The 127126-nt window shown below is 40.1% G+C and overlaps 4 protein-coding genes and 1 long non-coding RNA gene across 6 annotated transcripts; 4 read left to right on the top strand and 1 right to left on the bottom strand.

The window, feature by feature from the left end:
* The first annotated feature begins 16355 nt into the window (after positions 1 to 16355).
* Positions 16356 to 35634, top strand: LOC133616563 (uncharacterized). The gene is made up of 5 exons (XM_061975982.2): positions 16356 to 16488; positions 17778 to 18101; positions 30212 to 30370; positions 34944 to 35011; positions 35080 to 35634. The coding sequence occupies exons 1-5, from the start codon at positions 16419 to 16421 to the stop codon at positions 35236 to 35238; spliced, it is 780 nt and encodes a 259-aa protein (XP_061831966.2). The 5' UTR covers positions 16356 to 16418; the 3' UTR covers positions 35239 to 35634.
* Positions 35635 to 53457: 17823 nt separating this feature from the next.
* On the top strand, positions 53458 to 58530 carry LOC140679402 (uncharacterized). The gene is made up of 2 exons (XR_012050825.1): positions 53458 to 53549; positions 58407 to 58530. It is a non-coding gene; the product is annotated as an uncharacterized lncRNA (long non-coding RNA).
* Positions 58531 to 58562: 32 nt separating this feature from the next.
* On the top strand, positions 58563 to 80951 carry il12rb1 (interleukin 12 receptor subunit beta 1). Its single transcript, XM_061976394.2, has 13 exons — positions 58563 to 58767; positions 61140 to 61276; positions 61353 to 61416; positions 63739 to 63861; positions 64010 to 64086; positions 67187 to 67415; positions 69443 to 69580; positions 71208 to 71306; positions 71580 to 71735; positions 74365 to 74520; positions 74636 to 74711; positions 78344 to 78419; positions 79814 to 80951. The coding sequence occupies exons 1-13, from the start codon at positions 58563 to 58565 to the stop codon at positions 80093 to 80095; spliced, it is 1818 nt and encodes a 605-aa protein (XP_061832378.2). The 3' UTR covers positions 80096 to 80951.
* Positions 80952 to 82124: 1173 nt separating this feature from the next.
* On the top strand, positions 82125 to 93184 carry ddx49 (DEAD (Asp-Glu-Ala-Asp) box polypeptide 49). The gene is made up of 13 exons (XM_061975955.2): positions 82125 to 82377; positions 82681 to 82804; positions 84807 to 84892; positions 84960 to 85081; positions 86524 to 86711; positions 86774 to 86914; positions 89619 to 89694; positions 89805 to 89881; positions 89952 to 90049; positions 91607 to 91681; positions 91801 to 91889; positions 92000 to 92071; positions 93023 to 93184. Exons 1-13 carry the CDS (start codon positions 82263 to 82265, stop codon positions 93182 to 93184), a joined length of 1425 nt encoding a protein of 474 aa, XP_061831939.1. The 5' UTR covers positions 82125 to 82262.
* On the bottom strand, positions 93182 to 118975 carry LOC133616547 (regulator of nonsense transcripts 1-like). Of its 2 annotated transcripts, none has more exons than XM_061975954.2 (24): positions 118563 to 118975; positions 118088 to 118230; positions 115053 to 115142; positions 111465 to 111632; positions 111039 to 111219; positions 110742 to 110903; positions 110443 to 110530; positions 110183 to 110281; positions 107885 to 107993; positions 104316 to 104475; positions 104084 to 104202; positions 103813 to 103977; positions 103478 to 103592; positions 103227 to 103370; positions 102014 to 102227; positions 101779 to 101896; positions 101527 to 101683; positions 99060 to 99202; positions 98765 to 98939; positions 98576 to 98657; positions 98332 to 98496; positions 97308 to 97522; positions 95473 to 95595; positions 93182 to 95386 (listed from the first exon to the last, which is right to left on the bottom strand). In XM_061975954.2, exons 1-23 carry the CDS (start codon positions 118731 to 118733, stop codon positions 95476 to 95478), a joined length of 3303 nt encoding a protein of 1100 aa, XP_061831938.1. In that variant the 5' UTR covers positions 118734 to 118975; the 3' UTR covers positions 93182 to 95386; positions 95473 to 95475. The 2 variants fall into 2 exon arrangements, with proteins under 2 accessions (XP_061831938.1, XP_061831937.1); XM_061975953.2 differs by having other exon boundaries at positions 107885 to 108002.
* Positions 118976 to 127126: the final 8151 nt, after the last annotated feature.

The raw sequence follows: 127126 nt of genomic DNA on the forward strand, positions 1-127126 counted from the left end.
CTTTTATTGCGTGCTCCCTCTTAGATGATACGGTAATGAGCAGTTGTTGATATTGCCTGAGCACGCAGCACAGCACAACGTGAGGAAAACTATATTATAGAGCAAGATGTCAGTGTGATGGAAGGCTCTCAAACCACAGAAGAGGCTTTACAATTTTAGAGCCCCAAACAGCAATGTGGCTCGGCGAGTGGTCGTGAAGGGTTTCCCGTCCCCGCGAGGTGATTGTTTTGCTTCGGCAGGGCTTTTAATAAGAGAATCCGTTTCAGGGTTGCCATGGCAACAGGGGCTTTCCTGCTCCTCTCATCAGCCTGCACACTTCGCCCGTATCGACTGTGTGACACGACGCTCGACATTTTCACTGGTTCAGCACTTGTTCTTCAAAGTCCCTGGCTTTCAATCAGTCAGCAGAGAACTACACTTTATTCAATGCCAGGCTTTCTTTGAAATGCACTTTAAAATAATGTTCATACATCTGATTTGAGAAAAAAATAGCTAATGAGCCGTTTACATAATATCCATCCATATTATATGCTGCTTCTCGACATAAGGTGGGGTGCACCCAGGACTTGTCACCAGTCAACAACCTTTCACATTCTCACTTACAACCGAGAGCAGACATCAATCAATCAAAGTTTACTTATATAGCCCTAAATCACGAGTCTCAAAGGGCTGTACAAGCCACAACGACATCCTCGGCTCAGATCCCACATCAGGGCAAGGAAAAACTCAACCCAGTGGGATGACAATGAGAAACCTTGGAGGGGACCGCAGATGTGGGGATCCCCCCATGGGCGACCGGTGCAATGGACGTCGAGTGGATCTAGCATAATATTGTGAGAGTCCAGTCCATAGTGGATCTAACATGATAGTGTGAGAGTCCAGTCCATAGTGGATCTAACATAATAGTGAGAGTCCAGTCCATAGTGGATCTAACATAATAGTGTGAGAGTCCAGTCCATAGTGGATCTAACATAATAGAGTGAGAGTCCAGTCCATAGTGGATCTAACATAATATTGTGACCAGTCCATAGTGGATCTAACATAATAGTGTGAGAGTCCAGTCCATAGTGGATCTAATATAATAGAGTGAGAGTCCAGTCCATGGTGGATCTAACATAATAGAGTGAGAGTCCAGTCCATAGTGGATCTAACATAATAGTGAGAGTCCAGTCCATAGTGGATCTAACATAATAGTGAGAGTCCAGTCAATAGTGGATCCAACATAATAGTGAGAGTCCAATCCATAGTGGATCTAACATAATAGTGAGAGTCCAGTCCATAGTGGATCTAACATAATAGTGTGAGAGTCCAGTCCATAGTGGATTTAACATAATAGTGTGAGAGTCCAGTCCATAGTGGATCTAATATAATAGTGTGAGAGTCTAGTCCATAGTGGATCTAACATAATAGTGAGAGAGTCTAGTCCATAGTGGATCTAACATAATAGTGAGAGTCCAGTCCATAGTGGATCTAACATAATAGTGAGAGTCCAGTCCATAGTGGATCTAACATAATAGTGAGAGTCCAGTCCATAGTGGATCTAACATAATAGTGTGAGAGTCTAGTCCATAGTGGATCTAACATAATAGTGTGAGAGTCCAGTCCATAGTGGGGCCAGCAGGAGATCATCTTGAGCGGAGACAGGTCAGCAGCGCAGAGACATCCCCAACTGATGCACAGATGAGTGGTCCACCCTGGGTCCCGACTTTGGACAGCTAGCGCCTCATCTGTGGTCACCGAATCTGCCCCTCTCCACGAAGGAGAGGGGGCAGAGCAGAAAAGAAACGTCAGATCAACTGGTCTGAAAGGGGGGTCTATTTAAAGGCTAGAGTATACAAATGAGTTTTAAGATGGCATGCCATTCCATACCATCGATAGATGGTATGGAATGGCCGTTAACGTGAGCCGTAGTCCATAATCTTCTTTTTTTTCTCTATCTTCTTGTTATGTGACATTCATCCTCCGCTGTTGCCATTTCTAATTAAAAGTAGTGAAAAAGTTCTTACTTATATCTGTCAGTAAACTCGCCATGAAAACGCTAAAACATACCGGTGTAGTGAGTTTACATTATTCACCCAAGGAACTTTAGTTATTAGAGTACCAGTCGGACGGTTTTTCACGGGACACATTTCCGGTGTTGTTTCCGGATGAGGAGATGCTGCTCCGTTATTGATTTAAGTAAAGTCTGAATGTCATTAGAACAGTTAGCTCCATCTTTTGACACTTCTTCAACTCCCGTCCTTGCATGCTACAACGCTACAACAAAGATGACCGCCCACAAAAGGGCGCATCCGGAAGCGACTGTCAGAAAGCGGCTTGAAGATGATCTGTAAAACATGATCTATGCAACTTTTTGACCAAAGAACCACCATTACATGTTATGTAGAAAAAAATAATAATAATATGACTCCTTTAATGTGTCCTATAATCCGGTGCGCCTAATATATGAAAAAAGATCAAAAATAGACCATTCATCGGCAGTGCGCCTTATAATCCGGTGCGCCCTAAGGTCCGGAATATACGGTAGTAACCAAGAAAACAAGGGTGAGGAAGCAAGAAGCCAGGAGCAGAAAACAACTGAAAATACTTGCAAACACCGGGTGTCAGAATAATTGTATCTAAGTTATCACAAAACTTTTTGTTGCCATGAGTTCCCGGCGAGAAGACAAAAGCTGTCTTTGATCCTACCAAGAAGTAGGCTTATAAAACTCCACTGCGTAGGATGGGAAGCAACATGAAGGTGTTCTGTTTCTTTGATGTATTGTAATCAACAGACCGATATTGTCTTGACCCGAGATCTACAAAGCGAAGAGGAAGCAGGACCTGACTCCCCTCCAGGGACCGCTTCTTTAAACTGTTTTACGACCTTTTCTTTGAACTGTTTTCACCAAAGGCGATGGCTGTTTACGACCCCCGTCCCTTAGAAACAGCTGTTGCCATGTAATCAGTGAAAGTCCAAATAAAAGAGGAGGCGTACAATCTTTCGTCAGAGCGTGGTGAGACTGTACAAAGAGTACAGTCCAGACGTCTCTCCTCAATTGAGCCAAATTTAATTCTGTCTCTGTTTAATTCCTTGCTTCTTGTCTTGTTTTGTTTTGTAATCAGTGTTTGAACCTGACACCGGGCTCCCGGGGACACGACGACAGAACATCAACGTAACAAACCACGACAAACTATTGCAGTCCCCCTGCTTAAGAAGGCCTAATGGCCTAATCAGTCTCAGGTGTGACTCCTGGCTCCGCCCCCTCATCAGGCCCAGCAATGTCTACAAACAGAAACAAAGGTGAAAAACAGATCAACGACCAAGAAGGCATCAACAAACACAAAAACTACAAAACCCAAAAGTCATAAACATAAGAGTATATCTGAATTAATTCCGGAATATCCGGGAATGAATTCCAATTGAAAACAATCCAGTTAGTTGAGTTGAACGACTTGCTGATTACTCAAGGCTGTTTCAAGGAATTCACGCACTTCCATCAGTCCACTTCCTGAGAGTGCGAATTTTGACAATGCAGTGACGTCCCAAAACGTATTTCTGCGCTCATATTTTCTTCTTTTGTCAAATTGTGATTTGCAACCACTCGAATTAGTCTCGCCCGTTCCGTCAAGATGGCGATGAATAGGGGTAATTAGGCTCCATTGCTGCACACTCGCCATCATTTGGTGCGTGTTGACGACCACATCCACAAATGTTAATGCACTTAAGCGTGGGAGTGTGCAGATCAAAACAGCCTGTGTCTTCAAGCAATTGAGGAGCAAAAATTGAGTGTACTGCTTGTCTGCAACCAGTAGAGGCGCTGTTGAGTCAATATTAGGTAGCTTCCAATCTAATGATGGCCGCAAAATTAGGCTAATTTGGGCTGTCTCATTTTTGAATCATGGCCAATTTCAGAGATTCATAATGCAAGAAGATAGCAGCTGACTTAGATCAGTGTTTTTCAACCACTGCGCCGCGGCACACTAGTGTACCGTGAGATACAGTCTGGTGTGCCGTGGGAGATTATCTAATTTCACCTATTTGGGTTAAAAATATTTTTGGCAAACCAGTAATTATAGTCTGCCAATTATGTGTTATATATATATATATACATACATACATATACACACATACACATATATATATATATATATATATGTAAATATATAAAATACTCTTCCATATCAGTAGGTGGCAGCCGGTAGCTAATTGCTTTGTAGATGTCGGAAACAGCGGGAGGCAGTGTGCAGGTAAAAAGGTGTCTAATGCTTAACCAAAAATAAACAAAAGGTGAGTGCCCCTAAGAAAAGGCATTGAAGCTTAGGGAAGGCTATGCAGAACGAGACTAAAACTGAACTGGCTACAAAGTAAACAAAAACAGAATGCTGGAGGACAGCAAAGACTTACTGTGGAGCAAAGACGGCGTCCACAATGTACATCCGAACAAGACATGACAATCAACAATGTGCCCACAAAGAAGGATAAAAACAACTGAAATATTCTTGATGGCTAAAACAAAGTAGATGCGGGAAATATCGCTCAAAGGAAGACATGAAACTGCGACAGGAAAATACCAAAAAAAGAGAAAAAAAACACCAAAATAGGAGCGCAAGACAAGAACTAAAACACTACACACAGAAAAACAGCAAAAAAGTCAGGGCGTGATGTGACAGGTGGTGACAGTACACCTACTTTGAGACAAGAGCTAAATTGATGCATGCTTCGTTATGGTTTAAAGTCATATCCAACAATTGTGACAATGACTTTTTACTGTCACCTGGGTTTCGTTTTTTCAATGATTGGTGGTGTGCCTCCGCATTTTTTCAACGGAAAAAATGTGCATTGGCTCAGAAAAGGTTGAAAAACACTGCACTACTGTGCCGTGAGATACAGTCTGGTGTGCCGTGGGAGATTATCTAATTTCACCTATTTGGGTTAAAAATAATTTTTTGCAAACCAATAATTACAGTCTGCCAATTATGTGTTACCGATATATATATATATATATATATATATATATATATATATATATATATATATATATATATATATATATATAAAATACTCTTCCATATCAGTAGGTGGCAGCCGGTAGCTAATTGCTTTGTAAATGTCGGAAACAGCGGGAGGCAGTGTGCAGGTAAAAAGGTGTCTAATGCTTAAACCAAAAATAAACAAAAGGTGAGTGTCCCTAAGAAAAGGCATTGAAGCTTAGGGAAGACTATGCAGAACAAGACTAAAACTGAACTGGCTACAAAGTAAACAAAAACAGAATGCTGGAGGACAGCAAAGACTTACTGTGGAGCAAAGACACCGTCCACAATGTACATCCGAACAAGACATGACAATCAACAATGTCCCCACAAAGAAGGATAAAAACAACTGAAATATTCTTGATAGCTAAAACAAAGTAGATGCGGGAAATATCGCTCAAAGGAAGACATGAAACTGCTGCAGGAAAATACCAAAAAAAGAGAAAAAAACACCAAAATAGGAGCGCAAGACAAGAACTAAAACACTACACACAGGAAAACAGCAAAAAACTAAAAATAAGTCACGGCGTGATGTGACAGGTGGTGACAGTACACCTACTTTGAGACAAGAGCTATAGTGATGCATGCTTGGTAATGCTTTAAAGTCATATCCGACAATTGCGACTTTTTACTGTCAACTGAGTTTCGTTTTTTTAATGTTTTCTGCTGGTGGTGTGCCTCCGCATTTTTTCAATGCCAAAAATGTGCCTTGGCTCAAAAAAGGTTGAAAAACACTGACTTAGACAATGTTTTGAGTTTTTTGGGGGCATAAATCAAGTAATATTATCATCAGAGACCAAAGAATGCAAATATATGTTCTTCTTATTCATATGCAAGAACCAGTTTAAAACACGTGGTTCGGCTTTTTAGCTCACGTGTATTGTTGCAAGGAGATACAGCAGCAGGGCTTTAAACCGCCGCTCGCCGCTGATGCATGATTCACCGTGCACCAAAAAAAACACAACAAGAGCCATTGTAGCAGTGGAGAGAAGAGGAGGCTTTGGATAGATACGACAAAAAGACGTGAAAAAACAGCAGAAAGAAGGTCAGTGTTGAGCCACACATTTTATCCTGCCCTCAGAGTGACCACTACATTAGGTACACCTGTACAATGGCAACAATTCACAACATTTTGCTTTTACAAAGATAATTTGTATAATAATAAAGAACAATTTCCCTTGTGGATCATTAAAGTTTGTCTAAGTCTAAGTCTAATAATGCTCAGTTTTGATTAACACTAACGGAGGTTTATCAGGAGGGTGGCTACACGGGCTCAAGGCTTAAGGTTTCTAAAACGCCCCAATTCTCAATTTTACTTTTGGTGAGGGGGGAAAAAAACAAACTCTCGGAAGTAACATGCAGTCCAACATGAGGCAACAGCTGCATTAAGTAGCCTGCGTGCAACCTGCCTGCAGCTCCCCAGTAATAGATGCGTTACATGACCCGTACCCGGAAAGTGGTGATGATTCCAGTTTGTGAGTCTTATTGGAATTTACTAAGTGTTCGACGTTACTTTGCTAAATGTTAGCTTTGTAGCAGTAAAGTTACGGCACAGAAAATGATAACTGTAGCTAGATAATGTTACGTACCTGGTTACATGGGAAGAATCCAAACATTATAACCATTTTGCTTCATTAAAGTCTGTGGAAGTCGCTTCCTAGCAGCTCCACTGTAGACATGGCACAAGAGCCAAGCGTGCAGGTTTGACAAAGTTTTTCAACAAGGTTTTTCAAAATGTTTGTCGGCATGTCGTGATGTTGCCGTCGCTCCCAATCCTTTCTCTCGCTCTGCTCCCGGCTGCTTACTGTTAAAGACAACAGATGATTAGATTAACACGTACCACCTGTGAAATCTAATCACCTGCCAGCTGTGTCTCGCCGTCAGCACATGCCCCGCCCCTGCCCGCTGGCGCTTGTCTTCAGTACCATGGACAGCGGCGGTGACTTTTCCTCCTACAAGCAGCGCTGACTACACTTTCCCTCCACAAAGTCTAATAACTTATACAAACCCTGTTTCCATATGAGTTGGGAAATTGTGTTACATGTAAATATAAACGGAATACAATGATTTGCAAATCCTTTTCAACCCATATTCAATTGAATGCACTACAAAGACAACATATTTGATGTTCAGACTCATAAACTTTTTTTTTTTTTTTTTTGCAAATAATAATTAACTTAGAATTTCATGGCTGCAACACGTGCCAAAGTAGTTGGGAAAGGGCATGTTCACCACTGTGTTACATAGCCTTTCCTTTTAACAACACTCAGTAAACGTTTGGGAACTGAGGAGACACATTTTTTAAGCTTCTCAGGTGGAATTCTTTCCCATTCCTGCTTGATGTACAGCTTAAGTTGTTCAACAGTCCGGGGGTCTCCGTTGTGGTATTTTAGGCTTCATAATGCGCCACATATTTTCAATGGGAGACAGGTCTGGATTACAGGCAGGCCAGTCTAGTACCCGCACTCTTTTACTATGAAGCCACGTTGATGTAACACATGGCTTGGCATTGTCTTGCTGAAATAAGCAGGGGCGTCCATGGTAACGTTGCTTGGATGGCAACATATGTTGCTCCAAAACCTGTATGTACCTTTCAGCATTAATGGCACCTTCACAGATGTGTAAGTTACCCATGTCTTGGGCACTAATACACCCCCATACCATCACAGATGCTGGCTTTTACACTTTGCGTCTATAACAATCCGGATGGTTCTTTTCCTCTTTGGTCCGGAGGACACAACGTCCACAGTTTCCGTGGTCTTTGTAGCATATTCAACTGAATATGGGTTGAAAATGATTTGCAAATCATTGTATTCCGTTTATATTTACATCTAACACAATTTCCCAACTCAAATGGAAACGGGGTTTGTAAATGTAATACTTTAAGGTGGTCAGAATGCTGTATCTTTACGCGTTGCACTTCAGCTGTTGGCGCGATCCCAGCGTCCAGAGAAGGAAGGCGACGCTACCAAAGTTTTAGGTACCAAAAATTGAGGAGGCACAAGTGTGGCTACAGCAGTAGATCACGGGTTAGCAAAAAACAAGGTAAAGCAAGGGTAGGCGAGATAAAATAAGATAAGTTAGGCAGGGTAAACAATACACAATCATTGGACCAATAATATGTTGAAATTAGAGATGTCCGATAATGGCTTTTTTGCCGATATCCGATATTCCGATATTGTCCAACTTTTAATTACCGATTCTGATATCAACCAATACCGATATATACAGTCGTGGAATTAACATATTTTTATGCCTAATTTTGTTGTGATGCCCCGCTGGATGCATTAAACAATGTAACAAGGTTTTTCAAAATAAATCAACTTAAGTTATGGAAAAAAATGCCAACATGGCACTGCCATATTTATTATTGAAGTCACAAAGTGCTTTTTTTTTTAACATGCCTCAAAACAGCAGCTTGAAATTTGGGACATGCTCTCCCTGAGAGAGCATGAGGAGGTTGAGGTGGGCGGGGGGTGTATATTGTAGCGTCCCGGAAGAGTTAGTGCTGCAAGGGGTTCTGGGTATTTGTTCTGTTGTGTTTATGTTGTGTTACGTTGCGGATGTTCTCCCGAAATGTGTTTGTCATTCTTGTTTGGTGTGGGTTCACAGTGTGGCGCATATTTGTAACAGTGTTAAAGTTGTTTATACGGCCACCCTCAGTGTGACCTATATGGCTGTTGACCAAGTATGCTTGCATTCACTTGTGTGTGTGAAAAGCCGTAGATATTATGTGACTGGGCCGGCATGCAAAGGCAGTGCCTTTAAGGTTTATTGGCGCTCTGTACTTCTCCCTACGTCCGTGGACACAGCGGGGTTTAAAAAGTCATGAATTTTACTTTTTGAAACCGATACCGATAATTTTGAAACCGATACCGATAATTTCCGATATTACATTTTAAAGCATTTATCGGCCGATAATATCGGCAGTCCGATATTATCGGACATCCCTAGTTGAAATGAATTGACGCATGCAGATAAACTCTCCTGATTGGCAATCGGGGATAGGGGAGCCTTTTAATGTTGACCAGGAAAAGGTGAGGTAAACAGGCTTCAGAAGCAGTAGTGAAGTCACCAAAAACAGGAAGAGAAACCAAATTAAGAGCACTGGACAGGAAGAAACACCAAACCAGGGGTGTCAAACAAACGAATCAGTCCCGCAAACAGACTTTACCCGGCCCGCGAGATGAGTTTGCTAAGTATACAAATGAGATCAAAGTGTTGAAAGAAAGAAACTGCTGTTCTAAATGTGTCCACCGGATGTCGCTATAGCAATTCTTTGTATCCTCTGACTTCAGAGGGGGCGGAGCTATGTGCCGCGTTAAGATAGGAGAATAGAGGCAACACTTCCGTGTTACGTACTTACGCTGCTTATTAGTGATTGTACACAAAATGTGGATTGTTACCTTGTCAAACATGTTGTTGGTAAAGGGGACACATTTTCTGGGCGCACATGAATATGCTGAAATAATATGCATCCCCTTCTAACTTCATGTGGGATTAATGAAATGAGTCCAAATTCTCAGGTTTTGTTGTAGATGACGCTACATATAAACCATGTGATGTTAGTACATCTGTTAAGGCAAAATGAGTCAATTACATTGATAACATCCTGTATTTCATTTTGATATTATTATTATTCATTTCATTGGGGGCATTTTAAAACTCTGCCAGACTCAATTCCACCTAATTAGCTGATGAACATTATCACATCATTTATTCAGAAAGTATAAATAACGACAAATGAAGATGAATGCTGTTAACCGCAACATGTAAGTGTAAAAAACAACAACATTGTGATTTGTACATTTTCAGAGTGTGCTTGCTCTATTTTTAAACAAAAAAAAACATTCTGAAGTTGTCTTTATTCTTAAGTTATCATGCCATGATTTTACCAGTCTGGCGCATTTGGGAGTAGATTTTCCTTCTTGTGGCCCCTGATCTAAAATGAGTTTGACACCCCTGCACTAAACACAGGAAAATATAACAGAATAGTTATTATCCACCATGGCTATCATTTTTTGGGCCTGCGATGAGGTGGCGACTTGTCCAGGGTGTACCCCGCCTTCCGCCCGATTGTAGCTGAGATAGGCTCCAGCGCCCCCCGCGACCCCAAAAGGGAATAAGCGGTAGAAAATGGATGGATGGATGGATGGATGAAGATAAAAAAAAAAATCCACCACTCAACTGTGCTAAACTCCTGATCTTCTTCTTTCCTAAATCCGGCCTTGGTCTGACCCTGAGACAAGAACTGGTAGTGGTCTACAGCGCTCACATCAACTTTAGCATTCCTGGAACTTTTCTGACACACCTTAAGTTGTTTACAAACTCGGGAAATACATATTTTGTTCTATAGTTATTTTCATTTACACTATAGTGGTGGGAAAGTACTGAGAACTATTTCTAATATTTGAGTTACTTTAAAGAATGGCACCAGAAGGCCATTGATAAGAAACACCTACCTGTACTTGCATTACTCAAGTCACTCCACAAGGAGGCACCCTAACACACTTTTCATGCATAATGTTTTTAAGCTTTTTCCTCTTTGTATCATTCACCATATAACATACAAAATGAGTAGAGCTGGTGAAAATATTCAAATGTATGTTTTTGTAATTATATTCCAAATAGCTTTATATGAGGATTGGATTGCAGTTCTATGAACTGATCTAGTTAAAGCACATTTTAATACAAATGGGTATTTTGAAAACTCAGTACTGTATGTTATATTTTGCTCTTTTTGTTATTGCCAGATCAGGAGTGTCCAAACTTTTTCCACACAGCATTGCATAGTGAAAAAGTAAAGGATCACATAAAAAAAGACTAAATAAAATAAATGACTAAATGCATAACTTATATAAATAAAATAACTTAATAGTTATCAGTGTCAACATTTAAGCTTTGGTCAATCTTGCTGTTTTTTGATTATATTTCTGCATTGTGTTGGAGGCTAATAAAAATGCTTCTTATCGCTGCACAAAAACACACATTTGTTATAATATCTGAAAAAAACAATCCACATCTATGATCAACAAATTAGGGATTAAATTATTCAGTGATCTTGAAATCATATGGACAATACATCCTGTATTTACAGTACTTGCGGGCGATACTACAAACTTAAGAGAAGTTTTCAAATGTTTCTTAAAAGTGTCAACACAGTCAAGATCACGGTGCAAATTGTTCCAGAGTCTGGGAGCTATAGCCTGGAATACCAGGTCTCCACGGGTTTTAAAACGAGTTTTTGGGAACTTTAGAAGACCCTGGCCTAATGCGCCCTGAAGAGTAGGGGCATAGCAAGTCAGTGATGTACTGAGGGGCCCCACCATGCAATGCATGGAATGTCAGGACTAACATTTTAAACTCAATGCGGAATTTAACTTGAAGCCAAAGAAGACTGGATAAAACGGGGGTAATGTGGGCTGTTTTGGGTGCACCGGTTAAAAGTCTGCCAGCTGCATTTTGTACAGTCTGAAGCCTCTTTAGATCAGGCCTGGGCAATTATTTTGACTCGGGGGCCAAATTTAGAGAAAAAAATGTGTCTGGGGGCCGGTATATCTATTTTTAGGAAAAATAATACAAAACCTCACAATAAAGTCTGATTGAATGCTAAAAATGTTGTGACAGACCGCCTTAAAAACGGAATGGAATTTAAAAATGATGTATAAACGATAAAACCCTGAATATTGAGAGCATATGAACGTCACACCCACTCTCAATCGACATATTTTACAATCAAGCCAAATGTAACAAAAATGCAACAAACACAGCTAAATATGAACGCGAAGGGTAAAAAAACAAAACCCACCTACAATCTGATATATGTGATATATCACTAAGCTTTAGAACTTTGTTATAAAAATCTCCTTCCGCGTCTGTCCTTGACACCCGCATTTCAGGCTGGCCGCTCTGGAAACACTCTGTGGAAACGCTCCCCACCCACACTGCTTGGTGCCTCGTCTGACCTGCTGTGACGTAGGTTACCATAGTAACTAGTATGGTTGTACGGTATACGGGTATTAGTATAGTACCGCGATACTAATGAATCATATTCAGTACCATACCGCCTCTGAAAAGTACCGGTCCGCCACACCCTAAGATTTTTTGTTAAAATAAAGCCAATAATGCAATTTTTTCTGGTCCCCTTTATTTAGAAAAGTATCGAAATAATATTGGTATCAGGACAACACTAGTCACTAAAATATCATGCAAAAGTGCAGATTCCAACCATTGAAATACTTTGTATAGTTTACTTACGGTCATTAGAAAACATCACTGCACATCATAATGGCAGCTACACTTTCCATCTTAAAGATCTAAAAGAATTATTTGGGGAATGTCCGGCGGGCCAGATTGAAAAGCTTAACGGGCCGCATGTGGCCCCTGGGCCTTAATTTGCCCAGGTCTGCTTTAGATAGATAGATAGATAGATAGATAGATAGATAGATAGATAGTGTCGGAGGCAGGTTTCCGTATTTTGTGATTTATTTTCAAAGCTTTGAAAATAAACGTGAGACCAATCCAGTACAGAAGCGTTCACTAGCGCAGCTAAAATGGTCTAATCTAAAATACGGAAACCTTCTCATCTATAAAGTGTCTCTCGCTCCCACCCTCCTTGTCTCTTCCTCCAACCCGAACACATACCCATTCCTCCTCAGCTGGGCACAGGAACAGATAAGAGAAAGGAGTTATGTCTACTCCCTGCATACCACAAAATCAAGGTTGACACATACAGTACTTGCAGACAACCAAAAAAGAACAACAGGAAGAACACTAGGTGACTTGTAATATGACTATGAAAGTAAAGAAGTAACACTTAAATATGGATATATGTAAATATCTGCCTCCGACAATAGATAGATAGATAGATATGTCCTGGGCATAATGTCAAAGTGCATCCGGCAGTGGAGGCTCCTCTATGGGGTCTTGGGGCACTAGGAGGTTAACCCCTTTACTACTGTTACCCCAGGTGGCCCTTGGCAAAGGCCTAGTACCTGACTGCCCCCTAGCCAGGGATACGGTGAAGACCTCAACGGCGGGGCAGGCAGAAGACGGTAGATTTTAAGAACTACCACAACGGCTGCGATGGCCCCCTGAGAGGAGTTGTACAGTCTGATGGCGTGTGGGACAAAGGAGTTTTTGAGTCTATTAGTTCTGCACTTGGGATGAAGCAGTCTAGCACTGAACAGGCTCCTCTGCACTGCAAAAACTGAAATCTAAGTAAGATTAAACATCTCAAGTAAGGGTGATATTTGCTTATTTTCTGTCTGATAAGATAATTCTTCTCACTAAGCAGATTTTATGTTAGAGTGTTTTACTTGTTTTAAGTGTTTTGGTCCTAAGATATTAAGACATAGTAAGATATTACAGCTTGTTGCTGAGATTTGATGACCTATATTGAGTAAAACATGCTTGAAACTAGAATATCAACTGTTGCAAAGCTGTGTCATCAACACTCACAGGTATAAAACTACTTTAAAAAAATAATAATTTCTTATTTCAAGCATGAAAAAAAAAATCATGACTTTGACACTATTGTGTCTCATAATTAAAACAGATGACGGCCAAATGGACTTTGCTGTTTTATTTTCAATGAAACAATAGAAAACACGTACTCATATAGCAGTACAGTTGTTATTAGTGAGAATATACTTATTTTAAGGTATTTTTGGGTTCATAAAGGTTAGCTAATTTTACTTGTTTTGGAAAGTCTTGACAAGCCAAATTTTCTTGTTCTATTGGCAGATAATTTTGCTTAGTTCAAATAAAATACCCCTAATTTTTTTTTTTCTTCTTGTTTTTGAACACTGACTTTTTGCAGTGTGGCTACTGATAACGCTATGCAGAGGGTGACTGGCATCATCCATGATGCTCACTAGTTTTTCCACAGTCCTCTTCTCTGCCACCGTCACCAGTGAGTCCAGTTTTATTCCGATCGTAGAGCCGGCCCGCCTAATCAGTTTTCTCCAGTCTGGAGCTGTCTTTCTTAGATGTACTGACCCCCCCCCCCCCCCCCCCCAGCACACTACCATGTAGTACAGAACACTGGCAACCACAGACTGGTAGTTTACTTTACTGGTAGTTGGTACGTTAGTGTTGACTTGTTAAAAAAAAGTGAAGAGAGAATTGCAATAGTCAATACGAGACCATCTCCAGGTTGGGGAGGAGATCTTGCCCCAAGTGGAGGAGTTCAAGTACCTCGGAGTCTTGTTCACGAGTGAGGGAAGAGTGGATCGTGAGGTCGACAGGCGGATCGGTGCGGCGTCTTCAGTAATGCGGACGCTGTATCGATCCGTTGTGGTGAAGAAGGAGCTGAGCCGGAAGGCAAAGCTCTCAATCATACTTGCCAACCTTGAAACCTCCAAATTCGGGAGATTGGGGGTGTGGGGGGTGGGGTTAAGGGGGAGGAGTATATTTATAGCTAGAATTCACTGAAATTAAAGTTTTTCTTATATATACTGTATATATATATATATATATATATATATATATATATATATATATATATATATATATATAGTACAGTAAACAGTAATGAAAACACAGTTGTTCTACTAACTGTACTGTACTTGCTGCTCACTTTAAAAAACAATAACACTTACCTTTCACTATTTGAGTAGCTTTTGTTCTGCCATTTGAGTACTGGCGAGCGATCTCTGAATCTGGGAACATATCCTTCACAGATTTGTTGAAAACATCCGCAAATGAGAACGGAATGTTGCTTGCAAGGTGGCCCATAATACTGGGCTGTGACCAGCCTTGTGCTTCTCTGACCGTTCATGAGTGACTATATCCATTCGGCCACCGTGTTATGGGTTATAGATAAACCTATGGATAACGGAGACATATATAATAGTCTCCTTTTCAGGTGAGAGAGGACGCTAAAGGCAGTGCCTTTAAGGCACGCCCCCAATATTGTTTGTCCGGCTGGAAATTTTGAATAGTACAACTTGCCGTAGTTTTGAAGCAATGCATAATGGGAATCCGGAAGTTGTGTGTCAGAGTATGAACGTGCCGGCTGGAATAAACACACGCTGAGAAATAGTTCCGTGCCTGCCTATTTTATGGGTTATAGATAAACCTATGGATAACGGAGACATGCATAATAGTCTCCTTTTCAGGTGAGAGACGACGTTAAAGGCAGTGCCTTTAAGGCACGCCCCCAATATAGTTGTCCGGCTGGAAATCGGGAGATTTTCGGGAGAATGGTTGTCCCGGTAGATTTTCGGGAGAGGCACTGAAATTCGGGAGTCTCCCGGAAAATTCGCGAGGGTTGGCAAGTATGCTCTCAATTTACCGGTCCATGTACGTTCCCATCCTCACCTATGGTCATGAGCTTTGGGTTATGACCGAAAGGACAAGATCACGGGTACAAACAGCCCAAATGAGTTTCCTCCGTCGGGTGGCTGGGCTCTCCCTTAGAGATAGGGTGAGAAGCTCTGCCATCCGGGAGGAACTCAGAGTAAAGCCGCTGCTCATCCATTTTGAGAGGAGCCAGATGAGGTGGTTCGGGCATCTGCTCAGGATGCCACCCGAACGCCTCCCTAAGGAGGTGTTTAGGGCACGTCCGACCAGCAGGAGGCCACGGGGAAGACCCAGGACACGTTGGGAAGACTATGTCTCCCGGCTGGCATGGGAACGTCTCGGGATCCCCCGGGAGGAGCTGGACGAAGTGGCTGGGGAGAGGGAAGTCTGGGCTTCTCTGCTTAGGCTGCTGCCCCCGCGACCGGACCTCGGATAAGCGGAAGAAAATGGATGGATGGAATACGAGACGAAATGAACGCGCGAATGATCATTTCAAGATCCATTTTTGACCAAAAAGTTCTCATTTTAGAAATATTTCTGAGATGATTTTTGGTCAGTTGACGGCAGTGACCCTCCAAAGGCATTGACTGATCAAACACAAGCCCAAGGTTTCTGAGGCTGCTTTTAACAGATGCACCCAGAGCACCAAGTTAGTGTTAGTGTTCCTAAAAATCAGATATACCGGCCCCCAGACACATTTTTTTCTCTAAATTTGGCCCCTCGAGTCAAAATAATTGCCCAGGTCTGACCTAACATCTAATGAATATTGCATAACTACAAGTTACCTTTAGGACCAGTTTGATATAAAAGACCATTTTTTTGGGGGGGGTCCTTGGCCTGGAAAACGTTAAATACCCCCGCTTTACTGCATAAAGTGTGTAACTGTAACCTTTCAGCACAGGATGCTTCAACATCTAAACAATGAGCACTTCCTGGACGAACTCTTACTTACCTACTTTTTTCTGTCTGCTCGAGTGACGGGGACGGACTTGCACAAGTTGCTCTGCGCAAGGTATGCACACCAGCTGAGGTGGGAAACACACGGCCAGAAGTTCCTGTTGAAACTGTCTTCTATTGGGCACACAAACATAACATCAGTCATGGTGAGGGAGATTGTCACCAAGCCTCTTGAGTTTGTTTTGATGATAACGATGCACATGGTCGTCACTGGTAAGTCTCTTTTGCATATAATCTCTTATTTTGGTATCAACCCATAATTGTATCATACTAAAAAAAAAATCTGTAGAATTGGGATTGTACGGTTGGTTAGTTAAATGCAAGTCCTTTATTATTGTCGATTCTTCTTATGTCTCTAAATGTGCAAGCAACGGCTAGTTTTGGTTATGTTGACGTCCAGGAGCGTAGCACGGCATTCTGGGGCCCCACACACAAATCTATTAAAAAGGCCCCTCCATGCCACCCTTAACCCAAACGTCGCCGCCTCATACACACAAACTTGGCATATGCACTAAAAAAAAAGATTTATTGCATTTTAAAAATGGTCCTGAGTTCAATACCGGGATCTTTCTGTGTGGATTTTGCATGTTCTCCCCGTGACTGCGTGGGTTCCCTTCGGGTACTCCGGCTTCCTCCCACCTCCAAAAACATGCACCTGGGGATAGGTTGATTGGCAACACTAAATTGTCCCTAGTGTGTAAATGTGTGTTGGCCCTGCGATGGGGTGGCGACTTGTCCAGGGTGTACCCCGCCTTCCACCCGAATGCAGCTCAGATAGGCTCCAGCAACCCCCGCGACCCCAAAAGGGACAAGCGGTAGAAAATGGATGAATGGAAAAATGGGATTACCATGTCTAGAACATGGAGAGGTAAACCCCCCAAAATGATTGGGTTTTGTTTTAAAATTCAATATATAGTAGCCAGATTATGAATATAGATAATCACATAACCTGTCAAGTTTTCCTTTACTTAAAAATGAGATTATCTGATACACATAGGCTTATCATTAGTAGATAATACGTCATTATATTATAATTGGTGCATCTACTGGGGGTTAACTTTATTCGAGGGTCCTTGAACGCATCACAATTATGGGAAATGGGATGCAAAAGTGAAACTTACTTATACATACTGTAACTTTCCCCTATGCTGCCGCATATAGATTTTTATATTTCAACCTTTCTTCTATCACCTCATCCTTGTTCCTAAAGCCTGGTGCAGGCTTTGAATGCTTAAAGGTGAATTTTTGATGACGTTATGACGTCTGTGTGGAGTGAAGTGTTCGAAATTAGGTTTGCTAACATTATTAATTTGAGCCAAGCAACCTTATTATTAAACTTTCACAGCTAAATTATTTTTCTTATTACCATTTATGACGTCTTTTGTCATTATTATTATTTGAAATTACATTTTACAAAAGCCCCTACAACATCCTTAATTAGACGCCATTGTCAACGTCAGTCAGCCAGTCTTTTATTGTACATTGTTTTTGTCCATGCACAGGCCCCGGCCAAGCAGAGGTCACAGGGATCCTTGGCCAAAACGTCACGCTCCAGTTCAGGTTTAATCAAACCATCATCACCAAGAGGAGCCATTTTGCAGTTTACACGACAGGCCCCAAGAAGATGGCTGAGTGGTTTCCCCAGAAAGGTTGCTCGACATGTTTTGGTCTTTACTTGGACAATTCTTCTGCACTTTACCAAATTACAAACCTCACACACGGTCACACCGGGACCTACTGGGCCACCCTGTTCACGAAAAGCGGACTGGCCAGACCGAGTTCTTCAGTACACCTGCTTGTTTTGGAGGAAGACAGCCATGACACCAGTAAGATACAACTTTTAATATGTTTTGTTCAGTAACGTGCAGTTTCATGGCTGCTGAGGCACTTTAACTCTCGGGGTTGTATATATTTTTTTACTTTCAATGCTTAAAGGGGAACATTATCACAATTTCAGAAGGGTTAAAACCATTAAAGATCAGTTCCCAGTGGCTTATTTTATTTTTCGAAGTTTTTTTCAAAATTTTACCCATCACGCAATATCCCTAAAAAAAGCTTCAAAGTGCCTGATTTTAACCATCGTTATAAACACCCGTCCATTTTCCTGTGACGTCACATAGTGAAGCCAACACAAACAAACATGGCGGAAAGAACAGCAAGCTATAGCGACATTAGCTCGGATTCAGACTCGGATTTCAGCAGTTTAAGCGATTCAACAGATTACGCATGTATTGAAACGGATGGTTGTAGTGTGGAGGCAGGTAGCGAAAACAAAATTGAAGAAGAAACTGAAGCTATTGAGCCATATCGGTTTGAACCGTATGCAAGCGAAACCGACGAAAACGACACGACAGCCAGCGACACGAGAGAAAGCGAGGACGAATTCGGCGATCGCCTTCTAACCAACGATTGGTATGTGTTTGTTTGGCATTAAAGGAAACTAACAACTATGAACTAGGTTTACAGCATATCAAATACATTTGGCAACAACATGCACTTTGAGAGTGCAGACAGCCCAATTTTTATCAATTAATATATTCTGTAGACATACCCTCATTTGCTCTCTTTTCCTGAAAGCTGATCTGTCCAGTTTTGGAGTTGATGTCAGCAGGCCAGGGAAGCTAGGGTCGATATTCTTCTCTTGATCATCTTTGGTGGCATAAGGGACGGTGTGAGCCAAGACATCCAGGGGGTTTAGCTCGCTCGTCTGCGGGAACAAACTGACGCCATTGCTTGCCGTGCTACCGAGGTCCTTTGTCCCTGAATTGCTCACACACTCCGGCAGATTCAATGGGGGTCTGGCGGCAGATTTCTTTGACTTTATCGTTGGAAATGCATCTGCTTTGAGTGTCGCAGGATATCCACACATTCTTGCCATCTCTGTCGTAGCATAGCTTTCGTCGGTAAAGTGTGCGGAACAAACGTTCAATTTCTTGCCACTTTCGCATCTTTGGGCCACTGGTGCAACTTGAATCCGTCCCTGTTCGTGTTGTTACACCCTCCGACAACACACCGACGAGGCATGATGTCTCCAAGGTACGGAAAACAGTCGAAAAAACTGAAAATACCAGAGCTGATTTGACTCAGTGTTTGTAATGTGTTTGAGAAAATGGCGGATTGCTTCCCGATGTGACGTCACGTTGTGACGTCATCGCTCCGAGAGCGAATAATAGAAAGGCGTTTAATTCGCCAAAATTCACCCATTTAGAGTTCGGAAATCAGTTAAAAAAATATATGGTCTTTTTTCTGCAACACCAAGGTATATATTGACGCTTACATAGGTCTGGTGATAATGTTCCCCTTTAAATCTCTAGATCAACTTCAGATCTATTCGTTGATATAAAGTTTTCTATGTTGTTTCATGTTTTATGGCCTTTTTGTCAAAGAAAACAACACACACTATGCAATTCCACTCCCTCCTCCCCCAAAACCCTCAAAAGTCCAATATTCAGTGTGAAATAATTGAAGCCTTAAATAAGTCGTTAATTCACAACAAAATAGATTTTTAGTCATAATAATGGTTTGAGCATTGACCGTTTTAAATAAAAAAAAAAAAAACGACATTAGAAGACCCATCGACCCTTGAGGGTACCACTCATAAAAGGGTTAAAAGTATGTCATACATTAATATATATATTTTTTTACTTTTGATGCTTAAATCTTTAAATCAACTTTAGATCTATCCATTGATAATGCGTTTTTGTATGTTTTTTTACACTTTTTGTCAAAGAAAACCCTTTTTTTGTATGGCATAAACAAAAACTATGCAACATTTTCCCTCAGAAGTCAAATATTTGATGTGAAGTAAGTAAGTTGAAATGTTTGTGGTCTCTTTAACTCACCAAATGGTCAAATAATTTTTGCTTAAACTTTCAGAATTTGTGTAACTGTTCGATTCCGACATTATTCCTCTATTTAATGACAAATTACCAAAAATAGCACAATGACAACGACTGCATTGTTTGAATGGCAATCTGCTTAAAATTCCAATGTGGTCTGCCACTTCATTCTATGTGGCCCCCAACTTCATTTTATGTGGCCAGCCACATCATTCAATGTGGTCTGCCACATCATTTTATAGACTTAGACTTCCTTTTTTTGTCATTCAAATTTGAACTTTGCAGTACAGATAAGAACAACATTTCGTTGCATTAGATTTAGATTTTAGATTTTAGATTTAGATTTATTGGTCCCCTTGGGGAAATTCATTGTCACTGCTGTACATTTAAACACTAGACATTACACATCACACACAAAAAAAAAACAAAAAAACAAAAAGACATCATACATGACTAACACACATTTACAGGCTTGTCAGACAGGTCGGCCGGGCCTGCTGTTAAGGGCGGCTATAGCTGCAGGGATAAGGCTTTTCCTGAGGCGGGCCCTCCGGAATTTGATAGTTCTGTACCTGCGCCCTGATAGTAGTGGGATGATGTATTGGTGTAGTGGGTGAGTGATATCCTGGACTATTGTTTTTGCCAGTCGGGTGATGGACCTGTGGTTTAAGTCTGAAATGTTGGGTGTGGGTAGGCCGATGATTTTAGCTGCTATGTTTGTAATGCTTGTGAGTTTGATCCGGTTGGTTACAGAAAGCATGGTGAAAAAACATGTGGAACAGTACAGAAGGATGGGTTGAACAATGCTTTGGTAAAGTAATAACAGGAGATGAGGTGCAACGTATAGTCCTTTAAGTTTTCGGATGGCTGACAGTCTTTGTTGACTTCTTTTTTGAATGTCCGTGGTGTGCTGATCAAAGGTGAGTTTATTGTCCAAGGTTACGCCCAGGTATTTAAAAGTGTCAACTGTTTTAACTGTTTGTGTGTTTATGATGATGGGGTTCTGAGGTGAGGGGGGGTTGAACCATATTTCTTTTGTTTTATTGACATTGATTTCCAGATAACTGGCTGTACATGACACTGTGAAATGTTTGACTGTGTTATGATAGTCCAGGATGGATTGACTGTTGGAGAGGAGTGCGAGAATGGCTGTGTCATCTGAGTATTTTAAGTATGTTGTGGTGGGTGAGATGCTACGGCAGTCATTGGTGTAAAGTGTGTACAGGAAAGGGCTAAACACACATCCCTGTGGGACCCCGGTGTTGATGGTAAGCATCGGGGATGTGTTTGAGCCCACCCATACTGCTTGCAATCGGTCGGTGAGGAAGTTGTGGGTGAGGTGGATCAGCTGAGGGGGGATGTTGAGCTGGTGTAGTTTCCGGATCAGTAGATGCTTCTGTAGGGAGTTGAAGGCGGAGCTGAAGTCCACGAAGAGGATCCTGGCAAAGTTGCCTGGGGAGTCCAGATGCTGGAGGAGGAGATGCAGCAGGCAGGCCACAGCATCCTCTGTGCCCCTCCTGGCCCTGTAGGCAAATTGGAGGGGGTCCAGGTGTGGGGTGACAACTGGAAGGATGATGTGAAGCAGCAGTTTCTCCAGGCACTTCATAATTATGGATGTGAGGGCTATGGGGCGGTAATGGTTGAGTTCTGTGGGTCTGGATTTTTTCGGTACTGGGATGATGGTTGCAGTTTTCCACAATGCAGGTATTGTTGCAGTCCAGTAGCTTTCACAGAAGAGTGAGTGTAGGATAGGGGAGAGCTCTATGGCACAGTCCCTGATCACCCTGGCTGGAATGCCATCAGGCCCTGGTGCCTTGCCTGGCTTGCAGCGGCTCAGCTGGCGCCGTACTTCCTCCTCTGTGAAGGGGGCCGGTTCCTCGGGGTCTGGTGGTGGGAGGGCTCTCAGCAGGTCCTGACACTCTGGTGAGAAGTCCAATTTATCAAAGCGGGTAAAAAATATGTTCAGATCTTTAGAGAGGGTTTCTGAGTCACTGACAGTGCATGATGTTTTTGTTTGGCATCCTGTCAGGGTTTTTCCCTTCTGAAATGCCTGCTTGGTGTTCATGTTGCTGAATTCAGTTTCCAGTTTGTTTTTGTACTTCAGTTTTGCTTTAAATACCTCATTTTTTAAATTCCTATTTTTTGTCTTGAGGCTGGCCCAGTCCTGTTGCTTGAAGGATTCATGTTTATTAGCTCATGGTATTGCAGGATAAAAGAGCAATAAGGTGCAGATATAAATAAATAGATTACTGTACAGATAAATATATTTCACTTTTGCATATGCATCCACGTTTATGGATGTATGTTATATTGTCTTTATATTCCAGCAAGTTAATCCATTTTGGGGGGGAATTGAGGGGATTATTTTAATGCGTTCAAGAGTCTTACGGCCTGAGGGAAGAAAGCTGTTAAAGAACCTGGAGGTTCTGCTACGGAGGCTGCGGAACCTCTTTCTAGAGTCCAGTAGTGAAAACAGTCCTTGGTGGGGGGTTGGAGGAGTCTGCAGATTTTCTGAGCCCTGGTCAGGCAGCGGCTTTTTGCGATCTCCTGGATAGGAGGAAGAGGAGTCCTGATGATCTTTTCCGCCGTCCTCACCACTCTCTGGAGAGACTTCCAGTCTGAGGCACTGCAAGCTCCAGTCCAGACAGAGATGCAGTTGGTCAACAGGCTCTCTATAGTGCCTCTGTAGAATGTGGTGAGAATGGGGGGAGGGAGCTGCGCTCTTTTCATCCGACGCAAAAAGTGCATGCGCTGCTGAGCTCTTTTTACAAGAGCGCCGGTGTGTAGGGACCAGGTCATATTGTCAGTTATCTGCACCCCCAGGAACTTGGTGCTGCTTACGATCTCCACTGCTGTGCCGTTGATGAAGAGTGGAACATGGCTGGACTGGTGCTTCCTGAAGTCGACGATGATCTCCTTGGTCTTGTCGACGTTCAGGACCAGGTTGTTGGTTCTGCACCAGTCAACCAGATGTTTCACCTCCTCCCTGTAGTCCATGTCAGTGTTGTCACGGATGAGGCCCACTACTGTTGTGTAGTCCGCGTACTTCACAATGTGGTTAGTAGTGGACCTGGCACAGCAGTCATGGGTCATCAACGTGAACAGCAGCGGACTCAGGACGCACCCCTGGGGGGAGCCGGTGCTCAGGGAGATGGCACTGGAGCCTGTGGTCTGTCTGTGAGGAAGTCAAGCAGCCAGTTGCAGATCAGTAGGTTGTGAGTTAAAACCCCGGCCGAGTCATACCAAAGACTATAAAAAATGGGACCCATTACCTCCCTGCTTGGCACTCAGCATCAAGGGTTGGAATTGGGGGTTAAATCACACAAAATGATTCCCGGGCGGGGCCACCGCTGCTGCTCACTGCTCCCCTCACCTCCCAGGAGGTGATCAAGGGTGATGGGTCAGATGCAGAGAATAATTTCGCCACACCTAGTGTGTGTGTGTGACAATCATTGGTACTTTAACTTTTAACTTTATTGGCCACTTGTCATGTCTGTGTAATCATGTTTTGTTTTAGTCATGTTTTGTTTTGTTTAGTTATTGGACTCTTTAGTTTCTGGCTTTTCACTCCCTTGTCTTGTTTCCATGGTTACCCATTAGTTTCACCTGTTCCACGTTTGGACTCATTGTGCACTCTTGTTTGTCACCATAGCAACCCATTAGTTTTCACCTGCCCTCACGACTCACGCACCTGTCTTTAATCATGTCACTATTATTTAAGCTTCCAGTTGCCAGGCTGTCTGTCTGGCGACATCATACCCCTGACACACACCTGACACTCTGCTTCATGCTCAGTTCACGCTGCTTTCTTCACAGTCCATGCCAAGTAAGTTTTTGTTTATTAATGCCACGGTTAGTGTTTTTGTTTCATTGTTCATAGTTTCTGCCTTTGTGCAAGTTTTGTATTTATAACCAAGTTTTGTACCTCCACTGTGAGCGCCTTTTGTTTGTTTCTTTTTTTGAGTGTTAAAAATAAATCATGTACTCCCCTTCACGCCACGTATGGTCCAAATCATTTACACCATGGGAGAACAAATCATGCCCTAGTTCTAGTCATGACACCACTAGAGAAAACTAAACCATTCAGAGCGCGCTGTTCAGTATCCTAGCCACTGATTGGCTCAGCATCAGGCAGCATATTGGATTAAAAGAGTGTAAAGGTGACTAAAGGGTATTGTTTTATGGTTAGAGGGCTCTTGTAATGTTGAAAAACATATTTGGAAGGTTGTAAACAAGTGTTTATGCTCTAGCTATGAAAATATTTGATTTCTACTTCGCGGAAATTAATTTATCGCGGTCATGTCCGGAACCAATTACCAGCAACACACAAGGGACGACTGTAGTCACCTTAATGGCTAAACTACAGCCCCTGAATAGCTTTATAATCCCATTCGCTGACCATTAGTTAAGGTCAAAATAGTCGTTAGTTGCAGCCCCAATTAGCAACAAGAATAATGATATCACATTGACATGAAATACATTGCACAGGCTGTAGAAAATGTTTCTGCAAACACCATATTGGCGACAGGCTGATCAGCAGAATGAGTAAAGGATTGCTCAATCAGAGGGGAGCCTCAGCTCACGAAGCCTCATCTCAAGCTTCTAAGCCCTGTGTTTGATCGGGGAATGTGCCGATTCAGCAAATTTGGAATGACACAGACAATATATTTATAACACAGTTCAATAGACAAAGATATTTCATGAAGAAAGGTGGGGCCTGACTTGCTTCACTGATCATATGATCCCTAAAAGGTACTTAGTGTCAACTACAATGCATTTTGTTATCATTGCCGTTTAACCCTGAGACGCGGACAATTTTTTTTACGGCAAAATATATATATATTTTTTTAAATTAAATACCAAAATGAAAGCAAACAATATATTGTAAGTAGTAATGGTGAAAGAGTATGATTGAATAAGATCTGCTGTTTTTAAAGTATCTTCTGCAAAAAAGATTATTTCCATGACAGCACTCTAGAGTTTTAAGAATCTTCTGCAGCTGAACTCACGGGCCACCCGTCGAATAGCCCGAATGATGAAAAAGAGAGGACCTAAAATGGAACCTTGAGGAACGCCACTAGTATAACTAAATGACTACTGACTGCATCTGAAGTAAACAAGCTACACTTTAGCTACATAAATCACATTACGAAAATAAATTACAACTGCTAAAAAAGAGAGGACTTAAAAAAGGTGCCTTGAGGAACGCCTCAGTCATATAAATCACAAGTTTGGACCTCAGGGTCCCATGTTTGCTAGAAAGGTTAAAATGCAGTGGCGGGCCGTGCGTTTCCCACCTAGGCCCATCAGTGATGTCCCACTTCAATAAATAGCTCTCAAAATACCATAATTCATGTCACCACATGACCACGGCTGGAGAAATATTACACAGAAACACATTAGCTCACAACTGAGCATTGAATTACCTCAACGGTGTACAAAAACGGGCTATTTTCCGGCGCATTTAAAAATTAATCAACCCGCATCAGCAAATTAAAACATATCTTACGTGGTAGTGTCGAAATTAGAATAATTGTAAAAAACATATTAAACATGAAAAAATAAAGATGTAAAATATTTGAACTCACAATTTGTAGCACCCATCCGATGTCGCCCGGGACAGCTTAGCTACCTTCCGGGTCGGCCAACCTCGTCTCACAAGATCTATCCATCCATCTATTTTCTACCGCTTATCCCTTTCGGGGTAGCGGGGGCTGTTGGAACCTATCTCAGCTGCAATCGGCTGAAGGCGGTGTACACCCTGGACAAGTCGCCACCTCATCACAGGGCCAACACAGATAGACAGACAACATTCACACTCACATTCACACACTAGGGCCGATTTGGTGTTGCCAATCAACCTATCCTTCTTGAAAATGGCCTTGCAAATATATATCTGCCACCTACTCAACGCTTTCCTCTCCTTCTTACTGGGTTTAAAAAGCGAGTACCGCTGATTTCTCCGCTGGCCGGGTATGGCTCTGGCGCCGCTTCCTGCTTTCGTAAATCACATCTTGTGATTGCATACTCACTTGGGAGTGACAAGTGAGTATCCAATCACAGTCACGTTTAACGTAAGGCCACCTAGATGGGCTACAGTCAACAACTCGTGATCTGGCTATCGCAAATGTCTATAAACTGTACACGGCACAGTGGCAGAATTCATACAGCCCTGGCAACAAGCAAGTTCAATTCTTATTGGATAAAAGCTGTAATGTAAAAACAAGGAACACTGGGGCCTAAATGACAAGAAGAGAATATGATTAATACTTGTATATATTTATGTAAAGTAACTTAAAAATGTACTTTTATTAATTTATGATCATGATTAATGTTAGGCCAACAGAGAAGGCATTACTGACCCTGACGGCCCACCACTGTTAAAATGTCGATGCAAGGATCTGTTTACAGTGGTCCGAGTTCCTCTATAAAACAGGAGCACTCTCGTGTTTTGGGAATTTGCCGAAAAAATATTTGTCTCCCAAACTTTGAACTGAACTCGGATTTGGCCCCCTGGCCGCAAGTTAAATAGTGATGTGTCAAGGGGTGTGAGAGGCAGGTGGACGCTCAGTATGGACTTAATTTGTCACGACGGGGGGGTCGCAGCTTGCTGTGAGGTTTGTTTCCCCGGGATGCAAACAGATCACTCCGGACAGGACTTGCAGGTAGGAACATATTTTAATCTTCCCAAGAAATCTTGGCAGGGCATGAGGTAAACAAACAGCATAAACTATGGCGTGGAACAAACACGAAACTGTGACATGAAACCAATAGCATTAATCTAGGCATAGAACAAACACAAAACTGTGGCATGAAACCAATAGCATTAAAGGCCTACAGAAATGCGATTTTCTTATTTAAACGGGGATAGCAGGTCCATTCTATGTGTCATACTTGATCATTTCACGATATTGCCATATTTTTGCTGAAAGGATTTAGTAGAGAACATTGACGATAAAGTTCGCAACTTTTGGTCGCTGATAAAAAAGCCTTGCCTGTACCAGAAGTAGCAAACGATATGCGCGTGATGTCACAGGTTGTGGAGCTCCTCACATCCGCACATTGTTTACAATCATGGCCACCAGCAGCGAGAGCGATTCGGACAGAGAAAGCGACGATTTCCCCATTAATTTGAGCGAGGATGAAAGATTCGTGGATGAGGAAAGTGAGAGTGAAGGACTAGAGGGCAGTGGGAGCGATTCAGATAGGGAAGATGCTGTGAGAGCCGGGTTGGACCTGATATTCAGCTGGGAATGACTAAAACAGTAAATAAACACAAGACATATATATACACTCTATTAGCCACAACACAACCAGGCTTATATTTAATATGCCACAAATTAATCCCGCATAACAAACATCTCCCCCCTCCCGTCCATATAACCCGCCAATACAACTCAAACACCTGCACAACACACTCAATCCCACAGCCCAAAGTACCGTTCACCTCCCCAAAGTTCATACAGCACATATATTTCCCCAAAGTCCCCAAAGTTACGTACGTGACATGCACATAGCGGCACGCACGTACGGGCAAGTGATCAAATGTTTGGAAGCCGCAGCTAACTCTCACGGTACCGCGTCTGCTTATCCAACTCAAAGTCCTCCTGGTAAGAGTCTGTGTTGTCCCAGTTCTCCACAGGCCAATGGTAAAGCTTGACTGTCATCTTTCGGGAATGTAAACAATGAAACACCGGCTGTGTTATCCGGCACACCAGTCAAGGGGTGTGCATTCTACGGCAGGGGTGCGTTATCCGGCACAACACCTGCTGCAATACACCGCTTCCCACCTACAGCTTTCTTCTTTGCTGTCTCCATTGTTCATTGAACAAATTGCAAAAGATTCACCAACATAGATGTCCAGAATACTGTGGAATTTTGCGACGAAAACAGACGACTTAATAGCTGGCCACCATGCTGTCCCAAAATGTCCTCTACAATCCGCGACGTCACGCGCTGACGTCATCATACCGAGACGTTTTCAGCAGGATATTTCACGCGAAATTTAAAATTGCACTTTAGTAAACTAACCCGGCCATATTGGCATGTGTTGCAATGTTAAGATTTCATCATTGATATATAAACTATCAGACTGCGTGGTCGGTAGTAGTGGGTTTCAGTAGGCCTTTAACTAAGGCATAGAACAAACACGAAACTGTGGCATGAAACCAATAATGACGCCAGGCCGACTGACTGGCAAAGGCAGGCTTAAATAGTCCTCTGATTAGAAGCAGGTGCGCGTCCCGAACACCAGAGGCAGGTGAAAATCATAAGTAGCAATGGTAACTAAAACAAACTCAGGTGTCAAACAGGAACTAAAAGAGTCCAAAACTAACAGAACATAACAAAAACATGATCCGGTCCACGGATCATGACATAATTCAAGCTTGAATGATACATCAGTCTTCAGCTCGGTGGCAGCAACTTACACAGTGGTTCAAACAGATAACTAAATAGCAGTGACGTGCGGTGAGGTTCATGGCTGGTGAGGCACTGACTTCATCACAGTCAGATTTACAAAAATATGAACCCTAAAGAGTATCTTATTCACCATTTGATTGGCAGCAGTTAACGGGTTATGTTTAAAAGCTCATACCAGCATTCTTCCCTGCTTGGCACTCAGCATCAAGGGTTGGAATTGGGTAATAAATCACCAAAAATTATTCCCGGGCGCGGCGCCGCTGCTGCCCACTGCTCCCCTCACCTCCCAGGGGGTGATCAAGGGGATGGGTCAAATGCAGAAGACACATTTCATTACACCTAGTGTGTGTGTGACAATCATTGGTACTTTAACTTAACTTTAACTTTACACATACAAACTGTAGCACACAAAAAAGCACATTTAGTAAAAAAAACTTTATTATGGTCTTACCTTTACTTATAAATGAAGTCCATGCGCCGCTGTTGTGCTGGATTAATGCACCCCCTGACGGGAGTGTTATATCAACTAAAGCCCTCACTTAAACTTTTCACGTGCAAGATTGAATCTATTTAAAAAAGTGTAACCGAGGGTTTATAAATGTCGCCTATACTGTATGAAACTACAAAATAACAAACACGGAGGCTCCAGTTTACACGAGGACCACTTTATTTACCTTCTTTCAAAAACCTCCGCTCCCCTCCAATGTGTCATCACTTCCGCTCTTAGCGCTTTCAAAATAAGAGCTCAAGGCATATACTGTATAACAGCGCATAACAGGAACTTAACATCACAAAGAGGAAAGCCCATAAAAATAGGTTACAAAAGTTATTTAATAAGAAGCCAAAAAGTGCAAAAACAATAATGTTCGTGTTGGAGGAGTTGTGAATTAGGTACACCTGCAGTCTGCAGGTGTACCTAATGTTGTGGCCCTGTCATTCACAACTCCTCCAACACAAACATTATTGTTTTTGCACTTTTTGGCTTCTTATGAAATAACTTTTTTAAATAGATTCAATCTTGCACGTGGAAAGTTTAAGTGTGGGCTTTAGTTGATATAACACTCCCGTCAGGGGGTGCATTCTACGGCTGGGGTGCAGGAGGCGGGATTACTGTGAGCCTCAGCCAGTGCGTCTTTTGCAGCCGTTTTATGATCGCTCAGCACAACAAATATGTTACACACATACAGTTGTTGACAAAATACACTGTACATTATATACCTCAGCTAACTAAACTATGGAAATGTATAATATAATTCATATAGCAATACGGTCTCACTGCACAGAAGGCCAGCAGTTAGCCGAGTCCGCAATCCATGTTGAGGCACAACTGAGTGACGTGCCTCAACTGGCTGCTGTTCACCGCACCGTCTCTTCTCAGTATTTGAATGGCAAATGTGAAAATTCAGCGATTTTAAATAAAAATAATCTAAAACTGGTGAAGTTAAATGGAAAATAACTTTATAGTATAATCACTGGATACATATAACAATTTAATAAAATGTTTTCTTTTTACATTTTTTTTCTTTCCATGATGGCAGGTGAGGCGGGGCCTCACCTGCCATCATGTCCTCACCTGCCTCTAGTGACTGCACGTCACTGCTAAATAGTGTTAGGTTTGCAATAGTATCTACTTTGGCGTTCATCCTAAATCCACATTTCCTTTTCCTCTCCCACAGTTTCTCACGTAGAAGAAAACAGAGGAACAACCAAACACACGCCTAGAACAAGTCATCTTCCCTTTTCTGATCCAGTCATTGCCATCCCTGTGGTTTCACTTGTCGTCTTGTTGGCAGCGGTGCTCCCCTGTTTATTCTGGTGTTGTGTCCGAACCCGAGGTACAGTATGGACTTTATTTCTCACATTTTCTTGTTGTCCGTAAAATAATCGCCAAGTATTCAAGCAATCACGTTAACACAGGAAAGCGCTGGTCAACAACTATCTTGACACATACAGTACAAAGATAATTAAATACGTACGATCAGGTGACCAATACGATTTCAATTTAGGGAGCCAAAAAGTCTACTATATAATACTTGCTTTAACCCAATATCTTTATAGACACTTCTGACATTTCTAAGGATGGGTACCAAATTTGGTACTTTTTTTGTAGGTACCGATCGAATCCCGTCAGTACAGCTTTGTATCGATTCACATGAAATCAAACAGTGCCACATTTTAATACTTTTGTTGCCCGTGACGTCGCGTTCGGTTGCAGACTATGGACCGGCTCAAACACTTGGCGGGGAAAATATACACTCAAGCAGCAGCCGGAACGGAATCAGCCACAGTGCATCTAGGTCAGTGGTTCTTAACCTTGTTGGAGGTACCGAATCCCACCAGTTTCATATGCGCATTCACTGAACCCTTCGTTTTTTTTCAAATTCAAGACAAAGTTATATGTTTTTGGTAACACTTTAGTATGGGGAACATATTCTAAGTAACAAATACTTAATTTAGAGTTTTTTGGACACATGGGGAACATATTCTAAGTAACAAAGACTTAATTTAGAGTTATTTGGTTAGGGTTAGGGTAAGAGTGTTAGAGCCAGGGTTAGAGGGTTAGGGTTATAATAAGGCCATGCCAAATAAGGCATTAATAAGTACTTAATAATGACCAGTTGAGAGCCAATATGTTACTAATTTGTATGTTAATAAGCAACTAATTAATGGTGAATATGTTCCCCATACTACAGTGTTACCATGTTTTTTTTACTGGTGCACAAAATGAACCGTGCATGAACATCACCTTGTTTAAAGAACAAAACCAACACAGTGCATTAACTCACAACAAATTACACACCTGCAAATCAGTGTGACTTCTGCTGTTGCCGTATCCGTAATACGCCGATAGGGAAAAGTTTTTATTTACACGATGAGTCGGGTGTGTTTTGACTTCCGCCAAACCCCTGAGCTCGACTCACCGAACCCCTAGGGTTCGATCGAACCCAGGTTAAGAACCACTGACCTAGGTAATGTTACAATTTTTCAGGGCAACAAAGAAAGTATGCCTGATAGAAAACTCTCGAACGTAAAGTAAGGCTCCATTTTTCCAAATTGTTGTAGCTCGATTTTACATTGAATATGCCACATTGGTTATTTTAACCTCTTAAGGCCCACACTGTTTATTTACATGCTTTTTTTTTTATTTCTCTTTGCTATTTGGGCTTATTGGACCTTAATTAGAATAAAAACTAAGAACCATCTTTTTATATGATGTACTTAGTCCATAAGTAACAAACGTATACGGGGCGGCATAGCTCGGTTGGTAGAGTGGCCGTGCCAGCAACTTGAGGGTTCCAGGTTCGATTCCCGCTTCCGCCATCCTAGTCACTGCCGTTGTGTCCTTGGGCAAGACACTTTACCCACCTGCTCCCAGTGCCACCCACAGTGGTTTAAATGTAACATAGATATTGGGTTCCACTATGTAAAGCGCTTTGAGTCACTAGAGAAAAGCGCTATATAAATACAATACACTTCACTTCATGTTTAGTGACATGCTTAGTCTTATTTTTACACTTTTTTTTTCCAAATTCCATTGTATGTTATGCTCTTCTGACACCACCAGACAGCAGTATAAGCGTCCACATAAGGGCCATAAGACCCCAATTCAGTAGTGTACACAATTTTGGAAATAAGAGCTAAAAAGTGCTGTCCACGCATGTGGCCAACTAAGCCTTTAGAGGTTAAGTGGCAATTTTAACACTTCCAAACATGGTAATTAAAACTACAACTGAGATGCCTGTTACAATCAAACGGCTGGTCTGCAATAAGTACAATACTTACAGTGTAAACAATTTGTAGGGCCAACAAAAGACAAGACTGGCACATTCCGTTTCATGGCAAAGACTACTTCCTGGCTAGGCAACACACCGTAGTCTATACACTACTGCCAACTAATGTCTTGGAATTGCAACTGCATGCAGAGTCCACGATGTAATACCTGCAAATGAGACTCAGATGTATAAGAAAACAAGATATAATGATGTCATCACTGTTAAATATGAAATTGGATTTTAATAAAGGAGTCATATGATTTGTTTTATTATATTTACCTTAAAACACTTCCTTGTGGTCTACATGACATGCAATGGTGGTTCTTTGGTCAAAATGTTGCATAGAGTATGTTTTACAGACCATCTTCAAGCCGCTTTCAGACCGTCTCTTCAGGATGCGCCATTGTGTGGGCGGTCTTATTTACTTGCCTACACTTCAACAGCGTCTTCGTCCCTCCATCTTAGTTTGTTGTAGTTTTTTGTAGTGAGTCTACTGACGGATTAAGTTCGAAATGTACGCTACTTTATTAGAAATGGCAGCACGTGCATGTACGAGCCAGTCTGCCCCACAACAAGAGAATAGAGAAAAAGAAGGAGCTTATTGACAACAGTGTCGGACTAAAAAGGCACTTTGGGTAAATTTATACCTTATACGGATATTGGAGCGAAAAACGTCCCAGGTTTTGCAAATTTGGCCCGTTTGTCAGAAGTATGAAAGAAGGCAAGATTATTTTATGAATACAACTATATTGCCAAAAGTATTTGGCCACCCATCCAAATGATCAGAATCAGGTGTCCTAATCACTTGGCTCGGCCACAGGTGTATAAAATCAAGCACTTAGGCATGGAGACTGTTTCTACAAACATTTGTGAAAGAATGGGCCGCTCTCAGGATCTCAGTGATTTCCTGTCATAGGATGCCACCTGTGCAACAAATCGTGAAATTTCCTCGCTCCTAAATATTCCAAAGTCAACTGTCGGCTTTATTATAAGAAAATGGAAGCGCTTGGGAACAACAGCAACTCAGCCACCAAGTGGTAGGCCATGTAAATTGACAGAGAGGGGTCAGAGGATGGTGAAGCGCATAGTGCAAAGACTTTCTGCACAGTCAGTTGCTACAGAGCTCCAAACTTCATGTGACCTTCCAATTAGCCCACGTACAGTACGCAGAGAGCTTCATGGAATGGGTTTCCATGGCCGAGCAGCTGCATCTAAGCCATACATCACCAAGTCCAATGCAAAGCGTGGGATGCAGTGGTGTAAAGCACGTGGCCACTGGACTCTAGAGCAGTGGGGACGCCTTCTCTGGACTGATGAATCACGCTTTTCCATCTGGCAATCTGATGGACGAGTCTGGGTTTGGAGGTTGCCAGGAGAACGCTACATTTTGGACTGTATTGTGCCGAGTGTGAAATTTGGTGGAGGAGGAATTATGGTGTGGGGTTGTTTTTCAGGAGTTGGGCTTGGCCCCCTTAGTTCCAGTGAAAGGAACTTTGAATGCTCCAGGATAACAAAACATTTTGGACAATTCCATGTTCCCAACCTTGTGGAAACTGTTTGGAGTGGGCCCCTTCCTCTTCCAAGCAAGGTCCATAAAGACATGGATGACAAAGTCTGGTATGGATGAACTTGACTGGCCTGCACAGAGTCCTGACCTGAACCCGATAAGACATCTTTGGGATGCATTAGAACGGAGACTGAGAGCCAGGCATTCTCGACCAACATCAGTGTGGTGGAAAATTCCTATAAACACACTCAGCAACCTTGTGGACAGCCTTCCCAGAAGAGTTGAAGGTGTAATAGCTGCAAAAGGTGGACCCACATCATATTGAACCCTATGGGTTAGGAATGGGATGGCACTTCAAGTTCATATGTGAGTCAAGGCAGGTGGCCAAATACTTTTGGCAATATAGTGTATCTCCACAATGCCTCCATGGTTTGATTTCGATGCAGATCCCAAATACACAACAGCAGGTGCCGACAGGTAAGAAAAGTTGGTTTTGTACAATAGGTCACACGTAGATGCACTGAAAATTGGTACCGTTTAGTACCAGTATCGATTCCCAGCAACTGGGAATCGGTACTGTATCGTTTGTGAAAGGTAGCCATCCGTAATCCAAGTCACAGCACAAACTTCAAACTTACTAGTACCTTAATTATTCTAATAATGTAATTTCCCCGCACATCTGCACATGGAATTAGGACAACACCTCCTGATATCAAGTGGTAACTCATGTACACAGCCTCACAAATCTTTGACGGTTGGTTTATTGTAAGAGAATTAAAACAAAATCCTATCTGTTTATCAGTTGGAGATAAAATGATTACACTACTCACAAAAAGTGAGGGATATTGGGCTGTGAACTTTGAGGATTCCGCACTGTATATTTTACTGTGGGCTTCAAAGATGCTCTGTGACCTGACAAAACAGACACATTGTAATGCTACTCGCTAAATGCCAACAGGAAACCCACATGTCCTTGGTTGGCCTGTAAAAGGTTAGGTCTACTGTACCGGCTTCTGTTTTGTACGCTTGTGTGACACAAATCAATCATTTCGATGGTCAATAGAAAACCAGGACTAAAATCAAACAATGAGAAGGACATCAAACTGATATTGTCATGTGTTACTGTAGGGACCAAAGTTGGAGCATTCTTTCGCGCAGACGTCAACGCGGACGGAAACTCACAACCCTCAACACAGGTGAGACACACCAGTCAAAGTAAACATCGGAAACAAACGCCACATTTTCACTCTCGATTTCTTGCCAGGCGCCGCCCGCCGCGCCGGAACCCACGTTTGTGTACAGTGTCCTGGACTTTCCAAAAAGACTGCCGACACCATTGAAGGACAAGCCCACAGAATATTGTAGTGTTGTCGTGTATCCCCCCTCCCTTCCAACTAAAAAGGAATTGTGTAATTACAATTAAATGTAAAAGCACAATGTTGGTGAAGTAAAGCTTCAAGTTTTTGGGAATTTCTTGCAAATAAGTTAGAGGTGCTCACAGTAAGATTTTACAAAGCAAAACATTTAACAATAATCTTATGTTACTATTAGTGGTTTACCAGAACACGTTTGTTTGACAATTGTCTAAATACTTTTCAGAATGACTAAGTTTATGTAATAACTTTTTTTATCGGCCCGAATAAAATTAAGTTGTATAATCGCTCGCCGTACAGCAATAGATGATATCTGTCTATTACCTGACCACTTCTATGTTAGCTCCCTCTCTTTGTTTATAATGTATATTTTCTGTTGGATCTACTCTCTATTTTATGCTGCCGTTTTTGTTTTTTTTGCTGCAGCTGTTACATATACTGTAATATTGTACATGGTGATTGGAATTTGTTATGTATTGTATATATTATATAAAAATATAATACAATATATTAGTATATATTATATACTGTATATATAATATATAAATATTACATCATACTTGCCAACCTTGAGACCTCCGATTTCGGGAAGGTGGGGGCGTGGTCAGGGGGCGTGGTTGGGGGCGTGGTTAAGAGGGGAGGAGTATTTTTACAGCTAGATTTTGGGGTGCCATGTCATCTGCTGGTGTCGGTCCACTCTGTTTCCTGAGATCCAGGGTCAACGCAGCCGTCTACCAGCAAGTTTTAGAGCACTTCATGCTTCCTGCTGCTGACCTGCTCTATGGAGATGGAGATTTCAAGTTCCAACAGGACTTGGCGCCTGCACACAGCGCAAAATCTACCCGTGCCTGGTTTACGGACCATGGTATTTCTGTTCTAAATTGGCCCGCCAACTCCCCTGACCTTAGCCCCATAGAAAATCTGTGGGGTATTGTGAAAAGGAAGATGCAGAATGCCAGACCCAAAAACGCAGAAGAGTTGAAGGCCACTATCAGAGCAACCTGGGCTCTCATAACACCTGAGCAGTGCCAGAAACTCATCGACTCCATGCCACGCCGCATTAACGCAGTAATTGAGGCAAAAGGAGCTCCAACCAAGTATTGAGTATTGTACATGCTCATATTTTTCATTTTCATACTTTTCAGTTGGCCAACATTTCTAAAAATCCCTTTTTTGTATTAGCCTTAAGTAATATTCTAATTTTGTGACACACGGAATTTTGGATTTTCATTTGTTGCCACTTCAAATCATCAAAATTAAATGAAATAAACATTTGAATGCATCAGTCTGTGTGCAATGAATAAATATAATGTACAAGTTACACCTTTTGAATGCAATTACTGAAATAAATCAAGTTTTTCAAAATATTCTAATTTACTGGCTTTTACCTGTATATATATATATATATATATATATATATATATATATATATATATATATATATATATATATATAAAGAGAAATACTTGAATTTCAGTGTTCATTTATTTACACATATACACACACATAACACTCATCTACTCATTGTTGAGTTAAGGGTTGAATTGTCCATCCTTGTTCTATTCTCTGTCACTATTTTTCTAACCATGCTGAACACCCTCTATGATGATGCATTCTGCTTCGTCTCCTTGTTGTGTGCGCAGTTGTGCACTGCACTCTCTAAAAGCTGTAGATGTTATTGTCATGTACAGTAGATGGCAGTATTGTCCTGTTTAAGAGTGTCACAACATTGCTGTTTACGGCAGACGAACTGCTTCACGGTAGACGAAAACGTGACTGCTGTTGTTGTTGTGTGTTGTTACCGCGCTGGGAGGACGTTAATGAAACTGCCTAACAATAAACTCACATAAGAAACCAAGAACTCACCCTCGATCATTCTACAGTTATAACGTGGGCAGGCACGCTGTTATATTGTGGGAAAGCGGACGTGAAAACAGGCTGTCGACACGTCACTCAGGTACGCTTAAATTTCGGGAGAAAATTTGTCCCGGGAGGTTTTCGGGAGAGGCGCTGAATTTCGGGAGTCTCCCGGAAAATCCGGGAGAGTTGGCAAGTATGTACTACATATACATTATATTTTATATTGCTACTATGGTACATTTTTGGTCTACTTAAGACCTGCATTATCCTTTCCATCCTTACCCTTTCCATCCTTTGAAATTGAGCTACTGTGTGGAACAATGTCCCTTGTGGATCAATAACGTTTGTCTAAGTCTAAGTTTAATTTGCGATGTGGTGAAGCAGTAATATTTGAAGCGCGATGTTGCAAGAGACTGCATAATCAACTTAATTTAACACATGTTTGTCATTAACGAACCTGATTTGTTTAACTTTTTTACTATAATAAAAGTGAATACGATGACATAATTGCTTATTTGCATATTTTTTATGGACTCCGGGAGAGAGCAAAAGTGGGCAAAAAACATGAACAGAAAAACAAATATTTTAAAATATAAATTAACTCGCATTCTGCTGATTATTTTCACGTCTTTTTAGGGCCCGTCAAAGATGCTGTCTTAAGTTGTGTATAAACCTAAAAAAAGAATTCAGCAGTAATCATGTAAATATGCTGAATAATCACACAATTGATTTTGACTGTACATACTCCTTTATCTTAACCGCGAATGGTTACCTGAAAGTTGGTAGGGGGTGTTTTTGTTGTTTTGGTCAGTGATCAGGTCAATGCATACGTCAGAGACTCCAACTGGTAAAAATGGCATCAAAATACCCCCTGACTGGACTTAAGATAAAACTGTTCTCAAGTTTTTGAGGAAAAAAATGACGTTCATTCAAGTAACACATTTTTTAAAATGTTCCTGAATGTTTCTGATAATAATAATGTGTTTGTGTTAAAATATCGGGCTCTTTTTTCAGTTATTTTTCACGAGGCAAGCAAGTAATAAGCGCCAAATGTACTTGTTAAAATGTGTTTGCGGCCACAAAAGGACGCTGCAATCAGCGCACCTGCCAGTGATGAACGAGCTGCCTTCATAAGACTGCTCAACCTGCCATCCCGCGCCGGAATATAACCTGCTGTTCGCGTACAGTAAGCCCCGTCCTGCTTGATGCAATCCTGCACTCTCTGTGTTTTGCCCCTCCGTGTTTTCAGTGTGTGTTTTCTTGTGTCGTCCCCGCAGTACTCTCTGTCGCCTTGAAAGTGAGCTGTGCGTCTCACTTTTCCCTGGATCTCCCTCTGGACTTTGACTGCCTCCCTCGATCCTTGACTTCCCCCGCATTGGACTCGGACCTGTAGACTTCTCTCTCCCCTGGACTTCCTCGTCTCTCGACAACATTTGGTAACACACACCTCAGCTAAATACTTCACATAGTCTGTCACCCATTCCCTTTTGGATCTAGTTCACACTCCATTTCCTTAGTTTAGTTTGTATTGTTTTGTATTATTATTATTATTATACATATAATAAATAATCTTAGAGCTGTACAGCCCCCTGGTGTCGGTGTCGTCATCTCCCTCTGTCCTAACCATAACAGAAACCCATTTTAAGAAATTCAATATTCAACTGCCGTCTGGCAGCTAAAAAGGATACTGTCCCCCCTTCCCCCGCCCCCAATTCGTCACGTTTCATGTGTCAGGTAAACAGCGACTAATGGGGCCATATGAATTCCTTTCTTACTGGACTTGTTTTGCCTATTTTGAAAGAAAAACATGTATGTACTGCATGAAATTGCAAACCTTTTAAACATTGATATTATCCAATATTGCAATAGATATTTTCCAAACAATTTTTTGCTGTTAAGACGAAAAATAAATAATCAAATAATGATATACATAAATACTTGACCATCAAAGTGAAGACTGTAAAAATAATAATATATTTGACTGTAAAATATACAGTGTAAATTAATATAAATTATACCACTTAATGGGTAATTCTGGCGACTGAGCTGCCAGATTCTTTACCGTAAAATCTATTGCTGTTGTTTTTACGGTGTATTACTGTAAATGGAAAAACAGTACCAACCGTTTTTTGGGTAAAAAACTGGCAGCTTAGTTGCCAAAGTTTAAAAAAACAATGGTACTGTTTTCCATATACAGTAATATGTTGCTAAAAAAAACGCTGTATATTTTACAGTAAAAGTCTGGTAACTGAGTTGAAAGTTTTTTTCCTGTAAATACAGATGTGGAGGGGTGTGCGAGGACCGGCCTCGAAGACAGCGACAGGTGAGGAGATGGCCCAGGTGAGCCTTTTTATCTAATCACCTGTCGCCTTTATTAGCAGCAGCCGGACCGAGACACAAGGTTGGAGTTGGAGTGGGAGCCAGAGAGAGAGAGACACGGACTCAGAAAAAGACATTTTGCTGGAAAGCAAAAGCCTTGCACTATTTATGAAAAGTGTTGTACCCTGAAATCCGGGCTCTCGTGGCAGTGTGTGGTGGTCCGAGGAACCCACTAGAGGGCAACCTTTACAAAAGATTTTATAAAAAAAATTAACATTGTACGTACAAATATATTTATTAATCAAATGCAGAGGGAAATTCATACTATTCTGTGTTTCTGAGGGCAGCCATAACTACAATGTGGCCCTCAAAGAAAACCAGTTTGACAGCCCTGTTATGGAACATCTTCACAAGCGCATATAGGACTTGGATATGCTTTAGAGTAGTCCGTGTACAGCTTGTACAGCAGTACACACTCACTGGCTACTGAAAAGTTCTCTACACAAGTGACCACCAAGATAAGATAAGATAAATGTGCCTTGACAGCATTTAGTGCTAATAATGATGATGCTAATAGCATCATCACAAGGCTGCATAAGCGCTGCCAGCACTGGGGAGCTGTGGTTCATAGAGAGGGGAAATTATTTCTGACATGTTCTGTGGCATTTTCAGAGGATAGGAAATCAATGCAGTTGTCCCTCGCCACATCGCTTATCAAATATTGAGGTTTCACCACATTGCAGATATGTTTACCGTATTTTTCGGAGTATAAGTCGCACTGGAGTATAAGTCGCATTTTTTGAGGAAATTTATTTGATAAAACCCAACACCAAGAATAGACATTTGAAAGGCAATTTAAAATAAATAAAGAATAGTGAACAACAGGCTGAATAAGTGTACGTTATATGAGGCATAAATAACCAACTGAGAACGTGCCTGGTATGTTAACGTAACATATTATGGTAAGAGTCATTCAAATAACTATAACTTATAGAACATGCTATACGTTTACCAAACAATCTGTCACTCCTAATCGCTAAATCCCATTAAATCTTATACGTCTAGTCTTGTCATGACTTGGTCCTGGGTGTTAGCTTTTCCGGGATGCAACGGAAAGTTGGCTCGGGCGAGACGGGAATTAAGGTACATGATTTATTTAATATATCAAAAAAAGTACAAACGAAAAGCGCGCACAGTGGCGGAGAATAAACTATGAAACCAAAAGACTATAGCAAAAAAAGTACAAATGAAAAGCACGCACAGTGGCGGAAACTATGAACAATTAAACAAAACATTAACTGTGGCTTGATAAACAAAAACTTACTTGGCATGGAACCGGCATGAAAAAAGAGCAGCAAGGATCATAAGGGTGTGGAGAGTGTGCAGAAGCATATATGGGGAGGTCGTCAGAACGACAAACTGAAAAGAATGAACTTAAATACTATGGACATGATTAGTGAAAGCAGGTGCGTGACTCAAAACGTGAAACAGGTGCGTGACGTGACAGGTGAAAACTAATGGTTGCTGTGGTGACAAAACAAAAGTGCACAAAAAGTCCAAAACCCAAAACGAACATGACCAAAACAAAAACATGATCACACAGATATGACAGAGCCCCTCCCTTAAGGACAGAAACCAGATGTCCAAACAGAAAAAAAAATTAACAAGAGTCATGGGAGGGCGGGAGGGGGACATGGCGGTGGGTCGCCAACACAAGTGGCCCCGAATCCGCCGAGGCAAAGTCAAGTGGCGGTGGCGAGTGGAACGCCGCTGCAGCAGGCGAGGTGGGTGACCCGGGACGGGCCACATCCGTGGCCGACTGGGAGGTGGGCACACTTGGCGTGGCGGGCGACCAGGTAGCGGCCATATCCGTGGCCGACGAGGAGACAGGCGCGTCGTCAACTTGGCAGGCGTGGCAGCTCGGCGTGGCAAGTCAGGCGGCAAAGCTCGGCGAAGCTCGGCGTGGCGCGTCCGGCGGCGAAGCTCGGCGTGGGTCTTGGTCTTGGTCTAGGCGTGGGTCTTGGCATGGCGGGTCTTGGTCTTGGCATGACGGGTCTTGGTCTTGGGATGACGGGTCTTGGTCTTGGCATGGCGGGTCTTGGTCTTGGCATGGCGGGTCTTGGTTTTGGTCTTGGCATGGCGGCACTTGGGGTCGTTGAGCTGCGACTGGCGGCACTTGGCGTGGTTGAGCTGTGACTGGCGGCACTTGGCGTCGTTGAGCTGCGACTGGCGGAACTTGGCGTCGTGGAGCTGCGACTGGCGGCACTTGGCGTCGTGGAGCTGCGACTGGCGGCACTTGGCGTCGTGGAGCTGCGACTGGCGGCACTTGGCGTCGTGGAGCTGCGACTGGCGGCACTTGGCGTCGTGGGTCTTGGTCTTGGACTTGGCGTGGAGGGTCTTGGTCTTGGTCTTGGCGTGGAGGGTCTTGGTCTTGGTCTTGGCGTGGAGGGTCTTGGTCTTGGTCTTGGCGTGGAGGGTCTTGGTCTTGGACTTGGCGTGGAGGGTCTTGGTCTTGGACTTGGCGTGGAGGGTCTTGGTCTTGGACTTGGCGTGGAGGGTCTTGGTCTTGGCGTGGAGGGTCTTGGCGTGGAGGGTCTGGTGCTGCGACAGGTACTAGCCGTGGTGCAGCAACAGGTGCTAGCCGTGGAGCTAGCCTTGGAGCAGCTAGCCGTGGTTCTAGCCGTGGTGCTGCTAGTGGTGCAAGTGGAGGTGGCCTAGCTGGGGGTTGCGGCTTGGCAGGCCAAAAGACCGGTGAGGGAGGTCGTGCTGGAGGCTGTGGCTTGACGGGTCGGAAGGCTGGTGAGGGCGGTCGTGCTGGAGGCTGTGGCTTGACGGGTCGGAAGACTGGTGAGGGCGGTCGTGCTGGAGGCTGTAGCTTGACAGGTCGGAAGACTGGTGGTGGCGGCCGTGCTGGAGGCTGTGGCTTGACATGGTGATGCAGAGCCACCCCACCTACACAGCTCCCGACCCCAGCCCCCCCCTCAAGGGGCGGATACCAGACGCACTCCCTGCGGTCTGGAACTCTCTCTAGGGGTGGGCGGAGGGAGGTCTGGAGGGGGGCTGAAACTTCCCCTTTAAGTTGTCCACAATGTTTTTCTTTATCCCCCACCTGGGGTTGTGTGGGCGGAAAAAAGGAAAAAAATTGTGACGGGGGTGGGACTTGAGTCTTGGGGGGCGGGGCATGAGTCTTGGGGGCGGGGCATGAATCTTGGGGGGCGGGGCATGACATTTGGGACGTGGCTTGGACTGATTAGACCTAATTTCTAAAAACATGTTTTGATAATGTTTTATCAAAGACATGGCATTAGATTTTTTAGCTGGAGGCGGGTGATCTAATGAAAAAGTATTGGAAAAAAAAATCCTGGGCTGTGATGTCATCCTGGGGAAGCCGGGCAGACTGCTGCTTGCTTCCGCCCGGAGGGGGCGGGGCTTGTGGGAGCGGCGTGTCCTGCTGGCTCGCGGAAGTCTTTCCTGGCGTCCCTCGCCTTTGGCGGCGCTTCCGTGGCTGAGGGGACGCACCGATCGGCACCAACTTGCCTCCATTCCCCCACATCATCCCCCTGCGCTCCCTGGGGGAAAAGCGCAGCGTCTCTGCCTCCATGGCGCGCAGCACCTCCCAAGAAGCCTCATCCAAATTGTCCAACTCGGCCAACTTACGTGCGGAAAAGCGGGTCTGCTGACGACCTACTGTCATGACTTGGTCCTGGGTGTTAGCTTTTCCGGGATGCAACGGAAAGTTGGCTCGGGCGAGACAGGAATTAAGGTACATGATTTATTTAATATATCAAAAAAAGTACAAACGAAAACCGCGCACAGTGGCGGAGAATAAACTATGAAACCAAAAGACTATAGCAAAAAAAGTACAAATGAAAAGCACGCACAGTGGCGGAAACTATGAACAATTAAACAAAACATTAACTGTGGCTTGATAAACAAAAACTTACTTGGCATGGAACTGGCATGAAAAAAGAGCAGCAAGGATCATAAGGGTGTGGAGAGTGTGCAGAAGCATATATGGGGAGGTCGTCAGAACGACAAACTGAAAAGAATGAACTTAAATACTATGGACATGATTAGTGAAAGCAGGTGCGTGACTCAAAACGTGAAACAGGTGCGTGACGTGACAGGTGAAAACTAATGGTTGCTATGGTGACAAAACAAAAGTGCACAAAAAGTCCAAAACCCAAAACGAACATGACCAAAACAAAAACATGATCACACAGACATGACAAGTCTCTTACGTGAATGAGCTAAATAATATTATTTGATATTTTACGGTAATATGAAAAAAACTGCGACTTATAGTCCAAAAAATACGGTACTTTTAGCAATTATACAAAATATTTGCCCTAAATTAGGAATTTTCAAGCATAAAAATGCCTAAATTAACTAAAAATATCTAAACTACAGTAGTAACGGCCACTAGATAAGACTAAACCAATCAAAGCTCGCTGCTCAGTATCGTGGCCACTGATTGGCTCGACCTCAGGCAGCATTACTACGAGTGTAAAAGGTGACTGAGGAGTGATTTCATGTCTAGAGGGCTCTCATAATGTTGAAAAATGTATGTAAAAGGTAGTTTTTTTATGCTGTAATTATGAAAATGTTTGATTTGTAATTGACATTAACACTGAGTGATAGCCATCCTGCAATGGCGCCCCATAATACACATGCTGAGAACCTGTTTTTATGTTTTTATTTATTCTATTTTATTTATTTATTTTTTATCGTGTTCTGTTTGTGTTGTGTTGTGTTTGCTCGGTACTCGTATTATCTTTTAACCTGCCCATTGTACAGCACTTTGGCTACCCCTGTGGTAAATTTTAAATGTGCTTTATAAATAAAGTTGATTGATTGATTGATTGATGATTCTTATACTTCGCCACCAATTAATGTGTGGCGGTCATGTCCTGAACCAACTAACAGCCATAAAAGAGGGATTACTATACAATTTTTAGCAAATTGAGAAAGCGTGCCTCGCACAACAAGAACCTTTCCTTGCTCTTCAAAGTGCGTGTACACCACTCATGTGTACTTAGAACCTTACTATGCGCAGCTGAGTCATGGGCAACATACCGCAGGAACGAATGTCGCCTCAATGCATTTCACTTCCGCTGCCATCGTTCCATACTGGGGGTTTGTTGGAAGGACCAGGTAATCAATTCACTCGTACTACAGAAAACAGGCTCCAGTGACCTGTGCACAACTCTTCGCCAACGCCATCTCAGATGGGCCGGGCACATTCATCGTATGGATGACGCTCGCCTCCCCAAACTCTTATTGTTTGGCGAACTAGCCAATGCTCCGCGCAAACAAGGACATTACCGCCTACCTTTTAAAGACATAATCAAGAGAGAAATATTTCTCCATCAACATTGACCATGGGAGGCTCATGCAAATGAAAGATCCAAATTGTGTGCAGCAATTAACAATGTCTGCAGACTTTCTCAAGAGGCCTACAGGACATTCTTGGATGAGAGACGCTTAAAACGGGAAGCAGTTTGTTGCATGCGACAGGAACGGCTATAGTCAAAGTATTGTAATGTTAGTCTATATGATGGTACTTGAGCCAAGTGTTTTCTGAGGTGGTACTTGGTGAAAAAAGTTTGAGAACCACTCGTCTATAGGGAAGACGTTCATAACGCCCGTATGCACCCCCAGACACCCAAACAGGCATTATATGTGTTCCTTATGCAATATGATTGTTCAGTTTAAAGGTTAGTTTCACCAAGTTTTCTTTTTTTTTTTTTTCGGACTGTCTGATTGTGGCGGTCCGCTCCCTGTACGATCTGTGTCAGAGCTTGGTCCGCATTTCCGGCAGTAAGTCGTACCTGTTTCCAGTGAGGGTTGAACTCTCTCGTTTGAATCACACATTAAGAGTGTTACTAAAACGGCCTTCTTTCATCTCCGTAATATCGCTAAAATTCGTTCTATTTTATCCACTAGCGACGTTGAGATCATTATTCATGCGTTCGTTACGTCTCGTCTCGACTACTGTAACGTATTATTTTCGGGTCTCCCTATGTCTAGCATTAAAAGATTACAATTGGTACAAAATGCGGCTGCTAGACTTTTGACAAGAACAAGAAAGTTTGATCATATTACGCCTATACTGGCTCACCTGCACTGGCTTCCTGTGCACTTAAGATGTGACTTTAAGGTTTTACTACTTACGTATAAAATACTACACGGTCTAGTTCCGTCCTATCTTGTCGATTGTATTGTACCATATGTCCCGGCAAGAAATCTGCGTTCAAAGAACTCCGGCTTATTAGTGATTCCCACAGCCCAAAAAAAGTCTGCGGGCTATAGAGCGTTTTCTATTCGGGCTCCAGTACTATGGAATGCCCTCCCGGTAACAATTAGAGATGCTATCTCAGTAGAAGCATTTAAGTCCCATCTTAAAACTCATTTGTATACTATAGCCTTTAAATAGACCCCCCTTTAGACCAGTTGATCTGCCGTTTCTTTTCTTTTCTCCTCTGCTCCCCTCTTCCTTGTGGAGGGCGGGGGGCACAGGTCCGGTGGCCATGGATGAAGTGCTGGCTGTCCAGAGTCGGGACCCGGGGTGGACCGCTCGCCTGTGCATCGGCTGGGAACATCTCTGCGCTGCTGACCCGTCTCCGCTCGGGATGGTGTCCTGCTGGCCCCACTATGGACTGGACTCTTACTATTATGTTGGATCCACTATGGACTAGACTCTCAAAATATTATGTCAGACCCACTCGACATTCATTGCATTCGGTCTCCCCTAGAGGGGGGGGTTACCCACATATGCGGTCCTCTCCAAGGTTTCTCATAGTCATTCACATCGACGTCCCACTGGGGTGAGTTTTTCCTTGCCCTTATGTGGGCTTTGTACCGAGGATGTCGTTGTGGCTTGTGCAGCCCTTTGAGACACTTGTGATTTAGGGCTATATAAATAAACATTGATTGATTGATATATAAATAAACATTGAACTCCGCCAAGGCTGCCCTTTGTCACCGATTCTGAGACTGCTGCTGAAGGTTGCACTGGCTAAAGAGACAGAGTGCAGTTTAGTCAAACTGCCAGAAAGGCATTATTACTGTACTGACCCGGAAATAAGACGGTTTTATATTCAGGGTGGACTGGCAATCGAGAGTAACATTTTTTTAATTATATATTGAGTTGGCAAAGCATCTGTACAAGGATTGTAGTGGGCCAGTCCGAATCAGGGCTAATTGTTTGTCCCAGTCCACCCCTAGGGTTTGTTTCATAGCCTCCTGAGCACTTTTGTTTTCAGTCAAATTGATCTCACATGACAGTTTGGATTACGTTTGTTATTTTTTTGTGTTTAGAATCACTTCCTGTCCTGCTGCTCGTGTTTTGACAGAATTTCCTCTTTGGTCTCTACGTTTCAAAGCACCTTTACTTTCTGTTCCTTGTCCTGCCTTGTCATTGTTTATTAGTTCTATTTAGTTCCACCTGGTTCCGTCCTTCAGGACTGGATCATTGTACTTTGTAGTCTGCTTAGTGTGCTTGTGTCCTGTGGAACTTGGTTCCTGCACAGCTTTCCCTTAGCTTGCGGTGCACTTCCCAGCTGCACTATAACTTTAGTTTTGTCATTAAATATGCTTTTAAAATACGTTGTACGTCTTGGGGTAACGTCGCAAGCAACGCTCACCTGAGCCTGACAGTTACACATTTTAGGGGTAAAAATAGCCCTCATCTATTTGTACACTGTACCATAGGTCTTCAACAAACAAGAGGTCTGTAACCACTAAAGGGTCCACAGAGGTACTGCAGGGGGTCTTAAAACTTTTGGTTGATTTGGACTTTTTTTTTCTCATGCATTGTTTTTTTTATTCGGTCCGTAATTTTTCTACACATTTAAATGTCTTAAAATTTTGACCCAACACACTGTAGTGTGTTGGGTCAAAATTTCTTCTATTTCTGGGGCTGAGGTTGCTGAGGTAGTTAAAAAGCTCCTCGGTGGCAAGGCACCGGGGGTAGATGAGATCCGCCCGGAGTTCCTTAAGGCTTTGGATGCTGTGGGGCTGTCTTGGTTGACAAGACTCTGCAACATCGCGTGGACATCGGGGGCGGTACCTCTGGATTGGCAGACCGGGGTGGTGGTTCCTCTCTTTAAAAAGGGGAACCGGAGGGTGTGTTCTAACTATCGTGGGATCACACTCCTCAGCCTTCCCAGTAAGGTCTATTCAGGTGTACTGGAGAGGAGGCTACGCCGGATAGTCTAACCTTGGATTCAGGAGGAACAGTGTGGTTTTCGTCCTGGTCGTGGAACTGTGGACCAGCTCTATACTCTCGGCAGGGTCCTTGAGGGTGCATGGGAGTTTGCCCAACCAGTCTACATGTGCTTTGTGGACTTGGAGAAGGCATTCAACCGTGTCCCTTGGGAAGTCCTGTGGGGAATGCTCAGAGAGTATGGAGTATTGGACTGTCTGATTGTGGCGGTCTGCTCCCTGTACGATCAGTGTCAGAGCTTGCCGGCAGTAAGTCGGACACGTTTCCAGTGAGGGTTGGCTCCGCCAAGCCTGCCCTTTGTCACCGATTCTGTTCATAACTTTTATGGACATAATTTCTAGGCGCAGTCAGGGCGTTGAGGGGATCCGGTTTGGTGGCTGCAGGATTAGGTCTCTGCTTTTTGCAGATGATGTGGTCCTGCCGGCTTCATCTGGCCAGGATCTTCAGCTCTCACTGGATCGGTTCGCAGCTGAGTGTGAAGCGACTGGGATGAGAATCAGCACCTCCAAGTCCGAGTCCATGGTTCTCGCCCGGAAAAGGGTGGAGTGCAATCTCCGGGTTGGGGAGGAGATCTTGCCCCATGTGGAGGAGTTCAAGTACCTCGGAGTATTGTTCACGAGTGAGGGAAGAGTGGATCGTGAAATCGACAGGCGGATCGGTGCAGCGCCTTCAGTAATGCGGACACTGTATCGATTCGTTGTGATGAAGAAGGAGCTGAGCTGGAATGCAAAGCTCTCAATTTACCGGTCGATCTACGTTCCCATCCTCACCTATGGTCATGAGCTTTGGTTTATGACCAAAAGGACAAGATCACGGGTACAAGCGGCCGAAATAAGTTTCCTCCTTAGGGTGGCGGAGCTCTCCCTTAGAGATAGGGTGGGAAGCACATTAATCCGGGAGGAGCTCAAAGTAAAGCCGCTGCTCCTCCACATCGAGAGGAGCCAGATGAGGTGGTTCGGGCCTCTGGTCAGGATGCCACCCGAACGCCTCCCTGGGGAGGTGTTTAGGGCACAGTCGACCGGTAGGAGTCCACGGGGAAGAGCCAGGACACGTTGGGAGGACTATGTCTCCCGGCTGGCCTGGGAACGCCTCGGGATCCCCGGGGAGGAGCTGGACGAAGTACCTGTAGCTGGGGAGAGGGAAGTCTGGGCTTCCCTGTTTAGGCTGCTGCTCCTGCGACCCGACCTCGGATAAGCAGAAGAAGATGGATGGATGGATGGAAAATTGATTTGTGGTTTTGAGTGCAACATTGTGAGAATAGGATATCAACACTTCCTCTTAATATCTTTTTTGGCCACAAAGACTTCCGTTACAACTGCTATTTTTAGCAGACTGTAATACCGGTATATATGTTTCATTAAAACCAAATGAATCTCATTCTTGCCGACTGTAAAACAAGAACATATTGTTTTGGTGTAATTGCGCCTTGTAACCACCAGATAGCAGCAGAACACCTTTTATTCTCAGAGCTTTGATGAGCGTAGATGAGTTAACTGCCATTACACTGCTGAAATGCAATGAAAATAATATTGGGCAGATATAACATGGCAGATATTAATAAAATACTTGCGTGAACTCAATAAACTCAACCGAGTCTTGCCTGCTTTCTCTCTCATTCTAGCTCAGTAGGCACTGTAAAAATAATCGGTTTTGTCTATTATTGACCTATTCAAGGCTGTAATTACCGAATCTCAAATATTCCACTCTGTAATTTATTTGTTCAAATACTGCACATTTTGCCTTTTCCCATCATTACAAAAATGTTTTTTTGACCAAAAAAAGCCTATAAAACACACAAAAAAACACAAATTTAAATCAGTTAATAGGTCTGAAGTTGTCAAAAAGCTTTGAGCATTGAAAAAAAAAAATTGTATTGCTGACTAATGACACTTTTATGAGCGTGTCCCTTTTATATCCTAAGAGTAAGTGTGTATAGTCAATATTAAGGTTGCACAAGGGTTAAAATAACCCAAATACTGTAAATAGTACATGTTATCATTATGGGTGTAAAAAAAAATCTATATTCTCTTTTTTATGCTGCCCTTTTTTTGCCGCAGCTGTTACATATACTGTAATATTGTACATGGTCATTGGGATTTGTTATATATTGTATATATTATATAGAAATATAATATGATAATATAATATATCAATATATATTGTATACTGTATATATCGGTAAATATTACGTATATGTTATATTTTATATTGCTACTATGGTACATTTTTAGTCTATTTAATACTTGCATTACCCTTTCCATCTTTTGAAACTGAGCTACTGTGTGGAACAATTTCCCTTGTTGATCAATAAAGTTTGTCTAAGTCAAAGTCTAATATTCTAATAAATTGCGGTTCTAATTTGTAACGATTCGTAATCGATTAAAAAAAATGAAAAATCGATTTAAAAAAAGTATTTATTATTATTCTATTATATATCTTATTATTATTATTATTATATATGTCCTGTCCATCCACTGAGGCTAAACATAATGTCGACGGAGATGCCCATATCTGCTGTACAGATTAGAAAAAGGAAGTGTGAATTACTTCTCTTTTTGCCTTATTGGTATTTGACTTTATTAAATGCTTGCATAGAACTTTATTAAACAAAACTAGTTGTTTTTAAGAAATATCTAAATGTATCAGAGCTGTGTATATATTTTATGGAGGAATGTATTTCATCATAGAACTGGGACACAATGTTAATCAAAAAGTATTGATTTTTAATCGAGAATTTATTTTTAATCGAATTGTTACCCCCAAGTATCGAATCGAATCGTGTGGTACCCAAAGATTTACAGCCCTAGATATAATAAATGTGTGTGTTACCATTGCATACATATGTACAGCAAGTATATAAAACTGTGTTGGAGGGTTTTTGGATGGTTTTTAGAGTGCTTTATGGGAGAAAAAGAACATATCTTTGTTACCGACAGTGTTTGCCACCTCTTACTAGCAGTTTTTTTCTATTTAGATTGCACAAAAGAGGGGAAAAATGTGTTCTTGTCTCACAAAGATTGTCAATGATGGACAGAACGTTAGGCAGCAACTTTGAAGATTGAATAGGACGTGTTTATTGTTTTAGTTTTACGGGAGTATGAGTACAATTCTGCCATTTAAAATCGTAATATTGCAAGAAGGAAAACGGACTTGTTGTAAACGATCAAACGCTATACAATCCTGCCCTCTACTGGTTCTGAGGTGCAGCACTGCTGTCAAGTTCACCTTCAATTAAATCCTCCAGTCGTAGCTCATTTTTTTATTAGCTTTTTCCTGAACGCTTGCAAGAATAATGGTTGATAAGTTGCAACTCCATCTTTTCGAACGACAACTTAACCAGTTGCATTTCTTCAAAGTAGTGTTGTCCCGATACCAATATTTTGGTACCGGTACCAAAATTATTTTGATACTTTTCCAAATAGAGGGGACCACAAAAAATTGCATTATTGGGTTTATTTTAACAAAAAAATCTTAGGGTACATTAAACATATGTTTCTTATTGCAAGTTTGTCCTTAAATAAAATAGTGAACATAAAAGACAATTTGTCTTTTATTAGTAAGTGAACAAACAAAGGCTCCTAATTTATCTGCTGACATATAAAGTAACATATTGTGTAATTTATCATTCTATTATTTTCTCAAAATTATTAAGGACAAGTGGTAGAAAATGAATTATTAATCTACAAACCCTGTTTCCATATGAGTTGGTAAATTGTGTTAGATGTAAATATAAACGGAATACAATGATTTGCAAATCCTTTTCAACCCATATTCAATTGAATGCACTACAAAGACAAGATATTTGATGTTCAAACTCATAAACTTTTTTTTTTTTTTTTTGCAAATAATAATTAAATTAGAATTTCATGGCTGCAACACGTGCCAAAGTAGTTGGGAAAGGGCATGTTCACCACTGTGTTACATCACCTTTTCTTTTAACAACACTCAATAAACGATTGGGAACTGAGGAAACTAATTGTTGAAGCTTTGAAAGTGGAATTCTTTCCCATTCTTGTTTTATGTAGAGCTTCAGTCGTTCAACAGTCCGGGGTCTCCGCTGTCGTATTTTACGCTTCATAATGCGCCACACATTTTCGATGGGAGACATGTCTGATCTGCAGCTGGACCAGGAAAGTACCCGCACTCTTTTTTTTACAAAGCCACGCTGTTGTAACACGTGCTGAATGTGGCTTGGCATTGTCTTGCTGAAATAAGCAGGGGCGTCCATGAAAAAGACGGCGCTTAGATGGCAGCATATGTTGTTCCAAAACCTGTATGTACCTTTCAGCATTAATGGTGCCTTCACAGATGTGTAAGTTACCCATGCCTTGGGCAGTAATGCACCCCCATACCATCACACATGCTGGCTTTTCAACTTTGCGTCGATAACAGTCTGGATGGTTCGCTTTCCCTTTGGTCCGGATGACACGATGTCGAATATTTCCAAAAACAATTTGAAATGTGGACTCGTCAGACCACAGAACACTTTTCCACTTTGCATCAGATGATCTCGGGCCAAGAGAAGCCGGCGGCGTTTCTGGATGTTGTTGATAAATGGCTTTTGCTTTGCATAGTAGAGCTTTAACTTGCACTTACAGATGTAGCAACCAACTGTATTTAGTGACAGTGGTTTTCTGAAGTGTTCCTGAGCCCATGTGGTGATATCCTTTAGAGATTGATGTCGGTTTTTGATACAGTGCTGTCTGACGGATCGAAGGTCACGGTCATTCAATGTTGGTTTCCGGTCATGCCGCTTACGTGGAGTGATTTCTCCAGATTCTCTGAACCTTTTGATGATATTATGGACCGCAGATGTTGAAATCCCTAAATTTCTTGCAATTGCACTTTGAGAAACGTTGTTCTTAAACTGTTTGACTATTTGCTCACGCAGTTGTGGACAAAAGGGTTTACCTCGCCCCATCCTTTCTTGTGAAAGACTGAGCATTTTTTGGGAAGCTGTTTTTATACCCAATCATGGCACCCACCTGTTCCCAATTACCCTGCACACCTGTGGGATGTTCCAAATAAGGGTTTGATGAGCATTCCTCAACTTTATCAGTATTTATTGCCACTTTCCCCAACTTCTTTGTCACGTGTTGCTGGCATCAAATTCTAAAGTTAATGATTAATTGCAAAAAAAAAATGTTTATCAGTTTGAACATCAAATATGTTGTCTTTGTAGCATATTCAACTGATTATGGGTTGAAAATGATTTGCAAATCATTGTATTCTGTTTATATTTACATCTAACACAATTTCCCAACTCATATGGAAACAGGGTTTGTACTTGTTCATTTCCTGTTAATATCTGCTTACTTTCTCTTTTAACATGTTCTATCTACACTTCTGTTAAAATGTAATAATCATTTATTCTTCTGTTGTTTGGATGCTTTACATTAGTTTTGGATGATACCACATATTTGGGTATCAATTTGGGGGATGGACCGGTACTTTTCATGAGGCAGTATAGTACCGAATATGACTGATTAGTATCGCGGTACTATACTAATACCGGTATACCGTACAACCCTAGTTCAAAGTCAACTTGACCCCTGACACGATTATGGATTCGTTGACACTTAATTTCTTTGACACAGAGTGGATGCAACTCATCGTGACAATTCAACATTTACTTTGCAGTCATACCCGTACGCGTCGTCAAGGGAACTGCTTTGAGGATGTGTTGGTCTTCCAGAGTCTACGTTTCCCCTTCACCACTGACACATCATGTGGTTTTTTCTGCCGCACGTACAATGTGATTTACCTGAAACCTGTGACATTTCTGAGAAGTACATCTGGGTTAAGGCAGGTTGACTGCAACACCTCTCTCTCTCTCTCACACACACTTACTCACCGGAGAAGTGTTATCTTTTAGATCTTTGGACTTCATGGGGTGGATTTCAGCACTTGGATGTATTGCCATGTTGCTTATGTTCTCTGTAACTTTGAACAAAGGTAAATTCACTTTAATGTTAATATTGTTGATACGTTTCATATTCTTAGCTGTAATTTCACTGCTTCCTGCGTTGGAGCTGAGGTGGTCAAGTGCCACTGAAACAGCACGTGTATTTTTGTGTACTGTAATGTCATCGTGTTGGTATTTGCATTAGAACGTTACTAATTCTAAAGCAAAACCACATAACAATTCAGCTATTTTGGAAGTTAAAAAATAATACAACTTTTACAGAGAGTGGCGGTTGTAGCTATAGGCCATGTGGGCAATTATCCATGGCAGTATTCTTTACCAGGGCGCCGCAACGATGAGGGGGAAAAAATATTTATATGTGCAGAGCGATGATTTTTACGCATCAGGTCAACATGGTGCCGGGGGGAGAGAGACACGCAGATGCCACTTTCATACTTTGCTAGGAGTTCTTGTATTCAATAGTGTTCCTCAACTTTTCAATCAACGTGCTGGCACTCGTGACTTTCGTGGCTTATTTCTCAGTCGTGCTCAATTTGATGAAAGAAGAGACTGAGTCAGGTTGGTTAGGCACAAATGACGTGCATTCAAATCAAACATTTTAAAAATGTTCCTGGATGACATTCCGACAATAGTGAGTCCAAATATTGGGGTCTTTTATATATATATGTGTGTGTGTGTGTGTGTGTGTATATGTATGTATGTATGTACCGTATTTTTCGGAGTATAAGTCGCTCCGGAGTATAAGTCGCACCGACCGAAAATGCACAATAAAGAAGGAAAAAAACATATATAAGTCGCACTGGAGTATAAGTCGCATTTTTGGGGGGAATGTATTTGATAAAAGTCAAAACCAAGAATAGACATTTGAAAGGCAATTTAAAATAAATAAAGAATAGTGAACAACAGGCTGAATAAGTGTACGTTATATGAGGCATAAAAAATAAATGATAAATGATAAATGGGTTATACTTGTATAGCGCTTTTCTACCTTCAAGGTACTCAAAGCGCTTTGACAGTATCACCACATTCACCCATTCACACACACATTCACACACTGATGGCGGGAACTGCCATGCAAGGCGCTAACCAGCAGCCATCAGGAGCAAGGGGTGAAGTGTCTTGCCCAAGGACACAACGGACGTGACTAGGATGGTAGAAGGTGGGGATTGAACCACAGTAACCAGCAACACTCCGATTGCTGGCACGGCCACTCTACCAACTTCGCCACGCCACTGAGAACGTACCTGGTATGTTAACGTAACATATTATGGTAAGAGTCATTCAAATAACTATAACATATAGAACATGCTATATACGTTTACCAAACAATCTGTCACTCCTAATCGCTAAATCCCATGAAATATTATACGTCTAGTCTCTTATGTGAATGAGCTAAATAATATTATTTGATATTTTACGGTAACGTGTTAATTTCACACATAAGTCGCTCCTGAGTATAAGTCGCACCCCCGGCCAAACTATGAAAAAAACTGCGACTTATAGTCCGAAAAATACGGTATGTATGTATGTATATATGTGTGTATATATATATATATGTATGTGTGGGAAAAAATCACAAGACTATTTCATCTCTACAGGCCTGTTTCATGAGGGGGGGTACCCTCAATCATCAGGAGATTTTAATGGGAGCATTCGCATACCATGGTTTATATAGGGCACAGAGTGGGTGGGTACAGGCTGGCCTAGGGGCGTGGTGATTGGCTCATGTGTTACCTAGGAGGTGTTTCCGTCTATGGCGGCATGTTGTTACAATTTCGCTGCGCTTGTTGAGGGATGACAGGTCTGGACGGTAAATAATAAACAGTTTCTCTTTCAAGCATAGGTTGCATCTTTTATTACCACTATTGTAAGGTGTGCTGGATGCAAGAATTTGCCATGTTATTGAATATTCAACATTATTGTCTTTGAGGTCCCAAATGTGTTTGCTGAGTTCTGTGGTATTTCGCAGGTTTTTGTTCCTGAAAGAAGCCTTGTGATTGTTCCATCTGGTTTTGAATTCACCCTCGGTTAATCCTACATATGTGTCGGATGTGTTAATGTCCTTGCGTATTACCTTAGATTGGTAGACAACTGATGTTTGTAAGCACCCCCCGTTGAGGGGGAAATCAGGTTTCTTTCGACAGTTACATGCTTTGTTGGTTTTGGAGTCGCTCTGTCTGGGGGTCGACGGCTCATTTGCAATTGTTTTGTTGTGGTTTGAGATGATTTGTCGTATATTGTTCATGCAGCTGTAGCTCAATTTAATGTTGTTCTTGTTGAATACTTTTCTTAGGGTGTTGTCTTTGGGAAAGTGTTTGTCAATCAGATTGAGGAATTTGTGTCCAATGTTCGTTGAGACGTTTTTGCTGTATGGGGGGTTGTACCAGATGATGTCGTTTCGTTTTCTGTTCTTTATTGGCTGGTTGGCAATTGTTTTGTTGTGGTTTGAGATGATTTGTCGTATATTGTTCATGCAGCTGTAGCTCAATTTAATGTTGTTCTTGTTGAATACTTTTCTTAGGGTGTTGTCTTTGGGAAAGTGTTTGTCAATCAGATTGAGGAATTTGTGTCCAATGTTCGTTGAGACGTTTTTGCTGTATGGGGGGTTGTACCAGATGATGTCGTTTCGTTTTCTGTTCTTTTTTGGCTGGTTTCCTGGCGTGGGTTCATAGGTGAGGGTGAAATTGTATCCGCTTTCATCAAGGGCTTTTTGGTACGGGGGGGTTGCTTGGTCAAATTCAGCTTTGCTAGATGACAGCATCGATAGCCTTTTATTGATTCCGGTAGGTATTCTTTTCGTGGTGGTGGGTGGGTGGTTGCTGTCATGGTGCACGTATTGGAGTGTTGTGTTGGGTTTCGTGAATGGTTGGTAGCTGTTATTTCTCAGGTTGAAAGTGACGTCAAGGAAGTTGACGGTTTGCTTGTTGGCTTCAATCGTGATCCGTAGGCCGTTCTCTTTTGAAAATTTTCAAAGAGAACGGCCTACGGATTGGTAGCTGTTATTTCTCAGGTTGAAAGTGACGTCAAGGAAGTTGACGGTTTGCTTGTTGGCTTCAATCGTGATCCAGACAGAGCGACTCCAAAACCAACAAAGCATGTAACTGTCGAAAGAAACCTGATTGCCCCCTCAACGGGGGGTGCTTACAAACATCAGTTGTCTACCAATCTAAGGTAATACGCAAGGACATTAACACATCCGACACATATGTAGGATTAACCGAGGGTGAATTCAAAACCAGATGGAACAATCACAAGGCTTCTTTCAGGAACAAAAACCTGCGAAATACCACAGAACTCAGCAAACACATTTGGGACCTCAAAGACAATAATGTTGAATATTCAATAACATGGCAAATTCTTGCATCCAGCACACCTTACAATAGTGGTAATAAAAGATGCAACCTATGCTTGAAAGAGAAACTGTTTATTATTTACCGTCCAGACCTGTCATCCCTCAACAAGCGCAGCGAAATTGTAACAACATGCCGCCATAGACGGAAACACCTCCTAGGTAACACATGAGCCAATCACCACGCCCCTAGGCCAGCCTGTACCCACCCACTCTGTGCCCTATATAAACCATGGTATGCGAATGCTCCCATTAAAATCTCCTGATGATTGAGGGTACCCCCCCTCATGAAACAGGCCTGTAGAGATGAAATAGTCTTGTGATTTTTTTCCCACACATACATATATTGCGCTCTACTACGGTATCGAGCACTATTTTTTGGATAACCTTATTAAGACATATATATATATATATATATATATATATATATATATATATAAAACTTGAATACACCTCACGGTGATGCTTGGACACGTCATCAGTGATAAACCCGGGGTCATAGGGTGTTTCGGGTCTTTAATCATCGGACACCCTCGCCCGGGTGATCAGACCCCGGCCTGTGTCCAAGTAACGCACCACGGACCCCCCCTACGGATCCACAGCCACCGGGAGGCCTTTTCTGCGGCCTCTAGGATGTTCTTGGTGGCTTTTCTCGACTGCAGTCCTCTAATGCCAAGGATTCTGAACACACGCTGTAGTGAGTGACCAGCAAAACCTCTGCACCCAATTTCGACTGGTTCACAGCGGGCTCTCCAGCCGTTACTCCGACACTCGACAGTGAGCTCAGCGTATTTGGCCCTCTTTCGCTCATTTGCTTCGTCAATTCGCTCCTCCCAGGGGACAGTCAGCTCCAGTAGCACCACTTGCTTGGTTGACTCCGATGTCAACACCATGTCTGGGCGGAGTGACGTGGTAGCGATATTGGCCGGGAACTTGAGTTGCCTTCCCAGGTCAACATGGAGCTGCCAGTCACGAGCGGTGGCCAGGAGCCCTCCTGAGAAGTTGGGCTGGCGGCTTGCCTTCTGTCCTGCTCTGAGGAAGGTGATTGACTGCTTTGGGGTGGCCTGGGACTTGCTGTTTTGTATCGCTGCGCAGATAGAATCCGCCAGGGCTTTTAAAACTTGGTCGTGGCGCCAGCGATACCGCCCCTCCCCTAGTGCCTTTGGGCAACAGCTCAGGATGTGCTCCAAGGTGCCCCTCCTCTGGCACAGTTTGCTAGGCCCCAGATGTGCAGGTTGGCGGGGCATGGGAGGAAATTGTATACAGTCTATATATATATATATATATATACGTATATATGTGTGTGTGTTTATGTGTAGGAGGACTAATCCAATTAATCAATCAATCCTATGCCAACTGACTTTTGGTGAGACGCACCAGCCAATCACAGGAAACTGAGTAGACAACTACAGTGTTCACACCTATGGACAATTTAAAGTCTTCAGTTAAGCTAACATGCATGTCTTTTAGGATGTGGGAGGAGACCAAGCAACCTCTACACACACGCTCACTTTTTTTCAACATGTTCCTCCAAAAGGATCCAAATGTGACGCTCCTTCAAGTCCTCAGTGTTTTAGAAGAAACAACACGTTGACCTTTTACGAGTGTGAATGGCGCATGAACACAACACGCAGTGACGTGACGTTTGACCTCCACGTTGGGTGATTACCACAATGATTATTAAATAATGTACATGTCCTCCCATGGTTGTTTGGTAATATCTACAGTATATCCTGAAATCTGCAGCGACAAAAAAAAAAGGGTCGAAACAGAGACCCACACTAAGTTCCCTGACGAGCAGCTCATCAAATATAGACCTGTTGACATTTGGGTGGACGCCCATGTAGAAGACTCCACGTGCTCGTCAATCAGGACATCTGTTGTACTCAACGAAACAGGTGAGGGGCAGACTCTACAGAAGTTACAAGATGTTATTAGATGTGATGTTGAGTAATGCCTGTAATGTTTTCTCAATTTGTAAAAAATAGCGTTAAATAACGGTGAAATATTAGAGGGGAGGGGTGTCAAACTTGTTTTTATTGAGGGCCACATCTATCACAGCTATGGCTGCCCTCACAGGTCCACTTGCAACAGTGAATGTTTATAAATACAAACGTATAATAGCCTCGTTACATTATTTGCATATGCTGCAATTACAGTATATGTCTTGCAGGTTAATAGATAACTTGCTCAAAAATTGTAGGCCAAGGTGACAAGCAGATAAAGGCCCACCACATTAAATGACGAGGCGGGCCACGTAAAATAACAAAGCAGAACACATAAAATGGCAAATGATGTGGCAGGCCACTTTAAATGACGTGGAGGCCCACATATAATAATGTGGCATATCACATTAAATGAATGACACGGCGGGCCATTTTAAATAATGTGGCGGACAATAATAAATTACATGGCGGACCATATTTTGGCGCTTGTGTTACTGGGTTTAATGCAGGGATATTGAATTAAATTGTTCCGAGAGCCACATTTCCATAAAGCTAAAAACCGAGGGGCCGGATTCACAACTATCCTTATTTTGAGAATATATTTATTTGGTCACAGTCACCTATTTCAGAAAAAATAACTCTGTTTGTCAGGTTCAAACACTGATGACATCTATTAAACAGACAAGAAGCAACGAATCATGCAGAGAGTTAAATTTTACTCATGAGGAGAGACGTATTGGGCTGTACACTTAGTTACAGTTCCAACCTACGCTCTTAGGCACAGCCCACGTGCTCCACTATTTATTTGGGAGGTCCCTGGTTACATCACTGAGGCTGCTTCTGAAGGCAGGTGGGTAATATCAGCAGCCCCAGTTAGACACAATATATGATTATTCAGAAATGGAAATGTGCTGACACTCGTGATATCGGCCTGTCTCTGCTTTGTCTGCGTCACGGTACTCGATGTTCGCCCTTTAGCAGGACACAAACACTGATACGAGACGACTCGCAATCCAAGATTGCAAGTTGTCCCTTTGCACAGATAGAAAAGTACAACTTCAGCACAATTGATAATAACTATAGCAACGGCCTTTAAGCATAAGAGTTGTGTGATAATGTGTACATCATTATTCTAACATGTTATACGCAACACAAGTGTCCACTGTAATGGACATTGGCCCTTTAAGAGGTTAAAAAGTCAATGCAAGATGTGTCTTACCTTAAAGGTTTGACTTCACCAAATGGTTAGTCATGACTCATCACTGAAACACAAGAAATGTGCTTAAACTGGTCCACATTCTTCTGAACAGGACCACCTGTTTTTACGGACAGAAAAGCTCATCCACAAAACAGCGCTCGAGTGTTTTTAGGGATTTTCAGCAAAAAGGTTAGTCGCTCCCAAGTTTGGAACTGAACTCGGAGGCCGGGTCTTCGGGCTAAATATGGCCTCGGGAAGCCATCAGTTGTATGGCTCTGGTTTAGACTATCAACATTTAAAAAAATAGGCATTTGGGGGGCTTTTTATGGGTGCTTCCGTTATTCACACTTTTTCGTCATTCGCTGTGGGTCTTGGTCAGATCATCCAGAAAGTATTGTTAAAAGTTAAAATAATGTTTATAAGACAAAATAGGAAGAAGAAAAAAAAAAAGAATAAATATATATGTACAGTATGTAGTTTTTTTTTTTTTTGCTACTTTCTACTCCTTTTCGAGGACAGTTATTATTTTTTCTTTATTACTATATTTTTTTATCTATATTTCTGAAGTGTGACATTATTGTAGTGTTCAGTTTGGACTTAATTTTAGTTTCCTTAGTTTCTCTATTATTGCCTGTCCAGCGCTCTTATTTTAGTTTGCACCCCCTGTTCCTGTGCCTCCAACACTACTACTCTATTCTCCCTGATTGGCAACAAGGGACAGATATGCTTCTTATGCCACATACCTGGGTCATTTTGATCACTTTATGTGCACTTTCCTGCTGCACTACTTTTTTTCGTTTTTCTGAGTTTCTGCATCTTGGAATCCAGACTAGCATCGCCAGCACAGATCGTAACAAACCTGAATGAAGAAAGTGTGTGAGGATGACATATCCTCCTGATAACCAGCGTCCTCCACAGTGTTGAGAGATTTATTTTGTAGGAGTTACGCTATAAATTGACGCATCTAGGAATATAACTCGATAACTCGGTGATTGACGTTTTGACCTCAGGTACCTCACCAGACCTCATTAATGGGACAATACTTGCTAAAAATGCATCAAACATCTTCTTAGAAGTGTTGTTGGTTCTTTGCAAACAGCAGTTTTTTAATCATTTATTTCAACAGTTAAATTCGAAGCACCACAAGACGTTTTAGTTTCCTGGATACAAAACCACCTGAAACTGACCTGGATGGCAGCAGAGAAACACCCTGCCTTGGTAGAGGTCTGGTTTCGAAAAGCTGACACTCTGTCATGGGAAAAGGTGAGTTATTTAAATCCAGCGTGGCTTATTGATGTATTTTCTATAACTTGAATTTTGATTATTTTCTACATTGCAGAGACAAGACCTGACAGAGCTCATGCCCAACCTGACAGAGCTCCTGCCCAGTCAGAATTTGACGTGTGAGTATTTCTATTTGTTGCATTGACTAAGCCAACAACGTTAGTTATTCTTCCACAGCCAAATGCAAATGAGATGCAATACAAGATCTGAAACAAAGACAACCGTTGCTGTGAGCAGTAGTGCATAAGTATTATCAATAACAATATCAATAACACCAAAAAGCAAATAATCACCATCGTCTCTTGCATTGGATCTTTTTAGATTGTGACATACTTGTAAACATTTGCATTTGAAAATAGAAGAAATGTCCCAGAAATTATGGGAAGATAAGAGGAACACACATCTCTCCACCTTGATGCAAGAAAACGTTTCATTATGTAGTTTTCTCAGCAAAGTCATTTCAAATTGTTTATTTTAACCCCTAAATAATGTTGCTTATATCCACTGTAACGCTGCACTACTTGTCAAACCTAATTCCGAAGATCCTAGCTCAGGATATTTAACTAAATTGTTTTAGGGATCCACATTTTGAGAAAGCTAAGGGCCGGTTCAAACCTCGCCCTTCTCTATTGGTCTAATTTTGTATATTTTGGAGAACCAGCATCCACTAAAGCAGTGGTTTCTAACCACCGGTCTGGGGAGCGGTACCTCTTTGTGACGCATTTGCTCCCGGACCACACAGAAACATTAAGTAATTTATGAATGACTGCAATTTCTCCGACACGCCAATAAGCTTGTTCATAGATGTTTAATAAAACTTCTAATAGGAAGTCACCGTTTGTTATTTGTGTTATATCTTTGTTACATGGGACAATGTATAATAATGAACATATAACATTTAAATATTCCAGATTTGCAGTGATGGGCAGTAATGAGCTACATGTAGTTACATAGCTTAACTACATTTCCCAGTAGCTTGGCGGTAGCTTCACTACTTTTTGAACGAGTAGCGATTCCTGTAGCTTTGCTATTTTTAGACCCATGTAGCTAGGTAGCTTACATCAAAGCTACAAGCTACAATAAGAGAAAATGGACTGCGAATCCAGGCCAAAAAAATTACAAAGATATTCCAATGACCTGGATGAATGAGAACATCCATACATACGGAGAAAATCCATGATGATTGGTTGGTGTTCTTATGATGACTTTCTAAGGTTAACATTACGGATTGGCCATTCAGAGGCAAGTAAAGGTGGGTCATCGAAACCAGGAAGCAAAATCATAACAGACACGCACTCATGTCACATGATGACGAGGGAGTCAGAGACGGAGGGACGCTTCAAGCTGACGACTCAAAAATAAAAGAAACATAGTTGAAAATGGTAGAGGGATTCTCTCCCGCAGATCAGATTTTTCCTTTAGTGATGAAGACGACGTGCAGGAAACCCACAATAATGCGTGTCCTTGGCCATATTTAGACAAATGTATGCGTTTAGAGAAAACAATGCCCAAAACCTTAGTTTTTAGTTTTTAGTCATAACTGCTCTCTTCATTTAAGATGTCCAACACAAATTTAGGAACACACATTAAGGTAAATTGAGTTCATGAAAAGTTTTACTGCACATAACTATTATCAACTGTTCCCAAACAACACACAAGTCACTGTTGTTGTTTTTTTTGTCAAGATATAGATAGATGCTGTTTTTGTTTTGTTTTTTTACTGTAGGCAAAGAAAATGAATAACATTATAAGGGTGGGCAAAAAAAAGGCAAACTAAAATATATGCATATACAGGATTGCAGGGACCCCTAGAGATAGTTGTAGGGTGTCCCCAGCTAAATGACAGATAGTTAATAGTAGTAGACCCTTATTGGGGCCATTTGTACACTCTCAGTTACATTAACATTGATATTATACATGTGGGCCCATAGATATAAATGCCGTTATATGGGGGTTTGTAACTTAATGCATGTCATACTAGGGGTCATATATATATATATATATATATATATATATATATATATATATATATATATATATATATATATATATATATATATATATATATATATATATATATATATATATATATATATATACCGTATCTTTCGGAGTATAAGTTGCACCTGCCGAAAATGCATAATAAAAAAGGTAAAAAACATATATAAGTCGCACTGGAGCCCGGCCAAACTATGAAAAAAACTGCGACTTATAGTCCGAAAAACACTATATATATATATATATATATATATATATATATATATATATATATATATATATATATATATATATATATATATATATACAATGTGTAGTGAAGCCTTTTTTCGTTTAGTTTGTGAACTGGTAGGTCTTAATATAGAAAGTAATTTTAAAAGATATAAAGATATTTGTTTCAGAAAAATGTTTTTTTTTGTATTTTCTGTGTCTTTCTTAAGCAGACATGTTAGTTATTAAGCATCTTCAAAAGCATACAGCTTACCAGGTTCGGCTCAGACAACAGACAAAAGCGGCTCTCAACCCACTGTGGAGCGACTGGTCTCCAACTGTGATTGCCCCTTCAGGTGACATCAACCTCATTTATACAAATTGATAACATCGATATATCGTAATCATCTGGGAGTAAAAATGAAATGAAGATGCTCTTAGATATTGAAGCATTTTAGTAGAATGTGAAAATGCTGCTTACCAATATTTAGCTTCTTAATGCAGAGCTTGAACATAAACTGGATGTCAACATGACGCTGGAAGCATTAGAAGGCGTTCGCAAGGTCACGCTAGTGTGGAAGGTAAGTTAATAATTGGACAATTCATTCAACATTTTCCACGCCAAGGACTCTAAACTGATGGAAAAGATGGAGTGAACTTATATATCTTGTATAAAATTGTGTTTTAAACTAAACTGGTCCTAACAGGTACCTTGTAGGGATGTGAATGTTATAACATACGATTCAATTCGATCCCGATTCTTGAGGTGACGATTCGATTCAAAATCGATTGTCGATTCAACATGGTTCTTGATTCTAACCAAGCCTTGCAATATATTGTTTAGTATAGGAATTAAAATAAAACATTTCCAAAGTAGGTTGCATAAGCTTTTCTTGACTGCTCACATATGACGTAAGCATGACTCAAAGTAAGCATAGAAATGGCCTGAAAAAAAAACGTTTTAAAACTAGATTCTTGGAAATTATGAATTGATTCAAAATAGTAACACATAAGAATCCTGATCCAGATGTGAATCGATTTTTTTCAGCACCTGTAGTACCTTGTTATACTAAGACACTGAAATACTAACCGCAAACTGGCAACTAGCGCTCTAATTGCCTGCTGGCAGCTAATGCTGCTGACACGCTAATCACAAGCTATCTTAAATGGTAACATATCTATTAATGTATTTATTTTAAACCTGCAAGATACAGTGAGTGAATAGGGTGGTCACGCCGCTGCCGTTATTAATCTACACTACAGTGCCCATCCATCTTCTTCCGCTTATCCGAGGTCGGGTCGCGGGGGAAGCAGCCTAAGCAGGGAAGCCCAGACTTCCCTCTCCCCAGCCACTTTGTCCAGCTCTTCCCGGGGGATCCCGAGGCGTTCCCAGGCCAGCCGGGAGACATAGTCTTCCCAATGTGTCCTGGGTCTTCCCCGTGGCCTCCTACCGGTCGGACGTGCCCTAAACACCTCCCTAGGGAGGCGTTCGGGTGGCATCCTGACCAGATGCCCGAACCACCTCATCTGGCTCCTCTCGATGTGGAGGAGCACCGGCTTTACTTTGAGCTCCTCCCGGATGGCAGAGCTTCTCACCCTATCTCTAAGGGAGAGCCCCGCCACCCGGCGGAGGAAACTCATTTCGGCCGCTTGTACCCGTGATCTTGTCCTTTTGGTCATAACCCAAAGCTCATGACCATAGGTGAGGATGGGAACGTAGATCAACCGGTAAATTGAGAGCTTTGCCTCCCGGCTCAGCTCCTTATTCACCACAACGGATCGATACAGCTTCTGCATTACTGAAGACGCCGCACCGATCCGCCTGTCGATCTCACGATCCACTTTTCCCTCACTTGTGAACAAGACTCCGAGGTACTTGAACAGCTCCACTTGGGGCGGGGTCTCCTCCGCAACCCGGAGATGGCACTCCAGCCTTTTCCGGGCGAGAACCATGGACTCGGACTTGGAGGTGCTGATTCTCATCCCAGTCGCTTCACACTCAGCTGCGAACCGATCCAGTGAGAGCTGAAGATCCTGGCCAGATGAAGCCGGCAGGACCACATCATCTGCAAAAAGCAGAGACCTAATCCTGCAGCCACCAAACCGGATCCCCTCAACGCCCTGACTGCGCCTAGAAATTATGTCCATAAAAGTTATGAACAGAATCGGTGACAAAGGGCAGGCTTGGCGGAGCCAACCCTCACTGGAAACGTGTCCGACTTACTGCCGGCAAGCTCTGACACTGATCGTACAGGGAGCAGACCGCCACAATCAGACAGTCCAATACTCCATACTCTCTGAGCACTCCCCACAGGACTTCCCAAGGGACACGGTCGAATGCCTTCTCCAAGTCCACAAAGCACATGTAGACTGGTTGGGCAAACTCCCATGCACCCTCAAGGACCCTGCCGAGAGTATAGAGCTGGTCCACAGTTCCACGACCAGGACGAAAACCACACTGTTCCTCCTGAATCCAAGGTTAGACTATCCGGCGTAGCCTCCTCTCCAGTACACCTGAATAGACCTTACTGGGAAGGCTGAGGAGTGTGATCCCACGATAGTTAGAACACACCCTCCGGTTCCCCTTTTTAAAGAGAGGAACCACCACCCCGGTCTGCCAATCCAGAGGTACCGCCCCCGATGTCCACGCGATGTTGCAGAGTCTTGTCAACCAAGACAGCCCCACAGCATCCAAAGCCTTAAGGAACTCCGGGCGGATCTCATCTACCCCCGGTGCCTTGCCACCGAGGAGCTTTTTAACTACCTCAGCAACCTCAGCCCCAGAAATAGAAGACATTTTGACCCAACACACTACAGTATGTTGGGTCAAAATTTTAAGACATTTAAATGTGTAGAAAAATTACGGACCGAATAAAAAAAACAATGCATGAGAAAAAAAAAGTCCAAATCAACCAAAAGTTTTAAGACCCCCTGCAGTACCTCTGTGGACCCTTTAGTGGTTACAGACCTCTTGTTTGTTGAAGACCTATGGTACAGTGTACAAATAGATGAGGGCTATTTTTACCCCTAAAATGTGTAACTGTCAGGCTCAGGTGAGCGTTGCTTGCGACGTTACCCCAAGACGTAGAACGTATTTTAAAAGCATATTTAATGACAAAACTAAAGTTATAGTGCAGCTGGGAAGTGCACCGCAAGCTAAGGGAAAGCTGTGCAGGAACCAAGTTCCACAGGACACAAGCACACTAAGCAGACTACAAAGTACAATGATCCAGTCCTGAAGGACGGAACCAGGTGGAACTAAATAGAACTAATAAACAATGACAAGGCAGGACAAGGAACAGAAAGTAAAGGTGCTTTGAAACGTAGAGACCAAAGAGGAAATTCTGTCAAAACAAGAGCAGCAGGACAGGAAGTGATTCTAAACACAAAAAAATAACAAACGTAATCCAAACTGTCATGTGAGATCAATTTGACTGAAAACAAAAGTGCTCAGGAGGCTATGAAACAAACCCTAGGGGTGGACTGGGACAAACAATTAGCCCTGATTCGGACTGGCCCACTACAATCCTTGTACAGATGCTTTGCCAACTCAATATATAATTAAAAAAATGTTACTCTCGATTGCCAGTCCACCCTGAATATAAAACCGTCTTATTTCCGGGTCAGTACAGTAATAATGCCTTTCTGGCAGTTTGACTAAACTGCACTCTGTCTCTTTAGCCAGTGCAACCTTCAGCAGCAGTCTCAGGAGTCGCCTACATCCTGAACGACACTCGGTCTTCCAGAAGATGTCCTTGTAATAAGAAACTACATCGCATGGAGGAGACGGAATACACATACTACGTGTCCTACTCTCCTGTCAACTTCTCTGTTGTTGCCAGGAATGCAGCAGGCTATTCTCCCCAAGCCGTCATACAAGTACCGGCCGAAGTGGCTCACGATTTAAAACGTAAGATTTCGAAACTCAGGACTCACCATCTCTGTTATGGGTTGAGGTCGGGGCTCTCTTGTTCTCATTCAGGCCTTTCTAGAGCTTGATGGTTGAGGAGAGATGTGCCCCAATGATTTAGTCCAGTGGTGTTCAAAGTGTGGCCTGGAGGCCATTTGCAGTCCGCATCTAGCATTTTATTGGTCCTCGACATGCTCTGAAATGAAATGTGTTCATTATTAATGAGGTATAAATAGTAGTACCTTATCATATGAGCTTAATTGGTTCTGTGACAGAGCTCTTTTTTCAAATCTCTCGTTGCAGTGAATTTAAATCAGTTTTATCGATGCCTGACCCACCAAAACATCACAATTTTAATGCAACATGTATTTTAACAAGAAAAATTAACTCTTGCTGTATATGATACACATTTAATATTAAAAAAAACAATACAATAGTAAGTGTTGAAACAACTACAGCAATTTTATGAAGAAATGTAATCATGACGTACTGAAAATCACCCTGTTATATGTCCTTCCAGCTGCTTCTACATCAAACATACCATCAACAGCTTTTCCATATGTGTATGCATAAATGTCAACCGTGTAGATTAGGGGTTTACAAATGGGCCCATATTAAATTTGCAATGAGTCCATCAATGCGTAACGTCATGAATTTAATGAAGTATCTTACAAATTAATCTAATGTGGCCTCCAATTACTACATCTTGATGGCAATGAGAGTATATCAGATTAATGACCCTTACATGTACTTTGCATCATGTAGCACTACATTTACTTATATGTCACAATCCAAACAACCTTCCTTAGTCATGGTGCATAAAAAAATCAAATGCAACTCACATAAAGGTCACACATAAAACAACCTGCTCACTGGTCTTTGTGGATATTATGAAAAACATCCAAACACAATTAAAAAAAAATCCAAATGACACCCATTTAAATCTATTAGAAAATGCATGAAGGGAAAAATGTAAAACACTCTCCACACTTATCCATGCTTGCCGCATTTTAGCTGCTTAATATTTTCTGATTGATTACAAAGCTTTAAGAAGGTTGTCACGAAAGTAAACTAGGTAAGGGTGGAACTTTCACATACTCTTAATAGCCAGTTATATTATTTATATATCCATTATGTTAATATAATATGTTCACACACACACACACACACACATATATATACATACACTGTATATATACATACATATATACACACACATATACTGTATACAAACACACACACACACACACACATATATTTATGTATATCCTGTTACTTTACATGCAGTCGGCTTTCGGCTCCCGGACAAATTTTTTTAGCCTAATGCGGCCCCCAAGTCAAAAAGTTTGGACACCCCTGGTTTAGATATTATTTCAACATTCTTGGCTGACATTATCGACTCATTCGTCTTCAATATGGTGCAGACCAGCAGTGATACACTCAAACTGCGACAGGCTTGGTCATGTTTTATTTCTTTAATTCAATGAATATCATCCGCTTCTTCTTCCCAGCACTGTCCTTCACACTCCCTTTCTTCGCTCTCATGCGTGGATAAACAAAGCTATGTCGACCTCTTGCTGTAAGGTAATGCTCGCGAGTAAGACCAGATGTTTTGGGCAGTTCTTATGGGGTTCACTGTGACATTCGCTACGCCAACTAAAGGCAGGAATGCCTGTACCTCAAATGTTTTCTTGTAACTCATAGCATAAAAATTTGCCAAAAGACAGCTCTTATCTCAAAACATTCTTAAGTTGAGGTACCACGATACTGTATTAGATAAAACAGTATTTGCTTGTCACCTATACCACAAAAACTAAGAAATCCCAGGTTTTTAAACTAGTTTATCATATACTGATGTACATTGAATTGATTTTAGCATCTTTAAAATGTATCAAAGGGACCCCTTGCATTCTTTCATTGTGGAAAAACATTAAACACCCCAGCTTTAGTCCCTGTCATTTATGCAGAGAAAATTCTTATTTCTTTGTTGTAATTATGGTTATTCATATCTTGTTTTGTTTTTACAGCTTGTAATAAAACATTAATGGACAAGAAAGTCAAAAATTCCAGCTGCCGTGAGTGGTACGAGCTTCAAGGCGAAGACTTGAGGCCGGAAAGTGTCCCAAGTTTCACAGAGACCACTACAAGGAAGGTCAATAGAAACAGTAAGTTGTTGTTGAAGAACCAACGCCATCAACTCTGATTAAGGGGAACTGTAACTTTTACGTAACTATACAAGGTGTGTCAGAAAAGTTCCAGGTCAAATCCTTACTTTTTTGCCCTCAAAATCCTCCTGTGTCCAGGGACTTATTTCCTGTAAACAAAAACAAAAATGACAAAAAATAATAAATAATGAAACATATCAAAACCAACACTGTAGCATGGACCATATATTGATACTACACTTGCTATCATTACTGTCAAACTTGGCATCCATTAGAGATGTCCGATAATATCAGACTGCCGATATTATCGGCCGATAAATGCTTTAAAAAGTAATATCGTAAATTATCGGTATCGGTGTCAAAAAGTAAAATTTATTACTTTTTAAAACACCCCTGTACGGAGTGGTACACGGACGTAGCGCCAATAAACCTTAAAGACACTGCCTTTGCGTGCCGGCCCAGTCACATAATACCGACGGCTTTTCACACACACAAGTGAATGCAAAACATACTTGGTCAACAGCCATACAGGTCACACTGAGGGGGGCCGTATAAACAACTTTAACACTGTTACAAATATGCGCCACACTGTGAACCCACACCAAACAAGAATGACAAACACATTTCGGGAGAACATCCACACCGTAACACAACATAAACACAACAGAACAAATACCCAGAACCCCTTGCAGCACTAACTCTTCCGGGACGCTACAATATACACCCCCCGCTAAATCTCCAGCCCTGACCGCCAGACAGGAAGTGGAACTAAAATAAGAGCGCTTGACAGGAAATAGCCGTAAACCAAGGAAGGCAATACAAAGCTAAGGAAACACAAAATATTGTTAGACCGGATGTGGCAGGTCAAGACAGTTTTGCATGATAAGATGTTGTTTTGTTTGTTTTTATTGCTGCTATTTTAACCGTCCTTTGTTTACACACAAATGTAATAGTTAGTTTTTTGTTCCCTGCTTTAAAATGGACAAAAGTTTAAAAAACAAAATTGTTACAGCCTAATGAGCAGAAAATACATATTTACATATTTACAAATGTATTAGTCATCATTATTTTTAGTTAGCACTTGTCTAAAATATCCTGTACTTTTCTAACACACCCAAAAAAATGAAATAAACCCCTAATAATTATGTGCGATGCACATACAACAGGTGCATCTCAGTAAATTTAAATGTATTTTAATTTATTTCAGTAGTTTAATTTAAAAAAGTAAACCTCTTACAGTACCTCACAAAAGTGAGTACACTTCTCACATTACTACAAATATTTAATGCTATCCTTACATTTGACAACGTTAAAGAAATGAAGTTTTGATAGGAGTCAGTGTACAGCTTGTACAACAGTGTAAATTTACTGTCCCCCTCAAAATAACTCAACCACTGGCCCAAAACAATTTGAGTACATGCATAAATTGTGCCCAAAGTGAAACTATTTGTTGTGTCTGTAATTTTCCCCCACCATTGCCTTAGTCTTAACTATATATTTCCTAATTTTGCTATATTTTTGATTATTATAGCTATTATTGGTGTCTTAGTCAGAATTGAAAGCTTGAAATTATTTATTGAGATGGACCTGCAGTTCTGATGCTTGACTGTTTCTCTTTCTGTTGTAGGGATTAAGGACTATGTGGGTTACCTTTACTTTGAACACCAGTGTGTCAAAAACAGACTAAAAACAGTCAACATGTGTCTCTTTTATCGAAAGGAAAACGGTAAGTCAATTTGAGCTCAACATTGTTTTTGCCAATAAAAATTTATTTTTAATTTTTTTTTTATTAGAAACTGTTAGAAAGACTGATAATAATCCATCCAGTCAAGAAACATGGCACTCCCGCTCACTTCACTGTACAGTCAAGCACGTAATAAAGACAAGTCAAAAGAAAGTCAATTAATTAATGTGATAGCTCCTCGGGAAAGTTAATTAATGAAGCTTGGCTCGATTTTCCCTGCAGCCCTAACGCAATCTCTCCTCCTTGGCCTTTTAGTTACAAAAAAAGCTCCCCAGGAGTTGTTTGCTTTTAATCAAACACGCAATTCTGTGACGGTGTCTTGGAAAGCCATTCCTGTGGTGGAGCGGAGAGGTTTCCTCATTCACTACAACTTGTGCAGTGTAATCATCCATTCTCAGGACGAGCAGAAACGTGAGTACTTCAGTACAAACGCTCGAACGTTCAGTAGTTGTACAGTGATATCTCGGGTGTTGTTTCAAAAGGTTAGGCGAAGTTCGATTCGTATGAAAAGGCGATTTTTCCATTGAAAAATCCAAAAAAATCATTTTTAGACACCCACAAATATTAACATAAACCCCTATTATAGTTATGATAGTTTCACATGCAGAAAACAATGCAAATATGTATAAATGACAAAAATTAAATTCTCAAAGGTTTCTCGCTTGTACTTCCAACTTTCTTTGGCCCAATGGTGGGTTATTTTGCAGTCATACTGTCATGTTCCCACATGACAGTTTTGACCTTGTTGCTTTGTTTTGTATCATTTCCTGCCTGGTGCTCTTATTTTGGTTATACTTCCTGTTGGATTCTTTGTTTTGTTACAATTTCACTTTATGCTCTGATTTCCATTAGTTAATGGAAATCAGAGCATAAAGTGAAATCAGAGCACAAAAAAACATCCAAAATCCGGCCCGCGGGAAGTCCCAAGTTAAAAAAAAAATATATATGTATATATATATATATATATATATATATTTATTTTTTTTATTATTTTTTTTAATATGTCCTTTCTAGGGCTTCACGGTGGCAGAGGGGTTAGTGCATCTGCCTCACAATACGAAGGTCCTGAGTAGTCTTGGGTTCAATCCTGGGCTCGGGATCTTTCTGTGTGGAGTTTGCATGTCCTCCCCGTGACTGCGTGGGTTCCCTCCGGGTACTCCGGCTTCCTCCCACTTCCAAAGACATGCACCTGGGGATAAGTTGATTGGCAACACTAAATTGGCCCTAGTGTGTGGATGTGAGTGTGAATGTTGTCTGTCTATCTGTGTTGGCCCTGCGATGAGGTGGAGACTTGTCCAGGGTGTACCCCGCCTTCCGCCCGATTGTAGCTGAGATAGGCTCCAGCGCCCCCCGCGGCCCCAAAGGAAATAAGCGGTAGAAAATGGATGGATGGATGTCCTTTCTAATCCATTTTCTACCGCTTGTTACTCTCTGTGTCTCCTAGCCGCTCAGGTAACTCATATTGTCTAAAAATGCATTTTCCCGACCATAACGTAACATCATCGCGCTCGGAATATATATATATATGTGTATGTATATGTATATAGATATATACAGCCCGGCCCCCGGACAATTTTTTTTAACCCAATGCGGCCCCCGAGTCAAAAAGTTTGGGGACCCCTGATCTAGCCTATTTAGTTTCACCTGTTGGGTCATTATGCTTTGTACCTTTACAGGTGTTTGTCTTCTGTGCACTTCTACGCTACACTGGATTTGTTGTGCATTGCCTGTTTTTTCCAATTAAATGGACTTCTTGTCTGTACTTTGCTTTTCTTGCTCTGCATCCTGGGGTCCAAACCAACGACGGCAACATAAAAACAATCAATCAATCAATCAATGTTTATTTATATAGCCCTAAATCACAAATGTCTCAAAGGGCTGCAAATAAATGGAATGAATGACAGATGGGCAAATGACTAGTTCAGGGTTGGGCAAACTTTTTGACTCAAGGGGCCACTTGGTGCAAAACATTTTTTATTATTATATATTATATATTTATTATTTTAGGGTTTAAGTAATCCCTAATTCAGCACAGCTAATCGACTCCGAACATTAACTTGTTATTCATCAATGAATTTCCGCAAAGTAGGATTTAATAATCATAAATCCAATACTTTCACAGCTAGAGCATACAAACATGTTCACAACTTTCTAAATAAGTTTTTCAACATTTTGAGAGCTCTCTGGACATGAAGTAACACCCTTTAGTCAGATTTATCCTCTTTTAATCCAATATAGTTCTGCTTCCTGAGGCTGAGCCAATCAGTGGCCTCAATACTGTGGACCGTGCTGATGGGTTTGGTCTCTCTAGTGACCAATACTACTGTAGTATTGATAGTTTTATTTTATCCAGCCATTTTTATGTTTGTAAATGCTTTAAAAGGGCAAAATCGTTGTAAAATTGTGCTTTAAAAATACAACAACAACTAAAAGAATACTAATCTTTGATATGGAAGTGTATTACGAATGTATGTGATGTGTACTGTAATATAATTAGATAAAGCATCTAAATAAATGTAATACCTGTATTACTACAGATTATTATTTGGCACTCAACCTGAACAACAACACATAACTTTATTTTTATTTACATCTTCCCCTCCCTCTCATCACACTGTGACGACTAGGTTTGGGTAAAAATAATCGATTTGATCTATAATGGATATATTTTATACTTTGCAATATGAATTCATAAGGCATATTATCGATTCAGTGTTTGGTCGTATAATAAACTAAGACAATGTACAAAAAAAACGGGTAAGTAAAACAAAATCAAAGGAAAGGTGGGCCGTATAAAAACCGAGGTACCACTGTCAATTAATTAACTTCAGGACAGTGGAATTGAGTCCAGCTTCACATTTACGAATTTGCATATCTGTGTTTGCATGTTTTCTTGTGAGATGTTGCTTTCTCCCACATCCCGCACCCCCCAAAAAAACATACAAAATGAAGTTAATTGGAGACTCCAAATGACCTGCTGTGCCAATGTCTGTGCATTGTTGTTCTGCTGTGACGTTTCCTACTCCCCGTTTGATTTCAGAATGTCACCTCATACCGGCTTCTTTGCTAAAATTCCAACTGGAAAACCTGAGGCCAAATGCCACATACAACATCAGTGTAGCTGGGGTGACAGCAGCAGGAGAAGGTCCAAAGGCCACGATAACTATCAACACACTGCCGTTGAATATTATGAATGGTATTTTTTTAGCCCAAACTCACACTATCAAGCAATTTTATATGAATTCACACAGTATGAGCCACAAGAGATTAAATTAGGACTTAATTTTGAATATATTTTCTCTCCCTAATAGGCGTGTTGAAACTTGGCTTGGTGTTGGCGACCATATTCATCCTGCTACTAATAGTGTGCACGTGTATCTGCAAAAGGTAATGAACCCTGCTTTAAAAAGTGAATTTTTAAATGCTGTATTTTCCGGACCATAGGGCGCACCGGATTATAAAGCGCACTGCCGATGAATGGTCTATTTTTGATCTTTGTCATATATTAGGTGCACCGGATTATAGGGCGCATTAAAGGAGTCATATTATTATTATTATTTTTCTTTCTAAATTGAAAACACTTCCTTGTGGTCTACATAACATGTAATGGTGGTTCTTTGGTCAAAATGTTGTATGGATTATGTTTTACAGATCATCTTGTAAACAATATACTGTAACAATACAAACAACATGGAGGGGTGGGGGGATTGGTGGTAGCGGGGGTGTATATTGTAGCGTCCCGGAAGAGTTAGTGTTGGAAGGGATTCTGGGTATTTGTTCTGTTGTGTTTATGTTGTGTTACGGTGCAGATGTTCTCCCGAAAAGTGTTTGTCATTCTTGTTTGGTGTCGGTTCACAGTGTGGCGCATATTTGTAACAGTGTTAAAGTTGTTTATACGGCCACTCTCAGTATGACCTGTATGGCTGTTGCTCAAGTATGTCTTGCAGTCACTCGTGTGTGTAAAAACTGCATATATTAAGTGACTGGGTCTGCACGCTGTTTGAATGGAGGAAAAGCGAACGTGACGACAGGTTGTAGAGGATGCTAAAGACAGTGTCTTTACGGCACGCCCCCAATATTGTTGTCCGGGTTGAAATCGAGAGAAATTCGGGAGAATAGTTGCCCCGGGAGATTTTCGGGAGGGGCACTGAAATTCGTGAGTCTACCGGGAAAATCGGGAGGGTTGGCAAGTATGAACGCTGTAGCGTGCAAGGACGGGGGTGGAAGAAGTGTCAAAAGATGGTGCTAACTGTTTTAATGACATTCAGACTATACTTAAATCAATAACGGAGCAGCATCTCCTCATACGGAAACAACCACAACGCAAATGTGTCCCGTGAAAAACCGTCCGACTGGAACTCTAATAATAAACGTTCCTTGGGTGAATAATGTAAACTCACTACACCGGTATGTTTTAGCGCTTTCATGGCGAGTTTACTGACAGATATAAGTAAGAACTTTACACTACTTTATATTAGAAATGGCAACAGAGGAGGATGAATGTCACATGACAAGAAGATAGAGAAAAAGAAGAAGATTATCGATTTTTCAGGATTTATGCAGATCCCAAATACAGATCAGCAGCTACTAGAAGGTAAGAAAAGTTGCTTTTGCATAATATTGCAAAACAAAATGCCAGATAATATGTCTTACCTTATACACTCAGCATAATAATACTTGTATGTTTAATGCGCCGACAATCCTTCAGGCGGTGCGGCTTCATATCTTACCGAAGTCGTACTAAAACATTTTGATAGATTTTTGAGCGCCGTGTGTAATGTTCTATATTTTCAATGGAACATTTAAAATGTTGGTGTTGTTGCCATCATAGTGCAGCCTACACTTATCTCTTATGTTATCTCTTATTTTTGACTGCCATCTACTGGTCACACTTCTCATTACACCATGTACCAAATAAAATAGCTTTGAGGTGGTAAGCTTAACCAAACTTATTCCTTGCATTAGGTTCACCAGGTTATACGGTGCACTGTCAAGTTTTGAGAAAAAATTACGATTTTAAGTGCGCATTATAGTCCGGGAAATACGGTAAATTGACCAAAAGTGGAACTGAACTTATGTTCATGTTGCCTTTCTTTCAGACAGGAACACATGTTTTTCTTTTTCTTTTATGCATTCTAACTCGTAAATAAACGCTAGCAAAAGTCAGCTAACAACGGAGCTAATGGGGTTCATGGCGTCATTGCGTCTATTGCGCCCATAAAGCCCTCTAAGAAACATCCAAAAAGTGCCAAAAATACTCCATTTGCATCTCGTGAGTCGTGACCTGAATATTAACCAAGTGTTTGCGAAATTTTTATTTTAAGCGCTAACATTAAGGGACTGCTTTTATTGGCGCAGTGATCATGTGGAGAGCTAACGCGCTTATGCAGCTGTATGGACAGACTGAGCTGGTGAGCTACTGCATCATCTCTGAGTTGGTGAAAGTTAATTCTAGATTATAAATCATGATTCTCACTTTTATAGTAGAAAGTTGTGGCCATAAACCAAAAAGTTGGTCAACTTTGATGTCTAACTTATACCCGGAGGAGGTGAAAAAACACCAAAAGACGCTTGTTTGCGGCAGCTTTTTTTAAACCTTCATCTAACGGGAACATCCCATCAGTCGGTATCCCAGTGACAGCCGACAATGTACAGTAAGTAATTGTGTTATTATGTTCACTGCTGCATTATGCCTAGTATTTTGCTAAAGCTGGATCTGTTGAGAACTCAGCTTCTAAAACTTGTAGCTCACCCTCCTTATATTCAGGCTCAAAAATATAAGGATCTGGATCATCATTTGTCCCAAAGTAGTCTTTGTTGTCTCTCATGAAGTGTGCCATGGGTAGTAGTGTTGTTGTTGAAGAAAATAGTGAACGTTGTGATGCGTCTGTGAAATCAATGCACTGCTGTAAGCTCAAAATGAGCAAAATACGCAAATATTACATGTTATTATGAATGTGCCTGTTACTACATTACAAATATACTTACAGCTTGTGTATAGTACGTTGATGGAGGTTTTGGATGTTTTCTAGAACACCTTTTTGACAGACTAGAGAAAATCCAATTACCGGTAGTTACGATTTAGAACGCATTGAAAAAATTAAAAATAAACATTAAAAAAAAAATATATATATATATATATATATATATATATATATATATATATATATATATATATATATATATATATATATATATATATATATATATATGTGTCTCACATAAGGATTGTGAATGATATGCAAATTTTGGAAAAAAGTGCAGTTCCCCTTTAAACGCACCCCTTTCAGTCAGTCTAAACTTGTGTCCCGAAACAAGATTTTTTTGTGGTCCCATTTCGGTCTTTAATATTATTAGGATTTGATTGTATCTGTTACAAATCCAATTGAACCCTCGAAGGCTGCACACATCACTAGAGGTACATACTATCGTTATATCATGATAGAGCATGTTGATGACACAGGCTAGCCGTGTTGTGCAAATTTGACAGCAACAAGTGAACGATCGTGTCCTCAACGTACTGTAGAATTCTCGCTAACGTCCCTCCACAGTGCAAAGCCACTCCAAAGTCACAAATTGTTGCTTCCGTGGCGACATATAAAACAATGTTTCTTTGTATCGTCATCACAGCAGGACGAGGAATATAGCTAAACAGACTGTAGAGCGGTTTGGCTGACTGCAAGCTAGAGATAAAGGTGATCGATAAAAATACATTAAACAATACAAATACAAATTTGACAAAGGCGTCCTCATTACACAGTATCTTCCTCGCTAGCGAGATAGCGGCTAATGTCCCTCCACAGTGTGGAGCTTTATATCTTTTTACCCATATTTTTTGTTTAAACACTAAATGTTGTTTAGGGATAAAATATATAGTATATGTTATATACATATGTGTGTATATATATATATATATATATATATATATATATATATATATATATATATATATATATATATATATATATATAGTATATGATTTTTGTCTTTAACCTTTTGTCATTTTTTTTTAAATTCAGAATGAAAAAGAAGATATGTCCTCCAGTGCCAAAGCCCTCTTTTTTACAGTTGGCCTTTCATCAACCAGTGAATCAGGTAAATGTTTTCATTAATAACTGTAGTAAGTAGTATATGTCAGTTTTCAAGAAGACTCGTTCCAAAAGTGAGAAAGGGGAAAAGTGTGAGAGTTTGACATTTTCCCTGCTGTTGCTGAAAGATGATGTGAGACAATCACGTCCTTTATTCTCAGCAGGCACAAGACATTGATACAACGTTGATTATACATACTAGTCCTTTAAAACTGACTTTGAAACAATGTTGCAAAATAGTTGTCTGTGTCAATTGAGGCAACGTTGATGTAAAACGTTGGTTTGGGAAAATGACCACATTTCAAGGGTCAAATCAACGTCACAGCCTGGCATTGAATAAACGTTTTCAAAAAGCATGTTATTTCAACGTTGTATTTGTGTTGTTAAATATTGGTTGGAAAATGACCAAAATTCAATGGTCAAATCAACTTCAGAAAGAAAAAGCATGTTGTTCCAATTAGAGATGTCTGATAATATCGGGCTGCTGATATCATCGTCCGATAAATGCTTTAAAATGTAATATCGGAAATTATCGGTATCGGTTTCAAAAAGTAAAATTATGACTTTTTAAAATCCCGCTGTGTACACGGACGTAGGGAGAAGTACAGAGCACCAATAAACCTTAAAGGCACTGCCTTTGCGTGCCGGCCCAATCACATAATATCTACGGTTTTTCACACACACAAGTGAATGCCATGCATACTTGGTCATCAGCCATACAGGTCACACTGAGGGTGGCCGTATAAACAACTTTAACACTGTTACAAATGTGCGCCACACTGTGAACCCACACCAAACAAGAATGACAAACACATTTCGGGAGAACATCCGCACCGTAACACAACAAAACAAATACCCAGAACCCCTTGCAGCACTAACTCTTCCGGGACGCTACAATATACACCTACCGCTACCGCCTCCCCACACCTCAACCCCGCTCCCCTGCCCCCAAACCCCGCCTACCTCAACCTCCTCATGCTCTCTCAGGGAGAGCATGTCCCATGTTAAAAAAAATAATGCACTTTGTGACTTCAATAATTAATATGGCAGTGCCATGTTGGCATTTTTTTCCATAACTCAAGTTGATTTATTTTGGAAAACCTTGTTACATTGTTTAATGCATCCAGCGGGGCATCACAACAAAATTAGGCATAATAATGTGTTAATTCCACGACTGTTTTTATCAGTATCGGTTGATATCGGAATCGGTAATTAAGAGTTGGACAATATCGGAATATTGACAAAAAAGCCATTATCGGACATCTCTAGTTCCAATATTAGGTTTGAGTTGCTCAACGTCAGGACCTAATTCAACAAGTTCTCAGTTAATGTCTTGTGCCTGCTGGGTTTGGACTAGCTCAGCTGCGCTCATAAAGAAAAACATGTTGTTGTGAAAACCAGAACTGGACGCAGGAGGAGCATGAGGAGGTGGAACATGACGTGACACTGCAGCCGCTGAGTGAGACCCTCGCCAAGAATGCAAATGAGACGGTGATGTCATTGCACATTGATATAAGGAGGACAGATTCAATGGTGTCTGAGGAGACCAATGGCGATAACCTCATCTCGAAGGCCCTGACGGATTCCAAAGAGGAAATGCCAAATACGGAAGAAGAGGATTTGCTTGCGTTGCTGCTATACAAAAAAGGATTGGTCTTTGATATGAAGACAGACTCGTGTTAAATGGATTCAAAGTAATTTACTGTCAGATAGCGTGGATTTTTTCAACAATCCAATTGACTCAAATTCTTACGATGGAAAAGTCTTTCACAAAAACACATTCTTTCTAAAAAGTGAGGTCAGAATGAAGACCCAAATATTACACAAATATGTCATCTTAATATTACTATGTGTGGTTGTAGAATGGATCTATTGTCAGAGTGGGCGAATTAAGCCAAATATTGAAGGCAGTGCATCAATACCAACATTGGATTAATACTATGGTGATGGATTCAATATCTTTAGTCCTTTGTATGTTCTATGTCCCTTTTTGTGTTTTTTGTTGTGTTGTTTGTATTGTTACAGTATATTGTTTACAAACTGATTATCTACTATTGGGGGGGTGGGGGGGTTTACCCACATATGCAGTCCTCTCCAAGGTTTCTCATAGTCATTCACATCGACGTCCCACTGGGGTGAGTTTTTCCTTGCCCTTATGTGGGCTCTGTACCGAGGATGTCGTTGTGGCTTGTGCAGCCCTTTGAGACACTTGTGATTTAGGGCTATATAAATCAACATTGATTGATTGATTAATTGATTGATTGTTTTTTTAAATGAGAAAATAGTAATTTTTCCTTTGGTTTATTTGTTTTGCACAAATGATTTGTTTTTCATTGTGTTGTTCGTATTGTTACATTGTTGTATTTATATAGTGTTGCTGTATATTGTTTACAAACTCATTAAATAAGTTATTATATATATGAGGCATTTAGGGGAAAAAAAGCCAAAAAATGTAATTAAATGAAAGCCAAAAGCAATTTTTGCTTTTGTTTACTTATCTTGAATGATGGATTTTTTTTCCCTCAAACGATTGCTTATAATAAAAGGGAATAGCTGAGTCATTTTGCTGTTATTGTCATGTTAATTTATATAGTTTTATTTATGTACATCATTGTTACATTTTTCACAAATAGGTTTGTTGTAAAAAAATATGTTTTCTGTTTGTATGAAATATATTATATGTATATTATTTCGATTATGACCAAAACCAACATGTTAAAGGAAAACTCACAAATAATTTAAGAAACCTTAAAAAAGGAATTGTAAAAATAATCAGCAACACTACTTACATAAATATTGATAACGTGTGTATTAAATAATAATAAAAATTATGGTAATACAAAATCCATCCATCCATTTTCTACCGCTTGTCCCTTTCGGGGTCGCGGGGGGGGGGGGGGGGGGGGAATTGCTGGACACCTATCACAGCTGCATTTGGGCGGAAGGCGGTGTACACCCTGGACAAGTCGCTACCTCATCACAGGGCCAACACAGATAGACAGAACAGTCACACTCACACACTAGGGAAAATTTAGTGTTTTTATTTAAAAAAATAAGACATGCACCTGGGGATAGGTTGATTGGCAACACTAAATTGGCCCTAGTGTGTGAATGTGAGTGTGAATGTTGTCTGTCTATCTGTGTTGGCCCTGTGATGAGGTGGCGACTTGTCCAGGGTGTACCCCGCCTTGATTGATTGATTGATTGAAACTTTTATTAGTAGATTGCACAGTATAGTACATATTCCGTACAATTGACCACTAAATGGTAACACCCAAATAAGTTTTTCAACTTGTTTAAGTCAGGGTCCAAGTAAATCAATTCATGGCATCGGCCTTTTGCCCGAATGCAGCTGGGATAGGCTCCAGCACCCCCTGCGACCCCGAAAGGGACAAGCGGTAGAAAATGGATGGATGGAATCGACCAATAAGGGACAAATAAAGTTGTGGGCAATCGTATATTTGCAGTATTGCCCACTATATTTTTTAAATGATTTGTGTTTAGCAACTTTAAGTATCATACAGACCATATAGTTGATTTATTTCAAATGTAGATCATTAGTATTTACAAATCAATTCGTTTTAAAATAGTTTTTTACATATTGAGGATAGCTGGGCCCAACACCGTGATACCCACTTTTGGCCACGAGAGGAAATCGAGTGTTCTCTCCGCATCCGGTGTGGCATTAACTAACGTAGAAGAAGAATGTCGTCCATATTGGAACGTCAGAAAAACACATGAGGGTCTCTCTCTTCAGATCCCAAACTACAATTCGCGCCGTCTGTGTTTATTTCTTAATTTCTGTACCTTTCGACCTATTTAATCATATTGGGGAACATACAGATCAAAGATGAGTGACTTTTCGTCGCTCGGACTGTCCGACTGGCTTATTAAACAGTGCAAACAGTTGGGAATAAATAAACCCACTACTGTACAGGAAAACTGCATGCCAGCCATCCTACAAGGTAAGACACACTCAATACTAACTAAAAAATTAGACAAAGTTTAAATATTGTCTGACATGAATTGATTAACGTGGACCCCGACTTAAACAAGTTGGAAAAACTTATTCGGGTGTTACCATTTAGTGGTCAATTGTACGGAATATGTACTGTACTGTGCAATCTACTAATAAAAGTCTCAATCAATCAGTCAATCAAAGCAATGTATTCAGAAAAATGTGAAACAATGTGTATGTCCGGCTATCTTTCTCAAGGTACATGACCATAACGTTCAAAACATAAACACAGTGCCTTTTTATAACCCAGGTCGTGATTGTTTGGGCTGTGCCAAAACCGGAAGTGGGAAGACAGCAGCTTTCGTGCTTCCGGTGTTGCAGAAACTATCAGAGGACCCATATGGCATCTTCTGTCTGGTGCTCACACCCACCAGGTCAGTGCTACTTTGCTTTCATTTATTTCCTTTCTAACAAATAGATTACTTTTAGAGATGACGTCTTCTGGTTATTGTGTGTATATTTCCAATTAAAAACAGTACTTGTCATTGCATTCATTTCAACTTAGGTTTAACTTTTGCTGTTTTACATAAAGTAATACAAAAACTAAATAACCCATAAATTATGTATGGCAACTAAAAAAAAGAAATACAACTAAAACAATCCACATACGCTGACAGAAAATATAAAACAATACCTATACTTTAAGACAAATTTTTTTTTAAATATCAGTAAAATGTACATCTATTTTTAAAATGTACAAATTAGATTAAAATAAATTGTGACTGTAATATTATTGATTTTGTATTGTTAGTTTTTGATGGTTCATTGCAAACTACTGCAAGTTTATGAAATAGAGCTACTTTTGAGTAGCCTGACTCTCGCCAGATCCTTGTAGTTCGCTGAGCTCCACACAAGGATCTGGGACTTCTTAATAGGAGATGTATTTCAGAAGGCGTGGCCTTCTGAAATACAAATTCTATAAGATTCGCTACACCTCCGTAATACCGAAGTACTTGTCAAACTACTTCCATAACGTAAATGACCGCCATAACCACAACACCAGGGGGAGCTCCACAAACCATGTTAAAACCCAGATTCCGATCTAACAAAAGTCTTAACTCATTCTCCTTCTATGCCACATCAATATGGAATGCACTCCCAACAGGTGTAAAAGAAAGTGCATCTCTACCCTTCTTCAAAACCGCACTAAAAGAACACCTCCAGGCAACAACAACCCTAGACTAACACCCTCCCCCCACCACATCCCACCTCCTCAGATTGTAAATAATCAAATGTATATACTTGTTCTTATGCTTTCTGAGCTCACTATGTTCACTGCTCGCTGTACATATCCTACCAAGTCAGTCCTACACTGTTTCAGTGTCCATTTCTCAGATGATATTATTGATGACTGAAGTGCTGATATCAACCAAACCTAACGCCCCCGCCCCAACACCCTCCACATCCCACCCCCCGGATTGTAAATAATTCAATGTATATACTCTGATGATGATTAACTTGTGTGATGACTGTATTATGCTGATAGTATAAATTTATACCATGAATTGATTAACGTGGACCCCGACTTAAACAAGTTGAAAAACTTATTCGGGTGTTACCATTTAGTGGTCAATTGTACGGAATATGTACTGTACTGTGCAATCTACTAATAAAAGTCTCAATCAATCAATCAATCAATTGTAAAAAACTCATTGTATGTGATTGGATAAACCACTTGTCCGTTATCTTGAATGACGTGCCACTTCAACCACTCACATCGAAATCAACCCGTGACGCTGATAAGAGCGACGCTGGGAAATCCAAAATAGAACAGCCGACATATTGGATAACTTTTACTGAAACAACGCAGCAATGTCAGTAGACGATCGATGTCGCAAAACATTTGCAATAGCAGAATCAATGTCAGCACACGACTCCTCGGTGCGTGCCGCCATTGTTGTTTGAATCAAACAACAAAAATCCTGCCCGGCGATCCTGATTGGTTCATTATTTTTTGCTATCTTGAAGAAGTTTGCATTGCCGTCGAGCCCAGATCCTTGTGTGGAGCTCAGCGAACTACAAGGATCTGGCGAGAGTCAGGTTAACTTTTGAGTGGCATCAGCTTAAAATTGACCTTGTTGCTCCTCCCCTGCCATTTCTTTCCTCTGCGCTATTGCATCGCATCAGGTCAATGGTGTGTGCGTGTGTGAGTGACAGGAAGAAAAGCTCAAAGTAGCTAAGGGAGGAGGTGTTTGGTGCTGCATGTGGTTTGCATTTATGAATTTGAAGACCTCAAATATTTGTCAGACACCTTATATCAGGGTCAATACCACATATTTAGTTACTGCAGGCTAGCACATGCTGTTTTTTTTTTAGCTAAACAAAAGCAACTTTAAAATGAAAAGATGTGATTGGTGTCACTGTGATATCATGCAGGGAGTTGGCCTACCAGATCGCTGAGCAGTTTCGAGTCCTGGGAAAGCCGCTCGGTCTGCGAGACTGCATCATCGTAGGCGGAATGGGTAAGCGCATCAGTCCCAGCTACAAACATGGAAGAAGTGTGCGCTGACGTCTTGTGTTCACCCACAGATATGGTAAGTCAGGCCCTGGCGCTTTCCAACCAGCCTCACGTAGTCGTAGCGACGCCGGGCCGACTCGCCGATCACATCCGGAGCTCCAACACCTTCAGCTTAAAGAAGATCCAGTTCTTGGTGAGTCAGTTACCGTACTCCACATAAATTGTCATAGTGCATCTATGTTGTATAAAAAGGCATTTTTAGTTAATATTATCTTCCCAGGCTGTCTTTATGGGGAAGATAATTAAGGCCACACAGAAAAAATACACAAAAATTACCGGAATAGAATATATTTTTAGTTATAAAAAAATCACTTTTTAATGCCTCTGTGTTAAATATGAGCATACATTTGTAATGGTTATCAGAGAAGTAGGGATGTAACGATTAATGCTATAAATGATAAACGGTGATACTGCTCATTTCCTAGAGAAGCAGCTAGTGCGCTGAATGCTAGTGGTCTTAAATGCTAAAATTAAAGTCATTTAAGCACTCAAATAACATCAATATGGCTCTTCAGAAGTATATTTTATGTTTCTTGTGCCAAGGAAAGTATATTGTGTGCAGGTTTTTTTTTTAATTTAACAATATAATGTGGTTAAAAGATTTCACTTTGTGTACTTTGTGTACTTTTTGAGCACAGTGATAATGATAACCGTGATAGTTTCCGTCACAGTAATCGTGATGTGAAATGTTCATATCTTACATCGCTACAGAGAAGCCGTTTCTGGCCTGCGTCAAGTAGAGGATTGTCCAAATCAGTATTTTTGAAATGGTGGCAGGTAGGGCTTGATGAGACAAAATAAACATTGTATTATTATTTAGTGTGCACACTTTGTAGTTGTAGCATTACCGTATTTTTCGGAGTATAAGTCGCACCGGCCGAAAATGCATAATAAAGAAGGAAAAAAACATATATAAGTCGCACTGGAGTATAAGTCGCATTTTTGGGGGAAATTTATTTGATAAAACCCAACACCAAGAATAGACATTTGAAAGGCAATTTAAAATAAATAAAGAATAGCGAACAACAGGCTGAATAATTGTACGTTATATGACGCATAAATAACCAACTGAGAACGTGCCTGGTATGTTAACGTAACATATTATGGTAAGAGTCGTTCAAATAACTATAACATATAGAACATGCTATACGTTTACCAAACAATCTGTCACTCCTAATCGCTAAATCCGATGAAATCTTGGACGTCTAGTCTCTTACGTGAATGAGCTAAATAATATTATTTGATATTTTACGGTAATGTGTTAATAATTTCACACATAAGTCGCTCCTCCTGAGTATAAGTCGCACCACCGGCCAAACTATGAAAAAAACTGCGACTTATAGTCCGAAAAATACGGTAAATACAATTCTAGACAGCACAGATTCTATTGCTAGCAGATTATAAAAAGGTGCCAGGTCTAATCCCCCAATATAATTGACCTTAGTATTAATGATACTATGTTTTTGTGTATTCTTGTATTTAATTGATTCAATTGAATGGATTCGGTGTTGACTGTAAAACTATTTAAATTTAGCTTGGCCTGCTCTGTACATTATGATATTATATTGTGTGCAGATCTTGGATGAGGCGGACAGACTGTTGGAGCAGGGCTGCACTGACTTCACCAAAGACCTGGAAGTCATCCTAGGGGTGATACCAGCCAAAAGACAGACTCTGCTGTTCAGCGCTACGCTCACAGACACGCTGCAGGAGCTGAAAAACATCGCCATGAACAGACCCTTCTTCTGGGAGAGTACATCCGAGTGAGTGCCCCGCTGAACACATGACCGGTGTATGTTTTGCTACTATGTCACTGTGTTATCAGAACTCGCACGGTGGAAGAGTTGGACCAGAGGTACATTCTGACTCCAGAGAAGGTTAAAGATGCTTACCTGGTCCACCTGATCCAGACCTTCACAGACACACACGATGACTGGTCCATCATCATCTTCACCAACACATGCAAGTGAGCCCAGCTGAACAATTTGTTCTACAGCAGTATAGAACAAGACATAATTACCGTAAATGCTCTAATTAACACTTCTATTCAATAATTTCAGTCCCTTATAGTCGCTTGTTTGTTCAAAAGGGCTACACGACTTGGAAACCAAATCGACATTGAGGTTTTAATTAGTGCGGTTACTAACCGCAACAGGCTGAGTTTTTTTCTTTTTTCCTCCGCCGTTGACCGGCATTTGAGTGACAGACATGTTGGCCAATCAGAATGAGGAGAAAAAAAGATTACAATGCCAAATGTCCTGTTCAGCTTCAAATCGGATAGGCGATCTGAGCCCATCAACGCTGACGAATGAGCGAAAATGTAGTCGCAATCACGTGATCGCAATAAACAAAAAGGCAACGTCCAATCTCATTTTTACCTCTAGGAAAAAATACACTTTAAGATGTTCAATATCTAATTAGGTTAAATTTTTGCTTACAGAAATTAGTCAATTTTTTTGTTCATTCGTTTAGGATAAAGTTATTTACCTTCCAATGACAGTCCAAAGGTGAACAATTCTACAGTAATGAGAAATAAAAGCGTATATCCTTTTAAATGGTTACTTGCATTAATATATATTATGATTACATTATATCATAATCACTGTATAGGTTTAACAGAATATTTTTTTAGTTAAAGAGTATGATGTTGACAAAAGCTCTGTCTGCATAAAGTCAAATATTTTTGGAAGTAAATTATTGCATATTGTTCTATTGTGTGGCACCTTGATACAAGAATATGTTGATTAACAGTCTAAAAGTATTATGTAGTCCATCAGTCATTATGTTTGCAGTTTTATGTACAAAAAAATATAAAATCGAATCAGCAATCTTAGAGAAAAAAAATCGCAATTGCGTATATTTTTTCTCTAACTCGTGCAGCCCTATTGTTCAATATGAGTAAGAGCTGCAATAGTTAATTAGTGCCAACCACCTGATGTAGTTTTTCTTACCTCCACAAGATGACAGTAGTTGCATATGACGAATCATGAGTGGTTAGCATGGTGCTTTAAATGTTGGTGTGAAACTCATTCAAGTTAGACTTTTGTTTACTATTAATTCATCAACACTATGGATGCTGACCAAATAGTTTGTTCATAATACAATGTGTAACATTGTTTCTGGTTCTGTTGTGTTAAACTTGTTAATGATCATGCACTCCAAATTATTATTATTGCATCCTTCCTCCATTTTGCGGGTTAGGTACACACACACACAACTGGCAATAGCATTTATGGGAGGGGTGTCAAACTTGTTTTCATTGAGGGTCACATCACAGATATGGCTGCCCTCAGAGGGCTGCTTATAGCAGTGAGTTATATATGAATATAAATGTATAGGAATTCACTTCATGAAATTGTGACACAGTTGCCTTTGGTTATTATACAGTTCTTCGTGTACACCATAAAAAGTAAAAACTTCTATTTTTGCGAAAAAACAGTCCGATATTTTACCGTAACATTTACAGTGGTTTTTACGGCTTATTTAAATGGAAATAGTAATACAATTTTTTCAGACAAAATTGAAATTTCCACGACTGCAGTGCCATGTTTTTACCGTAAAACAGTCATTTTCACAGTGTGCTATTAAATGGATCGCTTGCTTTGAAATTGTAAGTCAAGCAGATATTTACGTTAATTAATTTTGTTGTATTTTTTCTTATGTTATGGTTTAAAACATATTTACAAGATATAATATTTTTATTATTAAATATTTAACAGGTGTGCGAATCTTTGAGCACTTAACAATTCGATGCGATTAAGAAACGATTCTCGATTTAACGAGATACCCGATTCAAACAGATGTTTGAATGTTTATAATGAAACTTTTTCAAAACAAGTTACAGGTTAGCAAAGCCCCTTCTGGTTGCAAGGAGATTACCAAAAAACATATTTTTTAAAAATCGATTAAAAAAAAAAATTTCAATTAATTTTTAAAAAATTCTGAATTGATTTAGAATCGGAATAAATTAGAATCGCAATTCAGATGTGAATCGATTTTTTTGTGCACACCTACTTTTGAAGTTTAAAAGATATTCAACTGCATGCAGTACATGTATTAGAGATAAATACAAATATAAAGTACGTTGACGCATATTGTTTCCAGGCTTTTGCGGGCCACGTAAAATGATGCAATGGGCCAGATCTGGCATCTGGGCTTTGAGTTTGACACCTGTGATAAATTATATTACGATTTTTTTTATTTATTTTTTTACTTCGTTGTGCTTTAGAATAATAGAATTTATAGACCAAAGGTTTTCAGAGGTCCTACAGTGTGGGTCCCCTCGGGTAAAATTAACTGCTTTGGGCCTCCCCTACAACCTGAAAAATTGATTCTGGAGCACATTTTGTGGTGTTCTGCAGACCCTAGACTCTTAATTTGTGGACTGTCGGGAATAAAAATCAACTCAGTTTGCCATTGGGATGATTTAAGAGTAAAAATGATCAGGTTTAAAAGATGTTCTTCTCAAGCTTTGCTCCTGATGTTTTATTTGTTTTTATTAAAGTTATATCTGTGGTTAACTTTACACCTTCATATTTCAGGATGGTTTTACTATAAATATTAACTTTAAAAAACATTGCTAGTCAATTGTTTGAATGTTGCCTAAGACACACATTTGCCAAGTTTTTTTTGTATGTATGGTTTTGACAAATTGTTTTGCTTTCTCCCAGGAGCTGTCAAATCCTCACCATGATGCTTCGGCGATTTAACTTTCCCACCATCTCCCTCCACTCCATGATGAAACAGGTGAGATGTGAAGTGGTTGGAGAAGATGACCATAAAGAAAAAAATCAACAGTTAGGAGGCGACTAAATGGACCTTCACAATAAAAGACTGACCTCGCTTTGGTTTTCCAGAAACAACGATTTGCAAACCTCTCCAAATTCAAGGCCAGCGTCTATAAGATCCTGATCGCGACAGATGTAGCTGCCAGGTAAGCGTCTCTTCTTCTTCATCATCTGAAATACTTGATCATTCATACCTGCCATTGACTTCCCAACAAGGGGCTTGGATATTCCTACTGTTCAAGTCGTCATCAATCACAACACCCCCGGCCTGCCCAAAATCTACATCCACAGAGTGGGACGAACGGCGAGAGCAGGTACTATCAATGACATGCCTGTGGGAATATTTGAAGGCACTTTAAAAAAATAATAATAATAATAAGTTTGCCTATAATTCATGCTCCTCAATACTTATATATTTTTTATGCATTATAATTTGTAAAATACAGAAAGTGCAAGGTGGCTTACAATGCAGGTAATGAGTACTTTTATTGCGCCCAAAAAGCACTCAATAAGGACGTCCAAAAGCCGCCAACAATACTCAATTTACATCCTGTGACGTGCATATTTACCAAGTATTAGCAACATTGTTGTTATGAGCTCTACACTGAGGAACTACTTTTAGCGGCGCCATGATCACATAGGTATAACTTACTTGAGCGGCAATTAACAAACTGAGCCGTTGAGCCGCTGCATTGCGTCTGACTTGGTGAAAGTTAATTCTAGATCATGCCCCTCACTAAACCGAGAAGTTGGTCAAGTTTGACATTCAACTCAGACGAGACAGAAAAACACTCGTTTGCAGCCACCTTATTTTCTTTTTTACTTGCGTGTGGTCTATGACAATTTTTTCATCTAAAAAGCATGAAAAAAATGGAAGTTTGGAAAGTTGGCCACAAGAGGCTGCAGTAATTCACTAAATACTGGTATGATATGTATATAATGTATCTGCTGTTGTAGTTGTTTAAAAAAAAAAAGAGGCCGATTCAGATACATGTCAAAATATCGGCGCCGATAACTAGAACAGGATGTTAAATATAACAAGAGTCAAACACATATACACATTCTGTACATATACATTCATTGTACAAACACATATACACATTCTGTACATATACAAGTACATATGCATACTTACTCATGCACATAATCACGTTTCATCAAACATATATTAACGTTGTTGCCCTAGGGTAAACTGGGTGTAACACATGGCACACTGACAAAGCTTAACCTATTGTGACTATAACAATCTACAAGGTTAATGTAGGTTGCTTCTCTTTCTCCCCCTCCATTTTTCTGCATTCTTTCGTATCTCAAGTTATCATTACGTATATGTATTGTTGCATTTAAACAACTGTATTGTTGATAATAAAGGTAAATTATTGGTATTGTTCATTATCAATAGCGCTATTTCTATTGGTATTTGTATTGATCCATTTGTAGTGTAATAATGCTCATTGTCATTTCTGTATTATTTTTTTTTTTTTCGCTAACTGCTTATTTGCTATTACTTTTACTGTCATATTTGCTCATGTTGCTCTATTGTTGTTGTTTGCTGTTGTTGTTTTTGTCTCTCTGTCTAATCCCCCTCTTGTCCCCACAATTTCCCCCTCTGTCTTCTTTTTTTTTCTCTTTCTATCCCCTCCTGCTCCGGCCCGGCTGCACTAAATGATAATATAAATACATTTAATAAAGTCAAATACAAATAAGGCAACAAGAGAAGTATCCTACACTTCTCTTTTGTAAAGTAAATCTGAACAGCCGACATGGGCATCTACATCAACTATATGATTTGCCTGAGAAGCTGGACAGGACACAAAAAAAAAAAGGAAAAAAATATAACAAGAGTCTGACCATGAGGTCTTCCTGTGAAGGCAGGAATGGGGTGTCCATCACACTGGTGACACAGTACGACATCCACCTGGTCCAAGCCATCGAAGAGCAAATTCGTAAGCATGAGCACTAAAAAAAACAATCTTCAGACCATTTAGATACACAGCATCCTTAAAGATTAAACTCAAATTGGCGGCTATTCTAAAATTCTTTCATTCTTCAAATGTCCCCCCAGAAACCAAGTTGAGTGAGTTCCCTGTGGAGGAGAAAGAAGTCCTGAAAATCCTCACGCAGGTCAACTTGACCAAACGGGAGTGTGAAATTGTAAGATCTTCTATTTTCATTGAGCTTTGCTGATGTTCAAAGCAAAATGTACTTACTTCACTTTACAGCAGATCCACATGTTTCATTGACATTAGACATTTGCATTGTAGAGACTGGAGTCTAGTGACTTTGATGAGAAAAAGGAGATCAATAAGAGGAAAGAGCTGATCTTGGAAGGAAAGGTAAGAGCGGTTTGTTTGGGAGCCATTTTTAATGCACATGCAGCGTCGGCATTTGCCCACGCTACCGACTAGAAAATGAGTCAGTAAAGGAAATTTAGTAGCATATGAATTGACTTTTTTTTTTATATATAAATTTACTTTTTTTAATTTGGATTCACTTTTCTAGTTTAATGTTATGTAAAGTGGTATCATTTTGTATTCACATTTTAATTATGTACTCATTTTTATATACCGTACATAAATACATGTTATTCTTGTGTATTTTTTAGTATTGTGCTAGAATTTTTTTTGGTGAACCAACATTTAAAATAGTGACGTCAGTCAAAACATGTAGTAGATATGGCACTACCTTATGAAATGTTTACATTCAAAACAAAAATAAAATCATAGAATATTTCTGAATAATTCCCACTAACGGAGTAATATTTTCTGTTAGTTAAAATTGCTCTGCTCTACACCTTATCTTATAACTGCCACCAGTGATTTTTTTCCTTAATTTAAAATACGGTTAAAAAAGAACTATAACAAGCGAGTCTTTTAACTCACCCTTTAAGAGCTGTGTATTTCATCTCGGTGAGAGACAAACGTTTTGCCCTTTTCCTTCTTAAATCGCCCACGCAAAAAAATTGGTTCAGAACATTTTTAATTTGGTTGCAAAAAATTACCACAAATTCGCTCCGAGTGAGACCTACTAGAATTACAGGCATGTTTACTTCCGTAATGACTGCTCGTGAGACTTAATTTAGGACCCCATTACGTTCACATTAAAAATATTCTTACGACTGCATAAAAATATCAGATTTAGACATCATACCCTGCCTTGTGGGACTGTCGCTCTTCTCATCACAAAAAAAATCAATGCATAACTGCCTGAAGCCTGTGATTTGATAGCTATGTCTGCTTAACAAACTACTAAAACAATTTTCGTTCTTGGTCAACATCCCGTTCTAGGATCCAGACATGGAGGCAAAAAGGAAAGCGGAACTGGAGAAGATCAAGACTCAGAAGAAGAAGTTCAAAGAGCAGATACAGGAGAACATTGACAGGCAGAAAAAAGGACAGCTCAAAAGGAAAATGAAGAGTAAACACACAAAGAAGAAGGCAACAGTGTGACGCTGTTTGGTTTGATGTTTTATTACTGTGCAATATCTTTTTGTGACCATGAACATATTGATTTTACCATAATAAACGAAATATTCAGTTGGCAGCATTTGACTCCAGTCACTTCATACGAAATATTAACTCATTGTTTTACTCCATATTTACATCCCACTGGGATTTTAAGTGCTGTCTTTCAGATGTCTGCAACTCAAAAGTTATTACTGCACGGAAGGCAAAAATGTTGGGGCTGATGAGTGCGGGGAGAAAAACTCCACAGCAGGTTTTTATTTTTTAAAGATAGTACATGTTAGGAGCATATTAAAACTCAAACGTGATTTGTGAACGCATGTCACGTGTGAAAGCAACTCTACTCGATTACAAAACTAGAATCACAAGAAGTGTGAGAAAGATGGAGGAATCTAATAATAAAAAAGAGCATTCCCACTGCCAATACGTTGCTAGAAACACAAGAAAACAGCACATCATGTGACAGAAGCCAACTGAAGTCAAGGGTTACCTGCTCTGATTTACCACCCATATAAGCTCAGAGAGGACGTCAACAAGAAATACGCAACAAAGTTTGCACAGAAGGAAAAAGTCCATTCATTTCATTCCACAGAGAAGGAAGGTGGCTTCCGACCCAGCATCTCAACTCATTTGGCCTCGTTTTGTAGATATAAAAATAAAAGTTGAGCCCTCTTTTGTGTAAAAGGGGCGTAAATGCTGGTTGTTTTGGGAGAACTACATTCATGCTTGTGCTGCAGCCACTTTTTCTTAACGTATAGGCACTGATTTAGGCTCCTTTGTCACCTTTCAGGGGAACAACTGCCCGTCGTTCATGTCCACCTGACGTATTTAAATGCAATCAAATGTCCCTACGGATTAGGATTCACTTGCAAATTATGACTTCATTATTTCTTAACCCCTGAAAATGTTGCCATTTTGGGGGATTTGGTTTCTTTATCGATGGGTGACAACCATCAACTTTTGATCTAAAAGCTTCAAACTGATACAATCCAGTAACTCATGTCCAATTCCTCCTGAGCCACCTTCCTTGTCTCCCCCTCATGTGTGTTTGTGTGTGTGTGCTTGATTACCACAAGCTCCATGGTGGATGTGGCTTCCTTCACCAAAGCAGGGGTTTTGCCTCGACTCCCCAAAGGAATCACCAAACAAGGTATTTTTCTACATCAGCTCAGACAAAGAGTAAACGGGTGGTCTCAAATCGCTACTCTATCAGAAAATCTGATATACAAAGCTGGTCATGTACGAGTCATCAATCACTTGTTTTGTGGTTTGTTGTTGTTCCAATGTTGTGCTCCATGATTAAAAAGCTACTTCAGAAAAGAAGGGGAAAAAAAGGTCTCATATCACGAGTGTGGGATTTGTATGTCATGCCTTGAAAAAGAAGTCTTGAAATCCCCTCGCCACTCTGATGGTTCAAAACCACTCCTTTAGAAGACTCGGTTAAAAGAGCCAGGAGGTCCCCAAGGCAAATGGAAGGTCTTCCAATTTCAAGGAACTCAGACTCAAGCACAGAAAGTGTTTGCTTTCCTCTCTCAGGAGAGAGTGTGTCGACTGCCACTTCCTTCAGAGGCTGTGAAGGATTGTGTACGCGCCTTCCTCCTACTCCTCCTCCTCCTCCCACGATCCATCAAATTTAGATCAGTCCAGGACATCACGTGATGGAAAACCTGCTGACATATAGGATGAGGATTTTTGTATCGCCTGTTGGATCACTTTCTAAGATCTTGCCTCCTGCAAGTCCGGAGAACCAACTCTTCAAAATTCAGCCAGGAAACTTGTATTGTCATCCGACGGAGTTCCCGGAGGCTGCAAGGTGAAGAGTGTTTGTTGGGCTTTTGGGTTTGGGACGTGAGCCTCATTTGCATTCCCTCCCCATCTGGTTTCCTCCTCGGCAGCTTGACGACACGTCGCCATCTTCTCGACTTCCCTCCTCGCACCGGCACTGGCCCCTGCCTCTCGCTTGTCCACCGGCCTCTCCGCCTTCTCTGCGCCTGTCTGTTCGTGCTCTTCTTCTACCCTCTTATTTCTCTCGCTGGTCATTGGTTTGCTATTCCGTCGCTTTCACTCGGTGGTGCTTCGGTTGTAGCAGAGGAAAACAGGTATCCTTTTTATGATTTTATTATTTCCCAGATTAAAAAGCTAGTGAACTTAGGCTCAGCTCAAGCCTAGCTCACTTCTTCAAGTAACCTGGAAAAGACACAAGATAGTTTTAGCCAATGGACACAACCTGACGTGCATAATCATCAGACCTAATGGAGTGGAGCGCCACTTACACTCTAGTACTGTGACAGACCGGTCACCCCACCATGCTGGTATGCACGTTCACCCTGGTAAGTCGAGTCCTGGGACAAAGCCACATCGATTTGGGACTTGAACTCGTCACCTAAGTAACTGTCCTGTAGAACCAAAAAACAAATGTATAAAAAAATAGGTCTGCGTCTGGGTGAAAATCAGGGATGCATGATATATTTTTTTCTCTCAAGCAAATACAGATAACTTCTTGTTTCTCAAGACCAATAAAGTTAATATATATATATATATTTTTTAAATGATGATTTAACTTTAGTTTGTTCACACAAGAAAAAGTTAAAGTAAAAAACAGTCAAACAAAGGTGGACATGACAAACCGTGAAATATGAAATCACAACTACGGTAGAGCTAACATCACATCCATAATATATGTCCTGATAAGGGATGACATCATTTTAAAGGGGTCCTGCTATGCAAAACCAACTTTCTTACCTGCTGGTACATATATATTTGTACCTCCCGAAAATTGGAATTCAAACTATGGAGGCATGACGCCAATTTATAGATAACACTTTTGCCTCGTTCCGTTTGGACTTTGACACTTTAGTTACGTCAGAGGATATCTCCATATATGGTAGACGTTTACTCGTGCATTTTTATCTTATTTGTCTCTATCCTCTTGTTGTGGGGCAGACTGGATCGTACATACCGGTACACATGTATGCTAAAATCCTCCACTGTTGCCATTTCTAATGCAAAGTAGTGTATAGCTCCATACGAAAGCACTTAAAACTACAACATGGTTGACAGAGAAAAGACACAGTCCAAGGAGACTTGGTCTGAAGAAGGTCTACGGCACGTATATAAAAATAAAATCAGGACGCTACATTACCAACAAGAATGTTACTTACACATTTACCGCTAAATGGTAAGTGGCTTATATTTGTCTACCACTTTTCTACTTTCAAGGTACTCAAAGCGCTTTGACACTATTTCCACATTCACCCATTCACACACTGATGGTGGGAGCTGCCATGGAAGGCCCTACCCACAACCCATCAAGGGCTAGGGTGAAGTGTATTGCTCAAGGACAACGTGCTTGACTAGGATGGCAGAAGCTTGAGATCAAACCAGGAACCCTCAAGTTGTTCTACCAACCGAGCCACGGTGTCTTTGCTCAGCACTTGTTGCAGGTAGTCTGCATTCTCTTCTCACTGGAATAAGGCACTTTCTTTTTTCAGTGTGGATACTAGTGGCTGGCCAATGAGGTGCAATGTGTCAAAGACAGGTGGTTTTTTTTATTTTATCCCACGCGGAGTGTTTGCAGAGCATTTAGTTCGGGCGGCACGTTTACACTGTGAAGTCCTGTGAGCTAAGGGACAGTTTGGAACATCTCACGAGGTAGGAGCGCTTGATTTGTTCAACTTAACCCACTTTTGGCACAGTATGGTAAATCTTGCTTCCCATCCATCTATCCATTTTCTACCGCTTATTCCCTTTTGGGGTCGCGGGGGGCGCTGGAGCCTATCTCAGCTACAATCGGGCGGAAGGCGGGGTACACCCTGGACAAGTCGCCACCTCATCGCAGGGCCAACACAGATAGACAGACAACATTCACACTCACATCCACACACTAGGGCCAATTTAGTGTTGCCAATCAACTTATCCCCAGGTGCATGTCTTTGGAGGTGGGAGGAAGCCGTTCACTGTAGCATTTTTTTTATTGGTTATCGGATACTTTTTTTTAATGTTATCAGATTATCAGTGTGACGGTATAATTCCCAATATCCACCCGATAATTATCGTGCACCCCTATTTTACATAAATACATGACAAAACAGAGGTGAAAATGCCTTACCTGTGACAGTTCTGGCTGTGACAAACCAGGCTGGCTCATCTGGGAAGGTTGACTCATTGTTATGTAGCCTTGAGTCAGTGGCCCCTGTGAGAAGGACTGGGAGGATCCATCCTGGCTGGCTTGGCTGTGTGGTCCATGACCAGCCTGGGCTGCTGAACCACGCGGTCTCTGTCGCCCACCACGTCCAGGCTTGTTACCCTTCATTGCTCCACGGCCTGTGTGACAAAAACAGAGCAAATAGGTCACGCACATCAATTATAATGCTTGGTGTTTTTACAATAGGTATTCAGTCTCTGATCAACGTTATTAGAAAAAAGGTTGTATCGATTTTGCTTTTCTGCCATTAAGGATATCAGACAAGGTGTAGCCTGGATTTTTCTCAAATTAATAGTTCGGATGGCAACTATCAGTACTGGCCAATCTCAGTATCGCAAATCAAGTGCAGAACAATATCCGCATATCGGTAAGAAAAAAAAATTATCGAGCATCTCTACCCAAATGTTACTTTTTATTCATGTTTATCATTTATTTCACCTTAGGCTAGACAAACCTACATAAAATAAAGCCCAGAGCTCTGCTAATTTTTTGTGGGTTTTATTATTTAGTTTTTCTCCACAGGCTATTATAGAATGACAGTTTGCTCAAATGTGACTGTAATGTTGGCACTTTAGCTCACATAGCTATGCTAGTGTTGCTAATGTTTTTGTTAGCTTAATCCAGTTCTGAATTAGTGGAGCGATACCCTGGGTGGGTGGGTGGGCATGTGACCCCGGGAACATGCTTTATCAGTATCATGCTTTAAAAAGATTTGCAGTCCAAAACACGCTCCTGACATCCTCATTTTGATAAAAAACAAACAAAAAAATTTGGAAATGTTTTTCCCACATTAGTTTTGTAGGTTAAAATGTTTCATATAGTGTGAGTCTCGAGTTAACTTTTCTGATCAATTTGAATGTATAATTTATTATACATTTATTTACGATGAACTGCAATAGGTTTCATACAGTAAACAGCTGCACTGTACCTGCAGCAGGGCCGTTAGTCTGGCCGAGATAGCTGGGCGGCGGCATGGGAGGCATCACCAGGTTAAAGGGTATTGGGAGATTCATTGCAGCCATGTGACCAGGTCCGGCGCCAATCATCCCAATCTGGTCATGAGTTTGGAAGTACATGTTGGACGGACGACCAACTGTAGGAAACAAAGATTTAAGATTTAATTCCATCCTCGCTAACGGTGTGAAAATCTCTATTTTGTTTCAAATAGCTACCAGCACTGCTGCGATCGTAGGCAGAGCCAGGAATTAGAGCTTCACGAGCGTCGTACATTGCTGTGCTCATGAAACGGCCACCCTACAAAAACACACAGAAAAGTTTTAATAAACAATCCTGACAGGCTTAAAAAAGTGCTAATAGATGTATCTAGCGATTCACAGTAAGTCCTCCTGATAGCTACTCACAGGATTGATGGTGTTGACGAGCTTGCGCGGCTTGCTGAACTGCATAAGGCTCTCCCTCAGGTTGTTGAGGGGTCCCTCCACAAGGACCTTCTGCTCCTTGTAGTTGTTCAGCAGGTTGTTCCACAGTGGCTGCTTAGAAAGGGCCTTAGGGTTTCCCACAATGATCACACCATATCTTAAAAACAAATTAAAAATGTTTTCCTTTTGTACAAGGCTTACTCCAGAGTCACAATAAATACAATCAAAACCAGGTATTTGATGTTTAAGTATTCAAAAATAGTCAGTATTTCCTTACTTGGCTCTGGTCAAAGCCACGTTGAGTCGACGGGGATCGTTCAAGAAGCCAATGCCTTGGTGCTCATTGGCACGAACACAAGACAGTATGATGAAGTCTTTCTCTCTGCCCTGGAAGGCATCTACACTGGCAATTTCCACTTGCTGTTACGGGATAAAATAAGAACAATTATTGTGAAGACTTTGATCTTAGTTATTCATGTTTCTTCATCCTAAAAATTGTCTAATTAAGGCAGTACAGTCAAACCCTTCTGACTAAACTAAACAATTCAAGAAGTGCTACTGTGATCTTCCTTTCACTACTCGAGTGCCTGCTTAAGCCAAAGTCGACCACATTCTGTCGACACACAATTTGAGACCTAAAGAGGTCCTGTTTAGAGGTGCCTTCATACAACGTTTTCATTTTCGGTACAATAACGATATTTGAGCCGTAAGTATTGGCCGATACCAATAATAATCTGACAGGATATCAGAACCAATCATACATTTATTTAGTAGTGATAAATGTTAGAAAATGCTTGATCAGTAAAATTACTCAGTACAATGTTGTGTATGAAAAACACAAACGTATTTGTTATTAGTCGTCTGGAATTGATTAATGCTGCCTTTAAGTTGAAATGAAGTGGGAATTGATTTTTTTGCCAACAACTTAATGGCCAAAATTCATTGAGTTAAGCTAATCTTGACACATTTGTTACATTATACTTTCTAGTACGCTTCTGTCTTGGATGCTTTGTATTTACAGTATAAGTAATATGCAATTATAACTATTTAGACTACAATAATGTTTAATTAAGGACGCTTATGTATTTCTAGCTTGTGTGCTTAGCTGTTGTGTAGCTGCTAGCTTCTAGTAGCCTACAGCCTACCATCTTTACCTCTGGTAAATGACTTCACTAAACTAAAATAAAAGACCAACTGTGTGTGCCTATTGGAGGACATATAGATGGGATCTTTGCACAAGATCATTTTAATCAAATTTAATGAAAATCGATCTGTTTATGTTGACACTAGGGTTGTCAAGTGATTAAACATATATATTTTTTTAAATTAATCACACTCTAGATCTGTGATTAATCATGATTAATCAAGGGCTATCATTTGCTTGCATAAATAAAATTTGCTTAAGAAAATACCCCAATATTTGAATACAAATGCAATTTGGTAGTCAGAATGTAAAACAGTAACGTTTTTTAAAAATGTTTTACTGAACTACAAGTCATTGATTTCCTCAAAACTTGGTGATAGTAAGTATTAAGTGCACATTTTGAAAGACTTTGCAATAATATTGCAAACACGGTACAGTTACTAATCAATAATGTAGTAAACACACTCATTAACAACTTAACATAGTGCACCATTAAAATCTGCATTTAGTCTTTAGTTTAACCAGTTGTTGAAACAAACAAGCTTGTTTACCTTATTCAGATGACAATGCTGATCTCTTATTTTGGTACAATGCAACCCCAGCTCATTGTGATTACTTACATATGTCCTATGTTCTCCAGTAAGCAAAATAAATTCACATTCAGCCCGTAGTTGCAACTTGACGCTCTTGTTTGTGTCGTAGTTTGTTAATCCTTTCTGTAATTGCGCCTCTTCAAGGTATTGTATGACAGATCAGCTGTGGTGATATGAATGACATCTTCTTGCAGGACTTAGTCTTCACAAATGTTAAGTGATTTACATTCGGTGGCTGTCACTTTAGCAAAGGCATATGTTTAACTTAACGGTGGTACTTTTGTTGACAACATTGACGCAGGTAAACCGCCAGCGTCGCGTTCTCCTCTGCTTGTCGTCGATGTAGCTAGCATTCATACTATTGGCGCCATCCGCAAGTACGCGTTTCGCTTTAAGATGATATTTTAAATGTGATGTGTGCCGATAAAAACGTTTGTCGCTGCAATACCAATAAGTTACCTCAGTTTTATCTAAAGTTCTTTTTTGAAGTGAAATTGGCCGCCTCTCATTGTAATCACAGACCATGTAAAAATGCGTGCGTCTAACGGGTTAAGCCTTACTTTTCATTCATATTTGATAACGCGATCATTTATTTTTATTAATCACGTGTTGACAGCTCTAGTTGACGCATGTTACCTTTATTATTGCAATTTGCTAAAAGCATTGTGAATCATCAAAATTACTAGCTGGTTAAGCAGCATTGAAACATGCACAGTGACTTCCTCTGTGTCAGTGTAGAGTAAATGCCAACCTGGATTCTGCCACAGCAACAACAACAAAATGCTTTCAGTAAACTTTTTTTTAGATATTTAACTACCTCAAGAAAGATTTGCACATGTACAAAAACGTTTTCATCATTACAACAACTCTGTTAGATAACGATACAAAATAAACTGAAGAAGCTAAATTCAAATATGCACAAATAGAGGAACAAACAATCTGAAGAGTGTCAACTTAAAAGGGTTTGATTGCATTATTATAAAATAACAAAAAGCTGTGTGATTTACCTGATATAATTTAGTATGCAGGGAGCCACTGAACTGCATGTATTGGACCAGATAGGAGCGCTGACCCTCATAAGGGGTAATGATCCCAATCTGGTCTGGCTTGGCTCCAGCCTTTAGCAGCCTGGTGGTGATTTTCTCTACATTTGCAGCCTCCGTTCTACAAGAAAATTCAACATCATGTGTCACACAAATGTCTGTTAGTACGTATAAATGTGAAAAAGTACATAACGATAAACAGAAGTGCACTGTTACCTATTAAGGTAAGAAGTTCCGGAGCTGGCAATCTCCTCCTGGCCTTGAGTCACGTAAAAGAACATGGGTTTGTCCGGCTGCGGCCACTGGAAGTCAAAGCCCTTCTTGATGCGGTCAGCTAGGAAGAGTGGAAAGAGTTCATGTTTTATTTTTTGTATTTATTATGGTTGGAGAGCTTTTTTTGCTGCGTTCGAGTAGGAAAAAAATGGAAATGTTAAAAGGAATTTTGTCAAACCTGCGGTGACACCATTCTGCAGAGAGCCCTCATAGAAAATGTTTGATGGGAAGGCACTGAGAGCTGGATGCATTCGGTACTGGACCTGCAGGCGAATTGGTCGGATCCCCAGGACCACCAAGCGTTCAAACAGGGACTGTGACAATCCCGCTTTGGCTGCCTTCTTACACGTCACCACAGGACCCAACTGACAGTGGTCACCCACTAAGATGAGCTACAAGAGGACAAAAAAATGTCATTAATATTTATCAATACTCAAGTATGTCACTTTAACCCTTGTGCACCGATATGGCCCAAAACTGGTCTTACATGTATTCCTTATGTGATATTATTGTGCGGTTTAAAGGTTATAGGTCTGAAATATTGCCATGGAGTTTTTTAGAATAAGATATAAACAAAGAATAAACACTTTCTCTTAAGAGATATCTTTCGACCCCATTTGCTTTCATTAGAACTGCTATTTTTGACAGCCTGTAATCCTGATACATTACTATGCTTTTTCCATTCATCTTATTCTTTCTGATCAAAAAAACAAGAAATTATTGTTTTGTTGCAATAGCGCCCCTTAAAGCACTAGATGAAACCAGAAAACCATGATGGATAATTCTCTGAGCTTTGATGGACGTGAATGAGTTTCTGCAAAAAGGCAATACAAATAATCCTGGGCATTTACATATAACCTGGAATATATATATCAAAAACTTGTGTGAACTCAATAATCTCAACCAAGTCCTGCCTGATTTCTCTCTTATTACAGCTCAGAAGGCACTATACAAATCATAATTTTTTGCCTACTCCCTCAAAAATCAATGTCATGAATGATTGACCTATTAAAGGCTAAAATTACCCAACCTCAAATAACTTTAAATGTTGTATATTTTGCCTTCCATTAACCCAGTATAGTATATAGTATTATAAAAAAATGTCATTTTTGACAAAAAACATTAAAAAATTATAAAAACTTGATATCAACAGATACATTTAAAGTTGTTGAAGGAAAAAAAATATATAATAATTTATTGCTGACTTTGGGCACTTTTTGCGCAGATCCCTTTTGGACCCAAAGAGTGTGTATAGTCAATCTTAATGATACACAAGGGATAATAATTGGAAGATTATATACAAATAGTGACTAACAACCCTTTAAAGGAACATGTGCATATGAGCTGATCTATGGTCTCAGCTACTTTAGGGATTAAAACAAGAAGAACACCTGCTTTGCACCAAGCACAACAGGCACCATGCACTCAGGCTCTGTGGCTTGGGTGCTCTCGTCAATCAGGATGGAGCGGAACTGCATTTTGGCCAGGCGAGGGTCCCCTGCACCGACGCAGGTGCAGCAGATCACATCTGCGTTCTGAACAACAGAGAAGGAAATTTACAATAATCAAACATCTACATTCAAACTGATAAAAGCATTTTCAATGCTAAAAATCTAAATAAAGCACTGAAGTTGCACCTTACCATGAGCAGTTTACGCTCGGCCGTGCGTTTCAAGGCTCTGTAGCGCTTCTCATCAGCAGAAGAAAGTTCGCCAGTCTCATCCTTCAGCTGCTGGAGTTTCTGTAGCTCTTGCATGCTAAATAATGTTATAAAAACACAGTGAATGCAGAAAATCCACACGCACACACACACACACTCTCTTATGCAAGACTCTGTGTGCACCAGCTGGTCGTTGCAGTACAATACACATTTGTTGTTCTCCTTGATTTCTGGTTATTTTCTGTGCAGTAGGTAAATAAGTAAAATGCAAATAACTAGTTGATCTCATTCATCAAAGAGCAGTCTTTGTCACTGACCTGTCCATATTGCTGATCTGGTTATGCAACGCCAGGAAGGAGACTGGTGACTCAATAGCCTCACGGCTCTTAGCACACAGCCTGACCACCTTCAGCCCAGTCTTGTCGATCTTCTCAGTTAACTGGTCCACCGCAATGTTACTGGGAGCGCACACCAGGACCGGCCTACCAAAGAAACGGACAGGCACACCTTCAACAACCATAGCTGCTACAGGACATTAAATAAGAGTTGCAACCAGATTTGAGAGCAAAGAATAAAAAAATGTGTTACCCGTTGCCCTGGCGAGACAGGTGGTAGACAATGGTGGCAGAGGTAACGGTCTTCCCAGTACCAGGAGGACCCTGGATGAGACTGAGGGGTCTCTGCAGCACAGTCTTCACTGCATAGACCTACACACATGTAAATAAACCTCAGTAGAAATCCCTAAGAACTACTGAAACAATTGCTTGTTTTCCACAACTAAAGCAAGCACAAATAAATGACCATATTTAAAGAGCCTGACCTGTGAGTGATTGAGATCTGGTAGGCCCTGGGCAGTGAAGCGCTTAGGCAGCTGACACTTAATGGTAACATCTTCCACTTCATGACCGAGCAGCTTGTGGTAAATGTATCCAGATACTGAGGTCTCATCCACAGCAAACGTTTTCAGAGCACTCTGCATCCTGCAGTCGGAAATATATGCGTGGTTAGCATCACTGACCTGACATTGAAATTACGGGCATGAGACAACTTTTCCCCCTTCCATACAAAACTGATATACATTTTTTTAATTGAATGGAATGTTGGAACAGTCTAGATCAGGTGTAATTACTCAGACAGCAATGGTATTTATAAAAAACACTAAACTCTTTAGCGTCTGGAATGGACTTGCACGTTTTTAAAGTTGAAGTACAGTGGTAATTCACGCAGTGAGTTAAATGATGAGAACACTTTTGCTTTGGAGACTCTGTATCTGTAAGTAATATGTAACTATTACTTGATATTTGTTTATATTTAAGATGTTGTTTTAAACTGCTGGGTATGTACCATTTTATTGTAGGCTATTCAGAGACACTACATCCAAAGTAGAATACAGACAACAAATTCAGTGCAGAATATGGCCATCATTTGATTTGCCCTGTGATTTTATATTGTTTGAAGATTTAAGTACAGTCATGTACAGTTGTGTTCAAAACAATAGCAGTCCCACATCACGAGCAAGATAAATCACTGTTTGTTAGAATTTCAACTTCTACACTGTAAGTAAGTTTCTTGAAGGGTTAGTAAAGGTATAGAAAACCAACAGACCCAACAGGCATGACATGCATGTTGCTGATTCTGTGAAACTGAATCATTTACTGAAAGGGGCGTGTTCAAAAAAATAGCAGTGCTGAGTTCCATTAGTGACGTCATTGATTATGTAGGGAAAAAAAGGTGTTAAACAGGTGGCCCTTTTTTAAGGATCAGGGCAACTGACGCTGCATATACTGGCTGTGCATTTGTCCTTGAAAAACAGAGTAAAATGAGTCGTTCCAGACACTGTTCAGAAGAAGAGCGTTCTTTGATTAAGAAATTAATAAACGAGGGGAAAACCTATAAAGAAGTGCAGGAAATGATAGGCTGTTCAGCTAAGATTATATCAAATGCTTTGAAATGGCAGCCAAAACCAGAAAGGCGAGGAAGAAAAAGAAAAACAACTATTGGAATGGATCGGAGAATAACCAAAATGATCTTAGATCAAAGAATATCTAAGATGGCCTGTGATTACTGTAACAATCAGACCACGTCTATGTGAGGCCAAGCTACCTGCAAGAAGCCCCTACAAAGTCCCATTGTTAAAAAAAAGACATGTGCTGAAGCAGTTACAATTTGCCAAAGAACACATTGACTGGCCTAAAAAGAAATGACGTAATATTTTGTGGACTGATGAGAGTAAGATTGTTCTTTTTGGGTATAAGGGCCACAGACAGTTTGTCAGATGTCCTGGAAACACTGAATTCAAGCCCCAGTACACAGTGAAGACGGTGGTGCAAGCATCATGATATGGGGATGTTTCTCGTACTATGGTGTTGGTCCTATTTATCGCATACTAGGGATCTTGTATCAGTTTGAGTACATCAGAAAACTGGAAGAAGTCATGTTGCTGTATGCTGAAGAGGAAATGCCCTTGAAATTGGTGTTTCTACAAGACAATGACCCCAAACACACCAGCAAGCGAGCAAAATCATGGTTTCAGACAAACAGAATTCAAGTAATGGAGTGGCCAGCACAATCCCCGGACCTTAATCCCATTGAAAACTTGTGGGCTGACATAAAAAATGCTGTTCATGTGGCAAAATCAAGAAATGCAGAGGAATTGTGAAACGTAGTACAATTGTCCTGGGCTGCAATACCTGTTGACCGGTGCCAGAAGTTGGTCGACTCCAGGTGCCACAGAAGTGAAGCAGTTTTCAGAAACCGTGGTTATGTAACTCAATATTAGTTAATGATTCTCAAGAAAGTTGAATATGCAAGCCTTTCTTAGTTTATACAGTACATTTGAGTTTTGTAAAGAAATATGTCAGCACTGCTATTTGTTTGTTTTATATTTATGGACTTTCTGTAAAATATTATCAAATTCAATTACTTTTTTACAATTTTCTGGCTTTGAAATAGAACATGCAGTGTCTCCAATGCATTTGTGTTCATTAAAATACCATTTATTTGAAGAATTTTGAGGTTTACTCACCTTTTTAAACACACTGCTATTATTATGAACATAACTGTATGTCTAGCTCATGTTCTATTGTGTGTATTGCCGGTCTGTAGTTGCTGGCGCCTAGTTAGCCTACCATGTTTACCTTTTTAAAGTACTACACTAAAGACTACAATAAAAGACTAACCTTCTGTGCTTTATTGGAGGACATTTAGCTGTTAACTGGCTGTCGACCTTTGCACAAGTAAACGCGCTGCAGTACTGCTTGTATCAGACTGTTTAAATCTTATATTTTAGATGCAGAGGTGAGAATCTTTAGACACCTCACGATTCAATTACGATTCAAGAGCTACGATTCGATTGTAAATCGATTACTTATACAGTTATAATTATTATATTGTATATTATCATATTGTAAATAGATTATTATATATTCTGAATGTATTACATTTAATTATTAATCATAAGGCTCCTCCTTTGGCTCCTGACTGATGCTTTATTGCATCATTTCTGTTTTTTGGATTTAATGCGCACAGCGTAGATATAAATATGGAAGACTAGAGCCATGAGAACTGTAGTAGCCTGGTAAGTGAAAAATATTATTAAACGTTCCTTCTTGGCAAACAGGCATCCTGGATTTAATGTTCTTGCCTTCTAAAACCACAGAATGTTCAGACACTTCGGCCCTATAAACCTGCAGCTCAAAGACATGTCGATCTGCTCATATCTATGGCTGACAGACGTGTTGCCATTCTGTGTGGATATTATTGTCTCTCCTGATTTATTCATCTCCTTGCTAATTTCATCTTTTTAACTGGTTACTTTCTGCTGTAACACAGTTCCCATTAGCCTTCTGTTGAAATGCACAAAGCATTTATTATTTTCTTGTTTAACTACTTCATGATCAAGCTAGCTCAGTGTCCCAGCTTGCATAGCTTGTCCTGTCCTCCTTCCGCATCTGTGTCTCCGCTCTAACTCAACTAACACAGAACGCTAAAAGAATGTCAGCTAATGGTTCTTCCATGGTTGGTTAGAACCAAACCCAGATCTAACGTATAAAGAACATTAGCATTAATGCCGCATTTTAGAACAGTCTGTAATACCGCTACTTTTATTTAATTTATATAAGTAGTCGTTGTTTGGACATTTGTCCATCACTCGTGAGTCACCCACGTTCTCATCATGATGCATCTGAGAATCGATCATTTTTTCCATGTCTACTAATATTGGATTGTGACGCCTCTATACATAATTATCTGTAAGGCACCAACAATGACCAATGAAATAAAATAGGGTATGTCTGTCTAACTGTACACCAATAATAATTAGGGAATGAACAACAGATGTTACTTAAAAAGAGTAAATATAATTTACTGTAAGGAAAAATGTAAGCCTACCTGTCAAAGGAGGTCGCCTTCCACACAAAGTCAACCTGAAAGTTATGGGGGATTTCCACAGGGGCTCCAACACTGCTACGCAACTCAATTGCAATTTCATCCCCGTAGTCTGTAAAAGCTAGTTGTAAGGACCCCAAGAGTGTAAAAGTGTTGTTTCTCTTTGAAAAAGCTGTAAAATCGCCAGGAGGAGGCATTAATTGCCAAGTTCGTATGTATTAATAATAATAATAATAATGGATTAGATTTATATTGTGCTTTTCTAGACACTCAAAGCGCTTCACAGAGGAGTGAGAACCCATTATTCATTCACTCCACATTCACACCTGGTGGTGGTAAGCTACATTTGTAACCACAGCTGCCCTGGGGTAGACTGACAGAAGTGTGGCTGCCAGTTTGCGCCTACGGCCTCTCCGACAACCACCCATCATTCATTCACCAGTGTGAGTGGCACTGGGAGCAAGGGTGAAGTGTCCTGCCCAAGAGGGCAAGAGGCGGGGAGCGTACCTGCAACCCTCAAGTTTCTGGCACGACTGTTCTACCCACCATGCGATCCCATCCCTATGTAGTTAAAAAGAGCAGCTACAGTGGGGCAAAAAAGTATTTAGTCAGCCACTAATTGTGCAAGTTCTCCCACTTCAAAAGATGAGAAAGGCCTGTAATTTTCATCATAGATACACATCAACTTTGAGAGACAATTCCTCTGTAAAATAAGTATTTGGTCACCTACAAACAAGCAAGATTTCTGGCCTTCACAGACCTGTAACTTCTTCTTTAAGAGGCTCCTCTGTCCTCCACTCGTTACCTGTATTAATGGAACCTGTTTGGCTTTGTTATCAGTATAAAATACACCTGTCCATAACCTCAAACAGTCACACTCCAAACTCCACTATGGCCAAGACCAAAGAGCTGTCAAAGGACACCAGAAACACAATTGTAGACCTGCACCAGGTTGGGAAGACTGAATTTGCAATAGGTAAGCAGCTTGGTGTGACAATATCAACCGTGGGAGCAATTATTAGAAAATGGAAGACATACAAGACCAATGATAATCCCCTTCGATCTGGGGCTACTTGCAGGATGTCACTCCGTGGGGTCAAAATTATCACAAGAACGGTGAGCTAAAATCCCAGAATCACATGGGGGACCTAGTGAATGACCTGCAGAGAGCTGGCACCAAAGTAACAAAGGCTACAGTAACATTACGCTGTCAGGGGATCAAATCCTGCAGTGCCAGACGTGTCCCCCTGCCTAAGCCAGTAAATGTCTAGGCCCGTCTGAAGTTTACTAGAGAGCATTTGGCTGATCCAGAAGAGTATTGGGAGAATGTCATATTGTCAGATGAAACCAAAATAAAATATTTTGGTAAAAACTCAACTCGTCACGTGGAATGCTGACTTGCATCCAAATAACACCATACCTACAGTGAAGCATGGGGGTGGAAACATCATGTTTTGGGGCGGTTTTTCTGCAAAGGGACCAGGACGACTGATTCGTGTAAAGGAAAGAATGAATGGGGCAATGTATCGTGAGATTTTTAGTGAAAACCTTCCATCAGTAAGGGCATTGAAGATGAAACGTGGCTGGGTCTTTCAGCATGACAATGATCCCAAACACACTGCACGGGCAACGAAGGAGTGGCTTCGTAAGAAGCATTTTAAGGTCCTGGAGTGGCCTGGCCAGTCTCCAGATCTCAACCTCATAGAAAATCTTTGGAGGGATGAGAAAGTCAGTGTTGCCCAGCGACAGCCCCAAAACATCACTGCTCTCGAGGAGATCCGCATGGAAGAATGGGCCAAAATACCAGAAACAGTGTGTGAAAACCTTGTAAAGACCTACAGAAAAAGTTTGACCTCTGTCATTGCCAACAAAGGGTGTATAACAAAGTATTGAGGGGAACTTTTGTTATTGACCAAATATTTTCCGCCATAATTTGCAAATAAAATCTTTTTAAAAAATCAGACAATGTGATATTCTGTTTTTTTTTTTTTGCTCATATTGTCTCTCATAGTTGAGGTATACCTATGATGAAAATTACAGGCCTCTCATCTTTAATAGTGGGAGAACTTGCACAATTGGCGACTGACTTAATATTTTTTCCCCACTGTAAAAAATACTAATATAGCAAACAGAAATTGAGATTGTTAACTATGTGCCAGTGTGCCTAAAGAGCAAAACACCCTTTATTTTATGTATGTCCCCTGGATGCTTTTGTGCATGTACATTTAACATCAGAAGGGAAAAATGGACTGTTTCTATGCGACAGGTATAATGGAAACAGCTAATAGTGAAAAAGGATACTGTCTGGGACTTTGATGACATGGCCGATCCCCTTCCACAGAGGGGCCAGATCTCCTTTGTAGCGTAGGCAGATCTCATCACCTTGCATTAAACGCATATCTGCGGTTGGTAAGGCAGAAAGAAAAGATATTATTAAAATGAATGTAAACATAAGGTGATAAATGCTGACAGGTGGAGGCTGTCATGTGCGTTTTAGTTTTTTTATACAGGAGCTAGTGATATTTCTGTATGACTGTGATGAAGTGAATGTCAGAAATTACCATCTGAATCCGTTTTGGGCAGAGTGAAATATGCAATTCGCTTCTTGTTCAGGCCCAAGTCCCATCTGACAGTTATATTGTCTTGGGTCTACAAGGAAACATTAAAAGGAGATTTATAGATTATCAAATGCATACACAACTAAAGAACGCTAACAAATATATACACAAAGTCAATTATCAAAAGGTAGTACAATAAAATCTGTGCAACGATAAATAAGCATAGGTTTGTGTTTGTTAAGAACAGCCAAAATGCCTAGGCTTAAAAGGGAGGATTGCTGCTCAGATATGGTGAAGAATACCTGAGACTCTTTTAGCTTCTTGTCATAGTCTGCTTCTAGTTTGACCAAAGGACCAAATATGTTTTGGTACTGGTAGGCATCCTCATAGCGCAGCAACACATGCTGGGGCTCCTCATCTACACCAGGCTTTTCCAAGTCCTCCAAGGTGGCAGTGGGGTTATCCTGGCAAAAAGACCAAAGACAGCATCCATCAACAGAGGGCACAGAACTGGCTGACACTTTTGAACCTTCCAACTGATTGGCACCACTCTGAAGAGGAACTTTGGGGGATTGCTTTAAGATGGGTTTGTTTCCTACCTTCCAGAGTTCCTCCAACTTGTTGATCTGCTGGGCAGTGATCTGACGAGCACGCAGCTGCTCCTGCTCCGAGGGGATCTTCACCAGCCATGAAAGAAAGCAGCGGTCTTGGATGAGTGGCTGCCATTGGGAGCTATCCCAGTTGATGTCCTTCAGGCTACTCTGGCTGGCACAAGGTTGCCTGTAATGAAATTGAGGGTGATGCAGGAAGATATGAATATAATATTTATTTTTTGATATCCTGTGGGAAGGAGTTTCAACGAGTTGGGGCAGCGGTGGTGACGGCTACTCAAACATTACTAGTACAGGATGAGGGAGTAACCTCAGCATCAAGGTACATAAACAAGTGCGGGCTCAGGTGGTAGGAATAAACATGTTTCTGGTAAGAAATGTGGATGGATGACTTTTTGATGTGTTGTCACTTACCGACAGAGAAGGACCACCACAGAATCCGCCTTGGCTGGGATGAAACCCAGGAGGAAGACATTGCGACATCCACAGTTGTAACACTCCAGCACCGTCTCGCCCAAGGGTCCGTCCTTGTGAAGTGTCACCTCTTTGCATTTGGCTCGCACCAAATGGTTTACAATATGGCTAAAAGATATGGGTTACAGAGGGTTACAAATTGGTTATTTCCTGTTTTTGTTATCTATGATCATACAGTTGAACCTTTACATTTGAACGCCGTGCAGGTGGTATATTTTGGAAACTGTCCAAAAATGTGGGTGAAGTTTGAGGTCAAATCCTCACAATGTGTGAGACTTCAGCTGAGTGAGGTCTCCTCTAATGCTGACAACATTGGCACTTTATTAGTTTTGAACATGAAAATTATGTTTACAGGTGAAATTCCCCCCAAAATAGACACACTAGTGATTTTACACATTTTGGAACACTTTTAGCTCCAGAATGTGGGCAGGTCTACATCAGCCTGCTGATGTCATCTACAGAAGACTGGAGGCAATTTCATATTGTGTACGTATGTACTTTTTAAATAGTTTTTTTTTTAAATTATTTTCAAAATGTGCCGTAAAAAATAGCTGCGGACCGCAAAGGGGCTGCACTTTGGACCCCCTGCCTTCAGGCAATAATGCCACAAGAGCGTTGGCTTCTTTACAACGCCACCACAAAAGGGTACTGGCGATGGCAGAGAGGAAAAGTGTGATGAGGACAGGGATGAACTCACTACAACAATGGGAGGCTATGCAGTACAATATGGCCAAAGTCACCATTAGGTATTAAGGTGAAGAGACAAACTTTCCAGGTACATGCAGTAATCCTGAGTACAAGTTGCTTTTAAGTTTTAATAAAAAGCCATCAAACTTAATACAAATTGGATGCACTGACTTCTTTTAGCAAGCCTGGCACTACTTCATTAAACAATACATCACCTCAAACAGAGAGTAGTTTTATCATACATGTATTGCTTTATTTTTAGGCTTATAAAGCAACAGACCTAAAATAATACCTGCACAAATAAGAGAAGCCTCATGAGTTACTTCCTAAAGCAGTGGTTCTCAAACGTTTTTCCCACCAAGAACCACCACAGAAAAAACTTGGCTCTCCAAGTATGGCCATATCAACCAACATTAAAATACAGTAACGTATTAGGCCTAAGTATGAATTAAAAACAAGGCAGAGGTTTATTCTAACAAGTACATTTAATATTATTGGTCACTGTAACGTAACAGTGAGAACAGTAACACTGTGTTTGAACATGTGCAAATAAAACACTGTACTTTAATCAAGCGATTATTTGGTCTACCACTAAATGGAGCCTGCGTACTTGTGCAGGGGTCTGCAACTTTTACTATCAAAAGAGACATTTTGCCGCCTCTTCCACTAAAGAATAATAGTATAGAGTCGCAAAAAGTAACACCGCTTATAAACTTTGAAAAGTTTTCACCTTTTTTATTTTACAGAAAAAGCAATCGGTCAACGTAAAATTAAACTATTTTTCCATTTCTTTTTTGGCAAGTATTCATGGTAACCTTACACAAGGGGGTTGCACACTTGAGTAGCTGAACTGAACACACAGGCTTCCAGTCTTTTTTACTTGCCTTCCTTGCACTTCAGGAATCAGCCTGTGCGCTTCACCGCCTCACAGACAGTCAGTAATTATAGAACTCTTTATAAAATGCAAACTTTTCTTACTCCGGGGTTAAAAGAATCTGAGGGGAGCAACAACAAGGAGGTTGCTCCGGAGCCGCGGGTTGCAGACTACTGCAATAGTGGTGCATGTACCAGTTTGAGAATCACTGTCCTTAAGTAAAATAGTCTTGTAGTTTTAACATTCGCAGCAGATTGAGTTCGCCATTTTAAGGGGAACTGCACTTTTTTGTAATTTTGCCTATCACTCACAATCCCTATGAAAAACAAGAACAATTCGTAATATACAGCAAGTATGGGGTGGCTAACAATGCAGCTAATGGGAGTAATCCATTATGCCCATAAAGCCCTTCAAAAACCACGCAAAAACTGTAGTTTTCGAACCATACGGCACACTGCCACTGTGTGGTTCTAGTTTCATATAAAAGGCGCATTGATTATAAGGTGCATTGAGAGGCTCATATTATGATTTTTTTTTCCCCCTACATTACAAAACACTTCCTTGTGGTCTACATAATGTATAATGGTGTTTTTTGGTCAAAATGTTGCATAGATTATGTTTTACAAACCATATTCAAGCCATTTTCTGACCAAATCTTCAAGGTGTGCTGTTTTGGGAATGGCTTATTTATATGGCTTCACTTCAACAGTGTCTACTCCCCGACATCTTTGTTGTACCGGTAGCTTTTAGCGCTTCCATGGGGAGTCTACTGACAGATATGTTAGAACTGTAAGCTACTTTATACAACAATACCCATATGTTGAAGCACAGTACGTCTGACTACGGTAGCCGTAACGTGCCGACAATCTATCAAGCCGTGCAGCTTTGTACCTTACCAAAGTCGTACTAAAACATTTTGACAGATTATTACACTTATTACACCATGTACCATATACAATTTGCTTTGACGTCGGTAAGCACAACCAGAATTCATCTGTACATTAGGAGCACCAGGTTATAAGTCGCACCGTTGATTTTTGAGAAAATGAAAGGAATTTAAGTGCGCCTTATAGTCTGAAAAATATTGTACTTCATTTATTATTCATTCATAACCAGCATATTAACCAAATATTAGCGCTATTATTATAAGCGCTAACTCAGAGGAACTACTTTTAGCGGCACAGTGATCACAGAAAGGACACTATCTTATGCAGATATAGACATAGTGAGCTGCTGCATCGCCTCAGAGTTAGGAAAAGCTAATTTTAGGTGATAAATCATGCCTCTTACCTGAATAGTAGAAGGTTGTGGCCTTAAACTGAGAAGTTGGTTAACTTTTACATTCAACTTAAGACACGGGGATGGCAAGAAAGACACGAAAATACGCTTTTTAGTAGTAGTTTTTTTAAATACCCAGTGAGGACTGTGAAAATGTTTTCAACTACATGGGAAGACACAAACATCCCATCAGTCGGCATTCCACTGAGTGCAGACATTGTACAGTAAGTGGTTGTTTTATTATGTTTGTATGTCTTGTTTAGCACTTAGCAATACTGCTAAAAGCTGGATTGGCATATCACACAGATTCTAAAACTTGTATTCAGGCTCAAAAAATTAAGATTCTGGATTTTGCCCAAAGTAGGGTGTACCCCGCCTTCTGCTGAATGCAGCTGAGATAGGCTCCAGCACCCCCCGCAACCCCAAACGGGACAAGCGGTAGAAAATGGATGGATGGATAGTTGTCATTAACTCTGATGAAGTCTGCCATGATTCGTAGTTTTTGTTGAAGGAAATAGTAACTCTTGTGATACATCTGTTAAATTAATACGCAAATATTACATGTGTTCTTGTCTCACATAAGGATTTGGTTTGATAGGGAAAATTTTCCAGAAAAAGTGCAGTACGGCATTTAAAGTTCCGCTGTAGATTGTGCTTGCATATGATACGAATATAGAATGCATACACACCTGCCAGACGTGTTCCCACGGCCGTTACAGAACCACTTCTTGCTGGTATTGCAGTACACCACACAGGCCGGATCATGAATACCACAGTAGCTGAAAAGGAGAAGTGTTTCATGACATTTGCATTTCTGAGCATGCAGTGCGTGCTCTCTTAAAGGGGAACCAACTGGTTGTCCTGATATGATAGAACACAGTATCAAAGATTACTAAATGTGGTATCAAACAGACTACTTAGTTAAGAAATCATTCTTCAAATATCAGTGTACAGCTCCACTAATGGACATTGTAGTGTTACTTTCAAAGGCAAAATTTAAGTATTGCTAGAAACATAATTTAGTATGGAACTTTATTGTATTATATGTATAGTACATGTTCCAAAAAGAAAAAAGCATAAAACACAGTATATTTAAATATACTAAATGTAAAAAAGGGAATAAATATTCAAAATAAGATCATTAAATGAAATCTAGTTTGGTTACGCCATCATGAACGCAACACAAGGTTGTAAAAGTTTCAACTACAATTCTAAATAAGATGTCAAAAGCAAACTGAAATCAAATACGCACAGCTTAAAGATTGATCAATACCTATTTAAATTTAGTAATACATAAATATGATTTATCAAAATCTAAAATAAATATACCTGAACAGAACGCTTATGATGGTTACACCAAAAAGTAACGCTATGAATCGCGTTTTTCCAAGTTTTTGGGGCATTTTTATGCTATTTCCAAGCATCTCCTTTTGATTATCGTTGATTTTAAATGGTCAAACTAATGCATATTATACATGCATGCCCTAGTAAACAAAAAAAAAAGTCATATTTATTTTGATTGTTACATTTTGAAGTACATTTGTGCAGGCGGGTGTGAATGTACCCATTACCAGAACTGTACTCATCAGGAACCCAGGGACTCAATAGTTGCACTCAGACCAACTAAAACTACTTAGTAGGGGTGTGGGAAAAAATCGATTTGAATTCAAATCGCGATTCTCACGTTGTGCGATTCAGAATCGATTCTCATTTTTTTTAAATCGACTTTTTTTAATTATCCATTCATTCATCCATTTTCTACCGCTTATTCCCTTCGGGTCACTGGAGCCTATCTCAGCTACAATCGGGTGGAAGGCGGGGTACACCCTGGACAAGTCGCCACCTCATCACCCCTATTTTAGCGTCCCTTCACTGGCTCCCTGTGCGTTACCGAATACATTTTAAACTCCTTTTATTTGTTTTTAAATGTCTAAACAACCTCGCGCCAACCTATCTCTCCGACCTCCTTCAGCCTTACTGCCCCACCCGATCCTTAAGATCAGCCGATCAGCTGCTGTTGACGGTCCCTGACACAAGGCTGAAGCTTAGAGGTGACAGAGCTTTCGCCGTTGCTGCTCCCAAGCTCTGGAACGACCTACCCCTGAGTGTTAGACAAGCCTCCTCTCTTCCTGTTTTTAAATCTCTCTTAAAAACATACTTTTATTCCATGGCTTTTAACACTGAGTGATATCCATCCTGCAATGGCGCCCCATAATACACCTGCTGTGATCCTGTTTTTATTAATTCTATTTTAATTATTTATTTTTTATCGTGTTCTGTTTGTGGTGTGTTGTGTTTGCTCGGTACTCGTTTTATCTTTTAACCTGCTCATTGTACAGCACTTTGGCTACCCCTGTGGTAAATTTTAAATGTGCTTTATAAATAAAGTTGATTTGATCACAGGGCCAACACAGATAGACACACAGCATTCACACTCACATTCACACACTCGGGCCAATTGATTGTTGCCAATCAACCTATTCCCAGGTGCATGTCTTTTGGAAGTGGGAGGAAGCCGGAGTACCCGGAGGGAACCCATGCAGTCACGGGGAGAACATGCAAACTCCACACAGAAAGATCCCGAGCCCGGGATTGAACTCAGGACTACTCAGGACCTTCGTATTGTGAGGCAGACGCACTAACCCCTCTGCCACTAATTAATTTATTTATACTTTTTTTTTTTTTTTTTTAATTAATCAATCCAAGAAAACAATACACAGCAATACCATAACAATGCAATCCAATTCCAAAACCAAACCAGATCCAGCAACACTCAGAACTGCAATAAACAGAGCAATTGAGAGGAGACACAAACACGACACAAAACAAACCAAAAGTAGTGAAACAAAAATTAATATTATCAACAACAGTATCAATATTAGTAACAATTTTAACATAGCAGTGATTAAACATCCCTCATTGACATTATCATTACACATTTATATATATAAAAAAAAAAGAACAATAGTGTCACAGTAGCTTACACTTGCATCACATCTCATAAGCTTGACAACACACTGTGTCCAATATTCTCACAAAGATAAAATAAGTCATATTTTTGGTTCATTTAATAGTTAAAACAAATTTACATTATTGCAATCAGTTGATAAAACATTGTCCTTTACAATTATAAAAGCTTTTTACAAAAATCTACTACTCTGCTTGCATGCCAGCAGACTGGGGTAGATCCTGCTGAAATCCTATGTATTGAATGAATAGAGAATCCTTTTGAGTCGGGAAAAAATCGTTTTTGAATCAAGAATCGTGTTGAATTGAAAAAAAAAATCGATTTTGAATCGAATCGTGACCCCAAGAATCGATATTGAATCGGATTGTGGTACACCCAAAGATTCACAGCCCTACTACTTAGCAAAAAATGTACCCTACCATTACACAAGTTTCACATGTGGGACACAATATTACTCAAAACAATCCGAATTTAATCTTGACATTGTGCATTTGTGCTGAGTATTATTCAACATTCCAGGAAGTTACTGGAGTTGTTCAATGGCCCCACCTTTAATCGCAATGTATTATATATAGTACAGGGCATAGTGTACACATAAACGTTTATAATAGTTGGGGGGGACAAACTTGACTATACCGAAATCTAACCATGCTCTAATCAATGCAGACAGCAATATCATATTGACAATGTTGTTTAGATGTAAAGATATGATCTACAGAGAGCTGTTTGTCAGAGCAATGGGAGCTGTCAGTGTACCTGCAAGCATGCACCGGCAGGTCCTTCGTGTAATAGGCGTCTTCTTCGTCCTCCTCGAAATTCAGCTCTGCCAACAGCTGACTGGCTTTAGCCACAGAATCATCCACGCCGCCGTTGTGGAGCCCCTCATCTGGTCCGTTCACCTGCGACACCACTCAAGCGTTAATAGCGCCAACATGTTATGCTAACCGCGAGAAGCTAATGTTAGCGCCGAGAAAACACATTGCGTTGAAGGCGTGCTAACTAACTTTTCTTAAGGTTGTCACGTTACTTTTTGCTTTTGATAATAAGGTGACGAGTAGACGTATTCCACCGAAGGGGTAGTTTTGAACAGACAAATATGCAAACGGATGCTTTGGGGTTTGTTTGAAAGGTGTGTTAGCATCAAGCTAACTAGCTAAGTTAGCTAGTCCAATAATAGGGGGTTAGCATAGCATAGCATAAACCGCGCAGTGTTGCTTCCGCCGCCGCGCACCTGTATGTCCAACTGGCTTTGGGTCTGGCCCTGGGTCTGCGTCTGGCTCGGGAGGGTAAAGTCGGTGAAGTCGTATTCGGAGCCCTGGGTGTCCGCTCCGAGCAACTCCGCTTCCTCGGTGTCCAAGAAGGTGAGGGTCTGGGAGCTTGGCCCGTACGCCTCCACACTCATCTCGACTCAACTTTCGTTCTTACAGAAATGTTTTTTTTCTCTCCCAGGCGTTCGTCCAAAAGGTGATTAAAAAAAATCCACACTGTATCTCGCTATCTGGACGCCGACCTGGAAAGTAGGACCATAAAGCCCAGGGTGAAATGGTACCGAACAGAAGAACCTCGATGGCTTCAGGAGGTCCAATAGCGACGAATCGTTCTGCGCCGCTCGACTAGTGACGTCACGCCACGGTGTGGCGCAGAGAGAGGCTATCGCATGAAGAGCTCTCACTCGGGCTCTATTTCTGGATATCGACATAGAAACGCAAAAGCGTGGCGAAGAAAACATCAATGTGATGCAGCATCTCTGTGGTTACATCACAACGAGTCTCTTTCAACGTGTTTCAACTTGTTGTATTCTATTACTTTTTTTATTTTACTTGTGTAAACGTTAATCCGGAAATAAGTAATCATGTTCATAATTTCCGGAATATTGTAAATCCTTTATAATGTACTTGCTAGCAATACACATATTTTTTTAAATATACAGTAAAGTGTATATATATATATTTAAAAAAATATATATTAAAAAAATATATATATATACACACACACAGAAGTGTACAGTACATTCAATCAAATAATCTATTCAATTGTATGTATAATATATCAATAGTATATTAATATATACATATATAATTATATTTTAACATAATTTATAATATGTATATATGTAAATTATATATAATATATATATAATTATATTTTAACATAATCTACAATATGTATATATGTAAATTATATATATTATATATATATATATATATATATATATATATATGTTAAATATGCAATAATCTATGTATTTGTGAAATTACAATATTATCTGAAAGTATATATACATATGTATATGTGTGTGTATATATGTGTATATATATAATTCTACTTTAGCATAAGCTATAATATATATATAATCTACAAATAAAGAATATGCTATACAGTACACATAATATAAACATTATATATACATATATTATTATAATAATATAATATGTATATTTGCAGCTCGTGTAGAACTCTGCTGCTCGTCTGCTAACACAGACCCGCAAACGTGAGCACATCACCCCTATATTAGCGTCCCTTCACTGGCTCCCTGTGCGTTATCGAATCAATTTTAAACTCCTTTTATTTGTTTTTAAATGTCTAAACAACCTCGCGCCAACCTATCTCTCCGACCTCCTTCAGCCTTACTGCCCCACCCGATCCTTAAGATCAGCCGATCAGCTGCTGTTGACGGTCCCTGGCACAAGGCTGAAGCTTAGAGGTGACAGAGCTTTCGCCGTTGCTGCTCCCAAGCTCTGGAACGACCTACCTCTGAGTATTAGACAAGCCTCCTCTCTTCCTGTTTTTAAATCTCTCTTAAAAACATACTTTTATTCCATGGCTTTTAACACTGAGTGATATCCATCCTGCAATGGCGCCCCATAATACACCTGCTGTGAACCTGTTTTTATGTTTTTATGTTTTTATTTATTCTATTTTATATATTTATTTTTTATCATGTTTTGTTTGTGTTGTGTTGTGTTTGCTCGGTACTTGTATTATCTTTTAACCTGCCCATTGTACAGCACTTTGGCTACCCCTGTGGGAAATTTTAAATGTGCTTTATAAATAAAGTTGATTTGATTTGATATTATTTAATGATAATTATATATATATATATATATATATATATATTCTACTTTATTATATTCTATCATATATATTATGCTCAAATGGATTAAATATACTGTATTAAAAAAAAAAATTATATTATATATGAAAATTATATATATTATTATAATAATGATATAATATGCATATATATATATACACAAATATACAGTATATTTAATCTAATAATCTATATATCATTGTATGCGTATTATATCATATATATGTATATATAAAAAAATGATACTTTAGCACAATCTATAAAATAGATTGTGATAGATTATAGAAAATCGATTAAATATACTGTATACATAACATTAAAGGATACGTATATTATATATACATTATACAATCAAAATCTATATAATTGTGTAATGATAATATATACGTATATACATATGTACATACATATATATATATATATATTCTACTTTATAAACATCTATAATATAGATTATTCTAAAATAGATTAAATATACTGTACAGATCATATACCAAATATTATAATAATAATATATGTATGTATATATACATACATATCATTCTACTTTATCATCAATAGGATGGATGGATATTATATTATATCATTATACTATGGATATTCTAGTATATAAATATTTCACAATAGATATATTATGTACCGTAATACATTGTACAAACATATAATAATCTATAATATAGATCATGATAAAGTAGATTAAATTTACTGTATAATATAAAAATTATATATGTATGTATTCATTATGAAATAATATTCTTTATAATGGTGTAATGACAATATTATTAGACAATATCTATATCTATCTATCTATCTACGTATGTATATGTACATATACATACATATATATAATTCTACTTTAGCATAATATTCAATATAAATTATCATCTATAATACAGATTATGATCAAGTAGATTAAATATACTGTACACATGATTTAAAAATGATATGTATTAAAATAATGATATAATATGTATACAATTGACTAAATAATTAACAATAATACATCTTTGAAGTCAGACCATTTTGCATACAAGCTAATATCCATCTATTTGCAATTGCCAGAAAATGCTATACAAAAGATTGAGTATGATTTAAAGTCAAACAATTATCTTTTAATTATCTTGTATTCCTACTTCTGCCATAGATATACATAGGGAGCTGGGACACGCCCCTGTGAACAGCGAGCCTATGTGTCACTTAACCCAGTGGTCCCCAACCACCGGGCCGCGGCCCGGTTCCGGTCCGTGGATCGATTGGTACCGGGCTGCACAAGAAATAAAAACTTTTTTTTTTTTTTTTTATTAAATCAACATAAAAAACACAAGATACACTTACAATTAGTGCACCAACCCAAAAAACCTCCCTCCCCCATTTACATTCATTCGCACAAAAGGGTTGTTTCTTTCTGTTATTAATATTCTGGTTCCTACATTATATATCAATATATATCAATACTATCTGCAGGTATACAGTCCGTAAGCACACATGATTGTATTTTTTTATGACAAACAAACAAAAAAAACAAAAAAAAATCCATACCCCGGGTACCGACTCTGGACAGCCAGCACTTCATCCATTGCCACCGAACCTGTGCCCCCCCTCAACGAGGGAGAGTAGTTTAAGTAAAGATGTACTTTTTTTTTTTTTTTTCAGACAAATTGATGCACTTTAAATCTTTTCTGTTACAAACAAAACATGTTAAAGTTAGTCTTTGTTGTAAGTTGATCTCTGTTTCTTTCTTTTTTGTTACGCAGAGGTGTACTTATAACAATTTTATAGACAAATGATACTATTTATAGTTGCCGTAGGGGCGGGGGGCATAAGAGAAAATAGTTCAGATTAACTGGAATATAGTAACTAGCAGGATGTTACTGATAATTGTGTCTATTTTAGTGAAATTATACAGTTGCAGTATTAATTAAAAACAAAAAATTAAAGACAAATCAACTTTTTTTAACATCAGAATTATTAAAAAAATAAAAAGTAATAAAAACAATTACAAATTGATTTATTCATTTTTCTTTTATAGGTTAAAGTGTTTTTCATGCTTCTGAGTTAATGTTACTCATCAATATGAATTGTTTGATTTTATTTTTCTGGATGAAATTATTTAGGTCAGTCAAAACATGTTTGTAGTTGAAATAAAGATTTACTTGTTTTTTTATTTCAGATAAATTGATGCACTTTAAATATTTTCTGTTACAAACAACAATGTTAATAAAGTTATTTGTAGTAAGTTGATCTACATTTCTTTTTTGTTACGCAGAGGTGTACTTACAACAATTTTATGGACAAATGATACTATGTGTAGTTGCCGTAGAGAGTTTGGGGGTGAGGCATAAGAGAAAATACTTAAAATTCACTGGAATATAGTAACTAGCAGGATGTTACTGAATATTGTGTCTATTTTAGTGAAATTATACAGTTGCAGTGTTCTTAAAAAAAAAAAAAAATGAAAGACAAATCAACTTTTTTTGACATCTTTAATAAAAACAATTACAAATTGATTTATTCATTTTTCTTTTATATGTTAAAGTGTTTTTTGTGCTTCTGAGTTAGTGTTACTCATCAATATGAATTGTTTGATTTTATTTTTCCTGGATGAAATTATTTAGGTCAGTCATAACATGTTTATAGTTTAAATAAAGATGTACTTGTTTTTTATTTCAGATAAATTGATGCACTTTAAATATTTTCTGTTACAAACAATGTTAATAAAGTTATTCGAAGTAAGTTGATCTACATTTATTTTTTGTTACGCAGAGGTGTACTTATAACAATTTTATAGACAAGTGATACTATTTATAGTTGCCGTAGAGAGTTTGGGGGGAGGCATAAGAGAAAATTGTTAAAATTCACTGGAATATAGTAACTAGCAGGATGTTACTGAATATTGTGTCTATTTTAGTGAAATTATACAGTTGCAGTATTCATTAAAAATTAAAGACAAATCAACTTATTTTAACATCAGAATTATTTAAAAAAAAATGTAATAAAAAAAATTACAAATTGATTTATTCATTTTTCTTTTATAGGCTGAAGTGTTTTTTGTGCTTCTGAGTTAATGTTACTCATCAATATGAATTGTTTAATTTCATTTTTCTGGATGAAATTATTTAGGTCAGTCATAACATGTTTGTAGTTTAAATAAAGATGTACTTGTTTTTTTATTTCAGATAAATTGATGCACTTTAAATATTTTCTGTTACAAACAACAATGTTAAAGTTATTTGTAGTAAGTTGATCTACATTTCTTTTTTGTTACGCAGAGGTGTACTTACAACAATTTTATAGACAAATGATACTGTTTATAGTTGCCGTAGAGAGTTTGGGGGGAGGCATAAGAGAAAATTGTTAAAATTCACTGGAATATAGTAACTAGCAGGATGTTACTGAATATTGTGTCTATTTTAGTGAAATCATACAGTTGCAGTATTCATTAAAAATGAAAGACAAATCAACTTATTTTAACATCAGAATTATTTAAAAAAAAAATGTAATAAAAAAAATTACAAATTGATTTATTCATTTTTCTTTTATAGGTTGAAGTGTTTTTCGTGCTTCTGAGTTAATGTTACTCATCAATATGAATTGTTTAATTTCATTTTTCGGGATTAAATTATTTAGGTCAGTCAAAACATGTTTGTAGTTGAAATAAAGATTTACTTGTTTTTTTATTTCAGATAAATTGATGCACTTTAAATATTTTATGTTACAGACAAACAATGTTAAAGTTATTTGTAGTAAGTTGATCTACATTTCTTTTTTGTTACGCAGAGGTGTACTTACAACAATTTTATGGACGAGTGATACTATTTATAGTTGCCGTAGAGAGTTTGGGGGGAGGCATAAGAGAAAATTGTTAAAATTCACTGGAATATAGTAACTAGCAGAATGTTACTGAAAATTGTGTCTATTTTAGTGAAATTATACAGTTGCAGTGTTCTTAAAAGAACAAAAAGAAAGACAAATCAACTTTTTTTAACATCGGAATTCTCTTTATTTCAAAACCTTTCCATTTATCGAGCCAATATTACTTCTTGTAACAGTGCTTTGATAATGTCTGAAGCAGAGAACACACCTTTCAGTGGATGCTCACTGCCAAGAGGTACAGTACGTTCAATAAATCTGTCATAATGATGTTAAGTCCACGTTGAGATTAAAAAATATTTTTGAGGTAGCCACACATATCTGCCTGGAACATATCTAGATATATATTTGAACTGACCTGCCACCAAACCATTTAAGGCCTTATCAAAACAAAAATAAATAACAGCAAGGCACAGGAGAGAGTTAAAGGGGGTCGAGGTCACTTTCAACATCAACGAGCTACATATGGGAGGGGGGTTCACATTTGTGAGCAGCTATTTTGGGCGCAGCACGACCCAGTCACATCCTCAAACTCACAACGCCACGCCCGGGGGAAAACATCAGAAAACGCCTCCAAACCCAGAAAATTGGCACAACCAATATGTAAAAGACAGATTTTGTGACGGTTCTGCTTAGTGCTACTTTGTGGCAAGAGAGAAAGTAGGAGTATCCAGTGTTTCCTGCAAGACTGGGTTCAGAGAAAATGATTTGCATAATTGGCCATGGCGCGTGTGCATGTCATTTTTATGGACGCTGTGGCAGAGAAAAAGTGAGCAACAAAAAAAGGGTCTGAAAACATGATGCCATCTACATGCACGCTACATTTACACACAGTAAGCGAGGCCAACAGTGCCAAATCCATTCGTGGGCCAAATTTATTTGTGGCGCATTGCCACAAATAAATGACTGTATGGGAAAAACCGGCATCAGTTAAAAGACCAAAATCCACTGGCCTAACTCGTGTTTAAAACTTCTTTGCTGCAACACAAACCAGTGTTCCGTTTTTTTTCTAGATAAGACAATTTACATCCAAAGATCCATCTTTTCCACAGACAGCTCGATATGGAAGCTTCGGAGGGTGCAGTAAAAGTATAAAAAGCTGAGGAGAAAATGGCCGTTTGAAGTCGTGGGGCGCCACTAAAAAGTGTTGCTGTCGACAAACATAAAAAAGGAGCCTAAGAAAATCACATGTACACAGGTAGCCTGAAAGACTTTTCTACAGTTCTAGGTGTATAGCAAATTAAAACGTAGGAAATACGAGCATAATTCAGCTGTGAAGCAAAACAAAAATACAATATTAATGGGAAAAGACATAATACAATGGATGTATTTGACTGTAGAGCAAGGGTGTCAAACTCATTTTAGATCGGGGGCCACATGGAGAAAAATCTACTACCAAGTGGGCCGGACTGGTAAAATCACAGCGCGATAACTTAAAAATAAAGACAACTTCAGATTTGTTTCAAAATAGAACAAGCACATTCTGAAATTGTACAAATCATAATGTTGTTGGGTTTTTTTACACTTACATGTTGCAGTTAGTAGTATTCTCTTTATTTGTCCTTATTTATACTTTCTGAATAAATTATGTGATAATGTTCATCAGTCAACTCATTGGTGTTAATTTTCAATCTATCAAGATAGAAAAATATCAAAATTACTGCATGTTATTTATGTAGTTTGATCATTATCCTCGACTGGTGCACCAACATCAAAGATACAAATAATTGCTATTGCGACATCTAGTGGACACATTTAGAACAGTAGTTTCTTTCAGCTCATTTTTATACTTAGCAAACTCATCCCGCGGGCCGGATAAAACCTGTTTGCGGGCTCGTACGTTTGACACCCCTGCTGTAGCGCTACATATTGTGAGTCAAAGTTAAAAAAAAAAAAAAAAAACGCTGCAAGAAAAAGTGCTACAGAAATCAAACAAGAGGCCCAAATCTGACTTAACACAATGTCACGTGGATTCTTGTATAACTTCAGCCGCAATAAAATACCTTTAAAAGCAAGGAAATTGTTTTAGGCTGCACAATCTTGGGGAAAGCCAAACACCGCATCTGTTTAAAAAATGGCACCGGTGACTTTTATTGTAAAGATCTTCCAGTTCCTGCCTTTTCAATAGCTAACATTAAAATGATATCCAGTGCAGACTCCTGGCATAAACACTCTCTATGCAGTTGTCCTACATGTGCACTGTTTATATTTTAAACTAATGAAACCTTGGAGGGTTTACATTTGATTAGCAACTTATCAAATCCTAGTTGACTGAAATGGGGCCACGGCAAAATCCTGTTTAGGGGCCACATCTGTTACTACATCATTCATTCCAGATGTATTTCTTCTGCCCGCACAAAGTAATATTCTGTAAACATTGATGCCACTACATTGTACAGTGAATGTTTCAGTCTGATCACAATCATCAGAACCTCCTTTCTCAAATAATTGCGCAGCCGTGAGGGCGAAGCTATATGGTGAAACCTGAGATCTGTTAAATCACATTGCACAACCTGGGAGGGGGGTGGGGGGTCAGATCTCAAGTGACTGAGTTATTGTCTTCCTGTCAGAAATGGGCCGACAAACTGGGGGGGAATGTGAGCTGGAACCAACCCGTTCCCTATTTTAAATCACCTTTGTAAAAGAAGGCAAACGTACAACTTCTTATAAAGAAAAAGACTCCAGAAACAATTCAACATCAAATGTGAAGTAGCAAAAAGTTTAGAGAAAATATAGAAAAAAAAAAAGGTTTATGCTAAAGGGTTCTACATGAATATAATTATTTAATCATGTATAAGTGTCTACACATACTAGTAGTGATTAATGAGAAT

This window comes from Nerophis lumbriciformis, linkage group LG14 (genome assembly GCF_033978685.3).
Source record: "Nerophis lumbriciformis linkage group LG14, RoL_Nlum_v2.1, whole genome shotgun sequence".
Lineage (NCBI taxonomy): Eukaryota > Metazoa > Chordata > Actinopteri > Syngnathiformes > Syngnathidae > Nerophis > Nerophis lumbriciformis.

Coding starts and splice junctions, on each gene's coding strand:
- LOC133616547 (XM_061975953.2), bottom strand. CDS start 118,733: ATGAGTGTGGAGGCGTACGGGCCAAGCTCCCAGACCCTCACCTTCTTG. Junction 108,003..110,182: donor TGTCATCAAAGTCCCAGACA/GTATCCTTTTTC, acceptor CCTTACAACTAG/CTTTTACAGACTACGGGGAT. Junction 98,940..99,059: donor GTGGCTTTGACCAGAGCCAA/GTAAGGAAATAC, acceptor TTTGTTTTTAAG/ATATGGTGTGATCATTGTGG.
- LOC133616563 (XM_061975982.2), top strand. CDS start 16,419: ATGGTGAGGGAGATTGTCACCAAGCCTCTTGAGTTTGTTTTGATGATA. Junction 16,489..17,777: donor GATGCACATGGTCGTCACTG/GTAAGTCTCTTT, acceptor GTCCATGCACAG/GCCCCGGCCAAGCAGAGGTC. Junction 35,012..35,079: donor ACTCACAACCCTCAACACAG/GTGAGACACACC, acceptor ATTTCTTGCCAG/GCGCCGCCCGCCGCGCCGGA.
- ddx49 (XM_061975955.2), top strand. CDS start 82,263: ATGAGTGACTTTTCGTCGCTCGGACTGTCCGACTGGCTTATTAAACAG. Junction 86,915..89,618: donor ATCTTCACCAACACATGCAA/GTGAGCCCAGCT, acceptor GCTTTCTCCCAG/GAGCTGTCAAATCCTCACCA. Junction 89,882..89,951: donor GCGACAGATGTAGCTGCCAG/GTAAGCGTCTCT, acceptor CTTCCCAACAAG/GGGCTTGGATATTCCTACTG.
- il12rb1 (XM_061976394.2), top strand. CDS start 58,563: ATGTCCTCCCATGGTTGTTTGGTAATATCTACAGTATATCCTGAAATC. Junction 58,768..61,139: donor TGTTGTACTCAACGAAACAG/GTGAGGGGCAGA, acceptor TTATTTCAACAG/TTAAATTCGAAGCACCACAA. Junction 71,736..74,364: donor TTCTCAGGACGAGCAGAAAC/GTGAGTACTTCA, acceptor GTTTGATTTCAG/AATGTCACCTCATACCGGCT.